Source organism: Phyllobates terribilis, unplaced genomic scaffold (assembly GCF_046119375.1).
Source record: "Phyllobates terribilis strain yellow unplaced genomic scaffold, ASM4611937v1 Scaffold_5__5_contigs__length_657084704, whole genome shotgun sequence".
Taxonomy (NCBI): domain Eukaryota; kingdom Metazoa; phylum Chordata; class Amphibia; order Anura; family Dendrobatidae; genus Phyllobates; species Phyllobates terribilis.
In genome coordinates, this window is record NW_027362765.1 from 67,926,709 (window position 1) to 68,048,550 (window position 121,842).

Genomic DNA, 121,842 nt, shown 5'->3' on the forward strand with positions numbered 1-121,842 from the left:
AACAAATTTTGCAGCATAATGTAGGGCCCAGTGTGAGAAAGCTGGGTCTCCCTCAGAGGTCATGGGTCTTCCAGCAGGACAATGACCCAAAACATATTTCCAAAAGCACTATAAAATGGTTTGAGAGAAAGCACTGGAGACTTCTAAGGTGGCCAGCAATGAGTCCAGACCTGAATCCCATAGAACACCTGTGGAGAGATCTCAAAATGGCAGTTTGGAGAAGGTACCCTTCAAATATCAGGGACCTGGAGCAGTTTGCCAAAGAAGAATGGTCTACAATTCCAGCAGAGCATTGTAAGAAACTCATTGATGGTTACCGGAAGCGGTTGTTCGCCGTTATTTTGGCTAAATGTTGTGCAACCAAGTATTAGGCTGAGGGTGCCAATACTTTTGTCCGGCCCTTTTTTGGAGTTTTGTGTGAAATGATCAATGATTAGATTTTTGCTTCATTCTCTTTTGTGTTTTTTCCTTGCAAGCAAATTAAATGAAGATAATAATACCAAAGAATTTGTGATTGCAATCATTTTCAGGAAGAAACTGAGTATTATCTGACAGAATTGCAGGGGTGCCAATACTTTTGGCCAGCACTGTATATATTGGAAACCACCCAAAAGTCATACCATTTTAAAAACCACGCCACTCGAGGTATTCAAAATTGATTTCAGGATGTTCATTAACCCTTCAGGTGCTTTTCAGGAATTAATGCAAAGTGGCATGACAAGAATGAACAAGTTTTCTTTTACCACCTAAATTTTGACTTCTGATCAGGTCACTATACTCGGAAAACTCTGAGGTCATTATTTGGCCATGAACTGCCATGGTAAACATCAGGACCACACGATCAAGATCTCAGGGTGTCAATTGGGCTAAAGAGGAAGCTCCCCCACTCTGTTAACCATTAAGATTTTGTAGTCACATTGACATTGGCATCTAAGGGGTTAAACGGTCGGTGCCAACACTGATCGTGGCTGATGCAGCAAGTTGTCAGTTATAGTGTACAGCTAACAGCTTCAGGATTGTCACCTCTCGGGGAACGCTAGTCTATAATATAACACTACAAGCGTCCCTCTGTCTGAAGCCTTTATAGACTGCGCAAGTGTGACACGCCTGCGCAGTCTGGCTCCTGACAGAAGAACGCATGGAGCTGTTACAGGTAAGAGGAGTGTGTATGGCGCCGGAGATCGCGGTATGCGTAGACACTGAACCCATACCGCGATCTCCGGTGCCATACTTACATACTTACCTGACCGGGAGGAGCGTTGCCGCGGCGCCTCTCTTCTCGCCAGAGCCCGAGGCAGGAGTGAAGGCGTCGGAATCGGCGCATGCACATAGCGCTATCCGGCGCCATTTTACTGAAGACACATTTGCAGTGTGTCTAAAGCAAAATGGCGCCGGACAGCTCGTACTCCGGCGCCGCACTCCTCCCCCGGCTTCGGCAGAACAGGACACAGCAGCGCTGGAACACAGGGAGGAAAGGTGAGTATAAGTGTTTTTTTTTTTTTTGTATGTGTGCAGCGTGAAAGGGATGACGGGTGCCATATATACCAGGATTGGGGGGTGATGGGGCCACACATACCAGGATTGGGGAATGAGGGGTACCATACATACCAGAATTGGGGAATGAGGGGTACCATACATACCAGGATTGAGAGGTGAGGGGTACCATGCATACCAGGATTGGTGGGTGAGGGGACCATGCATACCAGGATTGGGGGTGGGGGTAACATGCATACCAGGATTGGGGGTGAGGGGACCATGCATTCCAGGATTGGTGGATGAGGGGTAACATGTATACCAGGATTGGGGGATGAGGGGTAACATGCATACCAGGATTGGGGGATGAGGGGTACCATGCATACCAGGATTGGGGGATGAGGGGTAACATGCATACCAGGATTGGGGGATGAGGGGTAACATGTATACCAGGATTGGGGGATGAGGGGTAACAAGCATACCAGGATTGGGGGATAAGGGGTACCATGCATACCAGGATTGGGGGGTGAGGGGACCATGCATACCAGGATTGGGGGTGAGGTGACCATGCATACCAGGATTGGGGGATGAGGGGTAACATACATACCAGGATTGGGGGATGAGGGGTAACATGCATACCAGGATTGGGGGGTGAGGGGTACCATGCATACCAGGATTGGTGGGTGAGGGGACCATGCATACCAGGATTGGGGGTGAGGGGACCATGCATTCCAGGATTGGTGGATGAGGGGTAACATGTATACCAGGATTGGGGGATGAGGGGTACCATGCATACCAGGATTGGGGGATGAGGGGTAACATGCATACCAGGATTGGGGGATGAGGGGGCCATGCATACCAGGATTGGGGGGTGAGGGGTACCATGCATACCAGGATTGGTGGGTGAGGGGACCATGCATACCAGGATTGGGGGTGAGGGGACCATGCATACCAGGATTGGGGGATGAGGGGTAACATGTATACCAGGATTGGGGGATGAGGGGTAACATGCATACCAGGATTGGGGGATGAGGGATACCATGCATACCAGGATTGGGGGTGAGGGGACCATGCATACCAGGATTGGTGGATGAGGGGTAACATGTATACCAGGATTGGGGGATGAGGGGTAACATGTATACCAGGATTGGGGGATGAGGGGTACCATGCATACCAGGATTGGGGGATGAGGGGTACCATGCATACCAGGATTGGGGGATGAGGGGTACCATGCATACCAGGATTGGGGGGTGAGGGGACCATGCATACCAGGATTGGGGGGTGAGGGGACCATGCATACCAGGATTGGGGGTGAGGGGACCATGCATACCAGGATTGGTGGATGAGGGGTAACATACATACCAGGATTGGGGGATGAGGGGTATCATGCATACCAGGATTGGGGGATGAGGGGTATCATGCATACCAGGATTGGGGGATGAGGGGTATCATGCATACCAGGATTGGGGGATGAGGGGTAACATGCATACCAGGATTGGGGGGTGAGGGGTACCATGCATACCAGGATTGGTGGGTGAGGGGACCATGCATACCAGGATTGGGGGTGAGGGGACCATGCATTCCAGGATTGGTGGATGAGGGGTAGCATGTATACCAGGATTGGGGGATGAGGGGTAACATGCATACCAGGATTGGGGGATGAGAGGTAACATGCGTACCAGGATTGGGGGATGAGGGGTACCATGCATACCAGGATTGGGGGGTGAGGGGACCATGCATACCAGGATTTGGGGTGAGCTGACCATGCATACCAGGATTGGTGGATGAGGGGTAACATACATACCAGGATTGGAGGATGAGGGGTAACATGCATACCAGGATTGGGGGATGAGGGGTAATATGCATGCCAGGATTGGGGGATGAGGGGTAACATGCATACCAGGATTGGGGGGTGAGGGGGCCATGCATACCAGTATTGGGGGTGAGGGGACCATGCATACCAGGATTGGTGGATGAGGGGTGCCATACATACCAGAATAGGGATGAGGGGTACCATGCATACAAGGATAGGAATGTGGGGTACCATGCATACCAGGATGAGGGGTACCATGCATACCAGAAAAGGGATGAGGGGTACCATGCATACCAGGATGAGGGATGGGGTACCATGCATACCAGAATAGGGATGAGGGGTACCATGTATACCAGGATGAGGGATGGGGTGCCATGTATACCAGGATTGGGGGATGAGGGGTGCCATACATAACAGAATTGGGATGAGGGGTGCCATGTATACCAGGATGAGGGGTACCATACATACCAGAATAGGGATGAGGGGTACCATGCATACCAGGATGAGGAATAGGGTACCATGCATATCAGGATGAGGGGTACCATAAATACCAGGATAGGGATGAGGGGTACCATACATACCAGGATGAGTGATTGGTTACCATACATACCAGGATTGGGGGATGAGGGGTGCCATACATACCAGGATTGGGATGAGGGGTGCAATGTATACCAGATTTGGAATGAGGGGTGCCATGCATACTAGGATTGGGGATGAGGAGTGCCATGCATACCAGGATTGGGGATGAGGGGTACCATGCATACCAGGATGAGGGTTGCCATGCATACCAGGATTGGGTATAAGGGGTGCCATGCATACCAGGATTGGGGATGAGGGGTGCCATGCATACAAGGATAGGAATGTGGGGTACCATGCATACCAGGATGAGGGTTGCCATGCATACCAGGATTGGGGATGAGGGGTGCCATGCATACCAGGATTGGGGATGAGGGTTGCCATGCATACCAGGATTGGGGATGAGGGGTGCCATGCATACCAGGATTGGGTATAAGGGGTGCCATGCATACCAGGATTGGAGGTGAGGGTTGCCATGCATACCAGGATTGGGGATGAGGAGTGCCATGCATTCCAGGATAGGGATGTGGGGGCGCCATGCATACCAGGATTCGGATGAGGGGCCATGCATACCAGGATAGGGATGAGGGGTACCATGCATACCAGGATGAGGGATGGGGTGCCATGCATACCAGGATAGGGATGGGGGTACCATCCATACCAGGATGAGGGGTGCCATACATACCAGGATTGAGGGGTGCCATGCATACCAGCATTTGGGATGAGGGGTGTCATGCATACCAGCATTGGGGATGAGGGGTGCCATACATACCAGAATAGGGATAAGGGGTACCATGCCTACCAGAATAAGGATGAGGGTTCCATGCATACCAGGATTGGGGATGAGGGAGCCATGCATACCAGGATGAGGGATGGGGTGCCATGCATACCAGGATGAGGGATGGGGTGCCATGCATACCAAGATAAGGGATGGGGTGCCATGCATACCAGGATTGGGGGATGAGGAGTGCCATGCATACCAGGATTGGGGATGAGGGGGCCATGCATACCAGGATTGGGGATGAGGGAGCCATGCATACCAGGATGAGGGATTGGGTGCCATGCATACCAGGATTGGGGGATGAGGAGGCCATACATACCAGAATTGGGATGAGGGGTGCCATACATACCAGAATAGGGATGCGGGGTACCATGCATACTAGGATGAGGGATGGAGTGCCATGCATACCAGGATGAGGGGTACCATACATACCAGGATAGGGATGAGGGGTACCATACATACCTGAATAGGGATGAGGGATGCCATGCATACCAAGATTGGGGGATGAGGAGGCCATACATACCAGGATTGGGGGATGAGGGGTGTGATACATACCAGAATAGGGATGAGGGGTGCGATACATACCAGAATAGGGATGAGGGGTACCATGCATACCAGGAAGAGGGATGGGTGCCATGCATACCAGGAGGAGGGGTACCATACATACCAGGATAGGGATGAGGGGTACCATACATACCAGTATAAGGGATGGGGTGCAAGGCATACCAGATTTGGAATGAGGGGTGCCATGCATACCAGGATTGGGGATGAGGGGTGCCATGCATACCAGGATTGGGGGTGAGGGGTGCCATGCATACCAGGATTGGGGATGAAGGGAGCCATGCATACCAGGATTGGGGATGAGGGGTGCCATGAATACCAGGATTGGGGATGAGAGGTGCCATGCATACCAGGATTGGAGGTGAGGGTTGCCATGCATACCAGGATGAGGGATGGGGTGCCATGCATACCAAGATAAGGGATGGGGTGCCATGCATACCAGGATTGGGGGATGAGGAGTGCCATGCATACCAGGATTGGGGATGAGGGGGCCATGCATACCAGGATTGGGGATGAGGGAGCCATGCATACCAGGATGAGGGATTGGGTGCCATGCATATCAGGATTGGGGGATGAGGAGGCCATACATACCAGAATTGGGATGAGGGGTGCCATACATACCAGAATAGGGATGCGGGGTATCATGCATACTAGGATGAGGGATGGAGTGCCATGCATACCAGGATGAGGGGTACCATACATACCAGGATAGGGATGAGGGGTACCATACATACCTGAATAGGGATGAGGGATGCAATGCATACCAAGATTGGGGGATGAGGAGGCCATACATACCAGGATTGGGGGATGAGGGGTGCGATACATACCAGAATAGGGATGAGGGGTACCATGCATACCAGGAAGAGGGATGGGTGCCATGCATACCAGGATGAGGGTACCATACATACCAGGATAGGGATGAGGGGTACCATACATACCAGTATAAGGGATGGGGTGCAAGGCATACCAGGATAGGGATGAGGGGCGCAATGTATACCAGGATTGGGGGTGAGGGGTGCCATGCATACCAGGATTGGGGATGAAGGGAGCCATGCATACCAGGATTGGGGATGAGGGGTGCCATGCATACCAGGATTGGGGATGAGGGGTGCCATGCATACCAGGATTGGGGATGAGGAGTGCCATGCATACCAGGATTGGGGATGAGGAGTGCCACGCATACCAGGATTGGCGATAAGGGGTGCCATGCATACCAGTATTGTGGATGAGGGGTGCCATGCATACCAGGATAGGGATGAGAGGTGCCATGCATACCAGGATAGGGATGAGGGGTGCCATGCATACCAGGATTGAGGATGAGAGGTGCCATGCATACCAGGATTGGGGATGAGGGGTGCCATGCATACCAGGATTGGGGATGTGGGGTGCCATGCATACCAGGATTGGGGATGAGAGGTGCCATGCATACCAGGATTGGGGGGTGAGGGTCGCCATGCATACCATAATTGGGGGTGAGGGTCGCCATGCATACCAGGATTGGGGGTGAGGGGTGCCATGCATACCAGGATTGGGGGTGAGGGGTGCCATGCATACCAGGATTGGGGATGAGGGGTGTCATGCATACCAGGATTGGGGATGAGGGGGCTATGCATACCAGGATTGGGATGAGGGGTGCCATGCATATCAGGATAGGAATGTGGGGGTGTCATGCATACCAGGATTGGGGGGTGAGGGGGCCACACATACCAGGATTGGGGAATGAGGGGTACCATACATACCAGGATTGGGGAATGAGGGGTACCATACATACCAGGATTGAGGGGTACCATGCATACCAGGATTGAGGGGTGAGGGGACCATGCATACCAGGATTGGGGGTGAGGGGACCATGCATACCAGGATTGGTGGATCAGGGGTAACATGTATACCAGGATTGGGGGATCAGGGGTAACATGCATACCAGGATTGGGGCGTGAGGGGTACCATGCATACCAGGATTGGGGGATGAGGGGTAACATGCATACCAGGATTGGGGGATGAGGGGTAACATGCATACCAGGATTGGGGGATGAGGGGTAACATGCATACCAGGATTGGGGGATGAGGGGTAACATGCATACCAGGATTGGGGGATGAGGGGTAACATGCATACCAGGATTGGGGGGTGAGGGGACTATGCATACCAGGATTGGGGGTGAGGGGACCATTTATACCAGGATTGGTGGATGAGGGGTAACATGCATACCAGGATTGGAGGATGAGGGGTACCATGTATACCAGCATTGGGGATGAGGGGTGCCATACATACCAGAATAGGGATGAGGGGTACCATGCATACCAGGATAGGAATGTGGGGTACCATGCATACCAGGATGAGGGATGGGGTGCCATGCATACCAGGATGAGGGGTACCATGCATACCTGGATGAGGGATGGGGGTGCTATGCATACCAGGATGAGAGATGGGATGCCATGCATACCAGGATTGGGGGATGAGGGGTGCTATACATAACAGAATTGGGATGAGGGGTGCCATGTATACCAGTATGAGGGGTACCATACATACCAGAATAGGGATGAGGGGTACCATGCATACCAGGATGAGGGATGGGGTACCATGCATACCAGGATGAGGGGTACCATACATACCAGGATGAGGGATGGAGTGCCATGCATACCAGGATGAGGGGTACCATGCATACCAGAATAGGGATGAGGGGTACCATGCATACCAGGATGAGGGATGGGGTGCCATGCATACCAGGATTGGGGGATGAGGGGTGCCATGTATACCAGGATGAGGAATGGGGTACCATGCATACCAGGATGAGGGGTACCATACATACCAGGATAGGGATGAGGGGTACCATACATACCAGGATAAGGGATGGAGTGCCATGCATACCAGGATTGGGGGATGAGTGGTGCCTTGCATACCAGGATGAGTGATTGGTTACCATACATAACAAGATTGGGGGATGAGGGGTGCCATACATACCAGGATTGGGATGAGGGGTGCAATGTATACCAGATTTGGAATGAGGGGTGCCATGCATACCAGGATTGGGTATAAGGGGTGCCATGCATACCAGGATTGGGGGTGAGGGGTGCCATGCATACCAGGATTGGGGATGAGGAGTGCCATGCATACCAGGATTGGGGATGAGGGGTACCATGCATACCAGGATTGGGGATGAGGGGTACCATGCATACCAGGATTGGGGATGAGGGGTACCATGCATACCAGGATTGGGGATGAGAGGTGCCATGCATACCAGGATTGGGGATGAGGAGTGCCATGCATTCCAGGATTGGGATGAGGGGTGCCATGCATACCAGGATTGGGATGAGGGGTACCATGCATATCAGGATAGGGATGTGGGGGCGCCATGCAACCAGGATTCGGATGAGGGGCCATGCATACCAGGATAGGGATGAGGGGTACCATGCATACCAGGATGAGGGATGGGGTGCCATGCATACCAGGATTGAGGGGTGCCATGCATACCAGCATTGGGGATGAGGGGTGCCATGCATACCAGCATTGGGGATGAGGGGTACCATACATACCAGAATAGGGATGAGGGGTACCATGCATACCAGAATAAGGATGAGGGTTCCATGCATACCAGGATAAGGGATGGGGTGCCATGCATACCAGGATAAGGGATGGGATGCCATGCATACCAGGATTGGGGGATGAGGAGTGCCATGCATACCAGGATTGGGGATGAGGTGGCCATGCATACCAGGATTGGGGATGAGGGAGCTATGCATACCAGGATGAGGGATTGGGTGCCATGCATACCAGGATTGGGGGATGAGGAGGCCATACATACCAGAATTGGGATGAGGGGTGCCATACATACCAGAATAGGGATGCGGGGTACCATGCATACTAGGATGAGGGATGGAGTGCCATGCATACCAGAATGAGGGGTACCATACATACCAGGATAGGGATGAGGGGTACCATACATACCTGAATACTGATAAGGGATGCCATGCATACCAGGATTGGGGGATGAGGAGGCCATACATACCAGGATTGGGGGATGAGGGGTGCCATACATACCAGAATAGGGATGAGGGGTACCATGCATACCAGGAAGAGGGATGGGGTGCCATGCATACCAGGATGAGGGGTACCATACATACCAGTATAAGGGATGGGGTGCAATGCATACCAGGATTGGGATGAGGGGCGCAATGTATACCATATTTGGAATGAGGGGTGCCATGCATACCAGGATTGGGGGTGAGGGGTGCCATGCATACCAGGATTGGGGGTGAGGGGTGCCATGCATACCAGGATTGGGGGTGAGGGGACTATGCATACCAGGATTGGGGGTGAGGGGACCATTTATACCAGGATTGGTGGATGAGGGGTAACATGCATACCAGGATTGGAGGATGAGGGGTACCATGTATACCAGCATTGGGGATGAGGGGTGCCATACATACCAGAATAGGGATGAGGGGTACCATGCATACCAGGATAGGAATGTGGGGTACCATGCATACCAGGATGAGGGATGGGGTGCCATGCATACCAGGATGAGGGGTACCATGCATACCTGGATGAGGGATGGGGGTGCTATGCATACCAGGATTGGGGATGAGGGACCCATGCACACCAGGATGAGAGATGGGATGCCATGCATACCAGGATTGGGGGATGAGGGGTGCTATACATAACAGAATTGGGATGAGGGGTGCCATGTATACCAGGATGAGGGGTACCATACATACCAGGATAGGGATGAGGGGTACCATACATACCAGGATGAGGGATGGAGTGCCATGCATACCAGGATGAGGGGTACCATGCATACCAGAATAGGGATGAGGGGTACCATGCATACCAGAATAGGGATGAGGGGTACCATGCATACCAGGATGAGGGATGGGGTGCCATGCATACCAGGATTGGGGGATGAGGGGTGCCATGTATACCAGGATGAGGGGTAACATACATACCAGAATAGGGATGAGGGGTACCATGCATACCAGGATGAGGAATGGGGTACCATGCATACCAGGATGAGGGGTACCATACATACCAGGATAGGGATGAGGGGTACCATACATACCAGGATAAGGGATGGAGTGCCTTGCATACCAGGATGAGTGATTGGTTACCATACATAACAGGATTGGGGGATGAGGGGTGCCATACATACCAGGATTGGGATGAGGGGTGCAATGTATACCAGATTTGGAATGAGGGGTGCCATGCATACCAGGATTGGGTATAAGGGGTGCCATGCATACCAGGATTGGGGGTGAGGGGTGCCATGCATACCAGGATTGGGGATGAGGAGTGCCATGCATACCAGGATTGGGGATGAGGGGTACCATGCATACCAGGATTGGGGATGAGAGGTGCCATGCATACTAGGATTGGAGGTGAGGGTTGCCATGCATACCAGGATTGGGGATGAGGAGTGCCATGCATTCCAGGATTGGGATGAGGGGTGCCATGCATACCAGGATTGGGATGAGGGGTGCCATGCATACCAGGATAGGGATGAGGGGTACAATGCATATCAGGATAGGGATGTGGGGGCGCCATGCAACCAGGATTCGGATGAGGGGCCATGCATACCAGGATAGGGATGAGGGGTACCATGCATACCAGGATGAGGGATGGGGTGCCATGCATACCAGGATTGAGGGGTGCCATGCATACCAGCATTGGGGATGAGGGGTGCCATGCATACCAGCATTGGGGATGAGGGGTACCATACATACCAGAATAGGGATGAGGGGTACCATGCATACCAGAATAAGGATGAGGGTTCCATGCATACCAGGATAAGGGATGGGGTGCCATGCATACCAGGATAAGGGATGGGATGCCATGCATACCAGGATTGGGGGATGAGGAGTGCCATGCATACCAGGATTGGGGATGAGGTGGCCATGCATACCAGGATTGGGGATGAGGGAGCTATGCATACCAGGATGAGGGATTGGGTGCCATGCATACCAGGATTGGGGGATGAGGAGGCCATACATACCAGAATTGGGATGAGGGGTGCCATACATACCAGAATAGGGATGCGGGGTACCATGCATACTAGGATGAGGGATGGAGTGCCATGCATACCAGAATGAGGGGTACCATACATACCAGGATAGGGATGAGGGGTACCATACATACCTGAATACTGATGAGGGATGCCATGCATACCAGGATTGGGGGATGAGGAGGCCATACATACCAGGATTGGGGGATGAGGGGTGCCATACATACCAGAATAGGGATGAGGGGTACCATGCATACCAGGAAGAGGGATGGGGTGCCATGCATACCAGGATGAGGGGTACCATACATAACAGTATAAGGGATGGGGTGCAATGCATACCAGGATTGGGATGAGGGGCGCAATGTATACCATATTTGGAATGAGGGGTGCCATGCATACCAGGATTGGGGATGAGGGGTGCCATGTATACCAGGATTGGGGGTGAGGGGTGCCATGCATACCAGGATTGGGGGTGAGGGGTGCCATGCATACCAGGATTGGGGGTGAGGGGACTATGCATACCAGGATTGGGGGTGAGGGGACCATTTATACCAGGATTGGTGGATGAGGGGTAACATGCATACCAGGATTGGAGGATGAGGGGTACCATGTATACCAGCATTGGGGATGAGGGGTGCCATACATACCAGAATAGGGATGAGGGGTACCATGCATACCAGGATAGGAATGTGGGGTACCATGCATACCAGGATGAGGGATGGGGTGCCATGCATACCAGGATGAGGGGTACCATGCATACCTGGATGAGGGATGGGGGTGCTATGCATACCAGGATTGGGGATGAGGGACCCATGCATACCAGGATGAGAGATGGGATGCCATGCATACCAGGATTGGGGGATGAGGGGTGCTATACATAACAGAATTGGGATGAGGGGTGCCATGTATACCAGGATGAGGGGTACCATACATACCAGGATAGGGATGAGGGGTACCATACATACCAGGATGAGGGATGGAGTGCCATGCATACCAGGATGAGGGGTACCATGCATACCAGAATAGGGATGAGGGGTACCATGCATACCAGAATAGGGATGAGGGGTACCATGCATACCAGGATGAGGGATGGGGTGCCATGCATACCAGGATTGGGGGATGAGGGGTGCCATGTATACCAGGATGAGGGGTAACATACATACCAGAATAGGGATGAGGGGTACCATGCATACCAGGATGAGGAATGGGGTACCATGCATACCAGGATGAGGGGTACCATACATACCAGGATAGGGATGAGGGGTACCATACATACCAGGATAAGGGATGGAGTGCCTTGCATACCAGGATGAGTGATTGGTTACCATACATAACAGGATTGGGGGATGAGGGGTGCCATACATACCAGGATTGGGATGAGGGGTGCAATGTATACCAGATTTGGAATGAGGGGTGCCATGCATACCAGGATTGGGTATAAGGGGTGCCATGCATACCAGGATTGGGGGTGAGGGGTGCCATGCATACCAGGATTGGGGATGAGGAGTGCCATGCATACCAGGATTGGGGATGAGGGGTACCATGCATACCAGGATTGGGGATGAGAGGTGCCATGCATACTAGGATTGGAGGTGAGGGTTGCCATGCATACCAGGATTGGGGATGAGGAGTGCCATGCATTCCAGGATTGGGATGAGGGGTGCCATGCATACCAGGATTGGGATGAGGGGTGCCATGCATACCAGGATAGGGATGAGGGGTACCATGCATATCAGGATAGGGATGTGGGGGCGCCATGCAACCAGGATTCGGATGAGGGGCCATGCATACCAGGATAGGGATGAGGGGTACCATGCATACCAGGATGAGGGATGGGGTGCCATGCATACCAGGATAGGGATGGGGGTACCATCCATACCAGGATTGAGGGGTGCCATGCATACCAGCATTGGGGATGAGGGGTGCCATGCATACCAGCATTGGGGATGAGGGGTACCATACATACCAGAATAGGGATGAGGGGTACCATGCATACCAGAATAAGGATGAGGGTTCCATGCATACCAGGATAAGGGATGGGGTGCCATGCATACCAGGATAAGGGATGCGGTGCCATGCATACCAGGATTGGGGGATGAGGAGTGCCATGCATACCAGGATTGGGGATGAGGGGGCCATGCATACCAGGATTGGGGATGAGGGAGCTATGCATACCAGGATGAGGGATTGGGTGCCATGCATACCAGGATTGGGGGATGAGGAGGCCATACATACCAGAATTGGGATGAGGGGTGCCATACATACCAGAATAGGGATGCGGGGTACCATGCATACTAGGATGAGGGATGGAGTGCCATGCATACCAGAATGAGGGGTACCATACATACCAGGATAGGGATGAGGGGTACCATACATACCTGAATACTGATGAGGGATGCCATGCATACCAGGATTGGGGGATGAGGAGGCCATACATACCAGGATTGGGGGATGAGGGGTGCCATACATACCAGAATAGGGATGAGGGGTACCATGCATACCAGGAAGAGGGATGGGGTGCCATGCATACCAGGATGAGGGGTACCATACATACCAGTATAAGGGATGGGGTGCAATGCATACCAGGATTGGGATGAGGGGCGCAATGTATACCATATTTGGAATGAGGGGTGCCATGCATACCAGGATTGGGGATGAGGGGTGCCATGTATACCAGGATTGGGGGTGAGGGGTGCCATGCATACCAGGATTGGGGGTGAGGGGTGCCATGCATACCAGGATTGGGGGTGAGGGGACTATGCATACCAGGATTGGGGGTGAGGGGACCATTTATACCAGGATTGGTGGATGAGGGGTAACATGCATACCAGGATTGGAGGATGAGGGGTACCATGTATACCAGCATTGGGGATGAGGGGTGCCATACATACCAGAATAGGGATGAGGGGTACCATGCATACCAGGATAGGAATGTGGGGTACCATGCATACCAGGATGAGGGATGGGGTGCCATGCATACCAGGATGAGGGGTACCATGCATACCTGGATGAGGGATGGGGGTGCTATGCATACCAGGATTGGGGATGAGGGACCCATGCATACCAGGATGAGAGATGGGATGCCATGCATACCAGGATTGGGGGATGAGGGGTGCTATACATAACAGAATTGGGATGAGGGGTGCCATGTATACCAGGATGAGGGGTACCATACATACCAGGATAGGGATGAGGGGTACCATACATACCAGGATGAGGGATGGAGTGCCATGCATACCAGGATGAGGGGTACCATGCATACCAGAATAGGGATGAGGGGTACCATGCATACCAGAATAGGGATGAGGGGTACCATGCATACCAGGATGAGGGATGGGGTGCCATGCATACCAGGATTGGGGGATGAGGGGTGCCATGTATACCAGGATGAGGGGTAACATACATACCAGAATAGGGATGAGGGGTACCATGCATACCAGGATGAGGAATGGGGTACCATGCATACCAGGATGAGGGGTACCATACATACCAGGATAGGGATGAGGGGTACCATACATACCAGGATAAGGGATGGAGTGCCTTGCATACCAGGATGAGTGATTGGTTACCATACATAACAGGATTGGGGGATGAGGGGTGCCATACATACCAGGATTGGGATGAGGGGTGCAATGTATACCAGATTTGGAATGAGGGGTGCCATGCATACCAGGATTGGGTATAAGGGGTGCCATGCATACCAGGATTGGGGGTGAGGGGTGCCATGCATACCAGGATTGGGGATGAGGAGTGCCATGCATACCAGGATTGGGGATGAGGGGTACCATGCATACCAGGATTGGGGATGAGAGGTGCCATGCATACTAGGATTGGAGGTGAGGGTTGCCATGCATACCAGGATTGGGGATGAGGAGTGCCATGCATTCCAGGATTGGGATGAGGGGTGCCATGCATACCAGGATAGGGATGAGGGGTACCATGCATATCAGGATAGGGATGTGGGGGCGCCATGCAACCAGGATTCGGATGAGGGGCCATGCATACCAGGATAGGGATGAGGGGTACCATGCATACCAGGATGAGGGATGGGGTGCCATGCATACCAGGATAGGGATGGGGGTACCATCCATACCAGGATTGAGGGGTGCCATGCATACCAGCATTGGGGATGAGGGGTGCCATGCATACCAGCATTGGGGATGAGGGGTACCATACATACCAGAATAGGGATGAGGGGTACCATGCATACCAGAATAAGGATGAGGGTTCCATGCATACCAGGATAAGGGATGGGGTGCCATGCATACCAGGATAAGGGATGCGGTGCCATGCATACCAGGATTGGGGGATGAGGAGTGCCATGCATACCAGGATTGGGGATGAGGGGGCCATGCATACCAGGATTGGGGATGAGGGAGCTATGCATACCAGGATGAGGGATTGGGTGCCATGCATACCAGGATTGGGGGATGAGGAGGCCATACATACCAGAATTGGGATGAGGGGTGCCATACATACCAGAATAGGGATGCGGGGTACCATGCATACTAGGATGAGGGATGGAGTGCCATGCATACCAGAATGAGGGGTACCATACATACCAGGATAGGGATGAGGGGTACCATACATACCTGAATACTGATGAGGGATGCCATGCATGCCAGGATTGGGGGATGAGGAGGCCATACATACCAGGATTGGGGGATGAGGGGTGCCATACATACCAGAATAGGGATGAGGGGTACCATGCATACCAGGAAGAGGGATGGGGTGCCATGCATACCAGGATGAGGGGTACCATACATACCAGTATAAGGGATGGGGTGCAATGCATACCAGGATTGGGATGAGGGGCGCAATGTATACCATATTTGGAATGAGGGGTGCCATGCATACCAGGATTGGGGATGAGGGGTGCCATGTATACCAGGATTGGGGGTGAGGGGTGCCATGCATACCAGGATTGGGGGTGAGGGGTGCCATGCATACCAGGATTGGGGATGAGGGGTGCCATGCATACCAGGATTGGGGATGCGGGGTGCCATGCATACCAGGATTAAGGATGAGGGGTGCCATGCATACCACGATTGGGGATGAGGGGTGCCATGCATATCAGGATAGGAATGTGGGGTTGCCATGCATACCAGGAATGGGGAATGAGGGGTACCATACATACCAGGATTGGGGAATGAGGGGTACCATACATACCAGGATTGAGGGGTGAGGGGTACCATGCATAGCAGGATTGGTGGGTGAGGGGACCATGCATACCAGGATTGGGGGTGAGGGGACCATGCATACCAGGATTGGTGGATCAGGGGTAACATATATACCAGGATAAGGAGTACCATGCATACCAGGATCGGGGCGTGAGGGGTACCATGCATACCAGGATTGGGGGGTGAGGGGACCATGCATACCAGGATTGGGGGTGAGGGGTACCATCCATACCAGGATTGGGGGATGAGGGGTACCTTTCATACCAGGATTGGGGGATGAGTGGTGCCATGCATACCAGGATGAGTGATTGGTTACCATACATACCAGGATTAAGGAAGAGGGGTGCCATGCATACCAGAATTGGGGATGAGGGGTGCCATGCATACCAGTATTGGGGATGAGGGGTGTCATGCATACCAGGATAGGGATGAGGGGTGCCATGCATACCAGGATTGGGGAAGAGGGGTGCCATGCATACCAGGATTGGGGATGAGGGGTGCCATGCATACCAGGATGGTGGAGGAGGGGTGCCATGCATACCAGGATGAGGGGGCCATGCATACCAGAATAGGGATGAGGGGTGCTATGCATACCAGGATGAGGGATGGGGTGCCATGCATACCAGGATTGGGGATGAGGGGTGCCATGCATACCAGGATTGGGGATGAGGGGTGCCATGCATACCAGGATGGTGGAGGAGGGGTGCCATGCATACCAGGATGAGGGGGCCATGCATACCAGAATAGGGATGAGGGGTGCTATGCATACCAGGATGAGGGATGGGGTGCCATGCATACCAGGATTGGGGATGAGGGGTGCTATGCATACCAGGATGAGGGATGGGGTTCCATGCATACCAAGATTGGGGATGAGGGGGCCATGCATACCAGGATTGGGGATGAGGCGGCCATGCATACCAGGATTGGGATGAAGGGTGCCATGCATACCAGGAGAGGATGGGGGCAGCACAAATACCAGGATGGGGGCAGCACAAATACCAGCATGGGAGACCGTATACCAATAAAAATGCTCGCCACCCGGGCGTAGAACGGGTTCAATAGCTAGTCTCTTATATCGCAGGTCAGTAAAAAGATGTATTGGTGATCACTAAGGGGTTAATAGACTTTGAAAAAAATAATAAACATCACATCAGATTATTAATTGTAAATGGTGTAAAAAATTGGCGTGATTTTTATCTCCATAAAAAATTGATAAAACTGTAACACTAAGGCAGTGTTCACACCTTATATAATTACTATATTTCTTCTAGTTGTTTTCTGCAGGTAGATGTGACACACAGGACTATTGTGGATCCTGATGAAGAAGTTGGTCCAACTGTGAAACGCATTGAGAAAAAAGCGCACGGTGAATCCTGTACAGCGTCTTCTGGGTTTCTTCATTCCAACATCAGCAGCGCAGACTACCACTCCTATCCTCCTATTATTTCTCCACACGACGGAATCACAATCTTCTCTGATTATTCAGTTTTTGTTGCACTTTTTATACTTTTTCCCTTGTTTGATGCGTTTCTGCTGCAGATGTGAAGCCGCGTTTCAGAAGCTTTTTTAATAGTTCAGAAAAGTTTTATTTCATCGGTTAAAAATGCAACAGCGGATTTTACATGATGTTATTCAGGCTCCACAAAGAAACTTATAGAGAAAAAATCCACCAAAACCGCAGAGTTCAGCAGAGTCTGTAGACGTTCAGTGAGCGCAGATCTCATGAAACCGCCCGAAGCCGAGCAGAGTTTATCCCTCTCTCTATTCTGGGAACCTTTGCAGTTCTGCTTCCAGGACCTGTGATGATGTCACAGTCATGTGATCAGTCACATGGGGGGAGGAGCAGGATGGGGCTTGTAGGAAGTGAAGGGTTTTCTGTGTAGGAAGCGGCCACAGGTAAGAGCTGAAGCTGAGGAGAAGTCTACACTGGGGACCGGTAATGAGGGAGCAGGGACTGTGTGATAGAGGGGACAGGACTCAGTCCTGGGGGAAACACCGGGACTCTACACTGGGGACCGGTAATGAGGGAGCAGGGACTGTGTGATAGAGGGGACCGGACTCTGCACTGGGGACCGGTAATGAGGGAGCAGGGACTGTGTGATAGAGGGGACAGGACTCAGTCCTGGGGGAAGCACCGGGACTCTACACTGGGGAGCGGTAATGAGGGAGCAGGGACTGTGTGATAGAGGGGACAGGACTCAGTCCTGGGGGAAGCACCGGGACTCTGCACTGGGGACCGGTAATGAGGGAGCAGGGACTGTGTGATAGAGGGGACAGGACTCAGTCCTGGGGGAATCACCGGGACTCTACACTGGGGACCGGTAATGAGGGAGCAGGGACTGTGTGATAGAGGGGACAGGACTCAGTCCTGGGGGAAGCACCGGGACTCTGCACTGGGGACCTGTAATGAGGGAGCAGGGACTGTGTGATAGAGGGGACAGGACTCAGTCCTGGGGGAAGCATCGGGACTCTACACTGGGGACCGGTAATGAGGGAGCAGGGACTGTGTGATAGAGGGGACAGGACTCAGTCCTGGGGGAAGCATCGGGACTCTACACTGGGGACCGGTAATGAGGGAGCAGGGACTGTGTGATAGAGGGGACAGGACTCAGTCCTGGGGGAAGCATCGGGACTCTACACTGGGGACCGGTAATGAGGGAGCAGGGACTGTGTGATAGAGGGGACAGGACTCAGTCCTGGGGGAAGCAGCGGGACTCTACACTGGGCACCGGTAATGAGGGAGCAGGGACTGTGTGATAGAGGGGACAGGACTCAGTCCTGGAGGAAGCACCGGGACTCTACACTGGGGACCGGTAATGAGGGAGCAGGGACTGTGTGATAGAGGGGACAGGACTCAGTCCTGGAGGAAGCACCCGGACTCTACACTGGGGACCGGTAATGAGGGAGCAGGGACTGTGTGATAGAGGAGACAGGACTCAGTCCTGGGGGAAGCGCCGGGACTCTGCACTGGGGACCGGTAATGAGGGAGCAGGGACTGTGTGATAGAGGGGACAGGACTCAGTCCTGGGGGAAGCGCCGGGACTCTGCACTGGGGACCGGTAATGAGGGAGCAGGGACTGTGTGATAGAGGGGACAGGACTCAGTCCTGGGGGAAGCATCGGGACTCTACACTGGGGACCGGTAATGAGGGAGCAGGGACTGTGTGATAGAGGGGACAGGACTCAGTCCTGGGGGAAGCAGCGGGACTCTACACTGGGCACCGGTAATGAGGGAGCAGGGACTGTGTGATAGAGGGGACAGGACTCAGTCCTGGAGGAAGCACCGGGACTCTACACTGGGGACCGGTAATGAGGGAGCAGGGACTGTGTGATAGAGGGGACAGGACTCAGTCCTGGGGGAAGCACCGGGACTCTACACTGGGGACCGGTAATGAGGGAGCAGGGACTGTGTGATAGAGGGGACAGGACTCAGTCCTGGAGGAAGCACCCGGACTCTACACTGGGGACCGATAATGAGGGAGCAGGGACTGTGTGATAGAGGGGACAGGACTCAGTCCTGGGGGAAGCATCGGGACTCTACACTGGGGACCGGTAATGAGGGAGCAGGGACTGTGTGATAGAGGGGACAGGACTCAGTCCTGGGGGAAGCACCGGGACTCTACACTGGAGACCGGTAATGAGGGAGCAGGGACTGTGTGATAGAGGGGACAGGACTCAGTCCTGGGGGAAGCATCGGGACTCTGCACTGGGGACCGGTAATGAGGGAGCAGGGACTGTGTGATAGAGGGGACAGGACTCAGTCCTGGGGGAAGCACCGGGACTCTACACTGGGGACCGGTAATGAGGGAGCAGGGACTGTGTGATAGAGGGGACAGGACTCAGTCCTGGGTGATGCACCGAGACTCTACACTGGGGACTGGTAATGAGGGAGCAGGGACTGTGTGATAGAGGGGACAGGACTCAGTCCTGGAGGAAGCACCGGGACTCTACACTGGTGACCGGTAATGAGGGAGCAGGGACTGTGTGATAGAGGGGACAGGACTCAGTCCTGGGGGAAGCACCGGGACTCTGCACTGGGGACCGGTAATGAGGGAGCATGGGACTGTGTGATAGAGGGGACAGGACTCAGTCCTGGGGGAAGCACCGGGACTCTACACTGGGGACCGGTAATGAGGGAGCAGGGACTGTGTGATAGAGGGGACAGGACTCAGTCCTGGGGGAAGCACCGGGACTCTGCACTGGGGTCCGGTAATGAGGGAGCAGGGACTGTGTGATAGAGGGGACAGGACTCAGTCCAGGGGGAAGCACCGGGACTCTACACTGGGGACCGGTAATGAGGGAGCAGGGACTGTGTGATAGAGGGGACAGGACTCAGTCCTGGGGGAAGCACCGGGACTCTGCACTGGGGACCGGTAATGAGGGAGCAGGGACTGTGTGATAGAGGGGACAGGACTCAGTCCTGGGGGAAGCACCTGGACTCTGCACTGGGGACCGGTAAAGAGGGAGCAGGGACTGTGTGATAGAGGGGACAGGACTCAGTCCTGGGGGAAGCACCTGGACTCTGCACTGGGGACCGGTAAAGAGGGAGCAGGGACTGTGTGATAGAGGGGACAGGACTCAGTCCTGGGGGAAGCACCGGGACTCTACACTGGGGACCGGTAATGAGGGAGCAGGGACTGTGTGATAGAGGGGACAGGACTCAGTCCTGGAGGAAGCACCGGGACTCTACACTGGGGACCGGTAATGAGGGAGCAGGGACTGTGTGATAGAGGGGACAGGACTCAGTCCTGGGGGAAGCACCGGGACTCTGCACTGGGGACCGGTAATGAAGGAGCAGGGACTGTGTGATAGAGGGGACAGGATTCAGTCCTGGGGGAAGCACCGGGACTCTGCACTGGGGACCGGTAATGAGGGAGCAGGGACTGTGTGATAGAGGGGACAGGACTCAGTCCTGGAGGAAGCACCCGGACTCTGCACTGGAGACCGGTAATGAGGGAGCAGGGACTGTGTGATAGAGGGGACAGGACTCAGTCCTGGAGGAAGCACCGGGACTCTGCACTGGGGACCGGTAATGAGGGAGCAGGGACTGTGTGATAGAGGGGACAGGACTCAGTCCTGGGGGAAGCACCGGGACTCTGCACTGGGGACCGGTAATGAGGGAGCAGGGACTGTGTGATAGAGGGGACAGGACTCAGTCCTGGGGGAAGCACCGGGACTCTGCACTGGGGACCGGTAATGAGGGAGCAGGGACTGTGTGATAGAGGGGACAGGACTCAGTCCTGGAGGAAGCACCGGGACTCTACACTGGGGACCGGTAATGAGGGAGCAGGGACTGTGTGATAGAGGGGACAGGACTCAGTCCTGGGGGAAGCACCGGGACTCTGCACTGGGGACCGGTAATGAGGGAGCAGGGACTGTGTGATAGAGGGGACAGGACTCAGTCCTGGGGGAAGCACCGGGACTCTGCACTGGGGACCGGTAATGAGGGAGCAGGGACTGTGTGATAGAGGGGACAGGACTCAGTCCTGGGGGAAGCATCGGGACTCTGCACTGGGGACCGGTAATGAGGGAGCAGGGACTGTGTGATAGAGGGGACAGGACTCAGTCCTGGGGGAAGCACCGGGACTCTGCACTGGGGACCGGTAATGAGGGAGCAGGGACTGTGTGATAGAGGGGACAGAACTCAGTCCTGGGGGAAGCACCGGAACTCTGCACTGGGGACCGGTAATGAGGGAGCATGGACTGTGTGATAGAGGGGACAGGACTCAGTCCTGGGGGAAGCACCGGGACTCTGCACTCGGGACCGGTAATGAGGGAGCAGGGACTGTGTGATAGAGGGGACAGGACTCAGTCCTGGGGGAAGCACCGGGACTCTGCACTGGGGACCGGTAATGAGGGAGCAGGGACTGTGTGATAGAGGGGACAGGACTCAGTCCTGGGGGAAGCATCGGGACTCTGCACTGGGGACCGGTAATGAGGGAGCAGGGACTGTGTGATAGAGGGGACAGGACTCAGTCCTGGGGGAAGCACCGGGACTCTGCACTAGGGACCGGTAATGAGGGAGCAGGGACTGTGTGATAGAGGGGACAGGACTCAGTCCTGGGGGAAGCACCGGGACTCTGCACTAGGGACCGGTAATGAGGGAGCAGGGACTGTGTGATAGAGGGGACAGGACTCAGTCCTGGGGGAAGCACCGGGACTCTGCACTGGGGACCGGTAATGAGGGAGCAGGGACTGTGTGATAGAGGGGACAGAACTCAGTCCTGGGGGAAGCACCGGGACTCTGCACTGGGGACTGGTAATGAGGGAGCATGGACTGTGTGATAGAGGGGACAGGACTCAGTCCTGGGGGAAGCACCGGGACTCTGCACTGGGGACCGGTAATGAGGGAGCAGGGACTGTGTGATAGAGGGGACAGGACTCAGTCCTGGAGGAAGCACCGGGACTCTGCACTGGGGACCGGTAATGAGGGAGCAGGGACTGTGTGATAGAGGGGACAGGACTCAGTCCTGGGTGAAGCACCGGGACTCTACACTGGGGTCCGGTAATGAGGGAGCAGGGACTGTGTGATAGAGGGGACAGGACTCAGTCCTGGGGGAAGCACCGGGACTCTACACTGGGGACCGGTAATGAGGGAGCAGGGACTGTGTGATAGAGGGGACAGGACTCAGTCCTGGGGGAAGCACCGGGACTCTGCACTGGGGACCGGTAATGAGGGAGCAGGGACTGTGTGATAGAGGGGACAGGACTCAGTCCTGGGGGAAGCATCGGAACTCTGCACTGGGGACCGGTAATGAGGGAGCAGGGACTGTGTGATAGAGGGGACAGGACTCAGTCCTGGGGGAAGCACCGGGACTCTGCACTGGGGACCGGTAATGAGGGAGCAGGGACTGTGTGATAGAGGGGACAGGACTCAGTCCTGGAGGAAGCACCGGGACCTTACACTGGGGACCGGTAATGAGGGAGCAGGGACTGTGTGATAGAGGGGACAGGACTCAGTCCTGGGGGAAGCACTGAGACTGTGCACTGGGGACCGGTAATGAGGGAGCAGGGACTGTGTGATAGAGGGGACAGGACTCAGTCCTGGGGGAAGCACCGAGACTGTGCACTGGGGACCGGTAATGAGGGAGCAGGGACTGTGTGATAGAGGAGACAGGACTCAGTCCTGGGGGAAGCACCGGGACTCTACACTGGGGACCGGTAATGAGGGAGCAGGGACTGTGTGATAGAGGGGACAGGACTCAGTCCTGGGGGAAGCACCGAGTCTCTACACTGGGGAACGGTAATGAGGGAGCAGGGACTGTGTGATAGAGGGGACAGGACTCAGTCCTGGGGGAAGCACCGGGACTCTACACTGGGGACCGGTAATGAGGGAGCAGGGACTGTGTGATAGAGGGGACAGGACTCAGTCCTGGGGGAAGCACCGGGACTCTACACTGGGGACCGGTAATGAGGGAGCAGGGACTGTGTGATAGAGGGGACAGGACTCAGTCCTGGGGGAAGCACCGGGACTCTGCACTGGGGACCGGTAATGAGGGAGCAGGGACTGTGTGATAGAGGGGACAGGACTCAGTCCTGGGGGAAGCACCGGGACTCTGCACTGGGGACCGGTAATGAGGGAGCAGGGACTGTGTGATAGAGGGGACAGGTCTCAGTCCTGGGGGAAGCACCGGGACTCTGCACTGGGGACCGGTAATGAGGGAGCAGGGACTGTGTGTTAGAGGGGACAGGACTCAGTCCTGGGGGAAGCACCGGGACTCTGCACTGGGGACCGGTAATGAGGGAGCAGGGACTGTGTGTTAGAGGGGACAGGACTCAGTCCTGGGGGAAGCATCGGGACTCTGCACTGGGGACCGGTAATGAGGGAGCAGGGACTGTGTGATAGAGGGGACAGGACTCAGTCCTGGGGGAAGCACCGGGACTCTGCACTGGGGACCGGTAATGAGGGAGCAGGGACTGTGTGATAGAGGGGACAGGACTCAGTCCTGGAGGAAGCATTGGGACTCTGCACTGGGGACCGGTAATGAGGGAGCAGGGACTGTGTGATAGAGGGGACAGGACTCAGTCCTGGGGGAAGCACCGGGACTCTGCACTGGGGACCGGTAATGAGGGAGCAGGGACTGTGTGATAGAGGGGACAGGACTCAGTCCTGGAGGAAGCATCGGGACTCTGCACTGGGGACCGGTAATGAGGGAGCAGGGACTGTGTGATAGAGGGGACAGGACTCAGTCCTGGAGGAAGCATCGGGACTCTGCACTGGGGACCGGTAATGAGGGAGCAGGGACTGTGTGATAGAGGGGACAGGACTCAGTCCTGGGGGAAGCATCGGGACTCTGCACTGGGGACCGGTAATGAGGGAGTAGGGACTGTGTGATAGAGGGGACAGGACTCAGTCCTGGAGGAAGCATCGGGACTCTGCACTGGGGACCGGTAATGAGGGAGCAGGGACTGTGTGATAGAGGGGACAGGACTCAGTCCTGGAGGAAGCATCGGGACTCTGCACTGGGGACCGGTAATGAGGGAGCAGGGACTGTGTGATAGAGGGGACAGGACTCAGTCCTGGGGGAAGCACCGGGACTCTGCACTGGGGACCGGTAATGAAGGAACAGGGACTGTGTGATAGAGGGGACAGGACTCAGTCCTGGGGGAAGCATCGGGACTCTGCACTGGGGACCGGTAATGAGGGAACAGGGACTGTGTGATAGAGGGGACAGGACTCAGTCCTGGGGAAGCTTCTGGACTCTGCACTGGTGACCGGTAATGAGGGAGCAGGGACTGTGTGATAGAGGGGACAGGACTCAGTCCTGGGGGAAGCACTGGGAATCTGCACTGGTGACTGGTAATGAGGGAACAGGGACTGTGTGATAGAGGGGTCAGGACTCAGTCCTGGGGAAGCATCGGGACTCTGCACTGGGGACCGGTAATGAGGGAGCAGGGACTGGACCACACAATCCTCACCCTGCTCCTCTTTCCTCCCACTTTGCCGAGTGCCTGGAGACAAGTGATCTTGCATTTGGACACTCCGAAGAGCTGTTCACATTTCCATTTATAGATTCTGGACTCTCGCCCTGGCTGTTTCAAGCAGGACATGAGGAGATCGCAGGTAGGGATGCCCAAATATTTGAGCAGCCACGGTCACAAGAAGGGGACGTGGGAAACTGCAATTACTGTTGCAAGAGGTGGATAATGATGAGACACATTTGCCATCAAGTGATGTTGTTAAGTCAGCAAGTCAGGAGGAAGAGCAGTTGCGGAAGTGGAAGACGAGGTGGTGGACGATAAAGTCACTGGCAACATGCCGAGCGAGGACAGCAGCGCAGAGGGGGAGGGATTTGCAGCACCACAACAGACAGGAAGAGGCAGTGGGGTGGCCAGAGACACAAGGTGGGCAACTCTTAACCAGAATATAAACACGGGGGACGTTGGCAGGCCAAGGGTTAGTTGTTCCCAAGCCTGGCGCTTTTTTAAAGACAGTACAGTGAACCCAATAAAGGCCATTTCCAACATCAGCTATTCCAGCATCAGCAGGGGCAGCACAAATACCAGCCTGACCACCACCAGTATGCTCAGGCACATGACAGCAAAGCACCCGACTAGTTGGGCCAAATACCAGGGTCCAGAAACAGTGTCGGCTGGTGACACCACTGCTTCTTCCCCTGTTCTACAAGCACGCCAATCACCTGTGCATGAGGCAGGCGAAGATGCCTCCCACCCTGCACCTGTCGTTGCACACCTTCAACCACTGTCAGCAGCCACGTCCTTGTCCCATCGCAGCGTTCAGTTGTCCGTACCACAGTTGTTGGAATGCAAGCGTAAATACTAGTGATGAGCGAGTATGTTTTGTTAACCCTTTCGCCGAGTATGCTCGGGCCTAGCACCGAGTATTTACAGCTGCTCGGTGTTATGTTTGAATCACTCCCGTGTGCATGATTTGCGTCGGTTTGACAGCTTTAATACATGTGCGGAATGTGTAAGAAATAGACATTCCTCCCATGTATTAAAACTGTCAAACAGTCGCAAATCATGCACACCGGAGTGATTCAAACATAACACCGAGCAGCTGTAAATACTCGGTGCTCGGCCCGAGCATACTCGGCGAAAGGGTTAACAAAACATACTCGCTCATCACTAGTAAATACGCAGCCACCCACAGGCCACAATACTAAATGGCCACATGTTCAGACTGCTTGCCCTAGAAATGTGGCCGTTTAGGCTTGTAGAAACGTAAGCTTTCCACAACCTCATGGTGGCGGCTGTCCCTCGGTTGTCGGTCTCCTACTGCCACTATTTCTCCCGGTGTGCCATCCCTGGTTTACACAAGCACTTGTCCCATAACATCAGCTGTGCCTTGACTAACGCTGTCACTGTGAAGGTCCATTTAACTACGGACACGTGGACAAGTGCTTGTGGCCAGGGATGCTACATTTCCCTGACGGGACGCTGGGTGAGAATTTAATAAGCCTGGGTCAGAACACGTGCTACCAACACTGAGGATTGCGGGCCCTGGTTCTATCAGGGTTTCCCCCACCTTCTACAGCAGTTACTGCACCTCCTCCTCCTCACCCTCCATCTCCGAAACATCAACATTATTCGCGAGCTGGAAGCACTGCAACATTGCCTCCGCCAAGTGGCAACAAGCTCTGCTGAAGCTAATCTGCTTAGGTGACAAAACTCACACCGCCGCAGAGTTGTTTACTAAATACCGTTTTTTATCACCTTTTTACTAGCTCTTCACTGTGTGCATTCCCCATGTGTTTGTATTCAGATCTGCTCATATAGGTACTATACACATGATCAGTTTTTAAATACATCAGTTAGGGACTGCTCTGATGTGGGTTACCTTGACGTTGGTAGAGCGGCTTAGTATACATTTTTTGGAAAAAAACGTGTCAACTAAATACAGTGTTTTTTATCACCTTTTTACTAGCACTTGCTGTTTACTGTTACTTTTTTACAACAGAGTATTTTTATACGTTTGTTTTACTGTGTTCTTGTGTTTTTCAGTCTTTTGGTGGTGTGAACACTGTCCTACAGGCTTGTTTACCGTGTGCATGGCCCATGTGTTTGTATTCATGTACAAGGATATACTGGATAATCTAATGCTGCCACATTTTAAAACCAAAGTAGGCAGATAATGGAAATTTTGGCAAGACAATAACCCTAAGCACACATCCAATTTAGTAAAAAAATTGATGAGCAAAGAAAAATGTTCGCCTGTTGCAAAGGACAAGCCAGTCACCTGATTTAAGCCCTATAGAGCACCTTTGGGATGAGTTAGGGTGACTAGTTGAAGCCCGTACCCATAGCAATAAAGATGAATTGTTTGCAGATTTACAACTTGAATGGAGCAAGATTCCTTAAGATGTTTTGATTACCCTAGTGGCTTCAATGCCCCATCGATGTGGTGCAGTAATTAAAGCAAGAGGGTATGCTACAAAATTCTACGTTTTGGCATTGTAAACCATGAATTACTCTATATGTTGTGATCAATAAATAGTATATGCAAAACTTTTGGCAGTCAATTTTCTTTAATTAAATGGCCATACCTGCATTCAAAAGCATTTTGGTTAAAGTCTTGCATGATGACAACTTCATGCACTTTCAATTCATCACCAGGAAAATGGCATCACAACAACCAGACGGAAGTAATCACGATTTAAAAAAAAAATGCAAAACTTTGGATCGCCGCTGTATTTGATATCGCCGTATTCAGAAACGCCTGATCTATCAAAATATAAAAAGAATTAATCCGATCAGTAAATGACATAATGAGAAAAAAATCAAAACACCATAATTAAGGTTTTTGGTCGCTGCAACCTTGCAATAAAATGTTCGCGAAGTATTTGAAGCAGCGCAACGTGGCATACACGTCCCACATGGAGGCTTACTCATTGTTGGTAAAGTGTTCCGCAGAGTGACTGTGCGTGCTGTAGCTGAATCTCAACTATTGCATGCTGCTGCTCGCTCAGTCTCTCCAGCATATGCAAGATGGAGTTCCACCTTGTGGTTACATTGCATAAGATGTGGTGAGTGGGAAGGCAGAAGTGATGCTGCAGGGAAGGCAGAAGTGATGCTGCAGGGCGGACAGGCGAGTAGTAGCAGGGTAAGAACACTGGAAGCCCACACACACTGCCTGCACTTTCAGCAGCAGCTCTGACATGTATGGATAATTTTTAAGGAAGCTCTTCACCCCCAAACTCCGTACATGCGCCTGGCAAAGGATGTGCGTCAAACTGACTAGGCCGAGGGCTGCTATGAGATTTTGCCCTTTATTGCACCCCACCAGGCAGGGCATGAGGTTCAGCGGCAAACACTCATCGGTCTGTTGTTTGATCCCCCTTCACAGCTCTTGCATGGTGTGTGTTCGTATCCCCAAACAGATGAGTTTCAGAAAAGCCTGCTGTCATTTCCCACTGGCTGTACTGAAGTTGGTGGTGCAGGTGTTACGCTGAACGGATGAGGAGGTGATGGAGGAAGCGGAGGAGGAGGCAACATGGACAGAGAAACATCCAGTAATTCTTGGTGGTGGTAGGACATGCGCCAGAACGTCTTCTGCCCTCAGGCCCAGCTGCTACTACATTTACCCAGTGGGCAGTTGGGGAGGTATTACGTCTCTGACCGAGCTTACTGGTTCACGTATAGGTGATAATGTGGACCTTTCCACTGATCTGGAAAAGTAGTGGAGGCTGGCAACCACGTACTGTGGGACAGCCACCACCATCAGTTTTTTAAAACTGTCCACCTCCACCAGCCAAAATAGCATTTCAAAGGTCAGGAATTTTGAAATTCTTTCATTCAGGACCAGGGAACGTGCTTTCTTTTAAGTGTTATGGGAATGGACAGCTGAAAGCTCCTATGGGACGGTGTGGAGATGCTCGGTGACACTACTGGTGGTCGTCGTGTGGTGCTGTTATATCCTCTGTTTGCGGGGAGCCAGGTGGCCCTGTTGTTTGGGAGCGGAAGGGAGAGCCTGAGATAATTTAGAACAAATCTGAAAAGTAACATCTGTGTTTTTGATGCTGGACTGGAGATATTTTGTGATAAATCCCTGTATGTGACTATAATGTGATTGTGTGTTATACTGGGGGCAAGACGGGGACATGACTGGATGTAGTGCTCATGTGAAGCCGGAAACAGATCCGGATTTTTCTTACATGAAATCTTTATAAAGTAACATCGTTATCTTCTCCCCATTCAGGTCCCTAAAACATCGGAACCTCTCAGTGGAGATCTTAAATATAAGAGAATTTTCCTGAGTGACCCGTCAAGGATGGATAGGGACAGGGACAAGATGGCAGAGAGGATATTACACTTCACCCTAGAGATCCTCTTCCGGCTTACTGGAGAGGTGAGAGATTCTGATGACGTCACATTACATCATTGTTATCTAAGGGAATAACAGATGGACAGAACTGGAGAGGTGAGGACTCTGGAAATGTCTGTAGTGAGATTTATTAATGTGTCTCTCCATAACCAGGACTACACAGTAGTGAAGAAGACCTCTAGTGAGCGCTGTCAGGACCCTGTGTCTGAAGGATGGGGAAGACCCCTGAGCCCAATCACGGGGCCTCCACCCCACCCCCTGATACATGAGGACCTCAATGACCAGAAGATCCTAGAACTCACCTACAAGATGATTGAGCTGCTGACCGGAGAGGTGACACTGCTGGGAATGCTGAGACATTATACAGTAACGCTATGAAGGGATTGGGGAGATGATGGTTTCATTGTATGTGTCAGGTTCCTATAAGATGTCAGGATGTCGCCGTCTATTTCTCCATGGAGGAGTGGGAATATTTAGAAGGACACAAAGATCTGTACAAGGATGTCATGATGGAGGTTCCCCAGCCCCTCACATCATCAGGTAATAGACAGGACTAAATACACATGGCCAATAATTATCTGTATGTAAAGAATGAATTCAGTCCATAAATGTGTTTTTTATAGATCTATCCAGTAAAAGGACAACACCAGAGAGATTTCCCCCTCTTCTACTGGACTCTAAACAAGAAGTTACCAACGTTCCTCAGGATCATCAGGTAGATGGAGAGAAGGTGTCATGAGATTTTTCCCATGATGTGTAGATGGCTATGAAGGTTTTGTGTTTAGTGTTTTTTTTATATCCTCCAGTATAAGGGAAGAGTCAGACGGTTGTATAACTTGGCCAGGTATTGCATCACAATGCTCGAACTGGCCGGCGGCTCTCCGAACTCGAGCATGACAGCCTGTATTTCTGTGCAACTGTCAAGCTTGGACCGCACACCTAATATCATGCCTTTAGTACCAACAGTGAGCAATAGTACAACCTCACTCTACCGAGCCCCACATAGGAAACATGCACTACAACTACAGTCTATTATATATACAGTGAGCCCCCTAGAAACATCTCCCAAGACTCCTCCCAGCTGCAGTGTTGACTCTGTATCTCACCCCTGCCCAGCTGCAGGGCTGACTCTCTTGAACTCTTGAAGTATGCTTGGGGTCATTGTCCTGCTGTAAGACCCATGACCTAGGATGCAAATCCAGCTTTCTGACACTGGACACTACATTCTGACCCAAAATCCTTTGGGAATCTTCACATTTCATGATGCCTTGCACACAGTCAAGGCACCCAGTGCCAGAGTCAGCAAAACAACCCCAAAATATCTTTGAACCTCCACCATATTTGACTGTAAGTACTATGTGCTTTTATTTGTAGTCCTCATTCAATTTTCCCTGAACAGTAGAATGATGTGGTTTACCAAATAGCTCTATCTTGGTCTAATCTGTCCACAAGATGCCTGCTGGCCCTTCAAAAATAGTGAGGGCCGCCTGCGGGCCCTCCAAGTTTCGAACTTTACAGTATTAATACGAAAAAGAAAATTTGCCCACCTCAGATGGATAAATTATATTGCAGTAGCAATTTATGGCTATGCAAAGCTGGACCTTCAAAAATGCTTAGTGAGGGCTGGCTGCTGGCCCTCTAAAATTAGAGTGAGGACTGCCTGATGGCCTTTTGACAACAGTGAGGGCCGTTTGCTGGCCTTCTGACAATAGTAAGGGCCACCTGATGGCGTTATCCAAATAGTGAGGGCCACCTTATGGCCCTGAAATTTTTTTTTTTTATAACTATCAGAGTCCCTCCTTCATAAATTAGACAGGATGTGTCTGATCATGCCTCACACACCACATGTCCAGATAAGATAGTAAAAGGTTAAAATTACATTTTCTGGTGAATGTTTTTTCAAACACTACGTGTGAACATAGCCCAAGATTTTATTTGTAGGCCTCATTCCATTTGCACTGAGCAGTAGTATGATGTGCTTTACCAAAAAGCTCTATCTTGGTCTCATCTGTCCACAACATCTGCTGGCCCTTTAAAAATAGTGAAGGCCGCCTACTGGCCCTCAAAGTTTCAAACTTTACAGTATTAATACAAAAAAGAAAATTTGCCTACCTGAGATGGATAAATTATATTGCAGTAGTTAATATATGGCTCTGCAAAGCATAGCCGGCTGCTGGACCTCCAAAAATGCTTAATGAGGGCCGCCTGATGGCCCTGAAAAAAAACAACTTCATGACTATCAGAGTCTCTCCTTCATAAATTAAACATGATGTGTCTGATCATGCCTTACACACCACATGCTCAGATAAGGTAGTAAAATGTTAAAATGACATTTCCTGTTGAAAAAACTACATGTGAACATAGCCCAAGATGTGGAGGAGCATTTTTTTTCTTTAATTTATTTTGCCTTAAAAACAAGTCTTTATCCTGGATAGAATGTTTCTTAACATGTTTCCCAGTAAAATCCATTTTTATCTTTGGATTTGTATGTATTATTGTCAGTCTGTAAAAGTGGCGTAATACTCTGACAACATTGCTCCCAGCAGTGACCTGGGATTCAGAGATGCTTCCAGGGGTCTTACCCATGCCATTTCGGTGCTGTTTCCATAGATTTTAGCTATTCTTAGACCTCTCCAGACCCCCTTGGGGGGCGGAAAAATGCTTGAGTTTCCCATTGGCATCCATTATACTCGTTACTTGGGTCGAGTACTCGAGTGATGAGCACGCAAGCATTTTAGTGCTGACTAGTGTTGAGCGAGTATGTTCTATTAACCCTTTCGCCGAGTATGCTCGGGCCGAGCTCCGAGTAGTTACAGCTGCTCGGTGATATGGTTTAATCGCTTCCGTGTGCATGATTTGCAACTGTTTGACAGCTTTATTACATGGGAGGAATGTGTAAAAAATAGACATTTCTCACATGTAGTAAAACTGTCAAGCAGTCGCAAATCATGCACACGGGAGCGATTCAACCTTATCACCGAGCAGCTATAAATACTCGGTGCTCGGCCCGAGCATACTCGGCGAAAGGGTTAATAGAACATACTTGCTCAACACTAGTCCTGACTCATCACTACTATTGAAGCAAGTGAAAAGTAAAAAAAAAAAAAAAGTTTTTAAAAAATTAATATATAAATGTTTAAATCATCCCCCTTTTGCCCCATTCAAGATAAAACAATAAAAAAAATCAAAGAACACACATTTGTGGGATCACTGTGTTCAGAAATGCCCGATCTATCAAAATATAAAAATAATAAATCCATTCGATAAATGGCATAACGAGAAAAAAAAATTAAAACGCCAGAATTACGTTTTTTTCTCACCGCAACATTGCAACAAAATGTTTGTGGAGTACTCGAAGCAGCTCAACATGGCACACATGTCCCACGTGGAGGCCAACTCATTGGTGGTGAAGTGGTATTATTCCGCAGAGCGACTGTGCGTGCTATAGCTGAATCTCCACTATTGCCTGCTGCTCTCACAGTCTCTCCAGCATATGCAAGGTGGAGTTCCACCTTGTGGTTACATCGCATAAGAGGTGGTGAGCGGGAAGGCAGAGGTGATACTGCAGCGCAGACAAGCGAGCAGTAGCAGGGTAAGAACGCTGAAAGCCCGCACTTTCAGCAGCAGCTCTGACATATGGGGGTAATTTTTAAGGAAGCTTTGCACAACCAAATTCAGCATATGCGCCAGGCAAGATATGTGCGTCAAACTGACTAGGTTGAGAGCTGCTATGAGATTTTGTCCTTTATCGCACCCCACCAGGCAGGTCATGAGGTTCATCGGCACTAACCACTGATCAGTTTGTTGTTTGATCCCCCTTCACAGCTTCTGTGTGGAGTGGGATCTTTCACCCAAACAGATGAGTTTCAAAATAGCCTGCTGTCGTTTCCCCCTGGTGTTACGCTGACCAGATGAGGAGGTGGTGGAGGATGCCAAGTAGATGAAGAGGCAATATGGACAAAGAAACATCCAGCAATCCTTTGTGGTGATAGGACATGCTCTACAAGGCCTTCTGCCTCAGGCCTAGCCACTACTACATTTAGTTGGGGAGATATAATGTCCCTGGCTGTGCTTACTGATCCATGTATTGGTGATTATGTAGACCTTACCATTTATCTGGAAAAGTAATGACGCCTAGGAGCACCGTACCGTAGGACAGCCACCGCCATCAGTTTTTTAAAACTGTCTTCACCAGCCGGAATAGCAGCATTGCAAAGGCCAGGAATTTTGAAATGCTTTCATTCAGGACCAGGGCTCGTGGTTGGATAGGGGTGTATTTTCGTTTTCTCTCAAGTGTTTGGGGGATGGACAGCTGAACACTTCCATGGGATGGTTAGGAGAAGCTCGGTGACACTGCTGTTAGTGCTGTCACATCCTCTCTTTGCAGGGAACCAAGTGGCCCTGTTGATTGGGAGCGGGAGGAAGAGGCCGAGACTGCAACAGAAGAGGGAGCAGGAGGAGTCTCAGATTTTCCCTGGTTTTTCAGGTGTCTACTCCACTGCGGCTCGTGCCTTAAATGCAGATGCCTCATCATGCGAGTGGTGCTCAGGTTCAGAACATTTATGCCTCGCTTCAGGTTCTGACTGCACAGCATGCAAACCACCCATCTCTTGTCATCAGCACACTGCCTGAAGAAATGCACGCCAGGGAGCTCCTTTGAGCTGGCTTTGGTATGCTCAGTTCGTTGGGAAGGGGGGCAGTAGCAGATGACGTACTGGCTAGGGGCCGTCTGCTGTGCTTTCCACCCTGCTCCCTCCTTTTCCTCCAAACTGTACACGTCACACGGATGGCCTTCACTCCATGTAGGGTCTAGGATCACATCATCCCCCACATCATCTGAGAATCGTAGAATGTTAGATTTGGAAGGGACCTCCAGGGTCATCGTGTTCAACTCCTGCTCAATGCAGAATTCACTAAACCATCTCAGACAGATGTCTGTACATCCTCTGTTTGAAGACTTCCATTTAAGGAGAACTTGACACTAGTGATGAGCGAACGTGCTCGGATAACCTGTTACACAAGCATTCTTGTGTGTTTTCCGAGTATATTGGGCATGCTCGGATAATATGTTCGAGTTACTGTGGCTACATGTTTTGCGACTGTTAAACCGCCTCAACACATGCGGGAATTGCCTAACAAACAGGCAATCCCTGCAACCTGTAGAATGTAAGCCCATAAAGGCAGGGTCCTCTTCCCTCTGTACCAGTCTATCATTGTTAGTTTGTTTACTGTAAGTGATATATTTTTTTTAAACTTAATTTGTTTTATTAAACAATTTTATAAACAGTTACACATTGCATTTGGTAGTAGAAAACATCCAGAGACATCACATCAACATAGATTTACATCAATGAGAACACATTAAAATAAACTGGTCGGATGGGTTATCGCATGCATATAAATAATTTCTTTGCCCTGTGGATGTCTCATCTTCTGGATATATATAAAAAGGAGAAAAAAAAAGGGCACTTGCCTAATTAGGATACAATCCAAACTTTGAACCCTCAACCACAACTTCTCAAACTTGTGCTGTCTTTATCCTTTCCATGCCCAGATTGACTCTCATCGTAATGTATATGGATCTAGATGCTTGCCCCTATAAGCAACATTTGTCACTTATAACTCGTGGTTTTCTATTTATTCTCACACCCCTTACATATTAACTCTCCCAGCTCAAGCCCTTTGCCTAAGTAGAGACCGTAAGACACGAAGAATTCCAATAGTCCCATATTTTGGAAAATTTAAATGGACAACCTCTGTTTTGGTATACTATCTTTTCAAATGGAATGATTGCGTTAACCAGTGCGATCCAAGATCGCAATGTTGGTTGTGTATTGCCCATCCACCTTAGTGCCAACAAGTTCCTGGCCAAAAATATTTTTTTTCTCAAAAAAATCTTAATATAATGATCCCAGGCATCATCCTCCATTACCCCCAAAAGGCAAATCAGTGGATCACATGGAATTGGAAACTGTAAGTGATATTTGGTATGTAACCCCTCCTTATGTATAGCACCATGGAATCAATGGCGCTATATAAATAAATAATAATGTGTTGCGACTATCTTAAAAGCTGCAAAACATACAACCGCAGGGACTCGAACATATTATCCGAGTGTAAGGTGCCCTCATGGGCGAGGGGCTGGTGCGTTCCCACACGTTGGCACTTCACAAATAAACAGTGTCCCGTGCTGTGCAGAACACTCATGTTTCAGCCGCTGGCCTCCGCTGAATCCAGGCTCACGGATCTGGGAACATCCGCAGACAAATTAGGGGACGCTTGCTTCATAACCAATAGTTCATCTTTACTTAGCATCTTGAGCTCAATCGCATTTACAGCACTGTACGTTTCCACATTCTCCATGTGTTCAGCCTGAACTATTCCTTCGCCGGGTGGCTCCCGCGGCCCCTGGGATACTCTTTCCAGCCCCGCAACTCCCATGAGTCCCATCTTGTTTTTCTCCTCCCCCATGATAGCACACCTTGAGAGAGGATCCGCCCCACCAAGGACAGGAAACCGTCTGAAATAAAAGGGCGGTACCTCTCCCTCGCTTCAGTTGGTTTCCTGTCCTTGATGGGGAACCTGTCTGGAAGAAAGAAGACTTACCTGGGGCTGTCCCGGTGTGGAAGAGCGGGCACTGGCCTGTGCACCGGGTTCAGTAACCCAGAAGCGCCGTCCGCAGCTTCCCCTGGGGTCTCTGCGCCGAGCGGGGCGCACGCGGTGAGGCAGGCTCTGTCCTCCCGGAGACCGCGGCGCCGTCCTCCCCCTGCAGTGTGGAACTTTTCCAGGTGTGACGCGCCTGACGTCACGGCGCAGGGCACGCTGGGAGCGGCGCGCTGGGTGACGTCAGGAGGCGGCGCCGATCCAAGATGGCGGTGCCCATCGGAGCGTCCCAGGCCGGTTTTTTTTTTTTTCAACGGAGCTCCGGCCTGAGGAAGGGGGAGGGCCCACAGACCGGAGGAGGCTGGATGGCCCTATATTTAAGGGGGGGGGGAGCTATCCTGGAAGCGTGGTGCGCTTCTGAGACATGGCTGATCCAGATAGCCAGGAGCAGCAGCAGCTTACCCCCCCACCTCAGCAACAGAAAAAGCAGAGGGATGCATCGTATACAGACAGCCGCTCGAGTAATCGTAGTGGCAGCCGCAGGAGTAAGGCTTCGAGTGCCTCGGGACCATCCAGAATGGAATCATCGGTTCCGCGACAGCCTCCGAATCCGGTACCCGTTTGTGACCTCCGAGGGTGAGTGAGTTTCGTGAATGTCACTGGTTAATAACGGGAAGTCTCTTATGTGCTTCCTTTTTTTAGGAGCCTAAGAAGAGTAGTGCCAAACAAAAGCATAGAATGTGTGCCCTTTGCCAAGCTTCTCTCTCAGTAGAGTGGCAGAAACCACTTTGCCAGGGCTGTGTGACCAAAACCATAGCTGAGAATTCCCGGGATTTTGCTGCAGATTTAAAGTCCATAGTACATGCAGAAGTTCAGGGGTCCCTGAAAGGGTTCCTTAGAGGGAAGAAAAGGCCCCGTAGAGAGGTTTCCCCCGTCTCTGATTCCTCCCAGTCCGAGGAGCAGTGGGATTCATCGTCCTCTTCCTCATCGGGGGGCGGTAGACCCTGCTTCCCCATTGAGAATACAGACAGACTGGTTAGGGCAGTAAGATCAACCATGGGTCTGGAGGAAGAGAGAGCATCTAAATCCCGGGAGGACATCATGTTTGCGGGCTTGGGAGAGAAGAAGAGACGCTCATTTCCGGTTAACAGTAAGATTCAGGGCCTCATTGACCGGGAGTGGAGGAGACCTGAGAGATCAGGGGCTTTACCCTCCTTCTCCAAAAGAAGGTACCCCTTCGAAGAGTAGGATGCGGAACCTTGGGATAAGATCCCCCAAGGTGGACGGGACTGTGGCAAGGTCATCGAAAAGATCTTCCCTGCCCTTGGAGGACTCTGGCGTCCTAAAAGATGCCCTGGATAAAAGAGCTGACTCCTTCCTGCGCCACACGTGGGAGGCGGCGGCAGGTGGCCTAAAACCAGCGGTGGCTAGCACCTGTGTGGCGAGGTCCTTGATGGTGTGGCTCCAACAGCTGGAAGACCAGCTTAAAGATAAAAAGGTCTCCAGACAGGCAATACTTGCAGAGCTACCTCTAATACAAACAGCATCGGCCTTCCTGGCCGACTCTTCAGCTGACTCGGTCAGGCTGTCAGCTAGGGCAGCGGGACTATCCAACGCAGCCAGGCGGGCCTTGTGGCTCAAAGGTTGCCCAGGCGACCTACCTTCGAAACAGAAACTGTGCTCCCTCCCATGTGATGGTAGACTCCTGTTTGGCCAAAAGTTAGAAGACCTGTTGGAAAAAGCAGGCGATAAAACCAAAGAGTTCCCGGGATTTTCGGGGGAACCAAGAAGATTTAGTTTTCGGAGGAGAAAATTTAACCGGGGTCGTCCTCCGGGAGACAAAAAGAAATGGGAAGCCAAGTCCAAAAAAGAATCGGGCTACATGTTTGGAGGACCATCCTCGAGTTCGAAGAGATCCTCCCAATGACGCCAGGCTGGAAGTGGGTGGAAGGCTTTCCCACTTTCTTCCAGCTTGGGATGCGATAACCGCAAACCCCTGGATTCTGAAAATTATCAGTGGGGGCCTGAAGATCCGGTTCAGCCAGACCCCCTGGCGGACCTTTGTGGTTACCCCCCTACGAAAGGTCCAGGAAGAACAATTAGCCCTGGAAACAGAAGTGTTAGAGTTAGTAGGAAAGCAGGTCCTTCTCGAAGTACCAGCAACACAGAGAGGGAGGGGGTTCTATTCCCCACTATTCATGATAAAAAAAACAAACGGGTCCTTAAGGACCATCATCAACCTCAGGAGTCTGAACCAAGTAGTAGAAAACCAGACTTTCAAGATGGAGTCAGTAAGCTCGGCAGTGAAGCTCTTACATCGCAACTGCTTTATGGCTGTAATAGACTTGAAGGACGCATATTATCACGTCCCAATCCATCCGGAGTATCAGAAGTATCTGAGAGTAGCCCTGTTTATTCAGGGGAAGCTGAGGCATTTTCAGTTTGCTGCCCTACCCTTTGGCCTCTCCATTGCCCCGAGAATATTTACGAAACTAATAGCAGAAGTGACAGCCTTCCTACGGATCAAGAATGTAGTGATCGTGCCATATTTAGACGACTTCTTGATAATAGGGAAAACAGAAGCCCACTGCTCCAGTCAGCTCCTAGTGGTCACGGAAGTGTAGCATCAGACCTTTCTGGGTCTAATCCTAGACTCTCGTCGCCAAACCTGCTTCCTCCCAGAGGACAAAATCTGCAGGTTGATTGCATTAGTCTCGAAGGCCATTCAAGCTCCAGAGATGTCTCTGAGAGAGGCAATGTCCCTCCTGGGTTCTATGACGGCCTGTCTCCCAGCAGTAATGTGGGCCCAGGGGCATATGAGGCGGCTTCAGTGGGAGGTCCTGTCAGCACAGAGGTCCTGCAACGGGCATTTAGAAGGCAGGCTCTCTCTCTCCCCACAAGTAGTAGATTCCCTTTCGTGGTGGACAGTCAGGGGAAATCTAACCGCAGGCGTTCAATGGTCCAGACCAGTAGATCGGGTAATTACGACCGACACAAGCAGTTCCGGATGGGGGGGGTCATCTAGCAGAACTCGCAATACAGGGTCACTGGGCTTACCACGAGGGGGGAGCATCCTCAAACTTAAAGGAGCTTTGGGCCGTAGAAAGATCCCTCAGGGGCTTCCTCCCTCACATCCAAAATCACCATGTCCAGGTCAGGTCCGACAACCGGACAGCAGTAGCCTATGTGAATCACCAAGGAGGGACAAGGTCACGCCCTCTGATGGTGGTGGCAGACAGGATCCTTGGTCTATCAGAGCGAAACCTCCTATCCCTCAGCGCCCTTCACATAAAGGGGATAGAAAACGTGAAAGCAGATTTTCTAAGCCGCCATACCCTAAGACAGGGGGAGTGGGGGTTGAACCCGGAGGTCTTCCATCAGATTGTCCAGTTATGGGGGCAGCCAGACATAGACCTGTTCGCCACAAGGGCAAACAGAAAGGTGCAGAGATTTTGCTCCCTAAATCCGGCAGAAAATCCCCATGCCGTAGATGCCCTCCAGATTCCTTGGGGGTTCAGGAAGGCCTATGCCTTTCCGCCATTAGTGATGATTCCAGTAGTGGTGAGGAAGATCCGGGAGGAAGGCGCCAGGGTGATTTTGATAGCCCCTTTTTGGCCCAAGAGGCCTTGGTTCTCTCTGCTTCGGCTAATGTCGGTGTCAGATCCCTGGATTCTACCAGAGAGGCCGGACCTTCTCATGCAGGGACCAGTATTCCATGCCCAGGCCAGGGGGTTCCATCTTTCGTCATGGAATTTGAGAGGTCGCTATTGAGTAGCAAGGGGTTTTCACCAGGCTTAGTTTCTACTTTATTGGGGAGCAGAAAACCAATTACAATTAAGATTTATAGCAGGGTTTGGGGTAAATTCATAGAATTTATAGATATCCCGCTATCGAGCAAACCTCCGATCAGAGGGATCCTGGAATTTCTGCAAAAGGGGCGGGACCTGGGTCTAGCTTCAGGGACCCTTAAGGTTCAAGTTTCAGCTTTGGGAGCACTCTACAATTGTAATCTGGCTGGGAATAGGTGGATCTCGAGGTTTATCAAGTCCTGTGCCAGAGCAGGACCGGTTAGATCCTTGAGTGTTCCTCCTTGGGACCTGAACTTAGTCTTGAACGCTCTTACTAGTGAACCATTTGAACCTCTACACAAGGTTTCTCCAAAAATTCTCACCGTTAAGACCATCCTCCTAGTGGCCTTAACGTCAGCCCGTAGGGTGGGTGATCTGCAGGCCCTTTCGGTTAATCCTCCTTACACACAAATCTTTGAGGATAGGGTCACCTTGCGGCCAGATCCAGCATACCTTCCCAAGGTGGTATCTAGATTTCACCGTAGTCAGGAGATTGTGCTACCCTCGTTCTGCAGCAATCCCAAGAACCCAGGGGAAGTCAGGTTCCATAGCCTAGATGTTAGGAGGTCCCTGCTACAGTACATTCACATGACTAGTCTGTGGAGGAAAGACGGTTCTCTGTTCCTGGCCTTTCAAGGGTGTAGGAAAGGTCACGGGGTGTCCAAGGGTACCATCTCTAGGTGGCTCAGGGAGGCCATTTGCTTAGCCTATACGTCCACAGGGGTTCCAGCCCCGGACAATGTGAGGGCTCATTCCACCAGAGCCGTTGCAACCTCCTGGGCAGAGAGAGCAGATGTCTCGATCGAGCAGATATGTAGGGCTGCTACTTGGTCTACACCATCCACCTTCTTTAAGCACTATCGGTTGGATCTATCCTCTTTTGATCTCACCTTTGGGAGAAGGGTACTTCAGACGGTGGTCCCTCCCTAGGGTGCTCATAAATTCTCCAAAATTCTCTCAAGGTGTGCTGTCATGGGGGAGGGGAAAACACCAAGGTTACTTACCGGTAGCCGGTTTTTCCTGAGCCCATGACAGCACCCGTAGTTTCCCCCCCTTATTTTTTCTATGTTTCTCACACCCTGGTGTGCACTGTTTGGGGTGGTGTGTATATGTATATTGTGGTGTTGGTTATGTGCCTAACCTGTTTAGGGAGGTCCTCTCAATGCTCTGTAAACAACTGAAGCGAGGGAGAGGTACCGCCCTTTTATTTCAGACGGTTTCCTGTCCTTGGTGGGGCGGATCCTCTCTCAAGGTGTGCTGTCATGGGCTCAGGAAAAACCAGCTACCGGTAAGTAACCTTGGTGTTTCTCCCCGTCCGGCATCCTCTTGTGGGAAAGGAATAAGACACACTTCCCAGTGCCTCGTTCTGGCCATAGGTCCCGAACATTGCAGGGATGTCCGTACAAAACAGTAACCGACATCCTCATTCTGCCTGGACAGTCTGTATTTTTCGTTCCCTCAAGTCGTCTGGCCTTGAACTCTGCTAACACTTAAAATTGTAATCTAATTTCCAACTATCTTTGTCTTACTGAAACCAGGAGTGCTTCTCTTGTTAACTGGCCCTGCCTCTCCCACACTGGAGCTGTTCCTGAACATTTAACTGTATCCTAACCTGTACAATTCACTTCCTACTTCCTATATCTAGTATGCACCCAAATGAATCTTTCCCTTCCTAACTTAATCCCTAAGTCATATGCTATAACTGTGTCCTATACTGAACCCTAGACTTCCATGTTTACACATAAAGAATATTATACATTAATCACATTAACTGCACACCTTAGTGCTCATAGAACTCTATGCAGTTCCACATATTAGTCACAAATCAGCACACATTTTGTACAAACACTGTTTAGAGACGGAGAGGCATATAAGCCCTTGTCAAACCCATACATGAGCATGCCCAAGATACTTGGATAACACGTTATCGGAGCACTTTTGCTCAACACTACTCGCCACCTCTTGTGGCAGCCTGTTCCACTCATTAATCACCCTCACTGTCAAAAAGGTTATTTTCTAATATCTAATTTGTATATTTTCCCTTTGTTTCATTCCATTGCTTGTCGTGTTTCTGTGTGCAAATGAGAATAAGCATGATCCCTCTACACTGTGACACCTTTTCAGATATTTGTAGGCCGCTATTAAGTCTCCTCTTAGCCTTCTTTTTTGCAACCTAAACATTCCCAGATCCTTTAAGTGTTCCTCGTAGGACATAGTTTGCAGTCAGCTCACTGTCCTGGTCACTCTTCTCTGAATTTATTCCACTTTCTCGATGTCTTATTTAAAATGTGGTACCCGGAACTGGACTCAGTATTTCAGATGAGGTCTGACCAGGGAGGAGTAAAAAGTGGTATGATTATTTAATGTGTTCTAGACTGTATGCTTCTCTTAATACATCCCAGAACCGTGTTTGCCTTTTTTGCTGTTGAATCACACTGTTGACTCATGTGCAGTCTGTGATCTATTAGTATACCAAAGTCTCTTGCCCATGTGCTGTTGCTTAGTTGTATTCCTCTCATTATTTAGATGTCATTTTTGTTTTTCTTGCCCAGATGTAGAATCTTGCATTTCCCCCTGTTAAATACCATTCTAATAGTTGCTGCCCATTGTTCAAGCTTATCTAGATCGTTCTGAATCCTTTCTCTGTGTTCTCTAGTGTTAGCTATCCTTCCTAGCTTTGCATCATCTACAAGTTTGATTAGTTTACCTTCAGTTCCCTTATCTAAATCATTGCTAAAAATATTGAACAACACTGGGGCCAAGACAGAGCCTTGTGATACCCCACCTGAAACACTCTTCCAGTTGGATGTACAACCATTTATTACCCATCTTTGAGCATGGTCACTGAGCCAGTTATGAATCCAGCTAACTGCAGCCTTGTCAATCCCATACTTGGTCATTTTTTCAATAAGGCTAGTATGAGATACTTTAACAAATGCTTTGCTGAAGTCGAGATATACTATATCTACCACATTTCCCTGATCCACCCAGTCAGTGATTCCATCATAGAAGGAAATAAAATTAGTCTGGCATGACTTGTTTGCTACAAACCCTTGCTGGCTCTGGTTAATTACTGAATTCTTATCCAAGTACTTTCATATATGCTGTTTAATAATTGTTTCAAAGATTTTCCTTCTTTTGTTTCCAGTCCCACTAAACTACCTGTACTGGGTACAAAAGAGGCAGTACCGCAAAATGGTGCATAAATAGTAAAAAAAAAGTAGTAGTAAATTGACTAAATTAATAAAAAGCACCAAAGTTGAGCATGTAACAAAAAATAGGTGGCTGTGGAATACGTGAAATAAAAAAAAACTACAAGAATTGTGTACAGCCTAGAAAAGGTTCAGAATTACTATAGTTGATTGAATAGAAATAGTACATAAAAAGACAAGTAGTTTAAAAAATGGGGGAAACACCAGAGGGCAACAAACGCAGCAGGAGGGGAAGCTAGGATATTAGAACAATGGTATAATAACAATGTATACAATTAAGTATATAATGGAACAAAGATGTCATTTAGATAATAACATATACCAGTCCAAGTAATAGTGGTATACAGCGAGGTAAAGCTAGAGTTTGTGAATAAGGGCTGCATATATGAAGAGAATACGTAAAGGACAAATATTTACCCAAATGTTCCTCCTGCTGGGATGGCCCACTCCCAACGTGCGTTTCGTTGCAAGCCTTCATCAGGGAATGGCGTTAAAACCATCTTGTATACATGTGACCGACTTTGTGAATGTTTAGATTAGTTTTTTCATACAGACCACAATGGTTTCAGCTTATTAATTCTATCTCTCTTTGTATGGTCTTTTCAATATCATCCCCCACTCTCTCTCCCCCCCCCCCTCTTCTTTTTTACTTTTTCCTTCTTTCTTCCTAGTCAGACTATACTACCTGTACTGGACTGACTTCTATATATGGGTTAATATCTTCCTCATCCGCCATCTCTTTTCAGTCTGTGCTGATATCTCTGACACACATGTGACCGCAGCGTCAGTTAAATATTTAACAAATATTCAGATCATTTAGATTTTTCTTTTTAGATTTGTTCAGTGTTTTTGGTGCTGGATTTGAGACATTATGTGATAAATCTGTGTATGTGACTATAATGTGATTGTGTGTTATACCGGGGGCAGGACGGGGCCATGACTGGATGTAGTGATCATGTGAAGCCGGTAACAGCTCCGGAGATTTCTTACATGGGATCTTTATGATGTTACATCGTCATCTTCTCCCCATTCAGGTCCCTACAATATCGGATCCTCTCAGTGGAGATCTTCTACATAAGAGAATTTTCCTGATTGACCCATCAAGGATGGATAGGGACAGGGACAAGACGGCGGAGAGGATATTACACCTCACCCTAGAGATCCTCTTCCGGCTTACTGGAGAGGTGAGAGATTCTGATGACGTCACATTACATCATTCTTATCTATGGGAATAACAGATGGACAGAACTGGAGAGGTGAGGACTCTGGAAATGTCTGTAGTGAGATTTATTAATGTGTCTCTCCATAACCAGGATTACACAGTAGTGAAGAAGACCACTAGTGAGCGCTGTCAGGACCCTGTGTCTGAGGGATGGGGAAGACCCCTGAGCCCAATCATGGGGCCTCCACCTCACCCCCTGATACATGAAGACATCAATGACCAGAAGATCCTAGAACTCGCCTACAAGATGATTGAGCTGCTGACTGGAAAGGTGGGAATGCTAGGACATTATACAGTAACGCTATGAATGGATCGGGGGGATGACGGTATCATTGTATGTGTCAGGTTCCTATAAGATGTCAGGATGTTGCTGTCTATTTCTCCATGGAGGAGTGGGAGTATTTAGAAGGACACAAAGATCTGTACGAGATCATGATGGAGGTTCCCCAACCCCTCACGTCACCAGGTAATAGACAGGACTAAATACACATGGCCAATAATTATCTGTATGTAAAGAATTAATTCAGTCCCTATATGTGTTTTCTATAGTTCTATCCAGTAAGAGGACAACACCAGAGAGATGTCCCCGTCCTCTTCTTCCACTGGACTGTAAAGAAGAAGATCCCGATGTTCCTCAGGATCATCAGCTAGATGGAGAGAAGGTATCATGATATCTTCCTTATTATGTGTAGACTGCTGTGAAGGTCTTGTGTTCAGTCTATATTTTTTTTTTTGGGAAGAGTCAGACAGTCATATAACTCAGATGGGGATTGCATCACAATGCTCCAACTGACTGGTGGCTCTCCCGACTCGATCATGACATCATGTATTCGTATGCAACTGTCAGGCTCGGACCGCACACCTCATATCATGCTCAAAACAAAGATTGGAGTAACCATGAACCACCAATACAATTAAAACAGAAATGTTTTAATGAATTTTTTCTAATAAATATTTTGCCAAACATATCACAGGATGTAATGGATAAGGAGGAATAACAGACAGAGAGTCACCGAAATATCAAGCAATATATACACTGCTCAAAAAAATAAAGGGAACACTTAAACAACAGAATATAACTCCCAAGTAAATCAAACTTCTGTGAAATCAAACTTTCCACTTAGGAAGCAACACTGATTGACAATCAATGTCTCATGCTGTTGTGCAAATGGAATAGACAATAGATGGAAATTATTGGCAATTATCAAGACACACTCAATAAAGGAGTGGTTCTGCAGGTGGGGACCACAGACCACATCTCAGTACCAATGCTTTCTGGCTGATGTTTTGGTCACTTTTGAATGTTGGTTGTGCTTTCACGCTCGTGGTAGCATGAGACGGACTCTACAACCCACAGAAGTTGCTCAGGTAGTGCAGCTCATCCAGGATGGCACATCAATGCGAGCTGTGGCAAGAAGGTTTGCTGTATCTGTCAGCGTAGTGTCCAGAGGCTGGAGGTGCTACCAGGAGACGTGGTGGGGGCCGTAGGAGGGCAGCAACCCAGCAGCAGGACCGCTACCTCAGCCTTTGTGCAAGGAGGAACAGGAGGAGCACTGCCAGAGCCCTGCAAAATGACCTCCAGCTGGCCACAAATGTGCATGTGTCTGCACAAACAGTTAGAAACCGACTCCACAAGGGTGGTATGAGGGCCCGACGTCCACAGATGGGGGTTGTGCTCACAGCCCAACACCGTGCCGGACGCTTGGCATTTGCCACAGAACACCAGGATTGGCAAAGTCGCCACTGGCGCCCTGTGCTCTTCACAGATGAAAGCAGGTTCACACTGAGCACATGTGACAGACGTGACCGAGTCTGGAGATGCCATGGAGAGCGATCTGCTGCCTGCAACATCCTTCAGCATGACCGGTTTGGCAGAGGGTCAGTAATGGTGTGGGGTGGCATTTCTTTAGAGGGCCGCACACCCCTCAATGTGGTTGCCAGAGGTAGCCTGACTGCCATTAGGTACCGAGATGAGATCCTCAGACCCCTTGTGAGACCATAAGCTGGTGTGGTTGGCCTTGGGTTCCTCCTAATGCAGGATAATGCCAGACCTCATGTGGCTGGAGTGTGTCATCCGTTCCTGCAAGGTGAAGGCATTAAAGCTATGGACTGGCCCGCCCGTTCCCCAGACCTGAATCCTATTGAGCACATCTGGAACATCATGTCTCGCTCCATCCACCAACGTCACATTGCACCACAAACTGTCCAGAAGTTGGCGGATGCTTTAGTCCAGGTCTGGGAGGAGATCCCACAGGAGACTATCCGCAACCTCATCAGGAGCATGCCTAGGCGTTGTAGGGAGGTCATACAGGCACGTGGAGGCCACATACAATACTGAGCCTCATTTTGACTTGTTTTAAGGACATTACATCAAAGTTGGATCAGCCTGTAGTGTGTTTTTCCACTTTAATTTTGGGGTTGACTCCAAATCCAGGCCTCCATTGGTTAATAAATTTGATTTCCATTGATGATTTTTGTGTGATTTTGTTGTCAGCACATTCAACTTTGTACAGAACAAAGTATTCAATGAGAATATTTCATTCATTCAGATCTAGGATGTGTTATTTGAGTGATCCCTTTATTGTTTGAACAGTGTAGTATATACAGAGCTTATTTAACAAATCGCCATGTATTATAAGAGGCCCAATGGCCATAAGCAAAAAAAAGCTAGCAAAGGATTACAGACTTGTATGCTTACCCATAGGAAGGGGAGACTTGGTGAGACCCTGTCAGCACAGCCCCGAAGCACTTTTGGCGTACAGCTTATCTCCCATTGAGGTGGTTTGTGAGTGGAAGACACTGAATGTCTGGTCTGTTAGGTATGAGAAGATCCAAGATAGGGTCAAGTCTGTGATGCCAAGAGATGAGAGAGTCTGTAGAAGGAGGGAATGGTCCACTATTTCAAAGGCAGATGACAGGCCCAGGAGGAAGACAGGGTAGTGTCGCTTTGATTTGGCGGTTAGTAGGACATTGGTGACTTTGGTCAAGGCAATTTCAATGGAATGGTGCAGTCGGAAGCCAGATTGTAAGCGGTCAAAGAGGGAGCAGGAGGAGAGATGGGAGGACAGTTCAAAATGGACGTGTTGTTCCAGTACTTTTGAGGCATAGGAAAGAAGTGATATGGGGGGATAGCGTGATCAAGGCATGTTTGAAGCATGAGGGCAAGACACCAGTTGTTAGTGACAGGTTGAAGAGGTGGGTTAGGGTTGGGATGAAGACTGTGGTAAGGTTTGGGGTGAGGTGGGACGGGATTGGGTGAAGTTCACAGGTGTTGAGATGTGATTTGGAGAGTAAAGAGGAAAGTTGATCTTCTGTGATGGCGGAGAAGCTGGTTTTGGAGCCTGGAGGAAAAGATTTGAGTAGTTATGAGGAGGGGCTGTGGGGAGTTTAGGCAAAAGCTTTGCATTATGTTGTCAATCTTCTATTATGTAATTACAGTATATTTTGCAGTTCCACAAATATACCTTTATGTCACCCAGCAGTTCTCCTCAGGAGGTGCCAGGATCTTCCATTCTTTAACACCAGGAATATGTCATTGAGTTTTCCTTGTTTTTCCAGCTTCCAGATCTTAACCCTATAAAGCATCTCTGGGACGAGGTAGAATGGGATGTTCAGAACATCTCAGCACCTTCATCTAATTTGCTGCAACTGCAAGAACCTATCCTATTGGCATGGGCCAGTATTGCTGGGGAACACCTTGTTCAATCTAGGACGCAATTAATTGCTGAGGTTCTGAAGATCCTACACACTACTAGATGGGTGTCTCTAGTAATGTGACCATTCAGTGTATGTTTTATATCTGGTGGAGATGACAGGATAAAGCTGATCATAGACATTAGATGTTGTCCGGATCTTCTCACAATGTGGCCATTCAGTGTATGTTTTATATCTGGTGGAGATGACAGGATAAAGCTGATCATAGACATTAGATGTTGTCTGGATCTTCTCACAATGTGGCCATTCAGTGTATGTTTTATTCATGGTGGAGATGACAGGATAAAGCTGATCATAGACATTAGATGTTGTCTGGATCTTCTCACCATGTGGCCATTCAATGTATGTTTTATACTTGGTGGAGATGACAGGATAAAGCTGATCATAGACAGTAGATGTTGTCTGGATCTTCTCACAATGTGGCCATTCAGTGTATGTTTTATTCATGGTGGAGATGACAGGATAAAGCTGATCATAGACATTAGATGTTGTCTGGATCTTCTCACCATGTGGCCATTCAATGTATGTTTTATATCTGGTGGAGATGACCGGATAAAGCTGATCATACACATTAGATGTTGTCCGGATCTTCTAAAATGTTTTTATCTGTCTGTGACTTTTACAATATTTCTTTCAGGGTAAAGATTTAACCCATATTAATACTACAGAGACATATGTGAGGGGTGATGAGCGGTGTAAAGAGGAGATTCCTACAGATAACCGCACAGGTGAGTAGCGATCACTAAATGAAGAGAAGTCACAGGTTCTACTCAGTCACTGACTTGCAGAGTAACTTTAGCTGTTTGGGGTTTTTTCAGGTGTGTTCATATGAAATTTTTGATGTGGATGTAGGGGCTGATTCGTTATGGGGTTACCTGATTATATTATTTTTTTTATTTTTAAAATGTGCTAATAACTATCATGCCAGTAGTCACTTCCTACCTACCTTTTGTGCCTGCTGCCGATCTCTACTGACACATAGTGGTCACAGACTGTTCTTACTGGTGATTCAACTACTCTTCCACTCTGCTCTGTTGATGGGGCATGACTGCCCATGTCATGCTGTGTTAGTTTAACTGCGGAAAGCCGGCTTTCAATCACCATGACATTGGAAGTCATGCCCTATCGACATAGCAGCCTGGAAGATGAGCTGCTCGTTGACATGGAGCAGATAAGTCACTGGCTGGAGCGTTTGGTGACAACTCTGACACAGGACTGAGTACAGCAGGCAGGTTATTGCCTCTATCAGCAAATACCTGCCTGTTTAGTTTTAGGCCCATAGTAAAAAAAAAAAAAAAAAAGTAAGTCTTGGACAATCTCCTCAAGATCGGCACCATGCACACCAGTCTTTAATGAAGGGAGGTGGTGGGGTAAGTAATGCTGAATTCATTCAGATGTGCACACACTACCTCTTTTCAGTGGTACGTGCCTCACCAGAAATGGTACCCAATTTAAAGATGGATTGGAGCAACATTTCTGATGGGTGTAAACCCCTGTGCTTTGACTACACCAACCTCATGGGACTTGGTGCCGCAGTTTGTGTCTTTGGCTACTCAGACACAGAGTAGTCTTTAGCAGGGCTGTGGAGGCGGTAAGCTAAACCATGCCACTGACTCCGATTACACAACTCTGACTCCCTCATACTTGGCTCATGTTTAAGTGATAAATTTACTGTAGCACAGATTCATCTCAGCTAAAAGTCTAGACCCTTAGATCAGGAATAGGACAGACATTTATAGGACATTTCATAACTTTCCCAAATTCTTATGAAAAAATATTCCCCACAAACTGCATTGTACTACTGTACCCAATTTATTATATATTTTAGGAGTTGGAGTGGGTCCATTTTATACCGACTCTGACTCTAGCTCCACCAAAATGGGCTCTGACTCCACGACTCCGACTCCACAGCCCTTGTCTTTAGTAAAGATGAGCAAACATGTTCGGAAAACGTTCGCCAATTTCAAATTTGGTATGAACATTGCACATTCAAATTCGTGATCGGACACCCGAGTGTTTTTACTCAAAATCGGCAAAATTCGGAAAAAAGTGCGGTAAATGATCGTGTTTCCACTAATGTATTTTTTAGGACTTTGGCTAGGATAGTGGTGCTGTATGATGAGTGATGGGGACGTGTTTGATGAGGGGAGGGGGTAAGGAGAGGTCAGAAGAGCTGTTCTTAATTTTTTTTATTTTTCTTAATTTAATGTGTGGACGCAGGAACCATCTTCAACATCCAGACACAAGGGCTTGTGTCATTGGCTGCCAAAGTCACAGATTTCTTTCCATGTAAAGAGCAGACATCTTGTTTTGGCACCATTTTGTCAGTGTAACAGCGCAGAGAGGCTGTGCCTGCTGCTGCTACTGGATAGTGAAAGAGTGAGATAGTTAGCTAGGTGGTTGCTTGCAGGTCAGATAGTTTAGATCAGGGGTCTCAAACTCGGCTGGGTATATGGGCCGCACATGGAAAAAATTTGAATTTGGGGGGCCGCATTCTTTGTTCAATGTGACATTTTTAGTGATACCATTTTTTTTGTATACACCTTTTGAACATTTTTGCCGTGTTTATTTTTTATGGCTTGGGTCGTTATGGATGTGGCGATAATAAACGTGCACTTTTTTGTGTTTACTTTAGTTTACATATAAAACAGCATTTTTAGTGCCCAATATTTTTTCATGCTTTATTATATTTTTTATTTTTTTTACAATTTTATTTCCCCCAATTGGCCACATACAGTAATATTGTCTTACAATTAGCATCATATAGTAATAATGGAAAACATCTTGTAGTAATGTTCCCCATCCAAGTCCCCATCTTGTACTAATGTGCCCCATCCAGGTCCCCATCCTGTGGCTATGTGCCCCATCCAGGTCCCCATCCTGTGGCTATGTTCCCCATCCAGGTCCCCATCTTGTGGCTATGTGCCCCATCCAGGTCTCCATCTTGTGGTTATGTACCCCATGCAGGTCCCCATCCTGTGGCTATGTGCCCCATCCAGGTCCCCATCCTGTGGCTATGTGTCCCATCCAGGTCCCCATCCTGTGGCTATGTGTCCCATCCAGGTCCCCATCTTGTGGCTATGTACCCCATCCAGGTCCCCATCTTGTGTCTATTTGCCCCATCCAGATCCCCATCCTGTGGCAATGTTCCTGATCCAGGTCCCCATCTTGTGTCTATGTGCTCCATCCAGGTCCCCATCTTTTGGCAATGTTCCCCATCCTGGTGCCCATCTTGTACTAATGTGCCTCATCCAGGTCCCCATCTTGTGGCTATGTGCCCCATCCAGGTCCCCTCTTGTGGCTATGTGCCCCATCCAGGTCCCCTCTTGTGGCTATGTGCCCCATCCAGGTCCCCTCTTGTGGCTATGTGCCCCATCCAGGTCCCCTCTTGTGGCTATGTGCCCCATCCAGGTCCCCTCTTGTGGCTATGTGCCCCATCCAGGTCCCCTCTTGTGGCTATGTGCCCCATCCAGGTCCCCTCTTGTGGCTATGTGCCCCATCCAGGTCCCCATCTTGTGGCTATGTGCCCCATCCAGGTCCCCATCTTGTGGCTATGTGCCCCATCCAGGTCCCCATCTTGTGGCTATGTGTCCCATCCAGGTCCCCATCTTGTGGCTATGTGTCCCATCCAGGTCCCCATCTTGTGGCTATGTGCCCCATCCAGGTCCCCATCTTGTGGCTATGTGCCCCATCCAGGTCCCCTCTTGTGGCTATGTGCCCCATCCAGGTCCACATCTTGAGGCTATGTGCCCCATCCAGGTCCCCTCTTGTGGCTATGTGCCCCATCCAGGTCCCCTCTTGTGGCTATGTGCCCCATCCAGGTCCCCTCTTGTGGCTATGTGCCCCATCCAGGTCCCCTCTTGTGGATATGTGCCCCATCCAGGTCCCCTCTTGTGGCTATGTGCCCCATCCAGGTCCCCATCTTGTGGCTATGTGCCCCATCCAGGTCCCCATCTTGTGGCTATGTGCCCCATCCAGGTCCCCTCTTGTGGCTATGTGCCCCATCCAGATCCCCTCTTGTGGCTATGTGCCCCATCCAGGTCCCCTCTTGTGGCTATGTGCCCCATCCAGGTCCCCATCTTGTGGCTATGTGCCCCATCCAGGTCCCCATCTTGTGGCTATGTGCCCCATCCAGGTCCCCATCTTGTGGCTATGTGCCCCATCCAGGTCCCCATCTTGTGGCTATGTGTCCCATCCAGGTCCCCATCTTGTGGCTATGTGTCCCATCCAGGTCCCCATCTTGTGGCTATGTGCCCCATCCAGGTCCCCTCTTGTGGCTATGTGCCCCCTGTGCTGTTCTTCACACACATAAAATAGAAAAAAAAGATGATTCTCACCTGTCCTCCGTTCCCTCGGCGGCCTTCCTGCAGATGTGGCCCGCAGGGACCACAGAGTCCAACCCCTTGACGATCCCGACCTGGTCCAGGAGGAGCCGCCGACAGCAGCGCTGAATTGCCGCACAGAGACTGTCTCCCAGCACAGCATTTCCAATGTCAGCCGCCGGCCAATCAGAGGCCAGCAGCTGACATCTGCATATGGCAATGACGTCATACTCGCTGCGCCAACACGCAGATATCAGCTGCTGGCCTCTGATTGGCCGGCGGCTGGCATTGGAAATGCTGTGCTGGGAGACAGTCTCTGTGCGGCAATGCAGCGCTGCTGTCGGCGGCTCCTCCTGGACCAGGTCGGGATCGTCAAGGGGTCTGTGCCTGCGGGCCGCATAAAGCAGCCTCAGGGGCCGCATGCGGCCCGCGAGCCGCGTGTTTGAGACCCCTGGTTTAGATAGATAGGATCCTGTGTGGCTGTGAAATCGACCTTCCAGCAGATCAATTGTTTTTGCTAATAGTATGGTCCAGACAGAGATACCAGGCCACATTTCAGCATAAAACTCTTGTGCTGATATTGTGCTCCACACAGGAGTACACCTTTTGAAACTTTAAATTTTTTCTGGTACTACCGTGCTCTATCCAGGGCTCCACATTAGAAAATCAAATTTTTTTTCTGGTACTACCATGCTACTTAAACCAGGCCACATCTGAGCGTGTAATTGTTTTGCGCTGAGATGCTGCTCTATCCAGGGCTCCCCAATAGAAAATCTAATTTCTCAATATGCCTTCCACGACAGCATTGGAGGATGTTGTCCTCGCCCTATTGGGGGACAGGAACATAGAGAGTTTAAAAGCCCCTCCCCACCGTCAATCCCCAGTGTTTTCCTGTCCCCCTTGGGGCATGGAGAGATCCTGCAGTGCTGTCGGACCAGCAGGGCAGAGCTGTGTTGCCGGGCAGTGGTCTGTCGGGGTGCTCCCTCCTCCCTCCTTGCTGCTCCCCTTTGGGGACCTCCCTGGCTTCCTGTGCCCCACAGAGGGTAAAGCAAGCCAGGGGATCGTTCATGCTGGAGGCCGCTCCTGCTCTCCGGCATCTCCTCTTTCCTGGCGGCCTGGGGAGTGCAGACTTCGCCGCGCGCATGGGGCATCCCCGCGCGCGCACCGGAAGTGGCGTCGCCGCGGGCCCTGCCGCTTCCGGCCTGAGCGTTCCACGCTGAGATGTGTGGTGGGGCTCTCGTGAGCCGACGGGCGGTTTAGGCGCGCTCACCGGGTGACGTCACTGCGGGTCCCATCGCTCCGGTCCAGGACCATCAAGGCCCATACCAACCCTGGATTGGCCCTTAAAGTAACAGGAAAGGGGAGGGGACTGTGGTCCCTTGCTGGGAGGCACGGTTTTCTATTTAAAACCCGCCTGAAGACACCAAAAGGTAGGCAATTCCCACCGTATTCCCAATATGGAAGGTGATAGGTCCAGTACCCCTGCATCTGCAGAGCCCAGCATGCCCTCGGCTACAGTGAGTAGTTCCTGGGTGGTCACTATGGGGTTATCTCGGAAAGATGTCACTAGATCTCCCCTCCTTCTAGTTACATGAGTTCCCTTCTCTTCCCCTTTCTTATGAAGACAAGGCCCCCACTTCTAAGAAGGATAAAGACCAGCCCCGTAGATGTGGCATCTGTACAAAAAAGCTGTCCTCGTCCTATAAGAAGAAGTTGTGTCAGCCCTGTACGGATAAAATAATTAGAGAAGAAAACCCCTCACTGATCGAGGAGCTCAGATCACTCGTTAAACAGAAGGTCCAGGCTTCCTTTGCTGCCCTACCTGTCTATTCCTCCTCCAGGCCCTCTCCCCCTAAGAAGAGGAAGATCCCGGAGTTAGACTCAGATGTGGTCTCTATGGACGCTAGTAGCTCAGCCTCTGATGATTTTGAGGAATTGGCATCCGTAGGGCCTGCCAAAACAGTAAAAACCAGTAGATATTATTTTTCCTCGGACAACTTAGAGGAACTACTGGACGCAGTTAGAGGCACTATGGGGCTAGAGGAAGTGGAGGTTCCCTGTTCTGTTCAGGACGAGATGTTTAGGGGTCTTAAAACAAAAAAGCAGGCTGGTTTTCCAGTCCATGAGGTAATTAGAGATCTCATCCGACAGGAATGGGAATCCCCGGAAAATCGTCTCACCACCCTTTCGGAATTAAAACATAGGTTTCCGTTAGAGGGTGAAGGATTTGAGTGGGAAGTCCCTAAGGTGGACATCCAGGTGGCTAGGGTAGTGAGAAAAACCTCACTTCCCTTTGAGGACTCGTCCCAATTAAAGGATCCTTTGGAGCGCAAAATGGAAAGAGTCCTTAAAAAATCGTGGGAAACCTCCTCTACCTCTCTCAGTCAATATTTCCTCGACTTGTGTGGCCAGATCCCTCTTCAAATGGCTGACCCAACTGGAGGAACATCTGTCTCAGGGCACATCCAGGGCAGACCTGCTTGACTTCATTCCTCTCCTTCAAAAAGCCACAGGTTTCTTAGCGGACGCCTCGGCTGAGTCAGTCCGGATCGCGGCCAGAGCAGCTGTCCTGTCCAATACTGCTCGCCGTGCACTATGGCTCAAAGCATGGAGTGGGGACGTCACCTCTAAAGTTAAGCTCTGTTCCATTCCATTCCAAGGAAAGTATGTATTTGGCCCAGCCCTGGATGAAATCCTGGAAAAGACCTAAGACAGGAAGAAAACCCTTCCCGAACAGAAACGGGCTACGAAACGTTCCTTTCGGCCTTCCCAAAGTCACTCCTCACAGTATAGAGGAAAGGGAAAATCTGGGCGCTGGAACTATCCTTGTACCCCAGCAACAACACCAGCAGCAGGACAGGCAATGACTTGGTCCGTGTAGGGGGACGTCTCTCGAATTTCTTTCCCCAGTGGCGGGCAATATCTTCCTGCCAGTGGATCTTCAATACCATTGAGGAAGGTCTTCTATTGGAATTCGAGAGTCGCCCCCCTCAGATCCTGAGGGTCACGTCCCCTCCTTCTCGGGGGGCTCAGGAACTCCTATCGGTCGCCCTTAAAAACCTTCTGAATTCGAAAGTGGTGTCTCTGGTCCCTCCTGGCCAGGAGGGGACGGGTCACTACTCAAAAATATTCCTAATACGGAAACCTCCAGGGACCCCACGCATCATAATCAACCTGAAGTCCCTAAACCATCACATCAATTACAGACGATTCAAGATGGAGTCTATAAAATCAACTATTCCCCTAATAGGGAAAGACTTCGTCATGGCGACAATAGATTTAAAAGATGCGTACTACCATGTGCCGATTCATCCGTCCCACAGGAAGTTCCTGCGGTTTGCAGTCCTCAGGGACAATATAACAGTTCATTACCAGTACAATGTACTGCCCTTCGGCATCTCTTCAGCACCCCGGGTGTTTACGAAGATTGTGGCAGAAGTCATTGCACTCATCCAGAAACAGGGCGTCTGCATAATTCCATACTTGGACGACATGTTGATTGTCGCTCCTTTAGTAGCTACTCTCAATCTTCACGTCTCTATAACCTTAAAAGCCCTTCGGTCATTAGGTTGGGTTCCAAACCTAAAAAAGTCGGAACTCCTCCATTCATCAAGGAGGAAGTTCCTTGATGTCTTACTGGATTCCAACAAACAGATGTCCTTTCTACCATTGGAGCATCAGACAGCTCTCAGATCCAAAATCTCAAATTTCAGACACCAAGAGAATCCAACATTGAGAACAACAATGTCTGTATTGGGGTCTATGACAGCCTGTATCCAGTCGGTGTTGTGGGCCCAGGCTCACTCAAGGCCCCTCCAGGATCATATCCTAAGATCCTGGAACAGACAAAGGGACTCACTAAACAAACGATTCAGGACCCCCAGTCGGATAAAAGCTTCTCTTTCTTGGTGGCTAAGCTCCCGAAATCTTCAGAGAGGTATTTCTTGGACCCAGGACCCTCTAATTACAGTGACTACCGACGCCAGTTTACGAGGCTGGGGAGCTATGGTGGCCCAGATTCCCTTTCAAGGCAGATGGAGTCCCAAGATCAGTGCCAGATCTTCCAACTTCAGGGAGCTAATGGCGGTAGAAAAAACGCTCAGAGCGGCAGTCAACCTAATCCAGGGTTCTCACATCAAGATTCTCTCGGACAACGTGACTACAGTTGCCTTCCTTCGTCATCAAGGAGGTACGAAGGTACACAGTCTAAAACAGATTGCAGGCCGAATATTTTTTTGGGCAGAACAACATCTATCACTTTCAGCAATCCACCTGAAAGGCGCAAACAACCTTCAAGCAGACTTTCTAAGCAGGAAAGATATCCAGCCAGGAGAATGGAGCCTAAATCCTCAGATTTTCCAGTCGCTGGTAGCAAAATGGGGTCTCCCCGAGGTAGATCTCTTTGCCAGTCGGTTAAACGCAAAACTTCCCCTCTTCTTTTCATTGGACAGACGAGACAATGCCATGAATTTGGACGCACTAGCCCATACCTGGCATTTCAAGCTGGTCTATGCGTTTCCTCCAATACCGCGGATAGCAAGAACCATCCAGAAAATCAGGTTAGAGAGAGTGGCAACAATTCTGGTGGCCCCTCTGTGGCCCAAAAGGCCTTGGTTCGGGGCCATCACAGAACTCTGCCTAGAGGGTCCAGTGATACTACCACAGGTCAACAGTCTTCTCTCTCAAGGGCCCCTGTTCCATCCCAATCCTCAGTGGCCAAACCTGGCAGCCTGGTTACTGAAGTCGAGATCTTAAGATCCAAAGGTCTCTCAGAAAAAGTTATAAAAACTCTTCAACAGAGTAGGAAGCCAGTAACCAATGCGATATACTGCAAAATATGGAAAAGATTCCTATCATGATACACCCTGGACATTCCTGATACCTCACATCCCAACATTGCTCGGATCCTTGATTTTCTACAGAGTGGATTGGAGTTCGGTCTCAAACCTAGCACTCTTAAGGTGCAGATTTCAGCCCTAAGTTCCATATTCGACCAAGATTTGGCCTCTCATAGGTTGATCAAGAGATTCAGCACTCAGACTTCACCCAAGAATTCAGTCTCAGGTCCCATCCTGGGATCTAAACGTGGTACTCAAGGGTTTAACCCTCTCTCCCTTTGATCCTCCATCCTCTAGCACAATACAGACTCTCTCCCATAAGACTGCCTTCTTAGTAGCCATCATTTCAGCACGGAGAGTAGGAAAACTACAGGCCCTTTCTATCAGAGAACCTTACATGAATGTGACCGAGGATAGAATTATGCTTCGCCTGGACCCTTCCTTTCTCCCAAAGGTAGTTATGGATTTCCATTGTTCCCAGGAAATCATCCTTCCCTCCTTCTGCCAGAATCCTTCCAATCCAAAGGAAGCAGAGTTCCACCTTCTAGATGTCCGCAGAGCTGTCCTTTTATTATCTTCAACAAACTGAGTCCTGGAGATTGGATGGGAACCTATTTATACAGCACTCAGGGCAGAACAGAGGAAGGAAGGCAGCTAAATCCAGTATAGCAAACTGGATCAAAAAGGCAATTGGGGAAGCCTATAACAACCAACAAATGAATCCACCGATTGCCTTAAAGGCCCATTCTACCAGATCCACATCAACTTCATGGGCCGAAAGAGCGGGCGCTTCTACTGAGCAGATTTGCAGGGCAGCTACATGGTCTTCCCTTCATACTTTTTCTAAACATTATAGATTAGACTTATCATCCACTAGAGATTTAGCCTTTGGTAGGAAAGTCCTACAAGCTATTGTCCCTCCCTAACAAAATATCGTTGGTATTCCTCCAATGCTGTCGTGGAAGGCTTATTGAGAAAATAGAATTAGTCCTTACCGGTAATTCGGTTTCTAGAAGCCTTCCACGACAGCACGAATTTCCCTCCCTATGGATTCTATATAACTGTCAGGTAACCATTTTTCCAGGTGATTTTGGTAAACACTGGGGATTGACGGTGGGGAGGGGCTTTTAAACTCTCTATGTTCCTGTCCCCCAGTAGGGCGTGGACAACATCCTCCATTGCTGTCGTGGAAGGCTTCTAGAAACCGAATTACCGGTAAGTACTAATTCTATTTTTTTTTTACTAATGGCATGCTCCAGCCATACTATCTGAGCAAATAAATGCTGATTGGTAATTTAGTGACAGGTGACTGACAGGTCTGGGCATAGGTTTGTTAAACAGCTGGTTAAAAGAGGGAAAGGGTACATTCAACAAGGGAAAAAGCGAAGTTGTGGTGGATAGGGGAATAGGCTTGGTGTTCAAGATGTTCGTGGAGTAGGTGGTAATGTTAGTGAAAGCTCTACTGAGCAAACACCGTCACATCCTATTCAAAGACAACTGACAACTCCTTTACTGGACGGGCTACTCCATTCCCTTTCTTTGGTAGCCACACAGCGGTACGCCTAGTATATGAAGGCCAGCTAGAGTATGTGCTCCAGTGGATGGCAAGCGCTGCATCATGTGGCCTCTCCTCCTCTTCCTCCACCTCAACATCACACACAGTACAGTCCTCAGAGGTGGCACCCCAATTACCCTTGTTTACCACTGCGTCACAACTTTCCAACCGCCAATCTCACTGTAGGGAACCACAGATGGGTGTGTCTGTAGAGCTGTTCACACATTCTATGCCATGGGCATTAGAGGTCTGCTCCAAAGATTCACAGACTCAGGAGGAAGAAAGCATCTGCACCGATGACTAAATTTTTTTCAGTTGGATCCAGGGCTGGGCAAGTAAGGTCAGTGCAGAATCCTGACCCTCGTCACCAGACGTTAACCCCCGGGGGAGGTGATCCTGATGAGACACAGATACCTGACGCGCACGCGGACTGTACTGTGCTGTCAGAGCAGGAAAAGGAGGAGGGTGACTCTCAGTGCGAGGAGTGGGAGAACAGAGAGGATGAAGATGAGGTTGTAGATCCCACTTGGTGTGAACCCAGAGGCAGCTGAGTAGTTCATCAGAGAAGGTGGAGGAGGAGATTACATTGCGGCCTCCCGCACAGACACGGAGTGATGCAACCACGACAAGCACTGCATCCTCAGTCACAACTGTGGCTGTGGTCAGCAGCGGTCACGGGTCTGCAGTTTGCAAGGGCGGCAAGGGTTGCCTAGCCTGGGCCTTTTTTGAGAAAGCAAAGAATGAGACAACTCACGATTTCTGCCAACTTTGCAAAAAAATATTATTATTAGTATAAGGTGTTCTCTCCAGAAAACAAACGCCACCCTAGTAGTTAGAAAATAATCAGCCATGGTCCTAGGGGAGGACTGACCTCATAGTGTTACATAACTGACCTGCTAGATAGTACAAATAGACGTCTCTCTTTATCTACTTTTAGTGTGAAAATCTGATGTGGTTTTAGGTCAAATTTTTGCAGAAATATGAAACATTTTGAAGGATTCACAAACTTTCAAGCACCAGTGTAAGGCTAGGTGATCTACAAAAGAAACAGGGATGGACAACTATGTTTGCCGAGGACACTGTTGCAAATACATTTTACGATCCCCCAGTGCTGCCATATTCAGCCAATGTTTCTTTTGCCTTGCATGACATACAGTTGAAACCAGAAGTTTACATACACTATATAAAAATACACATATGTATGTTTTTTCAATATCTGACATGAAAGCAGAATAAACCATTCCCGTTTTAGTTCATTTAGAATTACCATAATTTTTAATACATGCCAAATGCCAGAATAATGAGAGAGAGCGAGAATGTTTTAAGGCATTTTTATTACTTACTGCAAAATCAAAAGTTTACATGCATTTCATTAGTATTTGTTACCATTGCCCTTAAACTGAATGACTTGGGTCAAACATTTGGGAAATCCTTCCACAAGCTTCTCAAAATAGTTGGTCGGAATTTGGGCCCATTCCCCCTGTCAAAGCTTGTGTAACTGATCCAGGTTTGTAGGTCACCCTGCTGGCACCTGCCTTTTCAGCTTTGCCCATAAATTTTCAATACGATTGAGATCAGGACTTTGTGATGGCCACTCCAAAACATTGACTTGGTTATCCTTAAGCCACTGTGTTACCATTTTGTCAGTATGCTTTGGGTCATTGTCCGTTTGGAAGACCCATCCCCGCACAAGCTTTAACTTCCTGGCTGATTTCTTGAGATGTTGCTTCAGTATTGCCACATAATCTTCTTTTCTCATGATGCCATCTATTTTGTGAAGTGCACCAGTCCCTCCTGCAACAAAACAACCCCACAACATGATGCTGCCACAGTTGGGATGGTGTTCTTAGGCTTACAATCTTCTCCCTTTTCCTCCAAGTGTAACAATGGTTATTATGCCCAAAAAGTTAAATTTTAGTTTCATCAGACCACAGGACATGTCTCCAAAAATTAAGGTCTTTGTTCCTGTGTGCATTTGCAAACATTAATCTGCCTTTATGTTTCTTTTCGAGTAATGGCTTCTTTCTTGCAGAGTGGCCTTTTAGCCCATGTTGATACAATACTCATTTCACTGTAGTTATTGACATAATCTTACCAGCATCCGCCATCATCTTCACAAGGTCTTTTGCTTTTGTCCTTGGGTTGATATGCACATGTCGGACCAAAGCACGTTCATCTCTGGGACACAGAACCCGTCTCCTTCCTGAGCGGTATGATGGCTGGACATTCCCATCTTGTTTGTACTTGCGTGTAATTGTTTATACAGATGAACGAGGCACCTTCAGGTATCTTGAAATTGTACCCAAGGATGAGCCAGACTTGTGCAAGTCCACAATTCTCTTCCTGATATCTTGGCTTATTTCTTTAGACTTTCCCATGATGCTACACAAAGGAGCAGTGTGTTTCAGGTGTGCATTAAAATACATCCACAGGTGTGTCTCTAATTAACTTAGATATTGCCAAAAAACCTAGAAGCTTCCAAACACATGACATCATCATATCGGCAATCCAGAATTGTTTAAAGGCATAGTAATCTTAGTGTATGTAAACTTTTGACTTTGCAGTAAGTAATAAAAATGCCTTAAACATTCTCTCTGTCTCATTATTCTGCCATTTGGCAAATAATAAAAATTATGGTAATCCTAATTGACCTAAAACGTGAAAGGTTTATTATGATTTCATTTCAGATATTGAGAAAAACATGCATATGTGTCTTTTTATATAGTGTATGTAAACTTCTGGTTTCCACTGTATATAAGAATATGAAGGACTTGTTCTCCCTTCCTGTATCCACTGTTTAGTTACATTAATAAAATTTGTCAGGGATCCCAACACACACAGAGGGACGACACCGGGGAGATCACGCAATATCTCCCCGTGCCGTCACGCTGTCCGTATTTTATCCAGTGTCGCGAGCACGCGATCCACACTACTCGCTACGTGGATATCGGCAAGTGACCAGTGAGTCTATGGCGTCACACCTCGGGGATTCCAAAGCCTAGAATCCATGTTTAACGGCCTCCATACAGTAGTCCAATTATTATTAATATTCTCTGCCACCACCGGTCGAGTTTAAAATATAATACAGGCCTGGCCGGATGCCTGCATTTTGGTAGCGTATATGGCTATTAAATTTTATATTTAATCCAAAAGGGAGGCAGTGTTGCAGTGTTTAGGAGAAATATGTACAAGGATGTTGCAAAGGAGACATTAAAATACATAAGCAGTTACACAAATAAAAACAGGATAAAAAAGGTGAAACTTAAAGTTCGCTGCGACGACTCAGTATAGGTGGAGGGGAGACGCTCAGTTTACTGTTATCGAACAGGGTCCTCCGCTATGATAGACATATACTCCCGGGCAAAGAACATGTCTTCAGCCTCAACAAACTATTTTATGCTGAAAGGAGAGACCCCCCCCTCTGATGACTGTGATGTGTGGGCTCCACCCTTCAGATTTGTATTAAAAACCTGTTTTTTGGGATAACTCATCACGCGTTGATCCCAGAAACCCAAAAGTGATATCATGTTTTCCCTTATGATTTTATCTTCAGTTAGAGACCACACATCGCATAGTCGCCTGATTTTACTTACAACCCTGGTAAACTACATATACATTCCTGGGCTGATTTGGTCACTAAACATATGGGTCCCGTTACTGTCTGACCTATGGAAATCTCAATATTTCATATTTCATATCTGAGTCGACCTGGTTACGGCTGGTGGCCGGGAATTGTTTGTGAGTGCCTTTGAACTTCACAAACCATTTCCTCTTTCCTCCAAACTCTGGCCTGTGAGAAGGTGTCAATCTATCTAAGGTCTGTGTTAAGAGGAAATACATTTGCATTTTAGCTTGTAACACTTCATGGCCAGCATGTTTGTGTAAGGCCTTTTGGCTGTGGGTGATGATTTGCAGGAAGACACTGTATAATTGTCATCTCTGGACAAAAGCTACAGGAGAGGGCATGGGAGAAGGGGCTAATATTCTGTTAATATGTTACTGACATTAATATGTTCCTGACAAAAATATATAAAAAAAATTACTTTTTCTCCAAAGCCATGACTTGTGTACGTGACCAATCTACTCCAATATGCTCATTGCTATAGGATTGTACCTGTCAGAAAATGTATGAGATGGAGTCATAATAAAATAATAATAAAACTGATTATAGATTATTTTTATGAGTCTGCTCTGAACATGTAACTGGAATCGATTTATCACAGACACAGGGAAACATGAACTGAAAATATGGCTATAATCAAGTAATGAAAATTTGTAAGGCCATAACCTGGTGACCTAACACTGTAATCTCAGTCCCTCTGTGGTCTATTGTCTTACTCTGTTAATCATTGAATTATATTGCAGTTTGCATGGAAATACTATAAAGTATATAATAATTGTCACGGGGTCCTTCTCCAACATCACACAATCAACAGAACAAGAGAAGATTGAACAATTCCAAGACCTTTATTATAGGCAAATCTGAAAGGTCCATATACAATCCACCACACAGAGGATAAAAATAGTCCAGAAACATGAATGCAGTCTGGTAACTGCATAAATGTCCCGGGAGATGAGAGTCCAATAATCTAGCAGACAGAGGATAAAATAGTCCATATGCTTTTCCGTATATATTCATCCAGCAGTATTTTCAAAGTCATCCAGGTTTCTCCCATTCTCTCTAACATGTCTTCACGTCATTGTCCCACACAGAATCTAACCAGTGTCTCTCCTGGCTGTGATATTTAAAATTCCCTATCCTCATTCACAGGTCAGGTGGGAGGTGGCATTGTTGGTCCTTCAATTGCTTTACAAAATCAACAAGCTAGCCTGGTTCAATATTCCATTAGCATATTAGCAAACTGCATTATTCACTGACCCTGTGCACAGATAACAGTATAATAAGCTGTGGGAGCTGATATCAGATGATAAATAACAGCTATTGATCAATTAACCAATATCAACCCATCCTACAAGTGAAGTCAACATTAGAGGGACACAGAGCAACAAGAGAACACTATGAAAATCAGTAATATATAAATATACACAAAATGATACCCACATACCATATCACACCATCACAACCATATAAATAGTAATATAATTCCAATGCAATGTTATTGAAAAATAATAAAATCATTTTTATTCTTAGCAGGTGACTGTACCAGAAGCTCAGAGGGACGTCTGATACTCTCAGGTTTTTCAGCTGATATTCTTGGTATCACATCAGATACTTGTGAAGAACATGTAATTATACCAGATACACTTGAAGATGTTATCAGGAAAAATCTGTCATCTGATCCTTTTCAGCAGGTCCCTTTTTCTGCTTCATCAAAGACAAATATGCAAAACAAAAGTCACAGAAGGGCTGTTGAACATGAAATAGCTGACATAGGGGAGAAACCATTTTCATGTTCAGAATGTGGAAAATATTTTACACACAAATCATGGCTTGTAGCACATCAGATAGTACACACAGGGGAGAAGCCATTTTCATGTTCAGAGTGTGGGAAATGTTTTACAAAGAAATCATGTCTTGTAACGCATCAGATAATACACACAGGGGAGAAGCCATTTTCATGTCCAGAGTGTGGGAAATGTTTTACAATGAAATCATGTCTTGCTAGACATCAGAAAATACACACAGGGGTGAAGCCATTTTCATGTTCAGAATGTGGGAAATGCTTTAGAGATAAGTCAAGTCTTCTTACACATGAAAGAATTCACACAGGGGTGAAGCCATTTTCATGTTCAGAATGTGGGAAATGTTTTAATCAGAAAACACAGCTTTTTGCACATCTGAAAAATCACACAGGGGATAAGCCATTTTCATGTGCAGAATGTGGAAAACGATATAGTGAGAAGTCTGTACTTTTTAACCATCAGAGAATTCACACAGGGGAGAAGCCATTTTCTTGTTCAGAATGCGGGAAATGTTTTACACACAAATCAAATTTTGTGATGCATCAGAGAATTCACACAGGGGAGAAACCATTTTCTTGTTCAGAATGTGGGAAAAGTTTTAAAGAGAAATCAATTCTTGTAACACATCAGAGAGTTCACACAGGGGAGAAGCCATTTTCTTGTTCAGAATGTGGGAAATGTTTTACAGAGAAATCAAGTCTTGTTAAACATCAGAGAATTCACACAGGGGAGAAACCATTTTCTTGTTCAGAATGTGGGAAATATTTTACAGACACATCAAGTCTTGCTACACATCAGAGAATTCATACAGGGGAGAAACCATTTTCATGTTCAGAATGTGGGAAATATGTCAGTACTAAATCAAAACTTGCTACACATCAGAAAATTCACACAGGGACAAAGCCATTTTCATGTTCAGAATGTGGGAAATATTTTACAATGAAATCATGTCTTGTTAGACATCAGAAAATACACACAGGGGAGAAGCCATTTTCATGTTCAGAATGTGGGAAATGTTTTACAATGAAATCATGTCTTGTTAGACATCAGAAAATTCACAAAGGATAAGACGTTTTCTTGTTCAGAATGTGGGAAATATTACAGTACTAAATCAAAATTTGCTAAACATCAGTGAATTCACACAGTAATGAAGCTATTTTCATGTTCAGAACAGGGGAGATTCTTTAATCGGAAAACAAATTTTGTTGCATATCTAAAAACTCACACAGGAAAGTAGCCTTTTCTTTTTATTTCAAATTTAAAGTTTTATTGATTTTGTAACATCATAATATAACAATAAACAGAAAATCAAAGTCTGAAAGAGGAAGAACGGAAAAAAGCGATATATAGACTTCACTACATAAAGCATTAATGCATATGAATAAAGAGCGATAATCCAGGTACAAATATCATGAAACTGATGTAGTATATGGATAATAAATACACTTCAAGGAGGGTAAGCAAGGAGAAGAATAGGAAGGGGATGCATGGGTATTCACTTTATAGCGTAGTTAGGATTAAAAACTTAGGATAGTTTGGTAGAGTGGAAAATAGGGTACGGTTTCCCAGTGAAACCATTTACTAGCGGTTGTAATGGTCTCTTCTTGTGTTTAGACTTTCCGTTTCTCCATAGCATGGCTCCTAGCCATCTCTATAAACCATTCTTCTAAAGAAGGGGGGTCTACTGAACTCTTATGACGTGAAATTATTGTTTAGGCTGCTTTAAGTAGATGCTTTTTAATAGTGATTATCTTATACACCTGTTTGAGCATAGAAAACATGTATAACTGTGTAGCCTCTGGTGTCCTAGGTACTGATACTCCTGTCACCTCCTTAATAACTCTGATGACCTTGTCCTAGAAAGCTACTAGAGCCGGTCAAGATTACTATATATGTGACCAGGGTCGGTCTGGGCTGGCGGGATACCGGGAAATTTCCCGGTGGGCCCCGCCCCCTGCTGCAGAGTAGAGGGGGGAGAAGAGAACAAAAAAAAATCCTGCGGTTTTAAGGGGCACGGGCCCTTTAAAAGCGCAGGCACAGTGTATGCAGGGACGCGCGCACGTAGCGTTCATTACCTGAACCACCGCGGCGCACATCCCAGTGAAGCAGCTGAAGCTGCGTGTCTCCCTTCGCCGGCCGGCTTATGACGTCATCGTCATGCGCCTGCTGTGAAGGAGGCGCGCAACTCAGGAGAAGAAGGACACCGCACGGGATCGCAGGAAGGTAAGAGGTGTGTGTGTGTGTGTGTAATGGTCTGGACACACAAGGCGGGGGCCAGCAGGACACACAAGGGGGGGCCCAGCTGGACAGACCCACAAGGGGGGGGCCCAGCTGGACAGACACACAAGGGGGGGCCAAGTTGGACAGACACACAAGGGGGGGGCCCAGCTGGACAGACACACAAGGGGGGGGCCCAGCTGGACAGACACACAAGGGGGGGGCCCAGCTGGACAGACACACAAGGGGGGGCCAAGTTGGACAGACACACAAGGGGGGGGCCCAGCTGGACAGACACACAAGGGGGGGCCCAGCTGGACAGACACACAAGGGGGGGCCAAGTTGGACAGACACACAAGGGGGGGGCCCAGCTGGACGGACACACGAGGGGGGGCCCAGCTGGACGGACACACGAGGGGGGGCCCAGCTGGACGGACACACGAGGGGGGGGCCCAGCTGGACGGACACACGAGGGGGGGCCCAGCTGGACGGACACACGAGGGGGGGCCCAGCTGGACGGACAGACGAGGGGGGGCCCAGCTGGACGGACACACGAGGGGGGGCCCAGCTGGACGGACACACGAGGGGGGGCCCAGCTGGACGGACACACGAGGGGGGGCCCAGCTGGACGGACACACGAGGGGGGGCCCAGCTGGACGGACACACGAGGGGGGCCCAGCTGGACGGACACACGAGGGGGGGCCCAGCTGGACGGACACACGAGGGGGGGCCCGGCTGGACACGCAAGGGGGGGGGGCCGGCTGGACACGCAAGGGGGGGAGCCTTGGCTGGACACGCAAGGGGGGAGCCCTGGCTGGACACGCAAGGGAGGGGAGCCCTGGCTGGACACGCAAGCGGGAGCCCTGGCAGGACACACAAGGGGGAACCAAGGTGGACCCAGGCAAAGGGGGGTGGGCAGGATGGGTATATGGGGGGCAGGCTGGATATATGGGGGGCAGGATGGATATATGGGGGGGGCAGGATGGATATATGGGGGGGCAAGATGGATATATGGAGGCCAGGATGGATATATGGGGGGGGCAAGCTGGACTTATGGAGGCCAGGATGGATATATGGGGGAGGGGGGGCAGGCTGAACACATGGAGGCCAGGATGGATATATGGGGGGGGACAGGCTGGACACATGGGGGGCTAGGATGAATATGTGGGGGGGGCGGGCTCGATACACATGGGCTAGCATAAATATATGAAGGGGCACGCTGGATATATGGGGGGTGTCAGGATGGATATATGCAGGGGGTAAGGGCAGTATGGATATATGAGGGGAGAGGCTGGACACATGGAGGCCAGGATGAATATGTAGAGGGCAGGCTGGACACATGGAGGATATATGGGGGGGACATATGGGGGCGCAGGCTGGAAACATGGAGGCAAGGATGGATATGTGGGGGGGCAGACTGGCACATGGGGGGGCTAGGATGGGTATATGAGAGGGGGCAGGCTCGATACACATGTGCTAGGATAAATATATGGAGGGGTCACACTAGACAAATGGTGGCCAGAAGGGACATATGGGGGTGCCTGGCTAGACAAGGGACTTAATTACTGTTTGGGAGCCAGATTGAGGAACATACTTTATTAGTTTATGGTGACCAGTGGGGAACATTATTACTTTAGATTCCAATTATTATTACATTATTACTTCTGTAATATAATTTACTTTTTAGGAAATTGTTTTCCATGGGATGGGACAAAAGAGAGGTCCTGTTACTGTGCAGGACGGCACTATGTTGCTTTTTTTCTTCAACTGGTGTAGTGTAGAGGTCGGGGGGGGGGAAGTGGGAATATTCTCTAGAAGAGATCAGTTATTAATAACTGTGTGTTATTTTCTGCAGAGATGATTCCTGGCTGGAAGAAGTGATGGCTGTCTGTGCCAGATGAAGAAGAAAAGCGAAGATGAAGGACTTCACCTAGAGACATCACTGGTGAGTCAGTGTATTACATGTACACTTACACTACACACGTGGTCAAAATTGTTGGTACTCCTCGTTTAATGAAAGAAAAACCCACAATGGTCACAGAAATAACTTCAATCTGATAAATTACAAATTTTTGAAAATGAAGAGATGAAGGTCAGACATTGATTTTCTGCTTCCACAGAATTTAAAAAAAAATTAACCTCATGAAATCGGCCTGGACAGAAATGATGGTTCTTCTTCTTAACTTAATATTTTGTTGAACCTTTTGAGGCAATCACTGCAATCAAATGATTCCTGTAACTGTCAATGAGACTTCTGCGCCTCTCGACAGGTATTTTGGCCGACTCCTCATGAGCAAACTGCTCCAGTTGTCTCGTGTTTGAAGGTTGCCTTTTCCAGAATGTTTCAGCTCTTTCCAAAGATGCTCCATAGGATTTAGGTCAGGGCTCATAGAAGCCACTTCAGAATAGTCCAATGTTTTCCTCTTAGCCATTCTTGGGTGTTTTTAGCTGTGTGTGTTTTGGGTCATTATCCTGTTGCTAGACCTGCGACTGAGACCAAGCTTTCTGACACTGGGCAGCACATTTCTCTCTAGAATCCCTTGATAGTCTTGAGATTTCATTGTACCCTGCACAGATTCAAGACACCCTGTGCCAGGTGCAGCAAAGCAGCCCCAGAACATAACAGAGCCTCCACCATGTTTCACAGTAGGGACAGTGTTCTTTTCTTGATATGCTTCATTTTTCCATCTGTGAACATAGAGCTGATGTGCCTTGCCAAAAACTTCAATTTTTGTCTCATCTGTCCATAGTACATTCTCCCAGAAGCTTTGTGGCTTGTCAACATGTAGTTTGGCAAATTCCAGTCTGGCTTTTTTACTCTTTTTTTTTTCAACAATGGTGTTCTCCTTGGTCGTCTTACATGAAGTTCACTTTGGATCAAACAACGGTGGATAGTACGATCTGACACTGATGTTCCTTGAGCTTGAAGTTCACCTTTAATCTCTTTAGAAGTTATTCTGGGCTCTTTTGTTACCATTCGTATTATCCGTCTCTTTGATTTGTCATCAATTTTCCTCCTGCACCCATGTCCAGGGAGGTTGGCTACAGTCCCATGGATCTTAAATTTCTGAATAATATGTGCACCTGTAGTCACAGAAACATCAAGCTGCTTGGAGATGGTCTTATAACCTTTACCTTTTAACATGCTTTTCTATAATTTTCTTTCTAATCTCCTGAGACAGCTCTTTCCTTTGCTTCTTCTGGTCCATGTTGAGTGTGGTACACACCATGTCACCAAACAACACAGTGAGTATCTGTAGCCCTATATACAAGCACAGTGAGTATCTGTAACCCTATATACAGGCACAGTGAATATCTGTAACCCTATATACAGGCACAGTGAATATCTGTAACCCTATATACAGGCACAGTGAGTATCTGTAACCCTATATACAGGCACAGTGAGTATCTGTAGCCCTATATACAGGCACAGTGAGTATCTGCAGCCCTATATATAGCACAGTGAGTATCTGTTGCCCTATATACAGGCCCACTGACTGATTACAAGATTGTAGACACCTGTGATGCTAATTAGTGGACACAACTTTATTTAACATGTCCCCTTTGTCACATTATTTTCAGGGGTACCATCATTTCTGTCCAGGCCGATTTCATGAGTTTAATTTTTTTTTTAAATTCAGTGGAAGCAGAAAAGCAATGTCTGACTTTCATTTGTTCATTTTCATAGATTTTTAATTTATTATTACTTTTGTCAGATTCAAGTTATTTCTGTGACCATTGTGGGTTTTTCTTTCATTAAACGAGGGGTACCAACAATTCTGACCACGTGTGTATATAGTATATACAGAACTCCTGTGTATGTCACTGGTGATCACTATATTATGTATACACTATATGCAGAGCTTCTGTGTATAATGTCACTTGTGACCACTGTATTACCTGTGCAATATATACAGAGCTCCTGTGTATAATGTCACTGGTGACCACTGTATTACCTGTACACTATATACAGAGCTCCTGTGTATAATGTCACTGGTGACCACTGTATTATCTGTACACTATATACAGAGCTCCTGTGTATAATGTCACTGGTGACCACTGTATTACCTGTGCACTATACACTATGTACAGAGCTCCTGTGTATGTCACTGGTGACCACTGTATTACCTGTACACTATATACAGAGCTCCTGTGTATAATGTCACTGGTGACCACTGTAATACCTGTACACTAAATACAGAGCTCCAGTGTATAATGTCACTGGTGATCACTGTATTACCTGTACACTGACACTCTATACAGAGCTCCTGTGTATAATGTCACTGGTGAACCCTGTATTACCTGTACACTGACACTATATACTGAGCTCCAGTGTATAATGTCACTGGTGGTCACTGTATTACCTGTACACTGTACACTATATACAGAGCTCCTGTGTATAATGTCACTGGTGATCCCTGTATTACCTGTACACTGACACTATATACAGAGCTCCTGTGTATAATGTCACTGGTGATCCCTGTATTACCTGTACACTGACACTATATACAGAGCTCCTGTGTATAATGTCACTGGTGGTAATAACAGTGTTGTTAGTATTGTGGTTTGTATTCATGATCAGTATTGTAGTATTTGGTCACTTTGGGGTGGTAATATGTGGTCTGGTCATGGTGTGGCCGTATTTGTTCCTTGTATGTAGTATTATTCGGTCACTATGTGGTGGTAATATGCGATCTAGTCATGGTGTGGCGATATTTGTCTCTTTTGTATGTGGTATTATTGGTGTTGATATAGTGGACTGTGTTGTGTATGGCAGTCATTTTGTTCTTGCTGATATTAACTAGGAAAAGATTTTTTTCCATTAGGCCACAGCCCCACCATCAGTATTCGGTCAGTATTTTTTCTCAGGAGTAGCTGCCAAAACCAGGAGTGGGTGATAAATACAGAATTGGTGACTTGTTTCTATTATACCTTTTCTCTGATTGTTCCTCACCTGGTTTTGGCTCCCACTCCTGAGAAAAATTACTGACCAAATACTGATAGTGGGGCCGCAGCCTTAGAGATTAAATACTTGGACCAGAGCGGCAGAGATGCACTTACAGGGGTTCTCTGGTGAAAACAAGTAATCACCTCTCCACAGGATCAGTGATGATATTGATTGGTGGGGGTCTGACTGCTGGGACACAATCGGCAGAATGTGGAGCTTTTCTCCCCATTAGACTGGAGCGGCATGTGAGATGCGACCACTCATCCAGTCATTCCCTCAGTGACTGTGAGCGCTGCTCTTTTTTGGAAGCTGCATTTTAAAATGGGGATAAGTGTCCTGTCAGGGATGAAACTTCCCCATTCTTCTGATAGGCGCCTTTTCCAATGTTCGGACCCAAACGATCAATAAGTGATCACCGATCCTGTGGATCCCATGGATCGGTGATAACTTGTTTTAACCAAAGAAGCCCTTTAATGCAAACTACCGTAATTGTACATCCCAGTTATAGTGGTGCACAGTAGATGTGCAGGAGCCGCCAGTCAATGCTCCACTATAACGGGGATAGCGGATAACAGATATTTGCATATGGCTGTAGGTGGGCCCCTAGAGTCAGTTCTCCCTGTGGGCCCTAGACACCCCAGTCCGACCCTGTATGTGACATTATCTCCCCACACACCCCGCAACGCCAACATAGACTAGATACCTCAAGGAACCATTTATGCAAAGCGGTGGGATACCCGATACCACCTTGAAACAGTTTTCACAGTTTGTTTCTTGAAATTTAGTGGCCACAACTAATTTGTAGGAGAAAAAAAGCATTTATCTCCCTGATCATTTGTAAATGTGCTTAGGAGCACAGTCTCTCAAACCTTGCAAAATGGAGGAAGGTCTTCCAGATCTGGGTCTGTCAAAAATTTGTAGATATCCAAGGTGGCGTGCGGAGGGCATAGAGGGGACGACACACAACATGTTCCAATTCCCACAGCTGCTTGTCTTGTGGCTATTAGGCAGCCGCAACACATGCAGGTGTTGGCCTTACATTATGTCAATGAGATCAACTAGACAATGAGATCAACATACAGACAATGAGGTCAACCAGAGATATACAGTACAGACCAAAAGTTTGGACACCTTCTCATTTAAAGATTTTTCTGTATTTTCATGACTATGAAAATTGTACATTCACACTGAAGGCATCAAAACTATGAATTAACACATGGTGAATTATATACTTAACAAAAAAGTGTGAAACAACTGAAAATATGTCTTATATTATACGTTCTTCAAAGTAGCCACCTTTTTGCTTTGATGACTGCTTTGCACACTCTTGGCATTCTCTTGATGAGCTTCAAGAGGTAGTCACTGGAAATGGTTTTCGCTTCACAGGTGTGCCCTGTCAGGTTTAATAAGTGGGATTTCTTGCCTTATAAATGGGGTTGGGACCATCAGTTGTGTTGTGCAGAAGTCTGGTGGATACACAGCTAATAGTCCTACTGAATAGACTGTTAGAATTTGTATTATGGCAAGAAAAAAGCAGCTAAGTAAAGAAAAACGAGTGGCCATCATTACTTTAAGAAATGAAGGTCAGTCAGTCCGAAAAATTGGGCAAACTTTGAAAGTGTCCCAAGTGCAGTTGCAAAAACCATCAAGTGCTACAAAGAAACTGGCTCACATGAAGACCGCCCCAGGAAAGGAAGACCAAGAGTCACCTCTGCTTCTGAGGATAAGTTTATCCGAGTCACCAGCCTCAGAAATCGCAGGTTAACAGCAGCTCAGATTAGAGATGGTTTGGGGTGAGCTGGACCGCAGAGTGAAGGCAAAAGGGCCAACAAGTGCTAAGCATCTCTGGGAACTCCTTCAAGATTGTTGGAAGACCATTTCCGGTGACTACCTCTTGAAGCTCATCAAGAGAATGCCAAGAGTGTGAAAAGCAGTCATCAAAGCAAAAGGTGGCTACTTTGAAGAACCTAGAATATAAGACATATTTTCAGTTGTTTCACACTTTTTTGTTAAGCATATAATTCCACATGTGTTAATTCATAGTTTTGATGCCTTCAGTGTGAATGTACAATTTTCATAGTCATGAAAATACAGAAAAATCTTTAAATGAGAAGGTGTGTCCAAACTTTTGGTCTGTACTGTATATCTAGTGTATAGCCTCATGTATATCAATGAATAGCATAATATCTGTCACATAATATATCTGCACATTAAAACAGATACATAATTAAAAGGACATATTAGAAATGCCATATAATCTAAAGCATAAGATCACAGAGAGCTATACAGTCATTGCCGAAAGTATTGGCACCCTTGAAATTGTTCCTGAAAATTATTACAATTACACATGTTTATTTTTGTCACGCACAGTGTGGGAAAGACTAAGTGCAACACGAAGGGATGAGGGGAGGGTAGCCCAAACGCTAGGGAAAGGGGGAGTGGAGACCCCCTAGACAGATCTAATATCACCCTACCTGTCCTACCGTCCCTATCGCCGAACAGTAAACCTAATCCCTGTATATCCCTAGAGCTAGGCCCTAGATAGGGAGGGGGGGGTGAGGAGTGGTCAGTCCCCACTATAAACTAAAGACAACAAGGGAGAGAAACAAAGGGGGGGGGGGGACTTAGCTTGAGCAGACACCAGAGAGATAACACCAAACGTCCTCCAAGGGCACCAGGGAGGAAGCTAGTCGACTGCTATTGATCCATGCCTTCCCAAGGGAAATTGAGAATATCACCGGCGACTATCTGAAGTAGACTGAGAGTTTATAAACACCCAGACCAGGGTAAGTCAATCAGAGCAGGAGGGAGGTTGCCGCTGGGTCGAAAAGTAAGACGGATTAAGAAGGTGTCTGCAATGCCAAACGCAGTGACCTTCTGCAGCCAGATCTAGAGCGACTGTTACATCTGACACACCTGTGACAGTATTCCCTCTTCAATGAGTGGCCTTTGGACACTCAGGACCAGGTTTCTCAGGATAAGAGGTGTGGAATGAATGAACCAGCCTGGGGGCATTCTCCTCTGATGCTGAAATCCACATCCTTTCCTCTGGATCATAACCCTTCCAGTGCACCAAGTATTGTAGTGAATGACGGTGGAGACGAGAATCTACAATCCTCGAAATCTGAAACTCCAAATTACCATCAACCATTATTGGGGGCGGCGGTGAGAGTGAGGACTCAAGAGGTTTCACATATTTCTTGAGCAGAGACCTGTGAAAGACATTTCACAACCAATGTCGCCATTCTCCGAATGCCAATTTAATCGCCAAAAGCTCCCTATTACCCACGTCATAATTTCTCTCAGCTGAAGATAATTTCTTTGAAAAGAAAGTGTATGGAAGCCATTTACCAGAGGACAGACCCTGAGACAACACAGCCCCACCTCCAACACATCAACTTCCACAATAAAGGATTGGGAAAAATCGAATTGACTAATTATAGGTGCAGTGGCAAAACAGCTCTTTAGGGAGGAAAAAGCCTGCAGGGCGGTATCTGACCATTTGGAAAAATCAGACCCCTTCCTTGTCATGTCAGTGTGGAGTTTCACAATTACCGAATAATTTTGGATGAATTTCAAGGAAAAATTTGTAAAGCCCAGAAAACGTTGTAGAGCCTTCAGGGCTCGGGATGGTCCCGATCAAGGACAGAACGGATCTTCTCTGGATTCATCCGAAAACCCGAAGATGACAACAGGTACCTCAAAAACTGCACCTCCTGGACGGCGAAAACAGACTTTTATAGTTTAGCAAATAGTTTGTTATCCCTTAATAACTGAAGCACCTGTTTTAACATGCCTCCGATTTGTCTCAAAATCAGGTGAGTAAACCAAAATATCCAGATAGACCGCCACAAACCTGCCCACCAAATAATGGAAAATATCATTAATGAAAACAGGTGCATTGGTCAGACCAAAGTCATAACCAGACTCTTGAAATGCCCTTCATGGGTATTGAACCCTGTTTTCCATTTATCTCCCTTTCTGATTCTAACCAGATTGTAGGCTCCCCTTAAATACAACTTGGAGAACACCTTAGCTCCCACAACCTGGCTGAACAAATCTGGAATCAGAGGAAGAGAGTATTTATCCCGGATGGTAATTTAATTTCATTCCCGGAAATCTAAACAGGGACATAGACTGCCATCTTTTTTCTTCAAGAAGAATCTTGCCGCCACGGGCGAAGATGAGGGTCTGATATGTCCATTCTCCAGACTTTCTGCAATGAAATCCTTCATGGCTTTTCTCTCAGTGCCAGAAAGATTATACAGTCAGGACTTTGGTAGTTTAGCTCCGGGGGTCAGGTTAATAGGACAGTCATATACACGATGAGTAGGCAAATCTTGACACCCCCTCTCAGAAAAAAACATCCTCAAAACCAAACAAAAATGCAGGTAAGGTCTCTGTAGAGACTGTAGAAAGGAAAATATTTAAACGGTTCTCATGGCAGTAATCTCCCCACTCAATGATCTCCCTGGATTGCCAATCCACCAACGGATTATGTTTCACCAACTAGGGTAGACCCAAAATAATTGGGGTGGGAAGACCGTCCAGAACATAGCAAGGAATTATCTCACATTGAACCGACCCCACCCTCAATTTTTCACTATGTACAATCTGAGTCAGAGCTTTCTGTGCAAGTGGTGCTGAGTCAAAGGTGGGAATGGGCTTAGCTAAAGTACAGCACGCAAGACCATGAGTTCTCAGAAATTCAGCATCAACCATGTGGACTCCAGCTCCACTACCAACAAACACTGAAATTTTCTCGGTTTTGCTTTTCAGCACCACCTCTGCTGTCAGGACAAACCGAGAACTGCAGGTTGACGATAAATGCACTCCTTGCTTATCCAACTCCAGGCTACCAAGGGTTAATCGAGTTTCCTTTTGCTTAGGAATCAAAAGACGGGCCCCAATAAAATGTCCCTTTTTTCCACAAAAAAAAACTCACGCCTTTCTTTTTGCAGATCTCCGGGGAAATGTACGATGCAGAGGCATTCTGCTTCTGTTACTACTGTGGTACATACAGCAGGTCACATCTCAGCTTGAAATTTTTTTGGCGCATATATTCTACTGTATGCAGAGCTTGTCCACAATAAAAAAAAATATAATTTTTTCTTTTACTATCGTGATACAGCACGCCACATCTCAGTTTGTAATTTTCTGGCGGTGAAATTCAGCTGTATGCAGAACTCGCTCATAGTAAAAAAAAAAAAATTTTTCTGTTACTTACATGATACAGTATGCCACATTTCAGTTGGAATTTTTTTGGCGCATATATTCTAATGTAAACAGGCCTCATCCACAGTAAAATAATAATTCCTTCTGTTTCTGTGATACAGTTTTTACTGATACAGCAGGCCACATCTCAGTTTGAAATTTTTTGAGAAAATATATTATTTTGTATACAGGCCTCATCCAGGGTGAAAAATCTAATTTCTTCTGTTATTAATGTGATATAGCAGGCCACATCTCAGTTTCAAATTCTTTGGATCATATATTCTATTGTATACAGGCCTCATGCACAGTAAAAAATGTAACTTCTTCTGTTACTAAAGTGATACAGCAAGCCACATCTCAGTTTCAAATTTTTTGGAGCATATATTCTATTTTACACAGGCCTCATGCACAGTAAAAAATGTAATTTCTTCTGTAACTAAGGTGATACAGCAGGCCACATCTCAGCTTGAAATTTTCTGGCGCATATATTCTATTGTATACAGGCCTCATCCACAGTAAAAAATCTATGTATGTGAGGTAGGTGGTAATGTTAGTGAAAGCTCTAGTGAACCAACGTTGTTATGTCCTATTCAAAGACAACTGACAACTTCTGTTACTGGACGGGCTGCTTCACTCCCTTTCTTTGGCAGCCGCACAGCGGTACACCTTGCAGATGAGGGCCAGAAAGAGCATGTGCTCCTGTGGATGGCAAGCGCTGCATAAAGTAGCCTCTCCTTCTCTTCCTCCACCTCAACATCACACACAGTACAGTCCTCAGAGGTTGCACCCCAATTACCCTTGTTTCCCACCGCGTCACAACTCTCCAACCGCCTAACTGACTGTAGGGAGCTATAGATGGGCGAGTCTGCAGAGCTGTTGACACATTCTATGCCAAGGGCATCAGAGGTCTGCTCCAAAGATTCCCAGACTCAAGAGGAGGAAAGCATCTGAACCGATGACCAAACTTTTTTTATGTTGTATTCGGGGCAGGACGAAGTAGGGTCTGAGCAGAATCCTGACCCTCGTCACCAGACGTTAACCATTGTGGGGTGTGTTGATCCTGATGAGACTCAGATACCTGAGGCGCACGCAGGCTGTACTGTGCTGTCAGGGGAGGAAGAGGAGGAGGGTGACTTTCAGGGCGAGGAATGGGAGAACAGAGAGGATGATGATGAGGTTATAGATACCACATGGTGTGAACCCAGAGGCATGCAGCTGAGTAGCTCATCTGAGGAAGTGGAAGACGAGGAGGTTGCATTGCAGCCTATGGCACAGACATGGAGTGATGCAACCACGATGAGCACTGCATCCTTAGCCACAACTGTGGTTGTGGCCAGCAACAGTCACGAGTCTTCAGCTCGCGGGGGCGGCAAAGGGTGCCTAGCCTGGGCATTTTTTGACACAGCAAACGATGAGCCAACTCACGTTATCTGCCAACTTTGCAAAAAAAAGACTCAGTAGAGGGAAAAATTGCAATAATTTGACTACTACATGCATGAACCGTCACATGCGCGATCAACATGCATTACTCTGGCAATCTCACTGCACTGAAATGTGGACCAGCGGGCCTCACCAACCATCGGCTGCCCCAACAAATGCATCTGCTGCTTATTCCTCCTCTGTAAACCATGCCAAGTGTCTCCGACCGCAGAACCTCCACTTGTTTACCCTCTCCAGTCAGGCTGAGTGAGAGCCCGTCAGCTGTAATGGAAGTGGACATACTGTTTTTGCTTCAACGAACACACCACATCTTTCTCAATCCACCTTAAGATCTCCTCCTGCATCTCACTCACAGTCCAGCAGTTTGTTGTGTTTTCTCCCTACTCCACCCTCTCTCAGCCCTGCAGCCAGTCCTCAGGCCCGCAGTTGTGATCACGTAAACGATTGTTTCCTCCTACACATGACAAAGCTAAGAAGTTGAACTCCACCATCTCCAATCTATTGGCCATGGAAATGCAGCCTTTCTGCCTGGTGGATACAGACCGTTTCTGAAAGCTGATGGCCGTCGCAGTCCCCCAGTAGCCATTATTTCACTACACCAGCATGTCATAGACAACATCACCCATTCCTTGACAAAATCTATGTCTGCCAGGGTGTATTTCACCACAGACACCTGAATGAGTAAGCATGCCCAGGGGCGTTACATCTCGCTGACTGGGCACTGGGTGACACTGGTGGCTGTGGGGGCAGGCAGGGAAGGGGCTGCTCCACAAGTCTTGGAATCTCCAAGGCTTGTGTGACAAACCTCTGTATTTAACACTCCACTGCTTCTGCCTCCTCCACCTCCTCTCGGGCCTCCACCTGCACCCTCAACCTCTTTCTTAATGAGACACGCGTTCCAAAAGTGCAGAGCGAATCCCCACCACCTCCGTACCGTGCAGCCAGGGCCCACCCAATCAGGCAATGTTAAAATTAATATGCCTTGGTGATCGCAGTCATACAGCTGAAGAGTTGTGGACAGCTATCCAGGCTGAGTTTGAGCAATGGCTGCCTCCACTGAACCTGGAGCCAAGGAAGGCCGTGTGTGATAACAGTGCGAACCTGGTTTTGGCCCTACGCCAAGGCAGGCTCACACACATGCCTTGCGTGTCTCGTCCTCATCCAGGTGGTACAGCAATTTCTCCACCACTATCCCAGCCTGGATGTGATGCTGCAGAAAGCAAGGAAGCTGTGTGCTCACTTCGCAGTTCACACCCCGTGGGTTATCGACTTGCAACACTACAGAGGTCTTTGTCCATGCCAGTTAACCGGTTGACATGCGATGTGCCAACACGGTTGAATTCCACTCTGCACATGTTGCAGCGACTGTATTAGCAGCAACGAGCCTGATGCAGTATCTCATGTCCTATAGCTTGGGCCAACACAATACAGACGTGGTGTAAATCACACTTGCTGAGTGGGTACAGATTAAGGACCTCTGCACCCTTCTGCATAGTTTTGAAATGGCTACTAAGATGGTTAGCGCCTATGATGCCGTCATCAGCATCACTATTCCGGTCATCTACATGCTGGAGCAGACTTGCGGGAGGAGGTGGTGATTTCAGAGGAAGAGGAGGGAGCAGAGGAGGATGCGGAAGGGATAACAATGTCTCTAAGTTCCAGACTGTCGACACACAGGCTTGTGCCAAGGGAGGGTGGATTACAGTGATCGAGGGGGGTTCATGGTACCAGACAAACTGTTAGTGAAGGTGCAGAAGCCAAGGAACAAATGGAGGAGGAAGAGGTGATGGGCGAGCAACAGTCAGGAAATGAAGAGGATAATCATACACTCTCTGTTGTTTGTGGTTGGTAGGAGAGGATGGAGGAAATAAGCATCAGTGTTACCCAGCCTCCAACACACCATGGGCTTTGACATCATGGAAGAGCCGACATATGAGCGCCTTCTTGTTGCACTATCTGCAACATGATGCCGTATAGATAGGATTCTAAATAGTGCTGACTACTGTGTTGCCACTGTTAGATCCACGTTATAAGAGTAAATTTTGCCAGATGTTTCCCGCCCTGGAAAGGAACCCACGAATGCTGGAGTGTGCAAACACGCTTTTACACAACCTTTGAGAAAGGTTTTCCGCAAGACATCAGGGAGGCACACAGTGTGCATCGCAGCTCGAGACTTCCAACCTCCGGAATGTCAATTTGTCAACGCCAAAACATCCGCAGCAGTGTAAGTGGCAGAAGCAATTTCTGTGAGTCCTTTCACACATTTTTTAGACCAGCTCGTGCACCAGCACAACAGAGTACAAGTCTGATATGTGGTGAACGACTAGAGAGGATGGTGCAAGAGTATCTCAAGCTCAATATCAATACCATCATGGAGGGTTTGGAAGCTTTTACATTTTGGTCTTTAAAAATGGTAGAGCGGCCTGAGCTCGCCTGTCATGCCTTGGATGTTTTATCATGCCCGGCTGCCAACTTTCTCTCAGAACTTGTCTTCAGCACTGCTGGTGGTGTCCTGATGGATAAGCGCAGCCAGCTGTCCGGTGACAGTGTAGACTGCCTAACTTTCATCAAGATGAACAAGTCATGGATCTCCAAGGACTTTTGCACCCCAATTGCAGACCGTGCAGACTAGGAGATGGTGTAGTTTTTAGTGTGCTACATTGATCTTGCGTAATTACAGTCTGTGATATCTTTGTCCTGGCTTCTGTGCCTGCTGTTGCTGCTGTTAATAATTTTTCTAAATGTGGAAACTCCTGGTTGGGTCTCCATCTGCTAGGTTGGCTGTAGAGGAAGAGGTGTTGTCCCCATTATACTATTTGTACTCTAGTGTACTTTGGTGTTGTCTTCCCCTATTTTTTTGAAATTTGAAGACTCCTGATTGCATCTCCATTTTCTGGGTTGACTGTAGTGGAAGAGGTATTGGTCCCCATTATACTATTTCTACTCTGGTGAAATTGATGCCACTTTGGTGGTGCCTGCATCTAACTTTTGGAAACGTGGACACTCGTGATTTGGTCTCCTTCATGTTTTTTGATTGTAGCAGTAGGGCTCCCAGACTGACAGGCCTCCACTTACTTTCAGTCAACTACCTGTGTTACTACCCTTAAATTTTTGTACCAATACTACTCTATGAAATGGATTTTTCTGCCATCTGAGTGTGGCTGAGCAGAAAAGCAGCTTGAGCTGTTGCATGTGGTATCAGGGCTCCCAGCACAGCAAGCCTACACCGATCCCTCGCCCACCTCATCTTAATTTGAAGTTCAATTCAAAGCTGTAAGTGCTGACCCTGATACCTCATGCATGGCCCATGGCTGACTGTTGCTGTACCATTATAAAATTTGTACTGTTGGTCAATTGATGACACTTTTCCTGGTGTCCGCCCCTAATTTGAGCTGTTTTGGCAGCTTTTGGGTCCCTTTGTGTATGCATTTGGTTTTGCCTCCCATTGAATCCAATAGGATTCGGATATGTTCATCGAACTGTTTGACGAATTATTCCGAGATGATCGGAAACTTCGCTGATCTGAAACTAATCAAACCTTGAGAGGTTCGCTTATCTCTACTCAGGGGTCTTCCCATCCATCAGATACAGGGGCCTGACAACGCTCACTAGAGGTCTTCTTCACTACTGTGTAATCCTGGTTATGGAGAGACACATTAATTAATCTCTTTACAGACATTTCCGAAGTCCTCACCTCTCCCGTTCTATCCATCTGTTATTCCCATAGATAAGAATGATGTCATGTGACGTCATCAGAATCTCTCACCTTTCCAGTAAGCCGGAAGAGGATCTCTAGGGTGAGGTGTACTATCACCTCTGCCATTTTGTCACTGTCTGTATCCATTGTCAATTAGGAAAATTCTCTGATATAGAAGATGTCCACTGAGAGGATTCGATATTGTAGGGACCTGAATGGGGAGAAGATGACGATGTAACATCATAAAGATCCCATGTAAGAAATCTCCGGAGCTGTTAACGGCTTCAAGTGATCACTACATCCAGTCATGGTCCCGTCCTGCCATAGAGTTGTATGGGAAATTTTGACCCGTTGCTCAAATCAAAAATGTTTTGGTAATCTTTAGTTTGCAAAACACCCACGACCATGTGGACAACTCTATAGACTATAATAATTAAGTGTTCTATCCCTGAAATATAAACATCTGAATAATGGCTTATAGCAACCAATATGGAGCGGGCCCCGGCCATAATGGAGACTGTACAGTAACAGAGCAGCGAGCAATGTCAGGAGGGAAGTGACTCAATCTCATCCAAAACAGACAGAGATCCTGATAGATCCACACAGAGGAGAACACGTTTTGTCTTCTGGAATGTGATTGCAGCACTGAAGGGGTTAATGTCGCCCAAGCCGAGTAATGGGGAATCTACACGTATGTCCACCTGCAGATCTATGAATGTTCTGTGCATACAGGCATAACTCCTAACCATCTTGGACAGGCCCAGACTGCTAATCTGCCCTTCTGGGCACTTTACCGATTGGCCGTGGTGTGGCTCTGCTTGAGGTGCCGCCAGCTCGTTTTTACAGCTGCCGGCCCATTAAATTTTCTGGGTGCCTGCCCTGGTGGTTCGGCATCACCGGGGGCGGGGAAGCATTCATTTGAATGCTGCTACGCACATGTGGCTGGAGCCAGGAACGCGCTGACGCTATGTGTCAGCGCGTTCTGTGAGTAGAGAGCGCACGCTCTGCTCCCCCGCCTGCTGTCCCACTGGAGCAGCAGGGAACGAGGTATCTTTTTTTTTTTTTTTTTTTTTTTTTTTTACATCAAACAGTACTATGTGGGGGCCATTATATGAAATGAATCATACTATGTGGGGGCCATTATATGTGGGAGCCATTATATGAAATGGATCATACTATGTGGGGGCCATTATATGTGGGAGCAATTATATGATATGGATCACACTATGTGGGGGCCATTATATGATGGGGCCAATTTTATTATATGGATCATACTATGTGTGGGCCATTATATGTGGGGGCCATTATATGAAATGGATCATACTATGTGGGGGTCATTATATGATATGGATCATACTATGTGGGGGCCATTATATTATATAGATCATACTATGTGGGGGCCATTATATGAAATGGATCATATTATGTGGGGGCCATTAAATGATATGGATCATACTATGTGGGGGCCGTTATATGTGGGGGCATTATATTATATGGATCATATTATGTGTGGGCCATCATATCATATGGATCATACTATGTGGGGGCCATTATATTATATGGATCATACTATGTGGGGGTCATTATATTATATGGATCATACTATGTTGGGGCCATTATATTATATGGCTCATACTATGTGAGGGCCATTTTATGTGGGGGCCATTATATTATATGTATCATACTATGTGGGGGCCATCATACTATGAGGGGGCCATTATATTATATGGATCATACTATGTGGCGGCCATCATACTATGTGGGGGCCATTATATTATATGGATCATACTATGTGGCGGCCATCATACTATGTGGGGGCCATTATATTATATGGATCATACTATGAGGGGGCCATTATATTATATGGATCATACTATGTGGCGGCCATCATACTATGTGGGGGCCATTATATTATATGGATCATACTATGTGGGGGTCATTATATTATATGGATCATACTATGTTGGGGCCATTATATTATATGGATCATACTATGTTGGGGCCATTATATTATATGGATCATACTATGTGAGGGCCATTTTATGTGGGGGCCATTATATTATATGTATCATACTATGTGGGGGCCATCATACTATGAGGGGGCCATTATATTATATGGATCATACTATGTGGCGGCCATCATACTATGTGGGGGCCATTATATTATATGGATCATACTATGAGGGGGCCATTATATTATATGGATCATACTATGTGGCGGCCATCATACTATGTGGGGGCCATTATATTATATGGATCATACTATGTGGGGGTCATTATATTATATGGATCATACTATGTGGGGGCCATCATACTATGTGGGGGCCATTATATTTTATGGATCATACTATGTGGCGGCCATCATACTATGTGGGGGCCATTATATTATATGGATCATACTATGTGAGGGCCATTATATGTGGGGGCCATCATACTCTGTGGGGGCCATTATATTATATGGATCATACTATGTGGGGGCCATTATCTTATATAGATCATACTATGTGGGGGCCATTATATTATATGGATCATATTATGTGCAAGACTGTATGCGGGGCCATCATATTATGTGCAGGACTGTATGTGGGGCCATCATATGTGCAGGACTGCATGCGGGGCCATCATATTATGTGGAGGACTGTATGCGGGGCCATCAAATTATGTGCAGGACTGTATGCGGGGCCATCAAATTATGTGCAGGACTGTATGCGGGGCCATCAAATTATGTGCAGGACTGCATGTGGGGCCATCATGTGCAGGACTGCATGTGGGGCCATCATATGTGCAGGACTGCATGCAGGGCCATCATATTATGTGGAGGACTGCATGTGAGGCCATCATATTATGTGCAGGACTGTATGCGGGGCCATCAAATTATGTGCAGGACTGTATGCGGGGCCATCAAATTATGTGCAGGACTGCATGTGGGGCCATCATATGTGCAGGACTGCATGCGGGGCCATCATATTATGTGGAGGACTGCATGCGGGGCCATCATATTATGTGGAGGACTGTATGCGGGGCCATCAAATTATGTGCAGGACTGTATGCGGGGCCATCAAATTATGTGCAGGACTGCATGTGGTGCCATCATATTATGTGGAGGACTGCATGTGAGGCCATCATATTATGTGCAGGACTGTATGCAGGGCCATCATATTATGTGGAGGACTGCATGCGGGGCCATCATATTATGTGCAGGACTGTATGCGGGGCCATCATATTATGTGCAGGACTGCATGTGGGGCCATCATATTATGTGGAGGACTGTAATGTGGGGCCATCATATTATGTGCAGGACTGTATGCGGGGCCATCATATTATGTGCAGGACTGTATGCGGGGCCATCATATTATGTGCAGGACTGTATGCGGGGCCATCATATTATGTGCAGGACTGTATGCGGGGCCATCAGAGTATGTGCCAGACTATTAGGACTTTTGCTATGGGGCCCCATGATTTCTATGTACGACTCTGGCGGCCGCCTAATCAGCTCCAGACCAGCAGTCATCCGCAGTGTGTTGTCATTCCTGCCCTAATCTGCAGCAATCTAGGTCACCGGGTGAGTTTGTGTTTATCCCAGCCCAGAGACAAATTTAGTAAATTTGAATGGGTTGTCCACTGCTTTTACATTGATGATTTATCCTTAGGTCATCAATATCTGATCGGTGTTGGTGCGACACCCGGCACCCCCGCAGATCAGCTGTTCTTGGTGGCGGCAGGAACTGCTCTGTAACAGAACTGCACAGCTCCGCATACTGCATAGTGGCCACAGCCGGGTACTGCACATTCATCTCCTATTCAAATGAATAATATGCACTGACAGTCACAGAATGGCGTATCTCCCAACTTTTAAAGACAAAGTCATTTTCCACTTATTGAACTCCCTTAGCGTTCTCAACCACAAACTGTACAGAAAAGGCTGCACAGAAAAGATACACTCCTATTTAAAAACAGCGATTTGCATGGGGGCTGTGTATTCGGGCTGATTTTCAGTCCCAGTCCGGCCCTGATCTTGGATCAAGCGGGCTTTTCCTGATTTGAGGGAACTATCCTCCTATCTCAGGAGATCAGGGCTGTGTCCCGACTTCCACTCACTCTGTGCAATGTTTTCTCTCTTTCCGTCTTCAGTGCTCCATAGCTCCTCCTAGGGGCTGGTGCCAGCAGCATTTCTCTGCTCTGCACATTCTTACATTCATTTAACTAAATAATTATTTTTGTTTCTTGAGATCTGATCTCACCAGGATCCGAACCCCCAACCTCCATCATTGTAGGCAACAGCAAAAAGTATGAGCCGCAGCTTGCACTGACATATATATACCAGTGCATTTCTACGTACCTGTATCCTAGAGGGGAGATAAAAGTCAGATATTTTTCCTATCACCCATGACAGCACCACAATGAGAGAGGGGATCCGCCCTTCCAGGACAGGAAACCTACAGAATAAAAGGGCGGCGCCTCTTCACCACCTCAGTTGGTTTCCTGTCCTTGAGGGGGAAACTTGTTAAAACGGCAGCAGAAGAAAGAAGAGAAGATTATTCCCATACCTGGGCCGGTCGGTTTCCAACAAGGCACAGTCTCTGCTGCGGCCGGCGCCAGGGACCTGGAAGCGCCATGGTGGATCCAAGGGGGCCTGTTCCTTTGGACGGGTGCGAGCAGCAGCCGCACCATTATCTTATGGTGGCTTGGCAGCCACGCATCCCGGTTGCGCAGGCGCAGGACGCTATCCAGGAAATCGCGCCCTAAGACGCACGCAGGTGAAAAAAGAAGTAGCGGAGACCCATGTCTTCTAACATGTTTCCGGCTACTGTTTTGTACCAGCCTGCGGCCCTGATGATGAGCATACCGGAGGGTCCTTGATGGGAGCACCTTAGACAGGCTTACCTGTTGAAGATCCGGATACGACTGAGCGGCGCCCCTGCCTGGGGTCGGCAGCTCCAGCTCCGTGCATCAGTAGATAAGCTGCTGTGGAACTGTGCCCCTGTCTGGGGTCGGCAGCTCCAGCTCTGCACGTCAGTGAGAGAGCAGCTGTGGAAGTGCGCCCCTGTCTGGAGTTGGCAGCTCCAGCTCCTTGCATCAGTGGAGAAGCTGTTGTGGAACTGCGCCCCTGTCTGGGGTCAGCAGCTCCAGCTCTGCACGTCAGTGAGAGAGCAGCTGTGGAACTGCGCCCCTGTCTGGGGTCAGCATCTCCAGCTCTGCACGTCAGTGAGAGAGCAGCTGTGGAACTGCGCCCCTGTCTGGGGTCAGCATCTCCAGCTCTGCACATCAATGGGAGCACCTGTTGAGCTGCGCCCTGCCTGGTGTCAGCATCTCCAGCTTTGATCAGCGCACTATTGGAGGCGCCCCTGCCTGGGGTTGACCACCCCAGTATTGCTCAGGCACGGCCGGATGGAGAGGAACAGACCTGTGACTTGGTCCCGCCTCCAAATCCGTACAGCTGGTGGTGAGTGATCTTTGTGAATGTTTACCTTGTTTATCGGGCCCTTTCCTTGTTATGGTTACTAAGAAAGGCTGAAGGAAGTTAGCGCAAAACTCAAAAATGTGTGTGTGCGCTCTGTAAGACCCCATTTGGGCCAAGGGTCTTGTGCTTTAAATTGGGTGTTATGCACACGCCCGGACTGACTGGCGTGTGCGTGTTTATGTAGTGATTCCACTGTGCCATGAACCGGAGAGTGCCTGGAGGGGCGTAACTAAGTATCTGCCCGATCCGACCAAGGTCGCACGACGGCATACGACGCCTGTGCACCAGGGAGGAACCGAGCAGAGGAACCAGGGTCTACTCCAGGTCAGACTCCGGACACGGCTGTTGACCCACACCGGGGAATACAGGAACAGGCAGACCAGAGCACAAGCTGGGTAGGGTCCAGTACAGACTGGGAGACAAATTCGAAACCGCAGACGCGGCGGACAGAGCCGAGCAAAGCGAAAACCGCAGACGCGGCGGACAGAGCCGAGCAAAGCGAAAACCGCAGACGCGGCGGACAGAGCCGAGCAAAGCGAAAACCGCAGACGCGGCGGACAGAGCTGAGCAAAGCGAAAACCGCAGACGCGGCGGACAGAGCCGAGCAAAGCGAAAACCGCAGACGCGGCGGACAGAGCCGAGCAAAGCGAAAACCGCAGACGCGGCGGACAGAGCCGAGCAAAGCGAAAACCGCAGACGCGGCGGACAGAGCCGAGCAAAGCGAAAACCGCAGACGCGGCGGACAGAGCCGAGCAAAGCGAAAACCGCAGACGCGGCGGACAGAGCCGAGCAAAGCGAAAACCGCAGACGCGGCGGACAGAGCCGAGCAAAGCGAAAACCGCAGACGCGGCGGACAGAGCCGAGCAAAGCGAAAACCGCAGACGCGGCGGACAGAGCCGAGCAAAGCGAAAACCGCAGACGCGGCGGACAGAGCCGAGCAAAGCGAAAACCGCAGACGCGGCGGACAGAGCCGAGCAAAGCGAAAACCGCAGACGCGGCGGACAGAGCCGAGCAAAGCGAAAACCGCAGACGCGGCGGACAGAGCCGAGCAAAGCGAAAACCGCAGACGCGGCGGACAGAGCCGAGCAAAGCGAAAACCGTAGACGCGGCGGACAGAGCCGAGCAAAGCGAAAACCGCAGACGCGGCGGACAGAGCCGAGCAAAGCGAAAACCGCAGACGCGGCGGACAGAGCCGAGCAAAGCGAAAACCGCAGACGCGGCGGACAGAGCCGAGCAAAGCGAAAACCGCAGACGCGGCGGACAGAGCCGAGCAAAGCGAAAACCGCAGACGCGGCGGACAGAGCCGAGCAAAGCGAAAACCGCAGACGCGGCGGACAGAGCCGAGCAAAGCGAAAACCGCAGACGCGGCGGACAGAGCCGAGCAAAGCGAAAACCGCAGACGCGGCGGACAGAGCCGAGCACAGAGAAAACCGCAGACGCGGAAGGAACAGGGCTCTGTTCACACGGAACAGACTAGAAGGGAAAGGCAGAACCAGATACCCACAGGGTACTTGCAGAGAAGTAGCGAGTGGACCACAAACTCACAAACAGAAGTACAGTGACAACGAGCAGGAGTAGGTACGAGTTCAGACTCTGCAGAAAAAGGAATGGAACGGACATAGAGAAAAAACAGGTAAAAGATAGGAGAGAGTTCAGACTGGAACTGAGTGTACGGAGGAGACCGACACTGCAGCGGGATACAGGAGCGGGTCTGGGAATACGGCCCCCAGAGAGGCAGGATGAACAGGCAAGGAGCGTGTTCAGACTGGCCTGGAAATACAGCCTCCAGGAGGGCGGAACGAACAGGCAAGGAACGAGTACAGACTGCAGGTTAAGGTACACAGATAGGACACAGTACAGACATGGGAACAGATACTGCAAGACAGGTAACATAAACAGGACCTGGCATGTCAGAGACAAAAGCCAACTGACAGGGCAAGATGCTCAGGCATCAGTTAATTGGGGCAGCTGATTTAAATACCAGGTGATAGACAGCAATAGGCTGAGGACGCACAAGGGGTGTGCCTGCAGCAGGTACAAAAAGCAGGAAGTGATCGGGCGCCGCCCTTAAACAGCAGAAACAGACACAAACAGACAGCATGGAGGGAAGCCAGAGAGACACCCTGGACTGGAGATCAAGTGCGCGCTCCTGCACAGTGGGAGATGGACCACTATGCAAGGACGCCGCCAGGTATGTTACATTGGGCTTCAGGACGGAAGCTGGACCTTAGACCTCTAGGCTAAAGTTAGCCACATGTCTGGGCCGCACAGAGCCTCATGATTGGGCTTCAGAATTTACCACAAAAATGAGCCTCAATCTGCTCAGTAAATGTTAAAGTAAGGTTTTTACTGTTGTCCTCCAGTCTGTTGGAAAGGTTTATCCTTCATTCAGATGGATTACTCTTTTAAATAAAAATCTGAGCACAGTGTCTCATAAAGCCTCTTTGTACTTCACAAAGAGCACATCAAAGTGCTTCATAGCATATCACTTTATAGCACATCATAGTGCCTCATGGCACATCATAGCATAGCGCCTCATGGCACATCATAGTGCGTCATAGCATAGCGCTTCATAGCACATCATAGTGCCTCATGGCACATCATAGCATAGTGCCTCATGGCACATCACAGTGCCTCAAAGCATAGCGCTTCATGGCACATCATAGCATAATGCCTCATAGCACATCACAGTGCCTCATAGCACATAATGCCTCATAGCACCTCACAGTGCCTCATAGCACTATAGTGCTTCATAACGCATCATAGTGTCTCATAGCACATCATAGTGCTGTATAGCGTCTCATAGTACTTTATAGTTCCTCATGGCATAGTGCCTCATAGCACTTCATAGCGCCTTATGGCTCTTCATAGCACCTCATAGCGTAACATATCATAGTGACTTATAGCATATCATAGTGCCTTATGGTGCATTCATAGTGCTGTATAGTGCCTGTTAGTACCTCATAGCACTTCACAGTGCCTGTTAATACCTTATGGGGCCTCATAGTGTCTCTCGATGCTTCAGGGTGCCCCTGTGCCTTGTAGTGCTTTATAGGGTGTCTGTGCTTTGTAGCGCCCCTGTGCCTCATAGTCCCTCTTTGTAAAGGTACTGGTTGCACAACTAAGTTTATGTCTGACAAAACCAAGTTCATTGACTGTAAACTGTGCATGGCAAGCTTACCGAATTCAGGGGTAAAAATATCATAGCCTCTATTTTGAGACCGAGGGTGGCAGTATTCCTGGCTAGTGCTCAGCTGGCTCGGTGGAATGCCGATTGGAGGCAGGTGACAATAAGAGCGGTTCCTTAGTTTTGCTGGTTAATAATAAACCTTGTAGGGTTTCACTCTTAAAGGTAGGAGGCATCACATAGTGCTCATACAGCCATTGTGGGTTTGGTCCAATCAAGCGCAGTTTTATTGCTTTTTACATGCCGGTAATGAGGGAGCAGGGACTGTGTGATAGAGGGGACAGGACTCAGTCCTGGGGGAAGCACCGAGACTCTACACTGGGGATCGGTAATGAGGGAGCAGGGACTGTGTGATATAGGGGACAGGACTCAGTCCTGGGGGAAGCACCGGGACTCTACACTGGGGACAGGTAATGAGGGAGCAGGGACTGTGTGATATAGGGGACAGGACTCAGTCCTGGGGGAAGCACCGGGACTCTACACTGGGGACCGGTAATGAGGGAGCAGGGACTGTGTGATAGAGGGGACAGGACTCAGTCCAGGAGGAAGCACCGGGACTCTACACTGGGGACCGGTAATGAGGGAGCAGGGACTGTGTGATAGAGGGGACAGGACTCAGTCCTGGGGGAAGCATCGGGACTCTGCACTGGAGACCGGTAATGAGGGAGCAGGGACTGTGTGATAGAGGGGACAGGACTCAGTCCTGGGGGAAGCACCGGGACTCTACACTGGGGACCGGTAATGAGGGAGCAGGGACTGTGTGATAGAGGGGACAGGACTCAGTCCTGGGGGAAGCACCGGGACTCTGCACTGGGGACCGGTAATGAGGGAGCGGGGACTGTGTGATAGAGGGGACAGGACTCAGTCCTGGGGGAAGCACCGGGACTCTGCACTGGGGACCGGTAATGAGGGAGCAGGGACTGTGTGATAGAGGGGACAGGACTCAGTCCTGGGGGAAGCACCGGGACTCTGCACTGGAGACCGGTAATGAGGGAGCAGGGACTGTGTGATAGAGGGGACAGGACTCAGTCCTGGGGGAAGCACCGGGACTCTACACTGGGGACCGGTAATGAGGGAGCAGGGACTGTGTGATAGAGGGGACAGGACTCAGTCCTGGGGGAAGCACCGGGACTCTGCACTGGGGACCGGTAATGAGGGAGCAGGGACTGTGTGATAGAGGGGACAGGACTCAGTCCTGGGGGAAGCACCGGGACTCTACACTGGGGACCGGTAATGAGGGAGCAGGGACTGTGTGATAGAGGGGACAGGACTCAGTCCTGGAGGAAGCACCGGGACTCTGCACTGGGGACCGTTAATGAGGGAACAGGGACTGTGTGATAGAGGGGACAGGACTCAGTCCTGGGGGAAGCATCGGGACTCTACACTGGGGACCGGTAATGAGGGAGCCGGGACTGTGTGATAGAGGCGACAGGACTCAGTCCTGGGGGAAGCGCCGGGACTCTGCACTGGGGACCGGTAATGAGGGAGCAGGGACTGTGTGATAGAGGGGACAGGACTCAGTCCTGGGGGAAGCGCCGGGACTCTGCACTGGGGACCGGTAATGAGGGAGCAGGGACTGTGTGATAGAGGGGACAGGACTCAGTCCTGGGGGAAGCACCGGGACTCTGCACTGGGGACAGGACTCAGTCCTAGGGGAAGCACCGGGACTCTGCACTGGGGACCGGTAATGTGGGAGCAGGGACTGTGTGATAGAGGGGACAGGACTCAGTCCTGGGGGAAGCACCGGGACTCTACACTGGGGACCGGTAATGAGGGAGCAGGGACTGTGTGATAGAGGGGACAGGACTCAGTCCTGGGGGAAGCACCGGGACTCTGCACTGGGGACCGGTAATGAGGGAGCAGGGACTGTGTGATAGAGGGGACAGGACTCAGTCCTGGAGGAAGCACCGGGACTCTGCACTGGGGACCGGTAATGAGGGAGCAGGGACTGTGTGATAGAGGGGACAGGACTCAGTCCTGGGGGAAGCACCAGGACTCTGCACTGGGGACCGGTAATGAGGGAGCGGGGACTGTGTGATAGAGGGGACAGGACTCAGTCCTGGGGGAAGCACCGGGACTCTGCACTGGGGACCGGTAATGAGGGAGCAGGGACTGTGTGATAGAGGGGACAGGACTCAGTCCTGGGGGATGCACCGGGACTCTACACTGGGGACCGGTAATGAGGGAGCAGGGACTGTGTGATAGAGGGGACAGGACTCAGTCCTGGAGGAAGCACCGGGACTCTGCACTGGGGACCGGTAATGAGGGAGCAGGGACTGTGTGATAGAGGGGACAGTACTCAGTCCTGGGGAAGCACCGGGACTCTGCACTGGGGACCGGTAATGAGGGAGCAGGGACTGTGTGATAGAGGGGACCGGACTCAGTCCTGGGGGAAGCACCGGGACTCTGCACTGGGGACCGGTAATGAGGGAGCAGGGACTGTGTGATAGAGGGGACAGGACTCAGTCCTGGGGGAAGTACAGGGACTCTGCACTGGGGACCGGTAATGAGGGAGCAGGGACTGTGTGATAGAGGGGACAGGACTCAGTCCTGGGGGAAGCACCGGGACTCTGCACTGGGGACCGGTAATGAGGGAGCAGGGACTGTGTGATAGAGGGGACAGGACTCAGTCCTGGGGGAAGCACAGGGACTCTGCACTGGGGACCGGTAATGAGGGAGCAGGGACTGTGTGATAGAGGGGACAGGACTCAGTCCTGGGGGAAGCACCGGGACTCTGCACTGGGGACCGGTAATGAGGGAGCAGGGACTGTGTGATAGAGGGGACAGGACTCAGTCCTGGGGGAAGCACCGGGACTCTACACTGGGGACCGGTAATGAGGGAGCAGGGACTGTGTGATAGAGGGGACAGGACTCAGTCCTGGAGGAAGCACCGGGACTCTGCACTGGGGATCGGTAATGAGGGAACAGGGACTGTGTGATAGAGGGGACAGGACTCAGTCCTGGGGGAAGCATCGGGACTCTACACTGGGGACCGGTAATGAGGGAGCAGGGACTGTGTGATAGAGGGGACAGGACTCAGTCCTGGAGGAAGCGCCGGGACTCTGCACTGGGGACCGGTAATGAGGGAGCAGGGACTGTGTGATAGAGGGGACAGGACTCAGTCCTGGGGGAAGCACCGGGACTCTGCACTGGGGACCGGTAATGAGGGAGCAGGGACTGTGTGATAGAGGGGACAGGACTCAGTCCTGGGGGAAGCACCGGGACTCTGCACTGGGGACAGGACTCAGTCCTGGGGGAAGCACCGGGACTCTGCACTGGGGACCGGTAATGAGGGAGCAGGGACTGTGTGATAGAGGGGACAGGACTCAGTCCTGGGGGAAGCACCGGGACTCTACACTGGGGACCGGTAATGAGGGAGCAGGGACTGTGTGATAGAGGGGACAGGACTCAGTCCTGGGGGAAGCACCGGGACTCTGCACTGGGGACCGGTAATGAGGGAGCAGGGACTGTGTGATAGAGGGGACAGGACTCAGTCCTGGAGGAAGCACCGGGACTCTGCACTGGGGACCGGTAATGAGGGAGCAGGGACTGTGTGATAGAGGGGACAGGACTCAGTCCTGGGGGAAGCACCAGGACTCTGCACTGGGGACCGGTAATGAGGGAGCAGGGACTGTGTGATAGAGGGGACAGGACTCAGTCCTGGGGGAAGCACCGGGTCTCTGCACTGGGGACCGGTAATGAGGGAGCAGGGACTGTGTGATAGAGGGGACAGGACTCAGTCCTGGGGGAAGCACCGGGACTCTGCACTGGGGACCGGTAATGAGGGAGCGGGGACTGTGTGATAGAGGGGACAGGACTCAGTCCTGGGGGAAGCACCGGGACTCTGCACTGGGGACCGGTAATGAGGGAGCAGGGACTGTGTGATAGAGGGGACAGGACTCAGTCCTGGGGGAAGCGCCGGGACTCTGCACTGGGGACCGGTAATGAGGGAGCAGGGACTGTGTGATAGAGGGGACAGGACTCAGTCCTGGGGGAAGCACCGGGACTCTGCACTGGGGACAGGACTCAGTCCTAGGGGAAGCACCGGGACTCTGCACTGGGGACCGGTAATGTGGGAGCAGGGACTGTGTGATAGAGGGGACAGGACTCAGTCCTGGGGGAAGCACCGGGACTCTACACTGGGGACCGGTAATGAGGGAGCAGGGACTGTGTGATAGAGGGGACAGGACTCAGTCCTGGGGGAAGCACCGGGACTCTGCACTGGGGACCGGTAATGAGGGAGCAGGGACTGTGTGATAGAGGGGACAGGACTCAGTCCTGGAGGAAGCACCGGGACTCTGCACTGGGGACCGGTAATGAGGGAGCAGGGACTGTGTGATAGAGGGGACAGGACTCAGTCCTGGGGGAAGCACCAGGACTCTGCACTGGGGACCGGTAATGAGGGAGCAGGGACTGTGTGATAGAGGGGACAGGACTCAGTCCTGGGGGAAGCACCGGGACTCTGCACTGGGGACCGGTAATGAGGGAGCAGGGACTGTGTGATAGAGGGGACAGGACTCAGTCCTGGGGGAAGCACCGGGACTCTGCACTGGGGACCGGTAATGAGGGAGCGGGGACTGTGTGATAGAGGGGACAGGACTCAGTCCTGGGGGAAGCACCGGGACTCTGCACTGGGGACCGGTAATGAGGGAGCAGGGACTGTGTGATAGAGGGGACAGGACTCAGTCCTGGGGGATGCACCGGGACTCTACACTGGGGACCGGTAATGAGGGAGCAGGGACTGTGTGATAGAGGGGACAGGACTCAGTCCTGGAGGAAGCACCGGGACTCTGCACTGGGGACCGGTAATGAGGGAGCAGGGACTGTGTGATAGAGGGGACAGTACTCAGTCCTGGGGAAGCACCGGGACTCTGCACTGGGGACCGGTAATGAGGGAGCAGGGACTGTGTGATAGAGGGGACCGGACTCAGTCCTGGGGGAAGCACCGGGACTCTGCACTGGGGACCGGTAATGAGGGAGCAGGGACTGTGTGATAGAGGGGACAGGACTCAGTCCTGGGGGAAGTACAGGGACTCTGCACTGGGGACCGGTAATGAGGGAGCAGGGACTGTGTGATAGAGGGGACAGGACTCAGTCCTGGGGGAAGCACCGGGACTCTGCACTGGGGACCGGTAATGAGGGAGCAGGGACTGTGTGATAGAGGGGACAGGACTCAGTCCTGGGGGAAGCACAGGGACTCTGCACTGGGGACCGGTAATGAGGGAGCAGGGACTGTGTGATAGAGGGGACAGGACTCAGTCCTGGGGGAAGCACCGGGACTCTGCACTGGGGACCGGTAATGAGGGAGCAGGGACTGTGTGATAGAGGGGACAGGACTCAGTCCTGGGGGAAGCACCGGGACTCTACACTGGGGACCGGTAATGAGGGAGCAGGGACTGTGTGATAGAGGGGACAGGACTCAGTCCTGGAGGAAGCACCGGGACTCTGCACTGGGGATCGGTAATGAGGGAACAGGGACTGTGTGATAGAGGGGACAGGACTCAGTCCTGGGGGAAGCATCGGGACTCTACACTGGGGACCGGTAATGAGGGAGCAGGGACTGTGTGATAGAGGGGACAGGACTCTGTCCTGGAGGAAGCGCCGGGACTCTGCACTGGGGACCGGTAATGAGGGAGCAGGGACTGTGTGATAGAGGGGACAGGACTCAGTCCTGGGGGAAGCACCGGGACTCTACACTGGGGACCGGTAATGAGGGAGCAGGGACTGTGTGATAGAGGGGACAGGACTCAGTCCTGGAGGAAGCACCGGGACTCTGCACTGGGGACCGGTAATGAGGGAGCAGGGACTGTGTGATAGAGGGGACAGGACTCAGTCCTGGGGGAAGCACCAGGACTCTGCACTGGGGACCGGTAATGAGGGAGCAGGGACTGTGTGATAGAGGGGACAGGACTCAGTCCTGGGGGAAGCACCGGGTCTCTGCACTGGGGACCGGTAATGAGGGAGCAGGGACTGTGTGATAGAGGGGACAGGACTCAGTCCTGGGGGAAGCACCGGGACTCTGCACTGGGGACCGGTAATGAGGGAGCGGGGACTGTGTGATAGAGGGGACAGGACTCAGTCCTGGGGGAAGCACCGGGACTCTGCACTGGGGACCGGTAATGAGGGAGCAGGGACTGTGTGATAGAGGGGACAGGACTCAGTCCTGGGGGAAGCACCGGGACTCTACACTGGGGACCGGTAATGAGGGAGCAGGGACTGTGTGATAGAGGGGACAGGACTCAGTCCTGGAGGAAGCACCGGGACTCTGCACTGGGGACCGGTAATGAGGGAGCAGGGACTGTGTGATAGAGGGGACAGTACTCAGTCCTGGGGAAGCACCGGGACTCTGCACTGGGGACCGGTAATGAGGGAGCAGGGACTGTGTGATAGAGGGGACCGGACTCAGTCCTGGGGGAAGCACCGGGACTCTGCACTGGGGACCGGTAATGAGGGAGCAGGGACTGTGTGATAGAGGGGACAGGACTCAGTCCTGGGGGAAGTACAGGGACTCTGCACTGGGGACCGGTAATGAGGGAGCAGGGACTGTGTGATAGAGGGGACAGGACTCAGTCCTGGGGGAAGCACCGGGACTCTGCACTGGGGACCGGTAATGAGGGAGCAGGGACTGTGTGATAGAGGGGACAGGACTCAGTCCTGGGGGAAGCACAGGGACTCTGCACTGGGGACCGGTAATGAGGGAGCAGGGACTGTGTGATAGAGGGGACAGGACTCAGTCCTGGGGGAAGCACCGGGACTCTGCACTGGGGACCGGTAATGAGGGAGCAGGGACTGTGTGATAGAGGGGACAGGACTCAGTCCTGGGGGAAGCACCGGGACTCTACACTGGGGACCGGTAATGAGGGAGCAGGGACTGTGTGATAGAGGGGACAGGACTCAGTCCTGGAGGAAGCACCGGGACTCTGCACTGGGGATCGGTAATGAGGGAACAGGGACTGTGTGATAGAGGGTACAGGACTCAGTCCTGGGGGAAGCATCGGGACTCTACACTGGGGACCGGTAATGAGGGAGCAGGGACTGTGTGATAGAGGGGACAGGACTCAGTCCTGGAGGAAGCGCCGGGACTCTGCACTGGGGACCGGTAATGAGGGAGCAGGGACTGTGTGATAGAGGGGACAGGACTCAGTCCTGGGGGAAGCACCGGGACTCTGCACTGGGGACCGGTAATGAGGGAGCAGGGACTGTGTGATAGAGGGGACAGGACTCAGTCCTGGGGGAAGCACCGGGACTCTGCACTGGGGACAGGACTCAGTCCTGGGGGAAGCACCGGGACTCTGCACTGGGGACCGGTAATGAGGGAGCAGGGACTGTGTGATAGAGGGGACAGGACTCAGTCCTGGGGGAAGCACCGGGACTCTACACTGGGGACCGGTAATGAGGGAGCAGGGACTGTGTGATAGAGGGGACAGGACTCAGTCCTGGGGGAAGCACCGGGACTCTTCACTGGTGACCGGTAATGAGGGAGCAGGGACTGTGTGATAGAGGGGACAGGACTCAGTCCTGGGGGAAGCACCGGGACTCTGCACTGGGGACCGGTAATGAGGGAGCAGGGACTGTGTGATAGAGGGGACAGGACTCAGTCCTGGAGGAAGCACCGGGACTCTGCACTGGGGACCGGTAATGAGGGAGCAGGGACTGTGTGATAGAGGGGACAGGACTCAGTCCTGGGGGAAGCACCGGGACTCTGCACTGGGGACCGGTAATGAGGGAGCAGGGACTGTGTGATAGAGGGGACAGGACTCAGTCCTGGGGGAAGCACCGGGACTCTGCACTGGGGACCGGTAATGAGGGAGCAGGGACTGTGTGATAGAGGGGACAGGACTCAGTCCTGGGGGAAGCACCGGGACTCTGCACTGGGGACCGGTAATGAGGGAGCAGGGACTGTGTGATAGAGGGGACAGGACTCAGTCCTGGGGGAAGCACCGGGACTCTGCACTGGGGACCGGTAATGAGGGAGCGGGGACTGTGTGATAGAGGGGACAGGACTCAGTCCTGGGGGAAGCACCGGGACTCTGCACTGGGGACCGGTAATGAGGGAGCAGGGACTGTGTGATAGAGGGGACAGGACTCAGTCCTGGGGGAAGCACAGGGACTCTGCACTGGGGACCGGTAATGAGGGAGCAGGGACTGTGTGATAGAGGGGACAGGACTCAGTCCTGGGGGAAGCACCGGGACTCTGCACTGGGGACCGGTAATGAGGGAGCAGGGACTGTGTGATAGAGGGGACAGGACTCAGTCCTGGGGGAAGCACCGGGACTCTGCACTGGGGACCGGTAATGAGGGAGCAGGGACTGTGTGATAGAGGGGACAGGACTCAGTCCTGGGGGAAACACCGGGACTCTGCACTGGGGACCGGTAATGAGGGAGCAGGGACTGTGTGATAGAGGGGACAGGACTCAGTCCTGGGGGAAGCACCGGGACTCTGCACTGGGGACCGGTAATGAGGGAGCAGGGACTGTGTGATAGAGGGGACAGGACTCAGTCCTGGAGGAAACACCGGGACTCTGCACTGGGGACCGGTAATGAGGGAGCAGGGACTGTGTGATAGAGGGGACAGGACTCAGTCCTGGGGGAAGCATCGGGACTCTGCACTGGGGACCGGTAATGAGGGAGCAGGGACTGTGTGACAGAGGGGACAGGACTCGGTCCTGGGGGAAGCACCGGGACTCTGCACTGGGGACCGGTAATGAGGGAGCAGGGACTGTGTGATAGAGGGGACAGGACTCAGTCCAGGGGGAAGCACCGGGACTCTACACTGGGGACCGGTAATGAGAGAGCAGGGACTGTGTGATAGAGGGGACAGGACTCAGTCCTGGAGGAAGCACCGGAACTCTGCACTGGGGACCGGTAATGATGGAGCAGGGACTGTGTGATAGAGGGGACAGGACTCAGTCCTGAGGGAAGCACCGGGACTCTACACTGGAGACCGGTAATGAGGGAGCAGGGACTGTGTGATAGAGGGGACAGGACTCAGTCCTGGGGGAAGCACCGGGACTCTGCACTGGGGACCGGTAATGAGGGAGCAGGGACTGTGTGATAGAGGGGACAGGACTCAGTCCTGGGGGAAGCACCAGGACTCTGCACTGGGGACCGGTAATGAGGGAGCAGGGACTGTGTGATAGAGGGGACAGGACTCAGTCCTGGAGGAAGCACAGGGACTCTGCACTGGGGACCGGTAATGAGGGAGCAGGGACTGTGTGATAGAGGTGACAGGACTCAGTCCTGGGGGAAGCACCGGGACTCTACACTGGGGACTGGGAATGAGGGAGCAGGGACTGTGTAATAGAGGGTACAGGACTCAGTCCTGGGGGAAGCACCGGGACTCTGCACTGGTGACCAGTAATGAGGGAGCAGGGACTGTGTGATAGAGGGGACAGGACTCAGTCCTGGGGGAAGCACCGGGACTCTGCACTGGGGACCGGTAATGAGGGAGCGGGGACTGTATGATAGAGGGGGACAGGACTCAGTCCTGGGGAAAGCACCGGGACTCTGCACTGGGGACCGGTAATGAGGGAGCAGGGACTGTGTGATAGAGGGGACAGGACTCAGTCCTGGGGGAAGCACCGGGACTCTACACTGGGGACCGGTAATGAGGGAGCAGGGACTGTGTGATAGAGGGGACAGGACTCAGTCCTGGGGGAAGCACCGGGACTTTGCACTGGGGACCAGTAATGAGGGAGCGGGGACTGTGTGATAGAGGGGACAGGACTCAGTCCTGGGGGAAGCACCGGGACTCTGCACTGGGGACCGGTAATGAGGGAGCGGGGACTGTGTGATAGAGGGGACAGGACTCAGTCCTGGGGGAAGCACCGGGACTCTGCACTGGGGACCGGTAATGAGGGAGCGGGGACTGTGTGATAGAGGGGACAGGACTCAGTCCTGGGGGAAGCACCGGGACTCTGCACTGGGGACCGGTAATGAGGGAGCAGGGACTGTGTGATAGAGGGGACAGGACTCAGTCCTGGGGGAAGCACCGGGACTCTGCACTGGGGACCGGTAATGAGGGAGCAGGGACTGTGTGATAGAGGGGACAGGACTCAATCCTGGGGGAAGCACCGGGACTCTGCACTGGGGACAGGACTCGGTCCTGGGGGAAGCACCGGGACTCTGCACTGGGGACCGGTAATGAGGGAGCAGGGACTGTGTGATAGAGGGGACAGGACTCAGTCCTGGAGGAAGCACCGGGACTCTGCACTGGGGACCGGTAATGAGGCAGCAGGGACTGTGTGATAGAGGGGACAGGACTCAGTCCTGGGGGAAGCACCGGGACTCTGCACTGGGGACCGGTTATGAGGGAGCAGGGACTGTGTGATAGAGGGGACAGGACTCAGTCCTGGGGGAAGCACCGGGACTCTGCACTGGGGACCGGTAATGAGGGAGCAGGGACTGTGTGATAGAGGGGACAGGACTCAGTCCAGGGGGAAGCACCGGGACTCTACACTGGGGACCAGTAATGAGGGAGCAGGGACTGTGTGATAGAGGGGACAGGACTCAGTCCTGGAGGAAGCACCGGGACTCTGCACTGGGGACCGGTAATGAGGGAGCAGGGACTGTGTGATAGAGGGGACAGGACTCAGTCCAGGGGGAAGCACCGGGACTCTACACTGGGGACCGGTAATGAGGGAGCGGGGACTGTGTGATAGAGGGGACAGGACTCAGTCCTGGGGGAAGCACCGGGACTCTGCACTGGGGACCGGTAATGAGGGATCAGGGACTGTGTGATAGAGGGGACAGGACTCAGTCCTGGGGGAAGCACCGGGACTCTGCACTGGGGACCGGTAATGATGGAGCAGGGACTGTGTGATAGAGGGGACAGGACTCAGTCCTGGGGGAAGCACCGGGACTCTGCACTGGGGACCGGTAATGAGGGAGCAGGGACTGTGTGATAGAGGGGACAGGACTCAGTCCTGGGGGAAGCACCGGGACTCTGCACTGGGGACAGGACTCAGTCCTGGGGGAAGCACCGGGACTCTGCACTGGGGACCGGTAATGAGGGAGCAGGGACTGTGTGATAGAGGGGACAGGACTCAGTCCTGGAGGAAGCACCGGGACTCTGCACTGGGGACCGGTAATGAGGGAGCAGGGACTGTGTGATAGAGGGGACAGGACTCAGTCCTGGGGGAAGCACCGGGACTCTGCACTGGGGACCGGTAATGAGGGAGCAGGGACTGTGTGATAGAGGGGACAGGACTCAGTCCTGGGGGAAGCACCGGGACTCTGCACTGGGGACCGGTAATGAGGGAGCAGGGACTGTGTGATAGAGGGGACAGGACTCAGTCCAGGGGGAAGCACCGGGACTCTACACTGGGGACCGGTAATGAGGGAGCAGGGACTGTGTGATAGAGGGGACAGGACTCAGTCCTGGGGGAAGCTCCGGGACTCTGCACTGGGGACTGTGTAATAGAGGTGACAGGACTCAGTCCTGGGGGAAGCGCCGGGACTCTGCACTGGGGACCGGTAATGAGGGAGCAGGGACTGTGTGATAGAGGGGACAGGACTCAGTCCTGGGGGAAGCACCGGGACTCTGCACTGTGGACCGGTAATGAGGGAGCAGGGACTGTGTGATAGAGGGGACAGGACTCAGTCCTGGGGGAAGCACCGGGACTCTGCACTGGGGAGTGGTAATGAGGGAGTAGGGACTGTGTGATTGAGGGGACAGGACTCAGTCCTGGGGGAAGCACCGGGACTCTGCACTGGGGACAGGACTCAGTCCTGGGGGAAGCACCGGGACTCTGCACTGGGGACCGGTAATGAGGGAGCAGGGACTGTGTGATAGAGGGGACAGTACTCAGTCCTGGGGAAGCACCGGGACTCTGCACTGGGGACCGGTAATGAGGGAGCAGGGACTGTGTGATAGAGGGGACCGGACTCAGTCCTGGGGGAAGCACCGGGACTCTGCACTGGGGACCGGTAATGAGGGAGCAGGGACTGTGTGATAGAGGGGACAGGACTCAGTCCTGGGGGAAGTACAGGGACTCTGCACTGGGGACCGGTAATGAGGGAGCAGGGACTGTGTGATAGAGGGGACAGGACTCAGTCCTGGGGGAAGCACCGGGACTCTGCACTGGGGACCGGTAATGAGGGAGCAGGGACTGTGTGATAGAGGGGACAGGACTCAGTCCTGGGGGAAGCACAGGGACTCTGCACTGGGGACCGGTAATGAGGGAGCAGGGACTGTGTGATAGAGGGGACAGGACTCAGTCCTGGGGGAAGCACCGGGACTCTGCACTGGGGACCGGTAATGAGGGAGCAGGGACTGTGTGATAGAGGGGACAGGACTCAGTCCTGGGGGAAGCACCGGGACTCTACACTGGGGACCGGTAATGAGGGAGCAGGGACTGTGTGATAGAGGGGACAGGACTCAGTCCTGGAGGAAGCACCGGGACTCTGCACTGGGGATCGGTAATGAGGGAACAGGGACTGTGTGATAGAGGGGACAGGACTCAGTCCTGGGGGAAGCATCGGGACTCTACACTGGGGACCGGTAATGAGGGAGCAGGGACTGTGTGATAGAGGGGACAGGACTCAGTCCTGGAGGAAGCGCCGGGACTCTGCACTGGGGACCGGTAATGAGGGAGCAGGGACTGTGTGATAGAGGGGACAGGACTCAGTCCTGGGGGAAGCACCGGGACTCTGCACTGGGGACCGGTAATGAGGGAGCAGGGACTGTGTGATAGAGGGGACAGGACTCAGTCCTGGGGGAAGCACCGGGACTCTGCACTGGGGACAGGACTCAGTCCTGGGGGAAGCACCGGGACTCTGCACTGGGGACCGGTAATGAGGGAGCAGGGACTGTGTGATAGAGGGGACAGGACTCAGTCCTGGGGGAAGCACCGGGACTCTACACTGGGGACCGGTAATGAGGGAGCAGGGACTGTGTGATAGAGGGGACAGGACTCAGTCCTGGGGGAAGCACCGGGACTCTTCACTGGTGACCGGTAATGAGGGAGCAGGGACTGTGTGATAGAGGGGACAGGACTCAGTCCTGGGGGAAGCACCGGGACTCTGCACTGGGGACCGGTAATGAGGGAGCAGGGACTGTGTGATAGAGGGGACAGGACTCAGTCCTGGAGGAAGCACCGGGACTCTGCACTGGGGACCGGTAATGAGGGAGCAGGGACTGTGTGATAGAGGGGACAGGACTCAGTCCTGGGGGAAGCACCGGGACTCTGCACTGGGGACCGGTAATGAGGGAGCAGGGACTGTGTGATAGAGGGGACAGGACTCAGTCCTGGGGGAAGCACCGGGACTCTGCACTGGGGACCGGTAATGAGGGAGCAGGGACTGTGTGATAGAGGGGACAGGACTCAGTCCTGGGGGAAGCACCGGGACTCTGCACTGGGGACCGGTAATGAGGGAGCAGGGACTGTGTGATAGAGGGGACAGGACTCAGTCCTGGGGGAAGCACCGGGACTCTGCACTGGGGACCGGTAATGAGGGAGCGGGGACTGTGTGATAGAGGGGACAGGACTCAGTCCTGGGGGAAGCACCGGGACTCTGCACTGGGGACCGGTAATGAGGGAGCAGGGACTGTGTGATAGAGGGGACAGGACTCAGTCCTGGGGGAAGCACAGGGACTCTGCACTGGGGACCGGTAATGAGGGAGCAGGGACTGTGTGATAGAGGGGACAGGACTCAGTCCTGGGGGAAGCACCGGGACTCTGCACTGGGGACCGGTAATGAGGGAGCAGGGACTGTGTGATAGAGGGGACAGGACTCAGTCCTGGGGGAAGCACCGGGACTCTGCACTGGGGACCGGTAATGAGGGAGCAGGGACTGTGTGATAGAGGGGACAGGACTCAGTCCTGGGGGAAGCACCGGGACTCTGCACTGGGGACCGGTAATGAGGGAGCAGGGACTGTGTGATAGAGGAGACAGGACTCAGTCCTGGGGGAAGCACCGGGACTCTGCACTGGGGACCGGTAATGAGGGAGCAGGGACTGTGTGATAGAGGGGACAGGACTCAGTCCTGGAGGAAACACCGGGACTCTGCACTGGGGACCGGTAATGAGGGAGCAGGGACTGTGTGATAGAGGGGACAGGACTCAGTCCTGGGGGAAGCATCGGGACTCTGCACTGGGGACCGGTAATGAGGGAGCAGGGACTGTGTGACAGAGGGGACAGGACTCGGTCCTGGGGGAAGCACCGGGACTCTGCACTGGGGACCGGTAATGAGGGAGCAGGGACTGTGTGATAGAGGGGACAGGACTCAGTCCAGGGGGAAGCACCGGGACTCTACACTGGGGACCGGTAATGAGAGAGCAGGGACTGTGTGATAGAGGGGACAGGACTCAGTCCTGGAGGAAGCACCGGAACTCTGCACTGGGGACCGGTAATGATGGAGCAGGGACTGTGTGATAGAGGGGACAGGACTCAGTCCTGAGGGAAGCACCGGGACTCTACACTGGAGACCGGTAATGAGGGAGCAGGGACTGTGTGATAGAGGGGACAGGACTCAGTCCTGGGGGAAGCACCGGGACTCTGCACTGGGGACCGGTAATGAGGGAGCAGGGACTGTGTGATAGAGGGGACAGGACTCAGTCCTGGGGGAAGCACCAGGACTCTGCACTGGGGACCGGTAATGAGGGAGCAGGGACTGTGTGATAGAGGGGACAGGACTCAGTCCTGGAGGAAGCACAGGGACTCTGCACTGGGGACCGGTAATGAGGGAGCAGGGACTGTGTGATAGAGGTGACAGGACTCAGTCCTGGGGGAAGCACCGGGACTCTACACTGGGGACTGGGAATGAGGGAGCAGGGACTGTGTAATAGAGGGTACAGGACTCAGTCCTGGGGGAAGCACCGGGACTCTGCACTGGTGACCAGTAATGAGGGAGCAGGGACTGTGTGATAGAGGGGACAGGACTCAGTCCTGGGGGAAGCACCGGGACTCTGCACTGGGGACCGGTAATGAGGGAGCGGGGACTGTATGATAGAGGGGACAGGACTCAGTCCTGGGGAAAGCACCGGGACTCTGCACTGGGGACCGGTAATGAGGGAGCAGGGACTGTGTGATAGAGGGGACAGGACTCAGTCCTGGGGGAAGCACCGGGACTCTACACTGGGGACCGGTAATGAGGGAGCAGGGACTGTGTGATAGAGGGGACAGGACTCAGTCCTGGGGGAAGCACCGGGACTTTGCACTGGGGACCAGTAATGAGGGAGCGGGGACTGTGTGATAGAGGGGACAGGACTCAGTCCTGGGGGAAGCACCGGGACTCTGCACTGGGGACCGGTAATGAGGGAGCGGGGACTGTGTGATAGAGGGGACAGGACTCAGTCCTGGGGGAAGCACCGGGACTCTGCACTGGGGACCGGTAATGAGGGAGCGGGGACTGTGTGATAGAGGGGACAGGACTCAGTCCTGGGGGAAGCACCGGGACTCTGCACTGGGGACCGGTAATGAGGGAGCAGGGACTGTGTGATAGAGGGGACAGGACTCAGTCCTGGGGGAAGCACCGGGACTCTGCACTGGGGACCGGTAATGAGGGAGCAGGGACTGTGTGATAGAGGGGACAGGACTCAATCCTGGGGGAAGCACCGGGACTCTGCACTGGGGACAGGACTCGGTCCTGGGGGAAGCACCGGGACTCTGCACTGGGGACCGGTAATGAGGGAGCAGGGACTGTGTGATAGAGGGGACAGGACTCAGTCCTGGAGGAAGCACCGGGACTCTGCACTGGGGACCGGTAATGAGGCAGCAGGGACTGTGTGATAGAGGGGACAGGACTCAGTCCTGGGGGAAGCACCGGGACTCTGCACTGGGGACCGGTTATGAGGGAGCAGGGACTGTGTGATAGAGGGGACAGGACTCAGTCCTGGGGGAAGCACCGGGACTCTGCACTGGGGACCGGTAATGAGGGAGCAGGGACTGTGTGATAGAGGGGACAGGACTCAGTCCAGGGGGAAGCACCGGGACTCTACACTGGGGACCAGTAATGAGGGAGCAGGGACTGTGTGATAGAGGGGACAGGACTCAGTCCTGGAGGAAGCACCGGGACTCTGCACTGGGGACCGGTAATGAGGGAGCAGGGACTGTGTGATAGAGGGGACAGGACTCAGTCCAGGGGGAAGCACCGGGACTCTACACTGGGGACCGGTAATGAGGGAGCGGGGACTGTGTGATAGAGGGGACAGGACTCAGTCCTGGGGGAAGCACCGGGACTCTGCACTGGGGACCGGTAATGAGGGATCAGGGACTGTGTGATAGAGGGGACAGGACTCAGTCCTGGGGGAAGCACCGGGACTCTGCACTGGGGACCGGTAATGATGGAGCAGGGACTGTGTGATAGAGGGGACAGGACTCAGTCCTGGGGGAAGCACCGGGACTCTGCACTGGGGACCGGTAATGAGGGAGCAGGGACTGTGTGATAGAGGGGACAGGACTCAGTCCTGGGGGAAGCACCGGGACTCTGCACTGGGGACAGGACTCAGTCCTGGGGGAAGCACCGGGACTCTGCACTGGGGACCGGTAATGAGGGAGCAGGGACTGTGTGATAGAGGGGACAGGACTCAGTCCTGGAGGAAGCACCGGGACTCTGCACTGGGGACCGGTAATGAGGGAGCAGGGACTGTGTGATAGAGGGGACAGGACTCAGTCCTGGGGGAAGCACCGGGACTCTGCACTGGGGACCGGTAATGAGGGAGCAGGGACTGTGTGATAGAGGGGACAGGACTCAGTCCTGGGGGAAGCACCGGGACTCTGCACTGGGGACCGGTAATGAGGGAGCAGGGACTGTGTGATAGAGGGGACAGGACTCAGTCCAGGGGGAAGCACCGGGACTCTACACTGGGGACCGGTAATGAGGGAGCAGGGACTGTGTGATAGAGGGGACAGGACTCAGTCCTGGGGGAAGCACCGGGACTCTGCACTGTGGACCGGTAATGAGGGAGCAGGGACTGTGTGATAGAGGGGACAGGACTCAGTCCTGGGGGAAGCACCGGGACTCTGCACTGGGGAGTGGTAATGAGGGAGTAGGGACTGTGTGATTGAGGGGACAGGACTCAGTCCTGGGGGAAGCACCGGGACTCTGCACTGGGGACAGGACTCAGTCCTGGGGGAAGCACCGGGACTCTGCACTGGGGACCGGTAATGAGGGAGCAGGGACTGTGTGATAGAGGGGACAGGACTCAGTCCTGGTGGAAGCACCGGGACTCTGCACTGGGGACCGGTAATGAGGGAGCAGGGACTGTGTGATAGAGGGGACAGGACTCAGTCCTGGGGGAAGCACCGGGACTCTGCACTGGGGACCGGTAATGAGGGAGCAGGGACTGTGTGATAGAGGGGACAGGACTCAGTCCTGGGGGAAGCACCGGGACTCTACACTGGGGACCGGTAATGAGGGAGCGGGGACTGTGTGATAGAGGGGACAGGACTCAGTCCTGGGGGAAGCACCGGGACTCTGCACTGGGGACCGGTAATGATGGAGCAGGGACTGTGTGATAGAGGGGACAGGACTTAGTCCTGGGGGAAGCACCGGGACTCTTCACTGGGGAACGGTAATGAGGGAGCAGGGACTGTGTGATAGAGGGGACAGGACTCAGTCCTGGGGGAAGCACCGGAACTCTGCACTGGGGACTGGTAATGAGGGAGCAGGGACTGTGTGATAGAGGGGACAGGACTCAGGCCTGGGGGAAGCACCGGGACTCTTCACTGGGGACCGGTAATGAGGGAGCAGGGACTGTGTGATAGAGGGGACAGGACTCAGTCCTGGGGGAAGCACCAGGACTCTGCACTGGGGACCGGTAATGAGGGAGCAGGGACTGTGTGATAGAGGGGACAGGACTCAGTCCTGGGGGAAGCACCAGGACTCTGCACTGGGGACCGGTAATGAGGGAGCAGGGACTGTGTGATAGAGGGGACAGGACTCAGTCCTGGGGGAAGCACCGGGACTCTGCACTGGGGAGTGGTAATGAGGGAGTAGGGACTGTGTGATTGAGGGGACAGGACTCAGTCCTGGGGGAAGCACCGGGACTCTGCACTGGGGACAGGACTCAGTCCTGGGGGAAGCACCGGGACTCTGCACTGGGGACCGGTAATGAGGGAGCAGGGACTGTGTGATAGAGGGGACAGGACTCAGTCCTGGTGGAAGCACCGGGACTCTGCACTGGGGACCGGTAATGAGGGAGCAGGGACTGTGTGATAGAGGGGACAGGACTCAGTCCTGGGGGAAGCACCGGGACTCTGCACTGGGGACCGGTAATGAGGGAGCAGGGACTGTGTGATAGAGGGGACAGGACTCAGTCCTGGGGGAAGCACCGGGACTCTGCACTGGGGACCGGTAATGAGGGAGCAGGGACTGTGTGATAGAGGGGACAGGACTCAGTCCAGGGGGAAGCACCGGGACTCTACACTGGGGACCGGTAATGAGGGAGCGGGGACTGTGTGATAGAGGGGACAGGACTCAGTCCTGGGGGAAGCACCGGGACTCTGCACTGGGGACCGGTAATGAGGGAGCAGGGACTGTGTGATAGAGGGGACAGGACTCAGTCCTGGGGGAAGCACCAGGACTCTGCACTGGGGACCGGTAATGAGGGAGCAGGGACTGTGTGATAGAGGGGACAGGACTCAGTCCTGGGGGAAGCGCCGGGACTCTGCACTGGGGACTGGTAATGAGGGAGCAGGGACTGTGTGATAGAGGTGACAGGACTCAGTCCTGGGGGAAGCGCCGGGACTCTGCACTGGGGACCGGTAATGAGGGAGCAGGGACTGTGTGATAGAGGGGACACGACTCAGTCCTGGGGGAAGCGCCGGGACTCTGCACTGGGGAGCGGTAATGAGGGAGCAGGGACTGTGTGATAGAGGGGACAGGACTCAGTCCTGGGCGAAGCTCCGGGACTCTGCACTGGGGACTGGTAATGAGGGAGCAGGGACTGTGTGATAGAGGGGACAGGGCTCAGTCCTGGGGGAAGCACCGGGACTCTGCACTGGGGACCGGTAATGATGGAGCAGGGACTGTGTGATAGAGGGGACAGGACTTAGTCCTGGGGGAAGCACCGGGACTCTTCACTGGGGAACGGTAATGAGGGAGCAGGGACTGTGTGATAGAGGGGACAGGACTCAGTCCTGGGGGAAGCACCGGAACTCTGCACTGGGGACTGGTAATGAGGGAGCAGGGACTGTGTGATAGAGGGGACAGGACTCAGGCCTGGGGGAAGCACCGGGACTCTTCACTGGGGACCGGTAATGAGGGAGCAGGGACTGTGTGATAGAGGGGACAGGACTCAGTCCTGGGGGAAGCACCAGGACTCTGCACTGGGGACCGGTAATGAGGGAGCAGGGACTGTGTGATAGAGGGGACAGGACTCAGTCCTGGGGGAAGCACCAGGACTCTGCACTGGGGACCGGTAATGAGGGAGCAGGGACTGTGTGATAGAGGGGACAGGACTCAGTCCTGGTGGAAGCGCCGCGACTCTGCACTGGGGACCGGTAATGAGGGAGCAGGGACTTTGTGATAGAGGGGACAGGACTCAGTCCTGGGGGAAGCGCTGGGACTCTGCACTGGGGACCGGTAATGAGGGAGCAGGGACTGTTTGATAGAGGGGACAGGACTCAGGCCTGGGGGAAGCACCGGGACTCTTCACTGGGGACCGGTAATGAGGGAGCAGGGACTGTGTGATAGAGGGGACAGGACTCAGTCCTGGGGGAAGCACCGGGACTCTGCACTGGGGACCGGTAATGAGGGAGTAGGGACTGTTTGATAGAGGGGACAGGACTCAGTCCTGGGGGAAGCACCGGGACTCTGCACTGGGGAGCGGTAATGAGGGAGTAGGGACTGTGTGATAGAGGGGACAGGACTCAGTCCTGGGGGAAGCACCGGGACTCTGCACTGGGGACAGGACTCAGTCCTGGGGGAAGCACCGGGACTCTGCTCTGGGGACCGGTAATGAGGGAGCAGGGACTGTGTGATAGAGGGGACAGGACTCAGTCCTGGTGGAAGCACCGGGACTCTGCACTGGGGACCGGTAATGAGGGAGCAGGGACTGTGTGATAGAGGGGACAGGACTCAGTCCTGGGGGAAGCACCGGGACTCTGCACTGGGGACCGGTAATGAGGGAGCAGGGACTGTGTGATAGAGGGGACAGGACTCAGTCCTGGGGGAAGCACCGGGACTCTGCACTGGGGACCGGTAATGAGGGAGCAGGGACTGTGTGATAGAGGGGACAGGACTCAGTCCAGGGGGAAGCACCGGGACTCTACACTGGGGACCGGTAATGAGGGAGCGGGGACTGTGTGATAGAGGGGACAGGACTCAGTCCTGGGGGAAGCACCGGGACTCTGCACTGGGGACCGGTAATGAGGGAGCAGGGACTGTGTGATAGAGGGGACAGGACTCAGTCCTGGGGGAAGCACCAGGACTCTGCACTGGGGACCGGTAATGAGGGAGCAGGGACTGTGTGATAGAGGGGACAGGACTCAGTCCTGGGGGAAGCGCCGGGACTCTGCACTGGGGACTGGTAATGAGGGAGCAGGGACTGTGTGATAGAGGTGACAGGACTCAGTCCTGGGGGAAGCGCCGGGACTCTGCACTGGGGACCGGTAATGAGGGAGCAGGGACTGTGTGATAGAGGGGACACGACTCAGTCCTGGGGGAAGCGCCGGGACTCTGCACTGGGGACCGGTAATGAGGGAGCAGGGACTGTGTGATAGAGGGGACAGGACTCAGTCCTGGGGGAAGCACCGGGACTCTGCACTGGGGAGTGGTAATGAGGGAGTAGGGACTGTGTGATTGAGGGGACAGGACTCAGTCCTGGGGGAAGCACCGGGACTCTGCACTGGGGACCGGTAATGAGGGAGCAGGGACTGTGTGATAGAGGGGACAGGACTCAGTCCTGGGCGAAGCTCCGGGACTCTGCACTGGGGACTGGTAATGAGGGAGCAGGGACTGTGTGATAGAGGGGACAGGACTTAGTCCTGGGGGAAGCACCGGGACTCTTCACTGGGGAACGGTAATGAGGGAGCAGGGACTGTGTGATAGAGGGGACAGGACTCAGTCCTGGGGGAAGCACCGGAACTCTGCACTGGGGACTGGTAATGAGGGAGCAGGGACTGTGTGATAGAGGGGACAGGACTCAGGCCTGGGGGAAGCACCGGGACTCTTCACTGGGGACCGGTAATGAGGGAGCAGGGACTGTGTGATAGAGGGGACAGGACTCAGTCCTGGGGGAAGCACCAGGACTCTGCACTGGGGACCGGTAATGAGGGAGCAGGGACTGTGTGATAGAGGGGACAGGACTCAGTCCTGGGGGAAGCACCAGGACTCTGCACTGGGGACCGGTAATGAGGGAGCAAGGACTGTGTGATAGAGGGGACAGGACTCAGTCCTGGTGGAAGCGCCGCGACTCTGCACTGGGGACCGGTAATGAGGGAGCAGGGACTGTGTGATAGAGGGGACAGGACTCAGTCCTGGGGGAAGCGCTGGGACTCTGCACTGGGGACCGGTAATGAGGGAGCAGGGACTGTTTGATAGAGGGGACAGGACTCAGGCCTGGGGGAAGCACCGGGACTCTTCACTGGGGACCGGTAATGAGGGAGCAGGGACTGTGTGATAGAGGGGACAGGACTCAGTCCTGGGGGAAGCACCGGGACTCTGCACTGGGGACCGGTAATGAGGGAGTAGGGACTGTTTGATAGAGGGGACAGGACTCAGTCCTGGGGGAAGCACCGGGACTCTGCACTGGGGAGCGGTAATGAGGGAGTAGGGACTGTGTGATAGAGGGGACAGGACTCAGTCCTGGGGGAAGCATCGGTACTCTGCACTGGTGACCAGTAATGAGAGAGCAGGGACTGTGTGATAGAGGGGACAGGACTCAGTCCTGGGGGAAGCATCAGGACTCTGCACTGGGGACCGGTAATGAGGGAGCAGGAACTGTGTGATACAGGGGACAGGACTCAGTCCTGGGGGAAGCATCGGGACTCTGCACTGGGGACCGGTAATGAGGGAGCAAGGACTGTGTGATAGAGGCGACAGGACTGAGTCCTGGGGGAAGCACCGGGACTCTGCACTGGGGACCGGTAATGAGGGAGCAGGGACTGTGTGATAGAGGGGACAGGACTCAATCTTGGGGGAAGCACTAGGACTCTGCACTGGGGACCGGTAATGAGGGAGCAAGGACTGTGTGATAGAGGCGACAGGACTGAGTCCTGGAGGAAGCATCTGGACTCTACACTGGTGACCGTTAATGAGGGAGCAGGGACTGTGTGATAGAGAGGACAGGACTCAGTCCTGGGGGAAGCGCTGGGACTCTGCACTGGGGACCGGTAATGAGGGAGCAGGGACTGTTTGATAGAGGGGACAGGACTCAGGCCTGGGGGAAGCACCGGGACTCTTCACTGGGGACCGGTAATGAGGGAGCAGGGACTGTGTGATAGAGGGGACAGGACTCAGTCCTGGGGGAAGCACCGGGACTCTGCACTGGGGACCGGTAATGAGGGAGTAGGGACTGTTTGATAGAGGGGACAGGACTCAGTCCTGGGGGAAGCACCGGGACTCTGCACTGGGGAGCGGTAATGAGGGAGTAGGGACTGTGTGATAGAGGGGACAGGACTCAGTCCTGGGGGAAGCATCGGGACTCTGCACTGGTGACCAGTAATGAGGGAGCAGGGACTGTGTGATAGAGGGGACAGGACTCAGTCCTGGGGGAAGCATCAGGACTCTGCACTGGGGACCGGTAATGAGGGAGCAGGAACTGTGTGATACAGGGGACAGGACTCAGTCCTGGGGGAAGCATCGGGACTCTGCACTGGGGACCGGTAATGAGGGAGCAAGGACTGTGTGATAGAGGCGACAGGACTGAGTCCTGGGGGAAGCACCGGGACTCTGCACTGGGGACCGGTAATGAGGGAGCAGGGACTGTGTGATAGAGGGGACAGGACTCAATCCTGGGGGAAGCACTAGGACTCTGCACTGGGGACCGGTAATGAGGGAGCAAGGACTGTGTGATAGAGGCGACAGGACTGAGTCCTGGAGGAAGCATCTGGACTCTACACTGGTGACCGTTAATGAGGGAGCAGGGACTGTGTGATAGAGAGGACAGGTTCCCATTGACAGATTTGTGTTTTTTATAGTTATCTGTGCTTAGAAATTTATCAAAGTAGGTAAAATTAACTGATTTAATTTAATGTGTCCATTCAGTTTCTTTGTAGTTTCTCTATGTATGAAGTAGTGGTGGGAGGCTTTTCGCTTCTGGAGCTGGAATTACCAGTTATGAACTCTGCAGTGGTTTGTTTGCATCCATTTCTGGGTGCTTTTTGAAGTACAGTATATACTCGAGAATAAGCCGACGCAAATATAAGCTGTGGCACCTAATTTTACCACAAAAAACTGGTAAAACTTATTGACTCTAGTATAAGCTTAGGGTGTGAAATGCAGCAGTTACTGGTAAATTTCCCCATCCTGAAATGCATGGCCCCCTCATTCCCAATCCTGGAATGCATGGCCCCCTCATTCCCAATCCTGGAATGCATGGCCCCCTCATCCCCAATCCTGATGGTATGCATTGCTCCATCATCCCCAATCCTGGTTTGCATGACACCCCTCATCCCCAATCCTGGTATGCATGGCACCCCTCATCCCCAATCCTGGTATGCATGGCACCCCTCATCCCCAATCCTGGTATGCATGGCACCCCTCATCCCCAATCCTGGTATGCATGGGCCCCCCTCATCCCCAATCCTGGTATGCATGGGCCCCCCTCATCCCCAATCCTGGTATGCATGGGCCCCCCTCATCCCCAATCCTGGTGTGCATGGGCCCCCCTCATCCCCAATCCTGGTATGCATGGGCCCCCCTCATCCCCAATTCTGGTATGCATGGGCCCCCCTCATCCCCAATTCTGTTATGCATGGGCCCCCCTCATCCCCAGTTCTGGTATGCATGGGCCTCCCTCATCCCCAATCCTGGTATGCATGGGCCCCCCTCATCCCCAATCCTGGTATGCATGGTCCCACCTCATCTCCAATTCTGGTATACATGGGCCCCCCTCATCCCCAATCCTGGTATGCATGGGCCCCCCTCATCCCCAATCCTGGTATGCATGGGCCCCCCTATCCTGGTTTGTATGGCCCCCCCATCACTGCACACATTAAAAAAAATAAACACTCATATTATAAAAAAATAAACACTCAACGCTTCCTCTCCTCTACTCCAGCGCTGCTCCTGTTCTGCCAGCAGCAGCTCACCTCCACATCTGAGCAGCGCATGATGTTACTGCCATGTGCTCTCCGATGCCGAGGTGAGCTCCGGGGATATTCACTCCTCTCCACGCCAGGACTATGTGCGTGGAGAAGAATGAATATCCCTGTTCTTTAATGGCGTGCGCACAGTATAAGCAGCGCCGCAGCTCCCGCTGCGGCTCAGCTTTCTTGTGTGTCCGCTACTAAAGAGAATGCATATTCAGCCTTCTGGATAAAATGCATTCTCTTTAGTAGCGGGCACAGAGGATCACTGAGCCACAGCGGTAGCTGCAGCGCTGCTGACACTGTGTGCACGCTATTAAAGAAATGAATATTCACCCCTCTCCACTCCCATGGGCGTGGAGAAGGGTGAATATTCATTTCCCTTTAGCAGCGGGCACATGTGGTAACTGCAGCAGCCTGCTACAGCATGTGCCCCACTCCTCCGCCACCGCAACCCTCCCCTCACTATCCACCACCGGACTATGTATATACTTGAGTATATACCCGAGTATAAGCCGAGGGGGGCTTTTTCAGCCTAAAAAATGGACTGAAAAAGTCGGCTTATACTCTAATATATACGGTATTTTTAGGGTCACTGTCCTGCTTGTAGTCTAGGATGCAAACCCAGCTTTCTGACACTGTGCACTACATTGTGACTCTAAATATTTTGGGAATCTTCACATTTCATGATGCCTTGCGCATAGTCAAGGCACCCAGTGCCAGAGGCAGCAAAACAACCCCAAAATATCTTTGAACCTCCACCATATTTGACTGTAAGTACTATGTGCCTTTATTTGTAGGACTCGTTCAATATACACTGAACAGTAGAATGATGTGCTTTACCAAAAAGCCGCGTTCAGAAACACCCAATCTATCATAATATAAAAAGAATTAATCTGATCGGTAAATGGCATAACGAGAAAAAAAATCAGAACGCCAAAATTAGGTGGTGAGCGGGAAGGTAGAAGTGAATCTGCAGCTCGAGCAGTAGCAGGGTAAGAACATCGAAAGCTGAACACTTCCATGGAATGGTGAGGAGATGTTCAGTGACACTGTTAGTGGTGCTGTTACATCCTCTCTTTATGGGGAGCCTAGTGTCACGGGTGTGATAGACAGTCTCTCTGGATTCGGCTGTAGAAGGTCGCTGCGCTTGGCATTGCAGATGCTTTCTTGATCCTCTCATCTCTGTAGTATAGTTATATCCTTCTTCATTTAGGACCCAGCAGCGACTTCCACCTTCTGTTGCTGCTTGGTAGTTTAAAAACCCTCAGTTCCTCCAGAGAGTTGCCAGTAATAGTTCTATGTATCTCTGTGCAGGCTTGGAGTACTAGCAGTCAACTAGTTTTTTCTTTGGTGCCCTTGGAGGACAGTTGGTGTTATCTCTCTGGTGTCTGCTCAAGCTAAGTGTATCCCCTTTGTTTACCTTGTTGTATTTAGTTTATAGTGGGGCCTGACTAGTGCTCACCCTTTCCCTTCTTTATCTACGGCCTAGCTCTAGGGACATTCAGGGATTAGATTCCTGCTCGGTGATCGATGCAGAACCTATATTATTATTATCATTATTTATTTATATAGCGCCATTGATTCCATGGTGCTGTACATGAGGACGGGTTACATACAAAATACAGATATCACTTACAAATTAACAATGATAGACTGGTACAGAGGGAAGAGGACCCTGCCCTTGCGGGCTTACATTCTACAGGAATATATAGGGGCGATAGGGTAGGCAGGGTGATATTAGATCTGTCTAGGGGTCTCCACTCCCCCTTTCCCTAGTTGTTGGACTCCCTCTTCCCGTCGTTGTACACTTGTGCATTCCCTCACCTTGCGTGACACCTGCTGATTTGGAGTTGGAGGAAGAGGCCAAGACTGCAGCAGAAGAGGGAACAGGAGGAGTCTCAGATTTTCCCTGTTTTTTTCAGGTGTCTATTCCGCTGCAGCTCATGCTTCGAATGCAGATGCCTCGTCATGCATACAGTGTCCATTTTAGGACATGATCAGATATCAAATATCAGAATGATGTCATTTTGAGGCTAAATACCGGTTCTGACGAGTGACTTTTATAACTGTAATAATAAAAAAAAAAAGTAACTGTTCACTGATGGGACTTGAACCCAAAATGCTGTGTCCCAAAGCCAGTGTACTAACCACTGAGCTATAAACTCAGTTGTAAAAACCTAGGAGTTCTATTTGGTTATATGATTTTCAGTGCAAACTTGTCTAAAACGCATTGGGACTTATGCACAGACTGCAAGCAAGCCAAATTCAAATGATATTTGATTTTGATGTGTGAGTCTGATGCGTGACTTTCTTCAAACATCAGAATCAGAATCACAATGACTTAGTCTCCCTGAGTATTTTTATGGTTGATCTCATAAGACAAGAAAAGCTGCCAGTTGTTATCACTTGACTGGATAGCGTAATGGTAAGGCATCAGCCTCTGAAGCTACATTGTTAGAGTTCAAATCCTGATAGGAATAAGATTTTTTTTTTTAATTATGGCTATTAAGCACACAAACTAAGGGGTGTTTTACTTTTAATATCTGACACTCTGTCATCCTGATGTGTTAAGAGTTTCAGAAACGCTGTCTATTTGCATGGTAAATTACATAGCAAAAGTAAATTGGGAGTTTGCAGCCAGTAGTTAGGTGGATGGAAATAAAAATTTACAATAAAGACATTTTATCATTAGACCCCTTTAAGAAATTATGCAAATATAAAGTCACTTGGAAATAGATATGTAGTAAATTATTGCCTCCCAATTTACTTTGGCTATGGTTGATCTCATAAGACAAGAAAAGCTATCAGTTACTATAACTTGACTGGATATCTCAATGATAAGGCACTAGCCTCTGAAACTACAGTGTCAAGAGTTCAAATCCTGATAGGAATAAGATTTTTTTTTTAATTATGATTATTTAGCTCACAAACTACAGGGGTGTTTTACATTTAATATCCGACACTCTGATTGTCATCCTGATGTGTTAAGAGTTTCAGACACGCTGTCTATTTGCATGGTAAATTACATAGCCAAAGTAAATTGGGAGGCTACCCCCTTTTCCTCCAAACTGCGCATGTCATACGGATGGCTTTCACTCCATGTAGGGTGTAGGATCACTTCATCCCCACATCTTAGAATCATAGAATGTTAGAGTTGGAATGGACCTCCAAGGTCATCGTGTTCAACCCCTGCTCAATGCAGGATTCAATAAAGAAATCTCAGACAGATGTCTGTCCAGCCTCTGTTTGAAGACCTCCATTGAAGGAAAACTTGCCACTAGCAGGGCTGTGGAGTCGGTGTCCATTTTGGTGGAGTCGGTATAAAATGGACCGACTCCTAAAATATATAATAAATTGGGTACAGTAGTTCAATGCAGTTTGTGTGGAATATTTTTTCATAAGAATTTGGGAAAGTTATGAAATGTCCTATAAATGTCTGTCCTATTCCTGATCTAAGGGTCTAGACTTTTATCTGAGATGAATCTGTGCTGCAGTTAATGTACATAAGTAGTGGAGCTCCTACTCTACAGATAAGGGGGGAAAAACAAACACAGGGAAGGAATGCCTGCAATCATCTCAGAACTGCTGGAGTGAACAGGAAAGCAGGATTAACAACAAAAAAGAACAGGCTCTTGCTATTATAACTGATAATGCTTCAAACATAAGTACAATTAAACTGATGAATAAGAATAATGAAGGTGAACAGCAGCTAGAAGAACATTTCAGATTCAGTATGTTGGAGATGGAAGGCCACAGTCCTGTTCCCGTAACGGAGAAACAAACATATTGCTACAGAAGAACAGCAAAATGATTCTTTACAATTAGATGATCTTGTTGAAGCTGCTTCATACCTCTCTCCTATTCATCACATGCGCTGTGTTGTGCACATGCTGCAGCTAGCAATAAGAGATAGTCTGCAATAGGGACATGCCGCAACTCTGATTAGTAAAATTATGAAATTGGCTATTGCTGCCAGAACCCCTAAAATTGATACCATCTTGAACAGACATGCTGGCAATTGTGGAATTATAAAAATTTTCACTTGCTCTCAAAGAAGTAGAAGAGTTCAATTGTTCATCAAAACTGTCTACCTCGTCATGCGGGTGGTGCTCAGGTTCAGAACATTTATGCCTCACTTCAGGCTTTGACTGCACAGCATGCAAAGCCACCCGTCTCGTGTCATAAGCACATTGCCTGAAGAAATGCCACGCCAGGGGGAGCTCCTTTGAGCTGGCTTTGGTGTGCTCAGTTCTTTGGCACGGTGGGCAGTAGCAGATGATGTACTGGCTAGGGGCTGTCAGCTGTGCTTTCCCCCCTGCTCCTTCTTTTGCTGTGCAGCTGGGGCAGCGTGACCACCTCCTTTTCCTCCAAACTGCGCATGTCACACGGATGGTCTTTACTCCATGTAGGGTCTAGGATCACATCATCCCTCACATCCTCTTAGAATCATAGAATGTTTGAGTTGAAAGGGACCTCCAGGGTCATCGTGTCCAACCACCTGCTCAATGCAGGATTCACTAAACCATTTCAGACAGATGTCTGTACATCCTCTGTTTCAAGACTTCCATTGAAGGAGAACTTGCCACTAGTGATGAGCGAACGTGCTTGATAATATGTTCGAGTTCCTGTGGCTGCATGTTTTGCGGCTTTTAGACAGCCTCAACACGTGGGGATTGCCTAACAAACATGTAGTCCCCGCATGTGTCAGCTGCAAAACATGCAACCGCAGGGACTCAAACATATTATCAGAGCGTAAGTTGCACAGAGCGGTAGTCATGGGCAAGGGGCTGGTGTGTTCCCATGCCCTGGCATTTTTCCATGCCCTGGTATCTCACAAATAAACAGTGTCCCGTTTCCCATGTAATCTGCGTGTGGTGCAGAGTACTCACGTTTCAGCCGCAGGCCTCCGCTGAATCTGCACTCACGGATCCAGGAACATCCGCAGACAAATTAGGGGACTCTTTCTTCATAATCAACAGTTCAGTTTTACTTAGTATTTTGAGTTCAATTGCAGTTACAGCACTGTACGTTTCCACATTTTCCATTTCTTCAGCCTGAGCGATTCTTTCGATTGATGGCTCCCGCAGTTCCTGGGATACTCTTTCCGGCCCGCAGCTCCCATGAGTCCTGTCTTGTTTTCTTCACACGTCTCCCCGTCTGGCTTCCCCCTGTGGAAAGGGAATAAGTCATACTTCTGGTCATGGGCCCCGAACATTGCAGGCATGTCAGCAGAAAGCAATAACTGACTTCCTCATGCTGCCAGTCTTTACTTTTCGTGACCTCCAGTCGCCCGGCCTTGAACTCTTCTAACACTTTATCTTGCCATCTATTCTCCAACTATGTCTGTCTGACTGAAACCAGAAAGTGCTCCTGTTGTTAACTGGCCCTACCCCTCCGACACTGGAGCTGTTCCTGAACATTTAACTGTATCTTAGCCTATGGAATTCACGTCCTACATCCTATATCTAGTATGCACCCAAATTAATCTTTCCTTTCCTATGGGGACCACAGACCACATCTCAGTACCAATGCTTCCTGGCTGATGTTTTGGTCACTTTTGAATGTTGGTTGTGCTTTCACACTCGTGGTAGCATGAGACGGACTCTGCAACCCACAGAAGTTGCTCAGGTAGTGCAGCTCATCCAGAATGGCACATCAATGTGAACTGTGGCAAGAAGGTTTGCTGTGTCTGTCAGCGTAGTGTCCAGAGGCAGGAGGCGCTATCAGGAGACAGGCCAGTACACCAGAAGACGTGGAGGGGGCCGTAGGAGGGCAACAACCCAGCAGCAGGACCGCTACCTCCACCTTTGTGCAAGGAGGAACACTAGGAGCACTGCCAGAGCCCTGCAAAATGACCTCCAACAGGCCACAAATGTGCATGTGTCTGCACAAACGGTTAGAAACTGACTCCATGATGGTGGAATGAGGGCCCGACGTCCACAGATGGGGGTTGTGCTCACAACCCAACACCGTGCAGGATGCTTGGCATTTGCCACAGATCACAAGGAATGGCAAAGTCGCCACTGGCGCCCTGTGCTCTTCACAGTTGAAAGCAGGCTCACACTGAGCACATGTGACAGACGTGACAGAGTCTGGAGACGCCGTGGAGAGCGATCTGCTTCCTGCAACATCCTTCAGCATGACCGGTTTGGCAGTGGGTCAGTAAAGGTGTGGGGTGGCATTTCTTTGGAGGGCCGCACAGCCCTCCATGTGGTCGCCAGAGGTAGCCTGACTGCCATTAGGTACCGAGATGAGATCCTCAGACCCCTTGTGAGACCATATGCTGGTGCGGTTGGCCCTGGGTTCCTCCTAATGCAGGACAATGCCAGACCTCATGTGGCTGGAGTATGTCAGCAGTTCCTGCAAGATGAAGGCATTGAAGCTATGGACTGGCCCGCCCGTTCCCCAGGCCTGAATCCGATTGAGCACATCTGGGACATCATGTCTCGCTCCATCCACCAACGTCACGTTGCACCACAGACTGTCCAGGAGTTGGCGGATGCTTTAGTCCAGGTCTGGGAGGAGATCCCACAGGAGACCATCCGCAACCTCATCAGGAGCATGCCCAGGCGTTGTAGGGAGGTCATACAGGCACGTGGAGGCCACACACAATACTGAGCCTCATTTTGACTTGTTTTAAGGACAATACATCAAAGTTGGATCAGCCTGTAGTGTGTTTTTCCACTTTAATTTTGGGGGTGACTCCAAATCCAGGCCTCCATTGGTTAATAAATTTGATTTCCATTGATGATTTTTGTGTGATTTTGTTGTCAGCACATTCAACTTTGTACAGAACAAAGTATTCAATGAGAATATTTCATTCATTCAGATCTAGGATGTGTTATTTGAGTGTTCCTTTTATTTTTTTGAACAGTGTATATAATGAAACAAAGATGTCATTCAAACATTAACATATACCAGCCCAAGTAATAGTGGTATACAGCGAGGTAAAGCTGGAGTTTGTGAATAAGGGCTGCATATATGAAGAGAAAAAGTAAAGGACTAATATTTACCCATATGGTCCTGCTGGAATGACCCAGTCCCAGCGCACATTTCGTTGCTAGTCTTCATCAGGGGGTGG

At 50.8% G+C, this 121,842-nt stretch overlaps 1 pseudogene; it reads left to right on the plus strand.

Moving 5' to 3' along the window:
• The first annotated feature begins 18,216 nt into the window (after positions 1–18,216).
• On the plus strand, positions 18,217–65,619 carry LOC141270716 (uncharacterized; annotated as a pseudogene).
• Positions 65,620–121,842: the final 56,223 nt, after the last annotated feature.